Here is a 144179-nt window from a genome sequence, read left to right on the forward strand (position 1 = left end):
AAATAGTTGTTCTCTTTGGATTGGAGTGAAAGTGTACATTTACAAAGAGCCTAATGTGAAATTGCAATAACACAGGAAAGTGGAAGGAAACCCAAGGGTTACATATTCCCTTCTTAGAGAGCTTCTTAAGTGTAAATTAGCATAACTAACATTAACATGAATTATACATATATTGTGCAAAGACTAGCATCCCTGCTACAGAACTCTGCTATGCAGACACAATTAATAACATGCAATGTTCCTGTGTATTGAATTGGGACTGAATTCCAGATGGAAAGTATTAAGAAAGTTTTAAATATGTCTTTGCATTTAACAAAGTTGCAGTTCTGGGATTGTCTGGAGAAAGACACAATAGAAAAGGAAGAGAAGCTTATAATGGAAGTAGCTATATGCACATTGAAATATTTTGCTGTAGAATCTTTTAATAAAAGTTAGAATTGTGTTAAATATATTTCTCTTACTGTTTTCTCCACTTTCTCTCTAGTTCTTTTCATATAAAGTAAACAGTTTTTGTATATAGTCTGATATGGAGCTGTTTTGCTAATATACAGATAGTATCTAAACAGTTACTTAAAGAACAATAAATTAAGGTAAGACATTGTAGAAATTAGGATGATTAGCACTGCTGCTGTATGTCAGCATATCCTAAAACAATAATCTGTTGATGTGAAGGTCTTAGAACTAAATACTTTTAGAGAATATGAACACTTACAGAAAAAAATGTGTTAAAGAAGGCCCATTTTGAAAAGGCTAAGTGAAGAAGAAATAAAGATCTGTAAGTTCTCACACAAAAGCACCATGAGGGAAAGTCAGAATGCAGATTAGGTATGCCAAAAATACAACCAAATAAAATAGAAGAACACATGCTGATGTTAAGGAAATAAATGTTTCCTTAGGGCAATGTAGGTAGAGATTCTTTTGTGCCAAATGGACAAAAATCTCTGTACTTCTTTTGTTACTATGTCACTTCCCTGTAATTTTACATATTGAATTTAATGTTGTTAGTCCTTGTGCTCTTGCCATAAGAGGTCTAATTGTGAATTAATGTGCATGCTTGTATGCATTTTGCAGAGGAGTATGCATTGAAATTCACAAATGTGCATTCTTATTACTTTCAGTATTTTATGTTTGTAGGAAACTGGGTCTTACACCCCCACCAAAACCAGCCTAATATTTTATTCCATATTCAATACTTTCCAAGGGTGACACCAGTGGGGAACTGGTTCTGAAAAGCTGTAAAAGCAATATTTCTATCTTTAGAAGTGGATGTTAGTAAAACTGAGAACTTTTACAGGTAGAGAAAATCTGTAGAACCAGAACAACAAACTTGGGCTTGTTCGTTCTCCTGCCAGCTGCTGTAATTCATTAAAAGAACAGAGTGCCTGCTGCAGTCATGGAGAGCAGTGGTGTCACTAGGACTAAGCCAGCTCCCCCTGGCCTTGTCACACAGGCAGTCCATCACTTTCTGCAGCAGAGAAGAGGACCTGCTTGAAATTCCAAGAGGAAGGGAAATATCAGCCCAAAACTTGCTCTTTTTCTTAATTTCCTTTTCTTCCTTGAAAGAGAGTTTATGGATAGGAGATGAGCACAGGCTGTACTACAGCTACAGTCATTAGCCCACTATTCCCAGATATTAATAACCATGGTGTATCCTGAAGGGGAACTCAGAAGCTCATGACATCTGAGGCACCTTACAAGCATATTTAATAGTCCTTGCTGTATAAGAAGACAAATTGAAATGCTTATCAATCTTTGTTAATAGATTTGTTTCAGTAGGAGAAGATGAACCTGAAAATCTTCCATAAGTCCTTTTTGAATTTTAGTACTTTTGAGTTCAGTCCTTGAACTATGAATGAAAAGTGACAGGAGCTGTCATACAGGTGTTTGTAGAGATTGCAGATAATTAATGTTTAATTCCCTTCCTTTGCTGGGCTTCCTCTTGTATACAGCTTGGTGGGAGGGTGATTAGGGAGGAGGATGATTGGCTAAGGAGACCAGGATAAACCATGCCTTAGGTCAATACAAATCTTTACTAAAGGAAATTGATACATAGTTGCTGTAACTAGAGTTTTCATTCCAGCTATATGGACTAATTCCATATTAGATTACATAAGGCTATTATTCCAGCTTTTCCTGCCTTTCAAATTGTATTTTTCTCCCAAGACACTAGAAACTCATATATGTACTTTCAGCTCCATTTTTTCCTTTAAGAAACTAAGTTCTTTTTTTCACAAATGCGACGTCCAATTTTCATTTGAAATAGGTTGCTCTTTCCCCTAAATTTTCTTTTTGACATTGGACAATTTCTACTGTATTGTGCTGCCAGTTTCAATATTACTTACATCATGATTTAATTTTAATCATGGTGGACAGAGCTGAGGCTGGGTTTTTGGCTGGGTTTTTGTTACCAGTTTACCACCACCACCACAGGTTACAAAGAGCACATGCTTTGATTACAGAACTGCTTACTCTTTGCCATGTGATTTCTCTAAGTGTGGCTTCTTCACATCACTTCACTTCAGAAATACATATTTACTTGTTGTGCACCTCATTCTCTTGTGTTATGAAGAGGACTTTTTGTACAACAGATTATTTACTGTGTGCTTTACTGTACCTTTGCTGTTGCATTTTCACATAATTTTCTGTTATAGACAACTGATGAGCTGAAACATACTTTATAGTTTTAGCTGTGGTGTCTTAGACTTGGCATGAGGAATAAAATAATTAATATTTATGACAGCAAAAAACTAATTCTGAGCAGTGCATTCAGAAATTTAATTTGGCCCAGTACATTTACTAGGGAATGGTCTGGGGCTAAAGAATTATGATGTGAAAATTTAATTTGGAGACATTGATAAGAGTGTGTTTAATCTCTGTCCAACTGCAAAGCTTTCTCACATAAAGACTGTATTTATTTTATTAGGCACATCATGACAGCTGAGGTCAGCAGAGGTAGCAACTGGATGTCTACAGCCAGAGAGTGTGATCGAATTCCTTCCCCAAGGAGCAGTGGAAACACAGTCTGCAGGCCACTCATTTTGACTGGTGCAGGCATTCTTCCAAGCACAAGAGAAGTTTTGACATACTGAGGCTAGAAGCAAAGCAGGGAGAGATTAGAAGGTAAATAGCCTTTGGATGAGATCAGGCAATTTTTTTGGTATCAGTCTTGAAATCAAATGCTCCTCTGGACATATAAAAATAATTTCATCCTGAAATAGCACTGAATAGGTCAATAGCTGAAAAGTGTTATGCAAACTCTTCTTTTACTTTGGTCCTATTCTCCCTCATTTGAAAGATATTTTATCTATGGATGAAATAGCATAATAGAGATTCAATAGGCAGTCTAAGTGTAGAGTTTTCTTCCTTAAGGGAGACTTAAGGCAAAAAAAAAAAAAAAAAAAAAAATCTATCTGTGGCTCAAACCCACACTAATATCTTTCATTAGAAGGCAGGTATACCAAAACTGTAGGTCTACCTAAAGCAAATCACTGCAGACCTGTATTAGAGGTGAGCAGAAGCACTTGTCACTTGAAAAATCAGGGTTTTTCAGAACTGCCCCTGAAAGAAAGGCAGAGGAGCTACTTGTGTGTGTGGGAAAGAATATTTAAACTCTGCCATTCCTGTGTGGATGGGCGTGCCCAGCCCTGTCTGGAAACTGGGTAACTCAGCTGCCTTGCTGGTAGAGAGTTCTTGTCATGGTCACAGTGTGGTCATCAGCAAAGGTCAGACACTGGTGTAGCCTCTGCACAAGAGATGGCTTCAGCTCCCAGCTGGATGGCCAGCCTGGATACAGGTGAGTGGAAGGGGCTTCACCCACACTTGACTGCCAGTGGAACAATGGCCAAACACCTGCATATAACAAGTGGTAGACAGAAACTCTGGAAGAAGTGAAGTACTGGAAATAAAAGTAAATATAATAAATACCTTGTAAAACAGGGGAAGTAACAATAGTTTTCCAGTTCTGTTATTTTTACATTCTTCTGCTAGACAGAAGTTTTAATGTTTTTCTAAAACAATTTGTACACAAACTTAAAAAAATTGGACTATTACTGTCTGGTGCCTTCCATGAGACATACAACTTCGTTCTATATGAAGTTACTTGGTGAAAGTGTTTTTTTCTTGGAAATAAATTATGAGGACCAAGGAGCAACTTTGAGGAGATAAATTTTCCTGCATCTTGGAGGTTCGTGTAATTCCCAGAGAGGTTCTAAACCATCACTTACAATGCTATCAGTCTCAGACTTTGTAATACTGGTAAAAACGTTTTGTACATTAAAATTTATATTATCACAAACTACTGAAAAAGTAATCAGGTTTGATCACTGATTATTTGGTAAAAGCTGCTAAGCTGCTCCTTCATTCACTTTCTTTTCACTTTCTCTCTGTAGCTAAGTATTTTTATACAGAGATAACACATCTCTGTCATTTTACTATATCACTTCTTAGTTTTAGAATCCAGCAATTTATATATTAAGATGTTGCACTACTTACCACCACTTACATATTGGAAATAGAAACATTTTGAGTACACTTTAGACTGTTGTAAAGGACAATCCACATTTTCATTTGGGACTTTAAGAATCTGGAGATTTCAGAAGTAATTTTCTTGATTGCCTGGATTTTTTACAACAGTATTTTTGTCATACTCAGAATTACGCCTCTGTCATCATGGTTTTACTTTGAGGAAATAAAAATATTATATAATTGTAGAGATTGTTAGAGTAGACCTCCTCACCTAAAGCTGAGTGGATACCTTTCTAAGTGGCTTGATTTTTGTATCATACACCATGGTAGATATTTTGCCAGTGTGACCTGTGTTTATGAAGCAACACTAGCAGCTTGTAGTTGTCAGTACTCACTGCTTCCAGAGGAATAGTGAGAATCAAAAAACTCAAAAAACCTCTGTATTCATTCTCACTTTTTGCTCTTTTGATGTCATCTATTCCTTCTCTCTGTTTTTGCTTTTTGCTACCAGACGTAAATCCTTGTGTAGTGAGTGAGTGAGTAGTGAGAAGCATTTCTAGAAGTTTTTTCCTCATTCCTTTGTCTCCATCTGAGAGGAAGTGTTGCAGAAGGTAGATTCTCTACTCAGCTGCTGTGGAACAGGAAATGACCATCATCATGTTGGCTTGATGAGCACATGAAACATCAGGGAAGAGTCTTGAAACAGTAGGTTAGCATGTGAATACCAAGTAAGGATATTGTTTTCTTTTACAAGAAATGTTCTTCTTAATGCTTCTGCCTCATTTCTGTCCTGAGGTAGTCTATATGGAAATCCTGGAAAATAAGTATTTCAGATTCTGAGGCTATGTGTTTTAAAACTGTGACCTGATGGCCATCATTGCCATCAATTACCTCAATTGCCATCATTGCCATCAATGGCACAATGCTAAACATGTGACGGATAAACCAAGGGAATGCTGAAATGTTGCTGTACTGTGTATTGTATCTTTATCTTTTGTACTGTATCTTTATCTTTTGTACTGTATCTTTAATGTATTGTGGTTTTTAGATTCAAAGTAATGCTGATTTAGATCAATTGTCTTAGCTTCCTGAGCTCACTGAATCTCTTTTGGATTAGTATTGAAGAGAAAGATACTTTGAAAGTGTTTCTTTACAAATTACCCTTTATTTTGAGGCACATTCCTTAGATTTAGAGTTCTGCTTCCCATTTTACACTTTTAACTGATTAAAAGTACCTGCCCAGGAAGTAGGATTTAAAAAAAACTGTGCTTAGCAATATGATTTAGTGGAAGACTTGGCATTATCAGGTGTGTTGCTGGACTCAGTGATATTGTGCCCTTTCTAACCTAAATGATTCTGAAATTTTGTGATTCTAAGTTTTCATTTGGCCACCTCGATTTTCTTTGTAATTTGGTCAAGCATCATAAATAGGGTTAATTTGAAACCCTGAACATGTGTATATTCCTTTCTTTATAATCAATCATTAAGCTGAGTTTCCTGTCATCTGAATAAACTGTCAAATGTTATACTGAGATGCCTAGGAATTATTTGCAATCACACACATTCCCGTGGTATTCTGGTTTTAAGAGAAGCCATGTCTCTGGCAACTGAAACTTCCACTGTTTTTTAATTCAACCATGCAGATGGGTTTTGCTGAATTCTCTTTTAAAAATTCTGGTTTGTGCAATCTACTGAACAGAGTGAGAGAAGTGATTTGACATGGGACTTGAACATCTGCCTGGCAGTAAGCATTCAGTAATTCCACTGATTACAATTAAAGGGTTCACGTGTTTAAAGTTAAACACATTTAAAATGCTCTTCTGCGTGGTACATGTTTTAAACTGATGTCACTCAACTACCAAGAATATAACAATAGGCCTAGAGATCCTTATAATTAGACTTATTAAAACAAATTACTTAAGACTATGATTGTCTAAGTGATGTAATTTCCCAGACTGTGTTTCTAGTCTTCTTCCCTTCAACACAATGAAAACTAGCATTGGATTTCCCCAGATCTCTCATCTTCTTGTTTTTCCTTTTTGTATTCACTTTCTGACTTGATAGTGTTCAGGTGCTACCTACTTTTCTTTTTATAAAAAAGCCAGAAGGAATTTAATTAACTTATTTAAATGTGCTTGTTATCTGGACTCAGAAACTGAGCCCAGAAAATCTGGACTCTCTGCTTGTTGCCAAAACCAGGTAATCATTTAGGTTTACCCTCCAAGTTGTCATGAAGGGCATCCTACAGTTGGAGAAACAAGAAGGGACTTCAGTTAGAATAATTCATGTATGCCATATGCTACCTTTACTTGGAACTGCAATTTCCAGCATGGGGTGTTCTGTTTGTGTTCTTTAATGTCAGCTTCCCCCTCCATGCATACCCCCAAATCCCAGGCTGTCTGAAGACATTCCTACCTGTGTGATATTTAAGGTGGAAATATGGAAGAAATAGGACATATGATGGATTCAAGGAAAATAGTAGTATTTTAAAAGTGGATATACTAATTCCAGGTGTGTCTTCTTGGCCTGAATACTATTTTCAGCTCAATTAAATTCTCAGTCTTTCATATTTTTAATTTAGGATACTAGCTGAACTATAATAATAAATGTCTGTAGAAATATTACTTATGAATGTCTGGATTTTTTTAGGAGCTAAACAGTTGTCCAGTTTCAGACCACTGATTATTACAGCAACTCTTCTCATTTGCATTTACTGATCACAGAATAACCTTAAAGAAGTCTATATCTAGTTATAATGTTGTGCTACCCTTCTCAGCTACCTGCATAATTAATTTGCTTCCATTTGCTTCCTCCTGAGTGTGTTGGGCTGGAAATTGCAGAGATGAGCTCCAGAAACATCTGTTTATTTGCACTGTCTTAAAATGGGTTGGTGTTTCCTCTCATAAAGTCCTGCTTTCTGGGGGCCTCTGCAGTTGTGGAATGTGTGCAAGCAGAGAGGCAGGCTGAGGTTTCCCAGCCCATGAGAGTCACTTTAACAAATGCTCTCCTGGAAGATGTCTTCTGCTTGGAAGGCTGCAAATGTTCCAATCCTGATGGGTGTCTGATGAGATTTGATGACTATTTCTCAGTAGATGAAATCAGATATTGACCTTCATCATCAAATGTATTGGTGTCAAGTTCATATACTTCTAAAGTATCACCATACAAACCTGAAATGTTGCTAATTTTTCTTATTAAACCTTCCTCACTGAAAAGACAATGAGAGGGTAAATAATCTAGAGAGGGAAACAATTTGTTTTCCTTACTTCAAATAAAACACAAAAAGTTACAATTATGTGCAATTATGAAAATGAAGCTGTACATAGCATGTGTAAAAGTGATTAATTAAAGGTCTGTATATTGCTGTACCAAGAAAAGCCCACACAAACAATTAGACGTCAATCTGCTTTTCCACAAAGTGTGCCTGAAACACAATGTCCTATTTTCCTCTTTTCTCCCACACAGCCTTGGCTTAAGGTTGAAAGCATGCACAGAATGGACAACTTTGTTTTGTGTTGGATGATGACTTTCAGGGAATTTGCACACTGTAGTGTTGATTAATTTATTTAACATACCAACCACCAGAAGTTTACAACGAAACATTATAAATGATGGAAACCATGTTGTGGAAATTAAGAAAGCATCTCTGTCAGGAAATTAGTCATGGTCAGAGACTGGAAGGAAAATATTATGCATCAAAAGCATTTTAAAATTCAGGTACATTCAGTGTAACTTAAAACCCCTCTTACAAACTCACAGCAAGGAAAGTATCATAATGTAAATAATTAATTTTGTTTGAAATAAAACTGTTACTAAATTATTTCAAATGACCTGGAGAAAATCAGTCTTGAAATAATCGAAATAATCAGAAAGTCACTGAAAATTCTCCTGGTCTCTCTAAAATCTCCTGAGTCTGATGTGCAGAAGACACAAATATTAAACTCTCCAGGTTTAGAAGAAAGGTTTCTTTACAGAATCTACACAACCAGCAATAATTTGTGCAGCTTGATTCAAATTACAGTAATTTTCAGAGTTCAGTTGATATTATGCATAGACAAGGATCCTGATCAAGATGGAATTTTTTTCTTCTTTACTTGGCAAAGGCTTGACTTGTTACCCCTTGCTAGCTTTTTCTCTCCCTGTATTGCCATGTCTACTGCATTTTTTAACTCTTTATGTTTGTCTTCCTTATGTTTGCCTTCTGTGTAAATTTCACTTTTGGGTTCCTCTTTAATTTTAAATGTTTTGGTTTTTTTGGGGGTTTTTGTTGTTTGGGTTTTGTTTTTGTTTCTGTTCTATAATCTGGGTTTCTTGAATGCATGCATTCCCTTGGACTGCTTCAACTCTGAAGAACTTCCAGCTTCATCACTGAAATTGCCCTCTTGAAATGTGCTCTAACCTTCAATTCTTTTTTTCTTTCTTCTTAAATTTTCCTTCCTTCTCATGTTCCTTTTCATCATCAGATACTGCATCTGGAAGCACATACAAGCAGTCATGAGGTGGTGAAAGCTCAAGGGTGCTGTTCAATCCAGGAAATTTTGTCAGGAGATTTCTTCGGCTCAGGGCTCACACCACTGTGCTCCCCCTGGCTGTGTTCAGGATCCTTGTGGGTCCCTTCCACCTCAGCATATTCTGTGATTCTGTGATAATTTCTGCCAATTTCACCTCTTTATTTTCTCTTTGCTTGCTAGAAACCTATTCAAACTGTGTAATAGCCCCACTGAATGTGTGGACAATACTTTCTACATGTTTTGTAATAGCTTGAAGCCACCATGAACTGAAGGGCAATTTACAGTAATTTCGTGCAGCAGTAGGTAGGAAATCTTTGTGTGCAGTCCATAGAAACAAGCTCTTGACAGGTCTGACTTCTTTCATTTAAAGCAGAATACATCCTGCAGAGAAAATTCTGAACACATTAATCATTGTTTCTGACAAAATTTTTTAAACTACATTAAACATTAGAAATCATCATTTTCCCATCAGTTTTCCAAAATCACTGCTTTTTTAGAAAATCATTGCTTTTTTAAAAATCATCTATAAAACCAAAATTCTGTTTACACAGATTTTTTTGAGTTGGACAGTCAGAACTCTGAATTCTCAAAAAAGATGCAGATTCACTTCTTATACATAGCCCTCACTGACTTCACATTAAAATACTAGCAGGACTCTGGACAAAATAATCACTGAGTTTTTGCATTCTGAAAACTGCAGGTTTTTTTCCTCTTTTCCCCTGAACAGTCATTATTTTGCCTTGTTGGGTAATACATCAAGCAATCTTTATTTTTGAATCTTTGCATTAAACAAATGTGTTAGGGGAACATCATCCTGACTGATAAATAAGCAAGACCTATTTTACTTTGAAAAACACTGTAGATGTTCATTTGTATTTTGAACTTCAAAATGAAGGTAAATAAAGATTTATTTATAGGGAAAAGAAATAGAAAAATAAAAACAAAACAACAACCTTGTAGAATGTGGCAAAATTTTCAAAGTACCTATAAGAATTTAAGATATAAAGTAGAGCAAGATTTTGCTTCACAATTTCTGTCTGAAACAGAAAGAAAATTGTATTCTGAGGCATTTCATATGCCTTTTGGAGAGCAGAAGATACATTTTGTGAAATCCTTTTCTATTGAAAATTTCCTGTAAAATTTTGTACTTCCCATATTTTGTAACTCTTTTTATATTGATCATGAACATTCCTGCATACTTGGGAAACAAGACACACATTTTTCATTTTAATCTGTGAATGGCTTCTATTTGCATTTGAGGAAAGGCAGTAAAGAGCAATTACCTGGTTACCACAGGAAAGAACATCCTCTTTTTTCTTCAGCAGTCTCACTCTGTACCTAAATCTTCTCTATGCAAAGCAGCTCTGAAGAAATAAGTGAACATTTGATTTTAGTTACAGAGCTATTTCAATTTCAGTAGAAATTGGCTGCAATTTACTGAGTGAAAGTGAAGGTATGATTTGTGAGGTAGATTTTAAAAAAGACACGACAGGAGTTATACCATAGTCACAGATGTTAGTAGTAAATATTTAATTAAGGAAAAAACATATTCTGCTCTCTGCCTTCTATTGAATTACCTTGCTCTAGCAAGGGTACCAAAGTAACTCTGAATAAACAATAAAAGATAAAATTTTCAAAAAATTAAGAAGCACATTAGTAGATTTCTTTTACCTTTTTTTATCTTGTATAGTCCTGTCATAGCTTTCCAAAAGCAGCGAGCTAGATGACCAGGCTGTGGCAATAAGACCATGCCCAGGGACTGAAATTTGTCCCCTGCAAACCTCAAAATGATATGTAGGCCTGGGGCATCCCCAGTCAACACCTTCACTGATAAACAGCTCATCTAGAAATTAAATATATTATCTAGTATATCTGCCTTCAATACCTTCTTGACAATTCAGTAAAATATTTAGGAATAATTAAAATCTATGATTGTATCACATTGCTTCACAAATATGAGATCTGGAACAAAACTTTCACTGTAGCCATAATGTAAGCTGCTAGCAAGTTCTTTCACCAGTCTGAAGCCTGAGGGGAACAGTGGAGGCTCCAAATCTTGTGGAGGCTGAAAGGGAACAACAAAATATGTTACAACATAGACATGACCTTTCTAGTAGGACATGACCTCAATGGCATCCATAGGAATCAATGTAGACTGAACTATAATTTAAATATTATGATGTGAACATAGCTGTCCTTACCTACCTGTTTTTCAGGTAATCTCTGAAGTGTAAGACGTCACCAATTATTTGAATCAAAAAATACAACAAAATGTTTCTAAAATAACCCCTTATAAAAAAAATTTGGCAATTAGACATTGCTAATATTTAAGTTATTAAATGGCAGGTTTTTCAATTCAAGCTCATTTCTATTTTTAATGCAATCTAATTACTTGATGCTCACTGTTGTTCCTTTCTTCTGTAGAGTATTACATCTGCTAATGTTAATAAATATTGCATTCACTTACAACAATAAATGCATCTTAGTGGACTAATTTACTCTCTGTTGGGATATTTCCAAATTGATGATTCTTACTAGCATTAATGAAATTGCTAATGGCATGCAGTGTTGGGGGATGCCTCATCAAAAATGACAGCCTGAAGTAGTGTACCCTTCCATCATATAAGTATGAAGTTAAATTTAAGAATGCAGCTCAAAGAGCTAACTAAATAATTATGGCATCTTCAAAATTCAATATGACCCTCTTCTCTGCTGCACAGTCACCACACAAAACTCAGCTTTGCTGGTTTTCTTAGTTAATCATGTTTTTGCATAATAAATTGTACGAAATTGATCTGCCTCTAGTTGCTAAAAACAAATTTTAGCACTTTTGAAATACACAGATTAGTCATCTGCATGAACATAATATATAGCAAGTGTATATGTAGGCATTAAGGCATCAGATTTCTCAGAGAATTGTATTTAAGTTAGCAATAGAGGGTTTTGCTGTACCTTATTGTTTTGTTAGATTGTTTGCATTTTTTTAAAGTTTGTAGCCTTCTGTCATGCAAATATGGTACATGAACTCCATAAATGTCACCAAAGAGCTGCACCCAGATTGGCAGGAATTGTGGTCTGTGCAAGGTAGGTGTTCTGCAGGTAATTTCCTTTAAAAACACTTTGCTTCTTGATCTGCATCTGCAGCACACGTAAGTCCTAGCTCAACACATACAAGTGTAGGAAGAGCAGTCCCTTCTTTTACTGAATTTCTGGATGCCTTCAGTTGCTGGAAAAGATGGGCTTATTAAGGTACTTCTATCTATTGTATGAAATGCCTATGTAAAAATCTTTGAGAGTCATGAGAAAGATAATACATGTAATACTATTGATCAGGTTTATTTTTCAAAAATAAACAAGGAGAGCCTTTAATTTCTTAACATCTTTCATCACTCAACAGAAAGGTTTTGGCCAAGAATCCTTTTTCTCTTTGAACCTCTTTTAGAAATATTATCTGATAGATCCAAGAAACAACCATGCCCAGAAATTTGAATAGGGTCTCTGAGCTTTTTAGCTATGCCTCTGAAATTCTTAGTTTTCTTTAACCAGTGTATCATCTGTATGACTTATACACAGTTTAGAGCTGGTGCATATTCCTCCACATGTCATTGTTCAATTGTAGGGTGTATAAGCATTTATAGGTTTCCTATGCTGTTAGCATCTTTTGGAAAAAGACCATGGACATCACACAGGTCTTTCTGTGTGTAAAACTATGGCTCTGAATTTACTGGCTTATGTGCACGGTCCATTTCTGCTGATGAATTGAAATTACCAGAAATACTACCTTAAGTATTATCATAAATAGAAATAGAAAAATAAAGACTCCAGAGATTAAATTACCTGCAAAAGCAGAGAATACTTTTTGCATCTGTTGCTGGCTCTGAGCAGTTTGTTATCCAGTATTTTGGTTTTTTTTTTGTTTTGAAGATCTACCATTTTTTCTTGGGATGCATTCCACACTCAAGGTGATGAATTGTCACCAGCTCTCCTTTGTATGTCTCATACATTTACACACTTAGTCATTTGAGTTAATATTTTGGAATTAGATTTCTGTATACTGTTCTAATTTCATGTCCATTTTTTGCAAGCTAAGAAATTCTCAGGTAAGCAGATAGAGAAAATCTGGCAACTTTGCCCATGAGAATAGTGAAAAAACCCTTATTTTTGAAATTCCTTGCGGCACAGATCCTTTTTGCCTCTGTGGTTATGAGTGGCAAGTGTGGTGGGATCAAATCCACAGCTGAGCTCCTATGTAATATTGCAGTTCAAACTAAATATTACCTCATAAAAGTAGCAGTGTGTAAATACAACTTTCAGAGTGCATAGGTATGTTACGTAATGTAGGAATTTTCCGCTGAAATGATTTTTACATTTCTCTGGGGAAGTTTGACATTAGTGAGCTGAGCTCAACCTACAGTATGCACAGCAGAATTATAGAAGAGGCTGTGTGTGCCCTGGTGTTATTATCCTGTTTAGCTGCAGTGCACAGGAGCCTACTCACTGATGTTTGACTGGTGAAACAAAAAGTGGGCATGGAGAATTACCAAAGTTCTAAATTCTTAATCTCAAAACCTAGTGAATTTTATTTTAAAACAAACCTTTTACACTGTTCTGTGGTAATTTCTATAATTTGCTAGTAAATATAAATTAATTATTTTCATGTGTTATCTTTTATAAAACCTTGATAGTTAGAGGTGGTTGTCCTATATATATCTAACTTGAATGCCTCTATATTCTTAGAGTTATAACAGTTATACTTTGACTCAGCAGTGATTCAGCCCAATTATTCCCTTGGAACAATAATGAACATATATATTAGTCATGTTTAATGTGCTATTTTTATAATACACTTACATTAAAAGAAAAACAAACCCAAACCACAGCTATATACTGGGGATAAATGCGTTGCACTTCATAATTTCTGGACAAAATGCAACATTACCTTCATCTCTGATAACTTGATCTCTGAGAAAAATGATACACAATTATTCTTTTTTAATTCTTTTCACATTTAATTCTAGTCACATCCAGAAAAGCATGGAATAACATGTAAATATTCACATTACAATGCAAAACTTCTGCAGTAGTTTCAGTGTAAACACGGTTGTGATGGCTTTTCCTGGTCCTAAAATCAGGTGCCAGACACAGTTAGGTGATAAAATGCAGTTATCTTTATAAAGGATCCTCTATGGAGCACAACACACTGAAATACACACCGAAAATGCGCCAAAGGTGCACACAGAAACATAAAGCAGGCACAACTTCATATGTTTAACAAATTGGCATAACTGACAAGAATCCCCAGTTAGAGACACAGGTGATGAGGTAATTCCCCTTTGGTTCAACTCTTCTCTAAAACTCTCCCTTTAGATACTAACTAAACTTTGTTTATGAAAAAGTGTCTCAAGAAGTGTTTTAGCCTTGGTTCCCAGAGGAAGTGAGATTAATATTGGAGGCTTTAGGAATGTGTTTTGCCTTTCTGTCTAAAAGAGGAGGTGAAATGCTAGCTATGAATCTATGTCATTATACAATAATAGGCTAAAGAGTTACAAATACATATAAAAATAGGTATAAAAACAAAATGACAAAAATCAGTATGCCATTGGTTGGAGAGAATCAAATGGTGAATTATAAGATAAAATATATGGATGAATCTGTCCCTCCATGTATCTCCTTAGGATATTATAGAGTAATAATTAAAATGGTACCTGAGAACTTACAAAAAATGATGAAATACCAGTGGAAATGCACCAGAGACACCCTGGACCAAGAGGACATGGAGTGAGTTCAAGTGCAATTTCCTAATCTATAAAGAGCTTCCCTTCCCTGCCAAATCTATCCTTTTCAGTCATAATGTGCTTGAGACCAAAATGGATAAGGAACCAGGTGCCCCTTCCACAATACTCACCTGAGAAAGTGGGCAACTGGTGAAATAAGCTCAGATCCTGTTAGACCAACAGCATTGTTCTACTGTGACATGTGTCTGATGTTCACTCCTGCCACCTCACAACCTGGACTATGGGATGTACATATATAATTGGTTTGCTATGTTTGCAACTGTTAAAGACAGAGGGAGCTCCTTTCTTTTAACAGAATTGGAGTGTACCTTAAGAGTATTTGGTATCTTTACCAAATTTGGCTTTCTTTTTTTAGTGTGGTTTTGGTACCCTGGTCAATACAAAGTACAGATATGACATCTTCTTTTTTGCTCAGATCTGGCTAGCTGAAACTATTGCTCTTCTGCCCTGTCTTGGCAGCACAGCCTCCATCAGGAGGCTGGGAATCCCACTGATGCCAGCAGTGGGTTTCAGTATCCCCTTAAAAGGAAGGCTTAGCTGAAATGCCAAAAGAGACAAACATGGATTTGTTTTGGAACTGAAAGGATTTATTAGGGCTCCTCAGGTGAGAAAGAGAGAAAGAAATTGAAAAGGATGAAAGTCAGATGCCTTATAGTTACCACAAGAAAAAAAAATCACTGTCATTGAAGTGAAAAATAGTGATGTAAGATCTTGGGTAACCAAAATCCAAGTGAAACATCAGTGAACAAGTGAAAGACTGTGAACCTTATCTCCCTCAAAGAAACAGTCCACATATGAAAGCTCTCTCTTTTTAACTTCCTTGAACTGAGCTTTTTACAGGAAAATGAGCAGTAGTTCTATGCAGAACAGCAGGGTATATCCCCATGACATAAGCATAACCTTTTGAATAGGATTTATTAATGAAATACCTTGAAGCCGTTCTCATCTGGGAATTAGAGCAAAACCAGTGCAAAATGTCCAGCAGACCGTGTCTGTCTGATGGAATCCATCCAGCAGCACCCTCCAGGGTGGTGTAGCACAGGCTGCAGGCTCTTTCTGGTTTTAATTCAGAGAGGGGAGCACTACCTGCCCATGCTGCAGTGCCTCCCTGGCACCCTGCCTCTGCTGCTGCCAGCTGTGACTTGGCAGGACACAGACAGGCAGTGAAGCTCTTCCTCTCATCAACACACAGCTAAGCTGAAATAGCAGTTTTTAATAACATAAGAAAAAGGCTTCCAAAAAAAGGCTTTGTCAATGTCTGGCTCGTCCTTTATTTCTTCTCCCCTCTCAATGACAAATGAAGGACAGCAGGGCTTTTTCTGTACTAAGTATTTTTAACCTCCAGATGATTTTAAAAGCAAGTTTTGTTATGAAGGTTTTCAGACAATCTTTCTTTATTATCATCTACAATATTTTTTTTTAAATCTTCTGAGCATAAAATAATAGGGTCAGTCTCAAGACCTCTTTTTTAATTACAATAAACTAACGGTTGAAGTGTTCTAAAAATCAGCTTGAAAATTAATTCTGAGTAAAAAAAGTGCAGTTTGATTTCAGTTTCTGCATATACATTACAGTCTCAGAATTTATTTGTGGTGTGGTATCTGACCAGTGTTTGTTTTGCAGTTAATTCAAGTTAATTCAAATTAGTCCTCATCAGCTTCTACATGAACCCTTATAAACTTTGAATATCTATAATATCACCAGTAATGTATCACCTGTTGTACTCTAATAAATAGGCTACGAAGAAAATACTCAAATATACTTTATTATACCTTAACTTGACTATTTATGGATCTCTCCATATATATAGATGTAAATATATGTATATCCCCCTCTCACTGTGGTATTAATGGCAAGTGTATTTCCTTGTAGAAGGGCTGACAGTCAAGCACCTATGTATTCAAGTAATTGCTTGCAATCAGAAAAGGCAGAAAGTGCCAGGATACAGCTGCTCATGAGTGAAAACAATGCTGAGTAAGCTCTATCTAATCACAGAGACTAGACTTTGCTTTGTTCCTTATCTGAGGAAAAATCAGGGGCAAATACAAGGATTTGTCTGTGACAGCAATTTTCAGCAGTGCATGAATATCTAGAGTCCTGTCAAAGTACAAACACACTTCTGTTTGAGTGAATGGCTAAAAATTATAATTAATGCCCTTCATTTTACCACTGTAAGTGTAAATCATGCTTTTACATATAGAGATATAGAATTGTTCAGTACAACTCTATCACACTAAAGCCTTTTTGATAAGGAAATTACCTCTGTTACTTCTATTACTTTACATTTAGGCCTCTACTATGATACTGTGAAGAACTTATTTTTTTCCTTTCTTATAGTAATGATCCAAATTTAAGATGCAGAACCCTATCTGCCTTATGTCTGTTTAAAATAATTCTTAATTTCTAGTAGTTGTGGTTAATGAATGTGCTCAATTCTAGAAGCACCTTGTTAAATATGATTAACTTCCACAGTTCTCAGATTTTCATTATCTGAGTGAGATACTTCTCAAACAAACTGGAAATTTTTGTACTTTTGTCTCAGGTGGGCAAAAAACTTCATTCTGAGTCTACAGTTTCCTTACAAAATTGCTCTCCTGATATATTGCATTATTGTTCGTAACCTAAGCAGCGAAAGTCTGACAGCTGGAAATTTGATTTACAGTCATAACTTCTGAGAACAAAGTAGTTAAGAACAAGATTCCTTTTATTCCCCTGTTATTTCAAATTTAAAAGAACCAAAATACCTGTTTTTTTAATCTATTGTCTGAGTAGGAGGTTATGTTTCATTTTCATAAGTAAGTGTGGGAATGAAGATTTTTGAAGTACTTTCTTTTGATCTTATAGAGAATATTTTATTTTTTTGCTCTTTCTTAGTTATTTACCTACTAGTATATGTAGGATAATCAAAATATTATGTGCTGTAATGATAGGAGAGGCTTAGGGTTTTTCTGCATAAAAAAATTATTTTAAGAGGATGTGTGGTAATTGAGACTTTTCAAGACCCCCACGCTTTTCTTGAACCTGCTATAAGAACACAACTCTCCTTTGTAATCTAAATCCATATTGGAGGTCTTTGGGTTTCTCATTTGAAGCACAGAATACTGGATCAGGAGTAAACTGTTTCCATGGCGGGCACCTGAGCATTTTGAGGGATTGTGATTGTATGCATGGAGCCTGTGGTCCAAGGGCCACATATTGTTGTGCAGAGCCAGCCTGTGCCCCTCAGTCTGCTGAGATAAGTCATTGCAGGAGGCAGAGCTCAGCCAGAAGGCAGCAAAGCACATGCTATCCTTCAAGTAACCAGTAGCTATGGCTATGTACTAGAAATTGTCCTTAAATGCAGTAGAAACAAGATTTTTGTAAAGATTTCTTTAGGAAAATAGTTGTATATGAGACATTTTATTGAAGAGGAAATGATGAAGCTATGATGTGGACTTCTGCTAAGTACAAAGATAAGCTTTAATGGCAGGGGTTTTCAGCATGGAAGTGGCATAGTTATTTTCCCAGTAGAAATTACCTCAGAAAAAAAATGCTGAAAGATTCCTTATGCCATTTAGCCTGACATGGAAAAAGCATTTGGAATACTATAGTGCCAGTCTTGCAAGACCTGTCTTGTTGGGTGTTCAGGAGGGTCTTTCTGAGTTTGGTGTGAGTTCACACATTAATTTCTGGGATAACAATCTCTCCATTTTTGCTTTAGAAGTGTTGGGGGCATTACTCTCAACCTTATCTGGGGTTTAATTAGTAATGCATTATTTATTCTCTTTCCAGCATACAAAGCTAAAGCTTCCAATTCACTTCCTTCAGGATGTTACATTTAAAGAAAAAAAAAAGATTGCTCCTCTGGCTATTTTGTCATGTAACTTTGAATGGAAAATATAATGGGTATTGCTTTTTTCTCTCATGACTTCCTCTTGTATTAAGGATTTCTTTGAATTCCCTAGTGATGTCAAAACAGCAACAGAGCACTGGTTATGTAGCAATAGGCTTCCTAAGCCTATTCTATTTTTTCCCAACTTCTTGTACTCTCTGTTGAGCACACCAAAGACTAGACCTTTTAAAAAACAGATAAAAAGATAATAGTAACTTCAGCAGAAAGATTTTAGAATTCAATAACTGATTAACCTGGTAGTACAAGTTTCTTTTAGTAGTAGTGCTTAAGTAATTTAAGTAATGCTCTATGCAACCTAATTTTGAATCCCAAGCCTAGGACAGCACATTCCTCTTTTACTGCTGTATGACTTGGGGTATGCCCACCATCAGTTGTCACTCCTATGGTCCAATGCTTCATTACATAAAGAAAAATAATACATAAGGGAATCTCCTCATATTTGAAGGGAAAATTCTACACAGAAAAGGTATGCAGAAGGATGCTAATTTTTGCATGGGTCACCTTGTGCTAGTCAGCTACAGCCTTCTCAGTTTCTCAGAATTAGTGGTAGTAGTAGTACAGCATGTCCTGAGGATACTGAACAATGTAGGCTCTGGTTTGGGCCATCCTCTCAGAGATGCTGGAGCCTTGGAGCAGCACAAGACTCTACTCCATCCTGAATCTTACAATCTCTGCAGCTGTCAGGCCTTCCTTGAGTGCTCTCTATGTGCCTTTTCACACATTCCCTACTCCAAGCAGCTGGATGATTTTCCTTCTGATCCCAGCCCTGAGCTCAGCCTGGCTGCAGCCACTGCAGGGGTCCAGTTTGTTGTGATATTGCTCACAACTGGCATGAAGGTGCAGAGACAAGCAAACAACTCTGTGGATAGCTTGAGCATTCCTGGCAAACAAGGGGAGCAAAAGAAGGAGCTGCAAGATGTTGGCCTTGTATCAGAGTTTAGTACTGCCTTTTGTTTTTCTTTCTTATTTGTTCCAGTTTGCCTCTATTTCCATATAGGGGAATACCCTAGAAATAAATGGTCTGTTTTGCATACAGCCATAGTAAATCTGCTTAGCTGGAATTTGTGGCTTCCTTTTCCTCTGTATAGAAATGGAAACTGTGCTGTTCCTTTTTATAATAACCCATGGCCTTGCACGTGCACACATTTACAATTTACTATTGCTGACAAATCTTTTAGCTGCTTAACTGCCCAGGTTCTCCTGACTTTTCAACATCATTTTTCCTGTACCTTATCAAGAAAAGTGTTCATACTATGAGTAGGAAGGAAAACAATTTCATGCCTGTAGTTTTTTAATTTACAGAATTTCTTCTTTCTTCTTCTTCGACTATTTCTTGGGTTCCAGCCTGTTAAATCTTCCAGAACTATCCAGAAATAGCATTACTGTTTTGAAATTCGTATTTTCTGCCTTCCCAGTTTTTATAGATATGTGATTTGACTAAATACTAAATTAAAAAATTCAGACAAACATCAGAAAGTTTTCTTCATGGATGTCTCTCTAGAACTTCCAATAGTCTTTATGTTACAATGAAGGCCCTATTGTTTCTAAAAAGTAAATAAAATACCTTTATTCCCATCCTCCTTTGTACTCCTTGTTTCTGTGTGATGAAGACTTCTTCCCTCAGTAATTTTGTTCATTTCCCTTTCTTAGATGTTTACATGCGCTCAGAGTTTAATCTTCTTTTTATGTAGCCAAAGGTATCATAGACAAATGCATCCTGAAGATCTTAATGGATATTCATGAGCATTTGCTATCACTTATGGATTTAAACTAAACCTTAAAGAAATGTTGTTCTACAATAATACTAACAATTTGAGTTGTTTTGTTTCGTCAGGAATCTGTTTCTCTACAGTGTCATCCTACACATCAGTGAAGACACGGAGCCTTTATGAATCCATATCCAGAATTCCAGGTAGGAACAAAACAACACAAGGCTTTTGTAACGAAGCTATGAAATGTGACATTGAATAAGATCAGTATATGAGCCTTGTCTGTGTTAGCAGACAAGGTTACAGAGTTTTATAATATGACCTTGTGACCAGGTTTATGGGCTGGTGTCATAAGCAAAGGAAATATTGACTCATTAGGTCATCATGGTGGCATTTCCAAGCATCTCACTAAGAGGGGGTTTAAGTCTACACATGAAAAAAGAGCTGTAAGAACTGCGGAAAAACCCTGATAGATTCTATGTGAGTGCTTTAAACAGCAAGACAATTTATTTCTGAGATTTGTGAAATTTGTGACAAAAAGTGGTGGCGTGGACAAGGTGGAAAGAATTACATGTAAATAGAAATACAGCCCTAAAGTAATCGGTTAAACCAGATGGCACAGCCAGGGCATGGAAAAACATTTTTCATCACATATGCCCCATGAAACAGCATATTTAAAGTGAAGTAAAATTTATGTTAGCCTGCTACTCAGTTTGACAGCATCAGGGATGGCAAATGTGTGGGGCAGAAGGGAAACTGAGCAAAGAGGAAAGTGACTTGGAATCAGCTGTAGCTGGAGGATCTGTCATCTCCAGCTGGCTGCACCTTATGGCCAATACAAGTCCTTTCAGGCAAGGGATAGCCAAAGCCCTTAAGGAACACACAGGAAAAGTTTTCAAGACCTTAACTCATGGCTGCAGAGCCAGCTTGCACAAGTGAAGATCTGAATGAGTTGAAGACCTGTAGGGTTACAAGAGTAGGTGTTGGGAAAGCATCAGTATACCTTTGAAAGAGGCACCATGGTCTGAGGGACCATCGAGCTCCTTCGGTGTTTCCCTTGCATCTTTGAAGATGGGAATAGAAAAACTAAATTCTTTTCATTTTTGCTGCTTGCAGATTTCACTTGTGTTCATTTTATTGTCAGGAACAAACAAAGGTCAAGATGACATTTCTCAGATCTTCCTACAACCCCTGAATAACTGTTGAGCCATGAAGATGAACACTACAATTTCAGCACTTAAATTCTGAGTCCTAAATTTCAGTGCTGCTGTTTCCTAACCTGTGCCTTATGGTGAGCTTTTAAGGAATTCAACTCCTATGTCGATAAAAATAATAGTGTGGTACAAGATAAGTAAAAAAAAAAAAAAAAGGAAAAGTATCTTTCGGTCTGGAGAGCTCTCCATCACCCACCAAGCCTCCTGCCTTCCTAAATAGAGAGATAGAAGAGGTAATTTTCTTTATTTCACATCCATTTAAGTATCAAAAGGCAACTGTATCATAGCCATTTCTCCCAAAATAATGCGTAATAATAAATAACTTACTGAATAAACAAAAATAAAATTTGGCTCACAGAATTGTTCCACAATTGACTAGTTTACTATGATAAAAAACAGAAGTCATAAAGATGTAATCAATTCTGCACTGAATACTTTGCAAAAGCTGGTTAGTATCACTTTCTGCAGTGCTTAGCTTTCTTTTCAAGTACTGAGTAGTCTTGAGGTTACTGACTATTCCATGAGACAATATAAGTGGTACTGGTGACATGGTTGCTGTGGAAAGAAGAGTACCCCTATAAGAGATGATAATGAAACATTGGAAGACAGGAAAAAATACTTGAACATTGTGAGAAAACTGATTGCTAGAAGCACTAAATTAACACTTATAAGGGAAGAGATGATAACACTTAGAGCTGAATTATACTGTGGGATTTTAATGGAGCACACTTTCAGGCTACAGCACTGGAAAAACAGAGACATTTCAGGTACTTGAATTAGTATTTGCCTTCATGATACCTGAATTCACTCTATGTTGAGTGTCATGACATCCAAAAGCAAATTGTTATCAGAGAGGCTAAAAACTGTCATAAATAATCAGGATGCTGTAGGAAAATTCAGTATTCTCTATAAAAAAAAATTACTGGGAACTGTACATTTGTTCCTGTCTCTAGGTGACTGTCAGTTTCCAATTAGAGAAGAAAGAAGTTTTAATGCAAAAATATTATTTTATCTCCCTAACTAGAGAAAATTGACTTTAGATAGCCTACTACTACTGTTGTAAGTAGTGTGAAATGCTAATTTACTGAGAACTTCTAATAAAAATGAGATAATCTCCCCTGGGACTTCTGGAACGTAGATTAAAAGGAGCAATAGGAGGACGCAATCTCAAAGCTGAAAATAGCTGAAATAAAATGAGCACCACTGCTTAACTCTGGGGTAAAAGAGGAGATTGAAAAGCCTAGGATATCATCAGGGAGCTAACACTATTACAAGAACTAAGAGGAAGTATTGAGGGTGCTAACAAGGTTGGCAGGACTATGGCTGCATCAGTCCACATGCAGACAGTGTTCCAGCAGTTCCATTCTTGTTTGCACCACGGCAGAGATGACCTTGAATGGCATCTAAACACTTGTGGCAGAGGGGGACAGCATTTGAGACAGTAACAGTGCCAGGCCATGAAGCTGTGGTTAGCTTCCCCTCAGTATAAATAACAGTCTTGTGTTAACTAATATTAAAGCAGAAGGCTCAAGAAAAGAGAACTGGTACAGTTACAGGAAACAAAAGCCAATGGAGAAATACTTAATGAAGACCTTAGAGCTGTTATCTCCCATTAACTTTGCATGTGCTACACGTGAAACAGAATTTACTTGTGTTAGGTTCATTGTCTTATAAACAACTCTTCCATTTTTGAATGCTGCTTCTACAATTATAAAACAGGATGGGCACAGTATGAACTCAAGCCAGTCATGGAGGAAAATCTGGATCAGGTGTGGCACAGGGGCCACAATTCTGTAGAACTTGTCAAAGGATGTGTTAAAGTAAATAGAAGAGGCAAAACCTTATCTTTCACTTATTAGCCAGGATAAAACCAGCCCAAAGCCTGTCTATGCAAAACTGATCTTTTTGCAAGGGTGTGGTCTACCCACAGTGGTTTATACCACAGCAGAACTGTGCACTGCATGGCTGCAGCTTCTCCTGCTTTGGCACTGGGAGCTCAAGAGCCAAAGGCATTGTGCTGCTAGAATTGCAGTATAAATACCTTTGTTATCCACGGATTCAATTCCACCAGAATCTCATCTTGATTGTCTCACTCAAACCTAATATTCACACATTAATTTTATTCCACCTCGAAAATGTACTGACTCTTGTGCAAAAGGGAAATTAATTTAGAAAAGAGGTGGAATTTTGTTCTCACGGAGTTGTAAAGTGGACTGCCTCTAGTTCACTAGGGTGAATGTGTTTCTAAAGAATGTAGTGCTTTAATTCTTTATTTTTGTTTTAAGACGTTCTCTGAATTATCTAAGATTGCAAAACTCTTTGGAACCCTAAATCTAAAAGGATGATGCAGGATGATTTCCTGCTGTGACCCATGAACCTAGCATAACATGTTTGGTCATTTTTTTACAATGATGACTGAATCTCAGCGTGAAAAATATTTTGTTTTTGAGCTACTCTTACAGATTTTATGGAAGTTGCAGGCAGTGTAGCATGCAATACTAAAGACACCATTCAGAGTGGAGTGGAAAACTGTACTCATAGTCTAAGTTGTCTTCAAGCACAGCAGAAGCCCAGGCCTGGAAAAAACCTGTTAATTTTCATATGCCTCAAAGTAGTGAGCAGGAGATAATTTGGAGTGCTAAATTAATCTGTGTTGGCATTTATATTTCTGTGGTGGCTCGTTCTGCCCTGCCCCTTTCCAGACTGCAGTGATCTAAGAAATTCTTGTTAGGCCTTGTCCTTGAGAGCATCACCTGGGCTCAGCTCTTTCCAAGCTTATCAGAAACACTGTCTACTCCCAGGAATTGCAAAAAAACTCCTGTTTTTCCTATGATGAGCTTTGGAAAATAAACCCCTGGCCTGGTGTGACATGCCTATTTTCACACTTTCAAATAAAGTGCCGATAAACGGTGGCTGTGATGAAATGTTGCTGTGACTAAAGCCCACTCTCTAGTGACCCTACAAACAGGTCCAAAATGGGGCTCTTTGAGCTCTCCTGGACACAGTGGGTTTGTGATCAGACATCTCCTTCTCAGAGCCAGCAAACAGCTGCTATATGAACAGCAGACCAAGAAGCTGTTTATAGAGAGGTGTGTGATAAAGACCAAAGCCTTGGGCTTGTTTCCTGTTAAATTGATGAAACTCAGCATGGGGCTTGCTTTTACCTGTCTCCCAGGAGATTTTGCTCTTAAAAGGCAGTAGTAGTTTCTGATAGAAATAACAATAATAAATTATAATTACAAAGGAAAAGAGAAGTGAGTATGCCAAAAAACAATAGACTCTCAGTGGTTCCAAGAATCTGCATAATCCATTAAACCTGTAGAAAGTTATGGAAAAATGCCTCAGTATTTCCCCAGTAGCTTGCTCTCTGCAACCACATTCTGTGTGTGTGTGGCATTGAAGAAAAAAACCACAAAAATGTGCAAACAACAACAACATCAAAACAATAATTAAAAAAACCCTGTCTTTTCTTTTTCTCCTTTTTTAAAAGCATAGGTTCAGGGAGGGAAAAGTCTTTCTTAAATGCTTGTTTCCTTCACATTTTTCATGCTGTATTCAACTTTGCTTTATTTGCATAAATAAACTTTAATTTGTTGAAATAAACTTTATCAGTAGTTTTAATTCTAGATGTTATTTATCTTTCCTTTTAATGAAAGTTTTGGGACTAATTAAAGTCAGGAAAGCCAACGCTTTAATGTAGTAGAGGGATAATATTTGATTTAGTCCTGCAGCAACTCAATTAATCTTGGATTGAAACAAAAATTCTCAGAATGAGTTTGAGAAGACTATATAACAAATGTGCTCAGCAACATTAAAAATCATGCTGATTTTCTGGTTGCTGTCTTGGCCTTTTGGAAGATTTTTTTTATGCATCTGATTTTCTGTTTCTGAATTTCTATGAGGCTGAAATGTGCAGCCTCAAAAAATTCTTATGACACTTGGAAATACATTCAAGCTAATTTTTATCTACAAAGGTTTGGGCCAGGAGCAATGCCAAAGGCACTTGCTCTGTAATCACTGTGATGCTTTAAAAACACCTGCAGAGCAACTCTTCCTTATCAAAGAAAAATTAATAACTAGCAGCCAGTCGTAGTCAATACAGCATGTGGAAGAGTTGATGACAGTGAGAGGAATGGCAATTTTGTTTTAATTTTGCAAGAGTGGGGTGGGTGCTTTTTTAGAGCAATTTGCTGAGAAGGCAGGTCAGTTGGGGCAGAGTATGGTATAAGAGTTTATGAGATGATTTTGTTGCAGAAAAATGGATATGTGTGGAAAGTAATACAGAAACTATCAAACTAAACATTTAGTAACGCTGGATAAGGTGCAGTAGTGACAGACCTCAAAGTCCAGAGCTGCTGGCAGCTGGATTGCTGCCTATATACATCAGACTGCAAACAGAAACTTGATGAAAACGTGAAATATTTGAAATATATGACAGAACCAGATTGCAACATGTGTACTATTTAACTAGTACAATCCTAACAACTGCTTTTTCCTGGAATGCAAGTGTGCATGGTGTGTGGACAACTCACTGTTTATACATAAAGAGCTGCATTGTTTGAAAATTTAGCATTACATGGTAAAAATTTCTATTCCTGATGGAAATTAGAGTAAAATAGAAGGTTTAATTTGAAACATGAGATAGCTCAGAGTAACTGCATTTATATGCCAGCAGCTTGCAGAAATTGGTGTGTTATAAAATACAGTGCCACATTTTTAACAAGCACAAACCTAAATGCTTGCAATGGAAAGTTTTTTGCTACATAGTTCACATGCCAAAATGAGCATGGTAACTTGCTAAAGAAACTCCTACCAATTGGTGATGTGATGTTATGTAATTGTAAAGATTTTTTTGGGGAGATTTTTAAAGGAATAATTCCCAGTATCTTAATAAGTTGTTGGGTGAAAGAAGAGGAATGAGAGTTTTCTATTCCTTCTATTCAGCAAAAAAAAATATTTCTTCATATCACAACAAAAGGGCATGTTATCTTTCTTCCAGATAACATTTAATTTTTCTGTTGTGCTATATGAAAGTGAACAGCAAAGGAGCAAATGCCTGATCCAAACCAACAGCACGTGGGAAGTGCTCCAGATTAGCCTAACCCTCCTTTCTAGACAAACCTCAGAAGATGAAGGAATGAAAGTCCCCAAATGGGCACTTAATTCACTGGAATGGTTGTAAGCATTTCTCAGTGAGTGTTTCCAGAGATTTCTGACATGTTCTGAAAACAGAACTGAAATTACAATAATTTGATGCCTAAGGGCTGCAGTGCAGCAGAGCAGAACAAATATGTAAGAAGGACTACTCCTTCCCCAAAGCAGATATAATTTGTGATTTATACATCCTCCAATATGTCCTCATTTCTGATTTTGAGCACTCGTGGAATCCCATGCAGACTGCCAGGATGATTGGCATGCAGTTTTACAGGGTGAGTGAGAAGATATATATGCTCTTCATGGATTTCCCCACCTGCCACCCCCACTCAAACATGAACAAATTCTGAAAGCCACCAGGCTTTCCTGCTTTCTGTTCCTGGCACCCAGGCTTGGCCTTGCAAAAGAAAAATAGGCAGAAAGGGCAGGAGAACACCTGCTCAGGATGTTCTGGGGTGGGCATCCCTGAAAGAAAGCAGAAAATCAACTGTGGAAGGGGTAGCCTAGTGCATCCTCCAGAGTTTGTGGTGATAATACTTGATACACCTCTGGTTTAAAAGTTGTTTTGTTTTCAAGACAGACTTTAGCAAGGACCAGCTGCTGGCAAAGGCAGGCAGAGTGAAATGTGTATCTGCACAGTGGCTTGAGCATTGACCAAGGAACAACACCCTGAGATTTAATGTATCTCCAGAGCCAAGGGTGCTCCAAGAGCCATCACACAGCTCTTTCTCACAATAAAACTGTTAACATAGGAATTTCACCTAAGACTGTACTGTGGCAGAGCCAAACACAGCCACAAAACTTTGAGAAGCAGCATAGGAGATTACAGTGTCCCCTCCTCACAGGGCCCTGGCATCATACAGCATTTAAAAAAACCCACTTTGTCTCAGTTAATTTTAAAATGTAAATAACTACAGGCTCATGGAACTCTTAATATGGTATTTTATAGGTTCTCTTTTATGATTGTCATTCCACCATGGACTTCAGCTTATGGACTAGGAAAACATACTGCAAGTAGCACTGTATCAGGCAGGCTATTAAGGTTCATTTCTTTCAAAAGTCCAGTTAGAATTAAGCAAAGCAAACATACCTTATGAAATTACATTCTCAAGAGAACATTACAACTGCAGAAAGTATTAGAAATGGAAAACTCTTAACCTTGTCTTGGCTGGCTGCCTTGATCCCAATATAACACGCCACCAGTGGAGACCTGTGACTCCCTGACCCCATTCCTGTTGAGTCTGTTCTCCAGCTCCAAAAATGAATGTGGCAGCCACATAGTCTTCCTCCAAAACCTTCCCTTTCATACCTCCTTCTGGCACTACTTATTCTAGCAAACCAAGCAACAGAAAGGGACGAAACAGAGCAGCTGCAGTGATGGGGGTGGAGGCTTTATGGGGGTATGTGAAAGAGACAACACTTTCCCTTGGCCCTAATGCTGTGCCATCACACTAACTCAGTTTGGTACTATGTGAGTTTGAGACACCCACGTTGGCAGAAAAGTGCAATAGTGTGAGAACTGAGTGTGAAAGGCTGTGAATTGTTTGGATGAGACATTTTGTAAATGGAGAAAACACCTCTCAAGTTATACTCAAAGGATCTTGACAATTCCCAAGGGTGAACTCCCATGTTCCATTTTCCTCTCTCCTCCCCTTACTTTAGGACCTCATGTAGTACCAAAATGACCAAGAATGTAGAAAGATCACAGTTTGGAAGCATACTACACTGAACTGCTCTGAGTTTGTAGGGATGAACTCAGATTTGATTTTCCTTTTACAAATGTGCTACCTATCATTATTTGATTGTGATTTTTTTTAGCTTTGAGTTTTGTGGTGAAATAAGTTTGGATTCTGACAGATCTGCCTAGGTGACACCTTCTCATAAATCCCCTCAGGAGCAGATGCAGCTCTCATGTGGGTGAGCCAGCCCATGTCCTGTCATGTCTTGTGACAAAGGACAGGAGAGATGCCAGAGCATGGATGCAGACAGCAGGCCGACATTTCCCTAGGGAGATCTGCAGCTCAGGTTGGGTGCCCTCCTTCTGGCTGGAGCAATGAAAAGGTTGGAGAGCTTATGAGAGATGGAGGGAGAGAGCATCCTCAAAATGTTTCTGTGCTCTCCACTCCAATCGTGAGCTGCAGTTTTGAGTTACAAGCTGGAAAAGGGTAGAGGAAGGATTAATGCTGGACTCATGGGGGCTGTGCAGACCTACAGCAGTTTGTTCATATTCCTTTTAAGTGCTATCCTCTTGAACACATAAAATTGGGGTTAGGCCCAAAACTGCCAATTTGCCCTACCCAAACACAGCTAAACCCACTTTTACAAATACGGCAAAATCCATGCAACTTTTTATGCTCACTCGATATTTCTTTTCTGCGTAAAAATTTGTTGTTTGGGCTATAAATGGCTTTATATTCTCTGGGTGTTTTTTAAAAATAGGTTAATCAGCTCCACTTGCTCTAATGTGGCAGTAGTTATAGAAGAGAAGCCATATCAGATGAGCTAGCTACTGTTCAGAGTGCAGCAGCTGCTCTTGGGTGGCTCTTCCTGAGATCTGGGTGCATTGTGCCCCTGCAGATGCCTTACTAAGGAGTTCTCAACTCCTTTCCTCATTCCTCCAGTTTAGATTTTGAACACTCTTCCATAAAATTTGATTTCTTGCCGGTATTACAAAGCCAATTTTATGGTCTACGAGTAAAAAATTTCCTATTTGTATTAATGAAATATCTGAAAACTTCTAAAAAGTAATATATGCTGTGATTCTGTGTGAATCTTTTGTGGCAGCAAACAGAAAAAAAAAAAAAAGTTCAGAATCTAGCAATCCATTTGTGATGTTTATAGTTGCCTATTTTCAACTCATTGGAGAAAAGCAACATTTGGGGAATTTCTTGACTGTCCTCTGTAGCAGAGGGAATGGAATACAAGATGGTTTAACTTGCATTGTAAGCAATCCTAGATTTCTAAAAATAGATCTAGTGTTGTCTCCCTGATAGTTACTGAGCTGGCTGCTTCAGTCCCTACCAGTGAGAGGGATGCTATCAGTGCCTCAAAGTCTGATGGGTTAGCAAGAAATCAAGAGATAAATGAGCTCTCTGACCCAGAAGATTTTAAAAATTCCTCTGACCCTTGTATCAAGAGATACAAGCCTGGAAAAATCTCTCTGCAAGGAGCTGGCAGTTTAAAAACACTGAAGCTGAACTCCTCAGGCACAGCTGCTCATTACAGGCTATTTTGTTTCACAGCCTTGCCTCCAATACAGTTCAAGTTTCATGGTGATTTCAACAAGCCCTTACAAACAGCTGCTGCATTTTAACAGAAGGCTCCTGCTTTCTTTTGCTGCTGAGCTTTCCCTCAGAGCAACCGACAGAATGGCTAATTAAAAATAAAAAAACATAACATGGTGTTTCATCATTTCATTTTCAGAATATGAATTTGGGACCAGTCTAAGATAATTGAACTTCCTCTTATGACACTGGGATTGACAGTATTTATAGCAACCTAATTTAAGTTTTCCCTTCCCCAAATGGATATGCTGTTAATTCTAAGTATGAAGAAGTACTTGGATATCCCACCAGGCTCAGTTTTCTAGTCTACAAGACTGTGGTAAATGGTTTTCAGGAAGCTGCTGGAAGACAACCTTGTGGTCTCAATAATAAGTTTGCTCATGTTCAACTACTCATGGAATTTCAGTCTATCGGCAGAAATTAATGTGTGCTGCAGGACTGTGGATTTGTGAAGTTAAAAGTAATTTTTAAGTGTTTCTCATGGCTGTTCTCTGAGTAGCAGGGAAAGTTCTTGAACTTTATGATTATGAAAATCCCCTCACTATTCATGCCCATCTCTGCCTTCCCCAAACTTCATTGAAGAAGAGTTAGTTTTCCTTGTTATAGATGTTTTCAGATTCCATGTTTGTATTCTCAAGTCTTACATTGCACACAACACAAAACTTGCCTGTAGGTAAAAGAAAAGGAAAAACAATACTTGATAAACAGGATTTCCTGTCATAGTTTGAAGACAGTTCAGAAGATAATCACAATGCCATCATTTTGTTAATGAGCCTCTTCATCTCCTTTATCTTTTCAACTGCCCTTTACCTTGCAGCTGTGAACATACTTTCATAGAAAGAAATCATGTTGACATTTGATGACCTCAATCATAAAACAGGAGATTTTCATGGACTATTCACAAACTTATAAAAGACCTTTTAGATGGTAAAACAAAATAGTTCCATAATAATTTTGTGTGCAAAAAGAAGTAATTTTATTAAAAAATTGTATCTTTTCAACTCCTCAGTTTTCTGACCGAAAGTAGCAGTCATGCTGTTTTATTCAATTTTCTTGAGTGCTTCCACATCTACAGAGTCAAATGGCTGCTATCAGTGGTTTAATGGTAGCCAGCAAAATCTTGATACTCTAGGAAGTTTTCACTAACTGTCCAGCCAGATGGTCCTTAATTCTACTTCTGTGAGTTTTGAGGGAAAGGATGCTGAGAGCTGTAGCCAAAACAGACCTGAAGGTCTGGTCTCAGTGTCATGACTTGGCCAGAGGTCAAGGATCAAGACATATGCACTCTCAGCTCCTGAGGTCTGTTGTTTAGTTGGTTTCTTTGTTGTTGGTGTGGGGGCTGCAGTTCATATCAGCACAAGGCAGCTCGCCCGTGTGGAGCTGTGTTCATTAGGTAACCCCAGCACCAGAACAGGGGTATCCACTGAAATCTCACAGCTGTGGAGAACTGATGCATCTTCCTGTGAAGATGCATGCCAGAAATACTGCTATCATCCAAGATAACAAAATCCAGTTGCATTCTTCATTTGTCCCTCCCACACATCCAGTTGTTGTTGGGCTCTGTTGGGGTCTGTAAGGGGCACACAGACTGCTAAAGGTTGTCTTTATGACAGCAAGAAGTCTAAAACAAAGCCCTTACTTGCATCAGCCTCTGATCAGGTCTTTAAAGCAGCAAGATAGAATTGCCAAGGGCTGAGACTTTATTTCTGCTTTGTGCTAAGGAAGAATAGACTCAGTATGTGCTTCCTACTCTAGCTGCTTCCTGTGAAGCTGTGGAAGGCTTAACACCCAACACAAGTATCCTCCACTATTTAGTGACACTGGGGGGGTTGGGGGGGAAGTCTAGTTTATGCCAGAAAACAGTTCTCAAAGGAACTTAGTGCCACTGGAGCCAGAAATGAATTTTTATTCCGGTGTCATCGTGGTGAGAAATATCATTGCTCAAAAAAGTTTTGACTAAGGTAGTTTTTTGTTTAGGAAGATAGAACAGCACTCAGTAAGATGTATATATTGTAAATATGTGATCTTTGTGCCTGTGCAAGAAATATAGCATTTCTGACCCATACTTTTTGAGGTGCAATTTCAGAATTACAGGGCTAAGATGAATCTCCTTTGGTTTTGCTCTCCTTTTCCCAGCCTCCTCCTTCTCCAAGGTCTCATGTCTGAAAGCACTCAGTTACTTTTTTCTTCATTATCTCATATAGGAGGTACAAAGGAAAAGGAACACCTCCTTAAAGATTTTGGTTCATACCTCTTCTTGGAGCAAAGAGTTTAGGAACTAAAAATATACTGCTTTCAATTTTAAATGGCATTCGCTTAAATTTAAAAGAAGTTTTTGGTTGAATTCACACGATTTTGAAAGAAATAAATCCAGGATACCATATTCTATACTAGTGTCAGGCACTAAGAAGCACAGGCTGAGTGTCTCCAGAGATGTGTGATACTGGCTGAAGCTGTCTGTGGCACCAATATGCCAGGAATACGAGGCCACAAGAGAAACAAGCACAGTTGTTCCATGTTTTGTCTGCCATCACTAGACCTTCACATTAATTCTTGGTTGTATCAGCTTTGCATCTTGCTCTCCAGCTGCCAGAGTAATGCTTCCTATGAGAAGTAGAGGGTTGCTCCCTGCAAGGGAGACTGCAGTTGATATTTATTTTGCAGTGTGATACTTGAATTTCCTTTGAAATAGGATGCTTAACATTCTTACTTAGTATGTACTTAATATGAACTACATATTTTCCTTTTAGCATTAATGTATTAAAAAAACCCAAACCAATTATGCAACACAAGTGGATTCAATTATACCATCTTAGCTTTCAACCACATTTGAGAGACTCTTCATTTTGCTGTCAGAGAATACAACAATTACCTCAGAACTATTTATTTTCATGCCTAATTTCACCTTGTCACCAAGGTCTGATTTTTTCCTTTTGTTTTCTAAGGGGTTTACCTCCAAGAACCAGTGAGTGACTGGAAGGATATATTTCAATTTTCTGCAACCAATCTTTATAGTAGACAGAAGAAAGCTCCCATTTCAAGAGATCATGCATCATCAAGAGAGGATGTCTGTCTTCCTTATGAGTTATCATACTAAGCAACCCTGCCTCTTGCAGTGTTGGATGTTCTGGATTTGTTTTGGAGAAAAAAAATTGTAACAAAAAACCATCCACTATCCCTTCCTATTTTATTGAATTCATCTCTAAGAAATGAGATGCAGAGAGTGCCTCAAGTAAAATGTAACATAATTAAGAGAATGGAGACTCAGTATCTGCAAAAACAGTAGCAAATGATGCAATTAAGTTCAGTTTTAGTTTTAGGGAGGAGGCAGTCAATTATGTTGAAGTTGAAGCTGATAAAATAGGACAATGGTGCTTTTGTTTACAGCACCCCCAGCAGTTTCACAAAACACATATAATAATTAAACAGATTATGTTCAGAACTCATGGAGGTGTGCTGTTGTTAAGGGGAGCAAAGAACTTTACAAATATTTCAATATGTGAAGTATCAGGAAATTTGGTAGAGGTTTATACATTCTCCAAGCTCTAAAACTAAGCTGGCTTTTCTGTACTGGCATATGGATTCAGGAGCTATATCTGGAGCCTTTTAAGGCCAACATAGAGGTCAATATTTCTCCTCAAACTTATACCAAGAAACGTGTGACCATGCATACGTATACAAAGACTAATACTAAGTTCTGCTAACAGCATTAAAATTTTGAAGTTGATTTACTGTGTTTAGGAAGACCACTGTGTACTATATATTCACCAAAAATTTGGTTTATGTGTTGGAATCTCTCTCCAATTATTTCTCACATAACATCATCCAGTATTTTCTTTTATTTTTAATCCATGGCAAATAAAAGTGGACATGTGTTCAGGTTTAATGAACTGGGTCCTTTAGTAAAAATTGCTGCAGAAAGAAAGTCCTTAAAGAGGAAACTTAATAACTGATATGCCAAAGTAATATTAACAAGACTTTTATTTCCAGAATAAGAAAAGAAGAAATAATGCTAACTGTTTTTGAGGAGAATAATTTTGGTCTGTTTAAGTTCTTGCATGTGTGAATGTCATGTACATCCTGTCAATTGGAGCAACACATGATTAGTGACCAAGAACTGTGGACTTACTCTGCAAAATAGTAACTCATGGGCATGACTGCCAAATAAAAATCTTTGACTCTGTTGTTGCCAGGCTAAACACAACTGCACAATTTATCCCCCTTTCATTAACTATTCTTCATGTCTTCTGTGATTCTTGGATCTCTAGGAAAGGTGGGTTGAGGTGTTGTGCCTTACCAGTGAACATACACACACTAAAAACCAGAATAGATAGCTAATACCACATTATATGGAGAAGAAATCAAAGCATCAATGATAAATGTGGGCTGAGAGGAAAAAGTGTGATTCTCTACATGTGCATGAACAAATGTTGGTTTGCTTCTGTATTTATGTGGTTAGGTAACTGTGGCCTGGAAAGCTGTATTATAAGGTAGTCTTGGTCTCATATCTTCCAAATACTGTGGACTCCAGCTCCCAAGGAACTGACAGTACTTTCTAAGTAGTCCTGTGGTTAAAAAGCATTTATTAGAAAGCTATAGGCAAAAATTTTCCTGTTTTCACTGCTTCACCTGAACTCACCAGCTGCCTCTTAAAGGTGAACATGCACATCTTCACCACAGCCACAAGATTTAATTAGCAGATGCCTGTGTATGGAAGGAGCCGTATGGAGACATCCATCTGAGGATTCTTTGCAGTTCTAGGGGAACCAGATTTTGTTACTCAAACTAGCTAGCTAGCTTTGGTAGAGTTTGATATCAATCCTTGGCAAAGCTCTTATGTACTGTGTACAGTATATGAAGTGCTTTGACCTCGGTTCCTAAAGCAGGGAGACATGAAATGTTATAAAATTTATATGTTTTCTTTCTTTCTTTCTTTCTTTCTTTCTTTCTTTCTTTCTTTCTTTCTTTCTTTCTTTCTTTCTTTCTTTCTTTCTTTCTTTCTTTCTTTCTTTCTTTCTTTCTTTCTTTCTTTCTTCTTTCTTTCTTTCTTTCTTTCTTTCTTTCTTTCTTTCTTTCTTTCTTTCTTTCTTTCTTTCTTTCTTTCTTTCTTTCTTTCTTTCTTTCTTTCTTTCTTTCTTTCTTTCTTTCTTTCTTTCTTTCTTTTCTTTCTTTTCTTTCTTTCTTTCTTTCTTTCTCTCTTTCTTTCTCTCTTTCTCTCTCTTTTTTTCTCTTTCTCTCTCTCTCTCTCTCTCTCTCTCTTTCTTTCTTTCTTTCTTTCTTTCTTTCTTTCTTTCTTTCTTTCTTTCTCTCTCTCTCTCTCTCTCTCTTTCTTTCTTTCTTTCTTTCTTTCGTTTCTTTAAGAAGGTGGTGGGATCATTCTGACTGTTTTGGAATATTACACCAACTTTCTTGCAACAGAAGACACATTTTAGTCTTTTAGACCAGCTTGTTATAACCAAGCTAAAAACAACTCTCTGAAGCTTGGTAAAGTTACTAGCTGTGCAAATCCAGCTATGCATGAGCTGAAAGAGTGCTCAGTTTTAGAAACATCAGTGAGAGCTCTCATTTGATGAAGCTGACTTTCAGCATCTATTCATCTGCAAGACCCAGCTTTGGCCAGAGAGCCCCACTCTTTTTTGTCTCACAGCTGTACTAAAGCTTGCAAGTATTTGTAGGGAAGGTCCAGACATCACAAAAGGATTTCCCAATATTATTCTTGTCTAACTGGTAACATACTTTTAATCAACATGGACTCGTCTCTTTCCTTTTCTAGCTTTATCTCTTGCTACAAGCATTTTTCTATTTGCCTCTGTGTAACTCTCCAGGGAAATTTGCCACTTGTTTGGTGTCTGGCTCCTTCTCTCAGGGAAAAATGACTGTGCAAGATTGCAATGACTGAAGTTCTTGGATGAGAGTTCCAAAGCAAATAGGAAAATTGCAGAAACTCTCAAGAATTTAGGAACAGAAGAAAAAATAGCAAAAACTAAATATTCAAGTAAATTCATTTTAGAAATACATTTTTTTTCACCTTAAATCTTGCAAACAAGTTGTCTATAGTATTAGCTTTTTATTTAGCATTCTTAATGCTAGATACAGAACAGCCTTCAACCTTTTATGGTATTTGGTATCCCTCCAGGTCTGCTGCTGGGGCCAAGGAAGTTACAGTGGATGGACAGAGAGACCTCAAAATTGAAACCAACATAATAAGGAAAGTGAAAGGAAAACTACATAAAGAGGAACATAGAAATCCAAAGACTTAATAAATTTTTTCAGATATTTTGCACTATAACTTGATAGAGTTTAAGAGGTTACTTTGGGCAAAAGATATCTTGGGCCAAAGGCACTTTATCAATATTTTTACTCTATCTTTTACAATGTACTAATAAAATCAATATACTGACATACCGACCACTTTTAATTTTTAAACCCACAGCAAATAAGAAAGAAAGGGAGGCAGGAACTGTCATGACAAAAGCTTTGATTATGTGAGAGTTGTGCACTTCCTTGTTTATCCTGTGTGACCCTGACTGCCAAGGTTATGTGCCAAGGATTTGCAGGAAATGTATCTGAAAGGTTATGTCTTTTTGAAATATGAGATGCAGATTCCACATGCTTAGGAGAGAGCTGCCAAGAGATTGCTGGTACAAATACTGGTAGAGTAGCAGGTGGCCTATGAGCTTAGGGGTCTAGCCTAGAATGAAACCTTGAAATTCCATGATAGTTTCATGTGACAAACTTGGTGCATGAGTTTCCCCCATGCTTTTAAACTTGTGTAGACTGAAATGCATTTGAGAGAGAGTAGGACTTGTTTCACTGTGGTCAGTGGCACCCTAAACACAAACCAACCCAAATCTTTTCTTAACAGATTATACTTATTTTGCCTTATTGTCATTACAGATCATGCATAGTACTAGTAAGAAAGAAAACAGAGAAGAGTGTATTGCACCTATTGATTTCAAGAGCCTATTGTTTTATTTTGCTGATACTCTGATAGATGTCACATAGTTTGAAGCAGAATGACCAAGGTAACTGCAAAGATCGTGTGTGTGTAAAAAAATGGGATTTTGTAAACCTCCAACAAGATACAGAGAAGTACTCTTCTCTTACTGAAATGAAGGAAAAGAATTAATGATGTATAAATTCCTTACATTAAGCAAAGAAAAAAAAAATCTTAAGGGAAAGAAGGTAAATTGTATTTAAATACCAGAAAACAAAAGCACAGAACTTCATAGGGCAACTGGTGAAACTGCTCATCTTTAATTTTGTCTCCTTATAGGATTAGTCTCCAAAGTGCAGAATGATTTCATTATTTCCAGAACACCTCTTTCTTTCCCACAAAACCAGACTGGGGACAGGAAGAGTGCAGACTAACTTCACATGAGGTATTTAACAATGGCATCAGTTCTCAAACTGTGTCTGGCACTTGCATCATTGACCTGCTCACTATCTGGTTTGCTTTCAAAGCCCACCAAAAACAGCTTCATGTTTTTTGGTAATGTTCCACTTGTACAGTGCTGCCTGATTGCAGAAGTTCAGACTTTCTCTGACTCAGAGAGTAAGAAGCTCAGCACCAAGCTATCCAGGGCTCTTCCCAGACAATAAGGCAAGAAAGAGGCTGTAGGAAAGTACGACGTACTGCTTTCTACAAGGATCTACAGTTTTCCTTCTTTCTGAGAAAGAAGGAAAACTGCCGCTGAAAGAATGAAGTTGATAAATGGGCAGCTATTACAGCATATACCTGGAAAGGAGCAGGGGAAGAAATCTGCTTGCTGGTGCTTGCTTAAGTATCTTTTTATTTCAATTCTCTGAGGACACAGAGAAAATTAGGCAGCTAAACCTTCCAGAAATGAAAAGTATCTTTTTCCTATAAATGTCATTGCTACCCTGTTTTGGGGTTAATTCAAATGTTCCTCCCCCATCACCTGCCTGAAAATAAAAGGAAATGTCTGTTTACAGGTGTGGGTGATGTACATCCATCCTTGATGGGTAAGAAATCAACTCTCAGTGAAAAGAGTAGAATTTCCTACAATTACTTTGGATAAATAACTTCATTGTTCTCAGAGACTTCCATTGTATATGAGAGCTATCTAGCAGAAATGCCAGGGCTTACAACATAAACAATTTATTTCTATCAAGATTATCTGACAGTCATCTTGGAAGTTATTTGGAACAATAATACACATTCAGGGAAGCTTCTGGCTCTGTTTAAGTGAATTAACCAGAGCCGTGGGAAAATGTTTCTTCATTCACAAAATCAAATCACTCCACTCTTCGCTGGGCTCATTTGTGCAGCTGCTTTGTACCCACCCGTGTTGCTCAGCCTTTAGCATTTGTCATGACCTCAGCTGAACTGAGCCAGAACTGTTCAAAAAACTGAAACTTGAGAAGTGTGAGGTGTGCTATTCGGCAGCTCCTTGAAGGGCAAACTGCATGAGTCACAGTGGGTAGAACTCTGTATCCTGAATTGTGCATTCAAGTGCCACCAGCAACTCTCTGGCCATTTCATACACACACAAGGTATTTTCTCCCACGATTTTTTTTTTTTTTTTTTCTGGTGTGTAGTCCTTTTTGAGTATTGGGTACTACACTGCAGATCTTTGAGCAGAAAGCTGATGGGGAAGTAGGGTTTCACATGAGTAAAGTGTGGGCAACAAAGAGATGCCCTTGTGCTGCTAGCAGACACCAGACTCCTGCTCTGTCTGCAGATATGGCCTATTTCCTCCCCATGGCAGATGTGGGCACAGCCTTCAAGGGACACCTAAGATGTATCCATAGTCCACTAATAAAGATGCTGAGGATCAAACTCTCTCTGTCTTATTTTTGCCTCTCTGAAATTCATTGCAAAAATTATTTGAAAAGCCCACCTGCATCTTTCTTCTGTTTCCCTTCAACTGAAAAGAGTATCTGCAATTCTGGAAATGCATATATTCATGCTGCTGTATTACAGTAATTGCTTCAAATTGAAAATAAGTAAAGCTGAATTACTAAATGCATTTTAAAGGCTGGATAAAACAGGGTAGAAAGGCAGGAAATATAACCCTGAATATATAAGTTCTGGAAAAGCAATCTATTTCTTATGTTCAATTTTTGTGTTCATTTTTATGCACCTGATAACTGAAAAAATATGACCTAAATTCCTACCACAGTGCTTTCAATAACTGAACAGCTTCCTCTGTGTGTAGATTGCAAGCAAAAAGTCTGAAAGGAAAGAAATTCTTCCAGCCGTTCTTCCATTATTTTCCAAAGTAGCTTGGGAAATCATGAAAAAGCTTCTCTGCAGACCTGACTAGGGGTGATGTCCTGAGCTCAGTGGAAGATGTTACAGTATGGCTGACCTGGTGAATTCAATGGGCACAGATGTTTTCTGTCACGTCTGTGGAATGGGCTGGGCTGAGCATCCTCAAGTCAGTGCACAGGCACTGAGCTCTGCAGCTCCCAAAACATGCTGAAACCACCAGAACTGTGATGTGTTTGATCCACCATTACTAGCCACACTGACTGACAGCTCTGTTTCAAAGAAAGCCAGTGAAGCTAGGTGGTTTGCTAGCACATTTCAGCCTAGGGACAGTTTTCTGAACTTGCGTGGTTAGGAGTCAATCTACATGTCTTTTGTCTCCTAGTCATGCAGCACAAGTGAGATGGAACTCCAGCCAACAAATCGGGCTAATTGATATCTCTTCTTGTGTAACTCTATTTTAATTTTTTTAGAATGTATATTTAATGTTTAACTATCAAGAAGCCAAGATCTCAGATCTCATGGCCAAGTCAAAACACTTTTCTAAGGTTTATTTCCCTTGAATTCTGGTAACTAGAGCTGGTGGATTGTTTGTTCCTATCTTGAAAGCAGATCATTGTCTGAAAGAGTGGCACAGCATTGTCCTTGCCTACAGTGGAGAAGCAGACTCTGTGCTTTCTTCACAGCCTGTCACAAAGCATGACATCTTATCATGCTTCAGATGTGATTAAAAAAAGCATTTTTCAGTCTATTAGACCATTTAAGAAACAGAAGAATGTAGTGATATAGTGGTGTGGGAGGAATAACAGAGGATGCATGCTGCTGCCCCACTGAGGGGCCACGGCTGCCTTCAGGTTGGATGTTGCAGGTTGGATGTTGCTCTCTGCTCTCTCCAGTAACAAGCACTGGGCCAGTGGCCTCTTAAGTGCCCCAGGGTCACCTCATTTCAGACTGTACCAGCAATGCTGACAGATTCAACCACAGTTCCCAGTGCTCAGCAGCTGCTGGAGGAATAAGCTCAGAGCAAAGGGTTAAGGGTCTGCTGGAACAATGGAGGGAGGGCCATGCACCCTTCAGAGGCCTCTTACCCAAAGTGCATTCATTTCTGCTAAGAAGTGTTTGCAAAATTAAAAAAAATTAATTCAGGGCCCTGATTATATTACCTAGGGTGACATACTATTTGAAACTGCACATTAATTTAAAGAGTGGTTCCAAGATAGATTTCTTTTGTCCCACATGCATGTCACGTTCATGTGACTATCATTCCAACTCCTCCATCAGGAAAACTGATTTGCCACATTTCATTTTGTGCAGATTTGTGATACTGAGCACAAATATAGTGATGTTTAGTAAGTTGCAAACTATTCCTGAGATGTATGTTTTGATTTTTGCTTGAAACCACTTGAAACCTCATCTCTTGCAATTTATATTAGCCTAAGGAGGCTAGGTACCTGTCTTTTGAGAGAATAGTCTAGGACAATCTCTTTCAGATCTTCTCCACATTTCTATTACAGTTTGGAGTTCTTTGTTAAAAAAATCCTGCTTTATTTCTGTCTGATGATCAGCCTTCATATTACTCACATTTTGAGAGCTTCTCCATATAAGCTGATAAGCTGGTATTAAACATTTACAGTGTGTCCCTGTAATTCATTGTTAGGAAATATAATTGCACAGTCTCTTAGATTTCATTGATCCCCATGAACTGCATATCTAGAATGAGGCTTCACTTATACCTTTTCTAAACTCTGAAGCCCATAGCTAGTCAATTTGTCTACTCACGTTTTAACTCCATTATTATTCCTGGTGCTGTATGATGGTTGGTCATTTGCCTGGGCTGGATATGCCTTTTAGTTCAGAGACCTACTTTGCTGTAATCCACATAGAATATGCATGCCCTCTTTAGACTCAAGGTACTTTGAAATTCAGGTTAGAATGGGAACAGCAGGTCAGAATAGGCATAGTCTTAAAGTAGAACCTTTTAATCTAACTAAAAGCTTGTAGCTCATTTCATGTATAATTGAAAACAGTATAGATTCTCCTAAATATTTGAAGATACTAATGGGTTTAAGTGAATCTGAATGAAAGGGAAGTCAGCACAAAGCTTCAGCTCTCCATCTGATTTTGTTACTTGCCATGCTAGTTCGCAACAGGTTCAAGATCATGGCTCATGTTTTGTCTTTCACTGACACTGTTGTATATCCTTCAATATGCAGAAAAGCTTTGCAGTCCTCTGCAGGGGAACCTTCTTCATATAAAGGCCTGAAAACTATTTATCTAATAGTTCTTCAGCTATATCACTGTAACAAAGTCAAATATATGGCAGTGTGGTGATGCTAATTCTGGTAACTGCCCCCAGTTTAAGATGTCTACATATCGTTGTCCATGCTGCACCTGCTCCCAGCATGTGCTACAGTGTCCAGCTGCAACCAATTCTTGGCAGGGAATCAAGTGTCTGCATTGGACTTGATGCTGTGCTAAGCCAGAAGTCTTGAGCAGTTGCATAAATTAAAACAATCCTCCTCTCCTGTTTATTTGATCACCTTGCACACTGGGCTGCTCTTGAGAGTCGGGACTTACTTGCTCAGTGCTGTGCTAACTCCCTCTACAGTGAGAAAAACCTGCTCTCTCTGGAGTGAATAAAACCCTGTGGTTTCTGGACCAGAGCTGATGCACAGTGAGACACTCAAGCAAGTCAGAGCTAACCCTATGCACAGCTGACTGAAAAGCATCTTCTAAGCTTTTCTTTTTCTTTATTCTCTCAGTCATGGAGAGAGATAAGATCTTACAGATATCCCTTAAAAGGTTCAGAATAAAAAGGCTAATATACACGATAGCCTAGTTTTCTCTGAATTTGTGCCAACAGACACAGGATCACATTTGTAAGCCCTAACTGACAGATGTAGGTTAATTTTATTATGCACATATAAGGTTCTGTGTACATAAACTTCCACGCACATAAATGGTTGGCTTTGAGTGTGTGTAAGCTCCACCTCAGGACTGTTCAGATACGGCAGTGCCCTTCCCAGGCTAGAGCTGGCTCGGATCTGGGTAGCCAGGAGTGCTGGCTAACATTTGTGCTCCTTTCTACCTGTGCATTTAGAGATGCTGATGCAGAGGTGGAGCTCTGAAAATGATGCACACAAGTAAGTGTTACCTCCTTCCTACCTTCCCCTCAACTTCACTGCTTGTCACCCTTTAATAATTATTTTGTTGCCCCTTAATAATTATTAATAAAAGGGAAAAAATACTTTAAGGACTTTGATTTTTAAAAAGAATGAATATGAAAAAAAGGTTTGGCAGTTGGTGAGAACACACATTAATCGGAAAACCTTCTGTGGATAAAACCTAGAATTTTCATAACTTTTAGTTAGGGGAAAGGACTTTTCAAACAATTTTAATTTTCAGTATTGATAAGGGTTACAGATTTTATTCTGAATTTTAGACACATTGAACACCTTTTATTCTTTTATGCTTAGATATGCTCTTAATGCGTGGCATATCAATTTGAATGTTTACATATGATCTGACATGGAAAGAGTCTTACAATTCATAAAAACAGTATGCTTATCATTTATCTTTGCTCTAATGATGACAGTGATTCCAACTCAGTCTGGGGAGCCATGGTTTTGAAACAGCTCACAAGGTATGGACCTCCAGAAGGCATTGAGAGCTCCTAAGCCGGATGCCAAACTTTTAGATCATAAATCTCTTTCCATGATAGAAACATCCTTGTGGAGCAGCAGGAGGTAAAGAAAAGCTGAGTTGCACAAGTCTGTCTGGAAAGATATGCAGGATTAAAATATATAATGATTTACAGAATCAAGAATTGCAGAGCATTTGCAAGCATAAAACATATGAATGCATTATTCTGATTCTGCAAAAATCTAAATGTAAGTAAAAAGTATTATTTAAATCAATGCATTTAATTGTAAGCATAGTGAACAGGTCTATTTGTGATCTTACATTTCAGTCCTTCTGAGCAAGGTATCTTTGCTCAGTATCTTTAAAAAAGCAGACTAGCAACAAGACTCCCAAGAAACTTGAAGATGGAATCAGTGTCTGGAATGTAGTGAAAAGAAAGAGTTTAACAGCAACTGAAAGCAGAATTTTCCTACTGGTGAAACTAAGGCAAGAGGTGCATGAAGCTTTACAATTGTAATATGGTAAATATGCCATATGAATTGAGAAAGACTCCTTGTCATTTGTAAACAATCTTTCTAAGAAAAGTCTACATTTAAATATACAGTTTCCATGATCTATCATAACGATATGTTTTTCTTTTGATGATCCTATATGTTGACAACGATCGAGCTAAAGTTTTCAAACTAAAAAGTCAGTAATGGAATCTGTGGTACTACAAAAGTAAGACAAGGGAAGACTAAAAGGAGTTTAGTGTCAGGAGTAAGAAAATCAAACCAAGAGTGCTTTGTGCTCTCCTGAATAAAAGTTTATATCTGTCCTTTCATGTAGTATATCCCCATGCAGCACCTTAGTGCTGAAATCAGGTATTACAAGAATAAAGTCATATGTGCTGAAAATGCAGATAAAATATCTGTAGTGAGCTTGAAGGTGCATTAAGACATAGAACTGGAGTATTACATTATAACATTTGTTTTTTGCTTCACAAAGAAAGGAAGGAATCCAAAATAATTTGGCAGGTTGTTACAGAATGCTACTGATGGAAATAATCCTGATGCATCTCACCATTGCATAAAGCTGTGGCAATAATATCAAGTTCAGGCTTCTGAGTCCTAGTGAGTAAAAGAAATGGAGAGGTCAAAGATTGACAGCTGCTCTTTCACAACAGAAATAGCCAGCTCAATACTTAAAGCTGGATCTTAATTAAAATTGACAGATTGACAAGAACTTTTGAAGTGGAGCTACAGTTCTTTAAAAACCCAGTTGTGCAAAAAATGTATGTTATACATATATTAAAACGATGTAAACAATGAAAGAGCTAGTTCAAGCTGACAGGAGAAAAAGGAATGTATTCAAGCTACAGAAAGCGTATTTCACATTCAATGTCAAGAAAAGTATTCTAAACTAAATGCAAAAAAGGAGAAAAAAGAATTCTAAAACTTGACTATTAAATTCCAATACTATTAATCACTACTGGCCTTATGACCACTCACAATCTCATCTAGTTAAGGACTGCACTAGAAAAGTATTAGGACTATATAATATCCACCTTTTCCTTTGGAAATGAACTCCATAAAAACAAAAGCAGAACTGCAAATACTATGCATACTGCTTGTTATTTCCAGTCACAAAATACCACAGCCTGTAAATAAGGCACGCCAAAGGCATGCAACTGTCCTGCTCTAGGGGGAAAAAAACACTGCAAAGTCATCATCTTTCTCAAGGACGTTAAAAGTTGGAGAAATTCTTGACCTTTTAATAAGCATGCAATACCTCTGGATGTCACTTATACATTCATAATTTATACATTCGTAACACCAGAAAAGGAAGATCCTTTAATTTGAATAGGCCTAAAGTATCTGCTGTTTTTCAGATTATGTATTTGGTTTGGGGAATTCTGGTTGCTGGAAAGAACAGCTCTTCTGTCTTGCCCAGAAGGGTCTGCCCTGACTTCCTGCGTTACTCTTTCCTGCCTGTCCTTGCTGGCCAGAAGTCACAGTGTTTCATGGAGCAATGTGCATTTCCTTCAAGGAGCAAACTGGTTACCTCTAGGCAGACTTAGTATCACATAGAAACAGTCAGCCATGTCTAACTTGTTTAGCTACAGATGTCACCCTTGTCTGTAAACCAGGGGACAGGCAGACTGAACTGGCATATTTTGTAAATAGTAAGTACTAAAAAATGCCTCATAAAGTCAAATAATTTCCTGTTTATAGCTAGGAATTGTGAATGCAAGTTGTATGCACTGAGCATTTAAACTTACCTAGTTTTACTCCTCTGGAGCATAAACCAGGAGAAATGTCAGTCAAAACCTTTTCACCAGTGCCTACTGGTGACTATGCTTTGTTTTTGTTGTTTTTTTTGGTTTTTTTTTGTTTTTTTTTTTTTCTTTAATAAAGTAGGAGAACTTATTTTTATGCATGAAAATAAAGTATTATAGATACCCTACTGTTGTAACTCCAGTCTACAGCTGGCTTTTTATAGGAGATTTTGGAAATATTGCTAGAAGTGTTTTGCTAAGCTTGACTGCATAGCAGGAACCATGGGGATTGCCCACACATAATGTATACAGAACACTGTGCTGCTATCACACAACCGTATATACTGTAAGTCTTGTGTCAGTCATTCACTCCAGAAACACAAAGAAAGGAGTGGAAAAAGTAGCAACCTAACACTTTCAAAACCCAAACAGCATCATTAGGAGACTTCTGGGTGAAAGTGGTGCTTTTGATCTGGAGAAACCTGGCATTGTTGTGAGACTCTGAATAAGTAAACAGGACTTTGCCTGTGTTTTTTGCATGCCAGTCGCTTTATGAATAGTCAGTTTAAAAGATCATTGCTATGGGCATTGCATAAATAATTTTATATACATAAATACATATGTATATATATATTATCTATGTGTGTGAGTACCAATGCATGTTAAAAAAAAAGCCCTAACAGTATTTTAAAAACCCATAGCTTAGTTTGAGACTTCTTTCCTACGATAAGCTATATTTTTAATTAATCACTTCAGAAATCAAATTTACCATGATCTTTTAAAATGACTATACATATACAGCACACTGTTAGATTAATATTGGTTTTTTTCCCCCTCCACTGCAAGCAAAGTTTAGACAGTTAGCTTTCATACTTATAAATAATTATTAAGCTTAAATTTAGTTTCTTAAGAGTTCATAATTAGGTCTTTTGATTGTGATTTTTTTTTGGTTGTTAGGTCAAAGAAATCAATTAACTATGTGCAGAAATTAACGTTTTCATTATATTAGATTATGTATTGTAGTAGTAAAGCTTGTTGGAAGTGCATGAATAAAAAGTGAAATTACAGGAAGAACAATCTAATATAGCAATACTAGGTGCATTCACTGTGCATCTGAGAGGAGGAGGGGGGAAAAAAAGAGTTTTCACTCATTTTGGCCTAAAATGTGTTCAGGTTTCCAGGATTCTGACATCAGAACCCAGATAACGCTGGCTAGAACCATAGGGCTTTACAATAAAAGCTAAAATATTGACCATATGATGGCAAAAAGTCTTTATTTTGCAGTTAACTTATTCTCTTCTAGCTACTCTCTGATGAAGTTGGTGGTGCTGTGGAGGATGATCTCCTTCTTCTTGACAAAGATCGTGATCGTTCAGCACTGTAGGCAACATGCTTATCATAATTTTGTATCTGAGCCTCCAGGAATTCCCTCTGTTGCTGGCTGATTGTCTGGCTAATCAGTCCAGGAAGGGCTTGAATGCTACCAATTAAAGTTTCCAGTTTAGTTTCCAGAGTAACAATTCTCTTCTCAAAATCTTCACTTCTTTCATTTAAGTCAGAAATCATGTCATACATGATGTTTTGAGTCTGAAAGTAGAAGGATGTAAGTAAAGGTTTAGAGAGACCTTACAAGTATTTTAACAAGTAGCACAACTCTACAAAGGTTTGTAAAAGAGGATATGAGTACTACAACAATATCTAGTCTCCTGAAATAATTTCCTTTGTAGATTAAATTACCCTAGACTAAACTTTCTACTAGATTTCTTAAGCAGAAATGCAATGCGTTTTAATGCCACTTTAGATTTTGAAGTAAAAATCAGTTAAAGACCAGACCTTTCTCAGGAATTCTCGTGTTTGGGAGTGCACCAGGCTAAGCTTTTTGAACAGACAGTGTAAGCCACCAGGGGACCGAAGCCTCAACTGATGTGCTCCATCCTCAACTGTTCTTGATTCTGATTTTAAACACCTTAATTCTTCTAAGCAGAGCACAAACGTTCATGGCTTGCTCCTTAAACTGAGCAGATTTTCTTGAATTGGCAGTAAGAGGAGTTGAGTGGATTTTTTTTTAAAGCAATGCAAGGAGTAAAAACTCAATTGTGTGCTTTTCTAATTTTGCACTCACCAATCTATCTCTACAAAACACTGGTTGAATAGAACAAATAGATAGAGTATACTTTAAAATGACACAATGGTCAGTAAAAATGTAATCTGAAATGAGATTCATAGAGATTTGGTTATGAATAATGGCTGAATGTCTGCTCTTATGGACTGAGGTTTCAGATTATTTAAACTAGAGTCAAAACTGGATGCGATTCAGTAGAAAACCCAGTTTAAATTTATGAACTATCCAAAGGAAAGGAAAATTAATTGAATGACTGCCTGAAGTGTAAACCACTTCAGTATCAGGTGTGTTATAACCCATTGTTCTGCCTCCTGTTTCAGGATGCCAGCACAACCCTTGAAAAGTGGTCTACACAAAATAGTATATCAGAAGTCCTTGTTAGTTTGCCAGAAGCATTAGACTGAGATGCATTTTCACCAGAAGTTGTCAGGTGATTCTATAAAGCAAGAGGTGAATGAACACTGAAGAGTTTAATCTTTGATTTGATGCACTTGAAATTGAAGAGGATTTTGAGGTCAATGAAGCAACCCTTAGGAAGAGCCCATTAATGCTTTTAATGTAGCCTCAAATTAAGCTCACAGTAACTGTTAAATATTAAGATCTAATGAGAAATCCAAAATGCTATCAGCTTAAACCTCAGATTTCAAGTTATTATATATTTATGAAAAATTCTAGCAACAATAAAGCACCTCACAACTGAATAGCCTCTTTTACCTCAACTCAAATGGTTTAAATAAAATTTTAAAAGCCTTATGATATATTGACAAAGTAGACAGCTATTATTCATTATAAAAACTTAAGTAAATGCAGGTCTAAATTTACTTGTCCTCTGCATAAGACAATAGGAACAGGAAACCAGAACCTCTAACTCCAGTCCAGAGGCTATTTACTACATAAATAGTAAATCTGTCTGTCATGGCACAGTCACTATCACTACATGGCAAATCTTCTTACTACACAGCACTACACCACTACAGCCCACTCACAGTTCAGCATTTACCATGAACACTGCAGTCACCTCAGGAGCTCTCAGGATCAGCCTCTCAATTGTGAAGTCTTTTTCAAATGTACAAAAAAATAAATAAATATGGTACATTCAAACTTTCATCAGGTTGTTTCTTTCAGTAGGTGCTATCACAAAACACACATATATTTTTGTTTGCCACAAATAACAACCTTGTTAACAACAATTTTAGCATATATAATGCATAATATTTACACTTAAAAACTCTTCAGTTTAAAAGGATGAATATTGAAACAACAGTAACTGCCTACTAACCTTTGCCAGGTCCACCAAAGTGTTGGCTTGATCATTCAGTTTCCTTTGTTCCATTTTAACACTTCTTAATCTAAAAAGTGAAATTTTAAGTCAGATTTTTTTTTTGGTATGAGGTCATACTAGGATTTCTATAGAGCATGCACAAAACTTACAAGAGCAAATAACTGCATGGACAATGCCTTGACTACTTTGTGTAGAGTCAGAATCAGTCATGTGCCTGCTACAATGAGAAGCATGCTTCTTCAACACCGCAAAAAAGGAAAGAGCAAGGAAATGTGATGTCCTTGAGAATATCATTGGCCATGGTCAAAGTTGAATTCAAAAAGGAAGATAACAATTTATCCAGACTACATGAAAGAAAGCCAAAACATTCCTGAAAGCCTCAGTATCGTGACAAGTAGATATAGGAAGAAACATAGAACAACAGTTTTTTGTCATTATTGTTGTAGTAAACAAGAATCTTCCCATGCCTACATGACTAGATACAGGTATTAGCCCTGTTCTGTCGGAAATGGATTGGGTTAGCAGGTGTTGGAACCTGATGAACATACAGTGATAAGTGAGTTTCTCCTTACTTTAAACAGAACTTCCATCTGACCAGCAGCTAAATAACCAACATGCTTGCCAATACATTTGGTTTTCTTAGATAATTTGTGAATCTAAATATGGTTATATTTTAAATTTACATCATTCTTTTCCAAAGCACCATTTAAATTGTAGCATTGAAAAACTATGAAAGAAGCAACAAGGGTACATTTTTTAAAAATCTGATGCATACCTATGTGCATTATTGTTGGTTATGCACGTTTTCTGTAAGATATGTATGACCCTTCTTATACATTCTCTGATATGAACCCCACGTTTTCCAGTTTACTAGAGGAGTGGTTTAGACTTAATTTTCAGAAATAGGCAATTTCTCCCTTAAGTATGATTCATTTGTTCAACATCTCATAATAGATCCATACTTGGACTTCCAATGACTTTTCTGGCAGTTCTAGAGCTGGAAATAGGGTTTTGCAAAACCAAAGTCTCAATTTATAAACAGTATGTCATAAGATACCACTTCAGTCCACCAGTATGTCAAGGGCTGACCAAAGTAACAATTTGGTTAGCTGTCAAGTGGAAGTAAGATTGGCAGCATTTTGTGACAGGTGAGTTGCTAATGCATCCTCTGCCCATTTCTCAGTGATGGTATTACTCAGAAAACTAGTTTAAAGAAAACCTTCTTGAAACCAGAAAGTTTCTTTCATCTCTTCAGTTTACAAACATTTCCTTTCACATCTCAGCTAACTAGTATGAGAAAGTAAGTTGGGGAGAGTGAAATATTTAAAATATCACTAAAATAAAAATGGAAAAAACTCTGTTAAGGTAGAAATGAACTAATCACATAAAACTGGCATTCCAGGAGCTTGTTACTGGAATGTCATATGCTCTTCCTCCCTGGAAGCTTCTTTCGGAGCACAACATAAATGCAGGCTGTAGGAGTGGGGTTTTCAAAGGCTACAAGGTGGAGTTTTTCTAAAACAAAAAAATATGAAGGAGTCTCCAAGGTACAAAATTATATCATCACAGTATCAGAAGAGAATAATTATTAAAAGGAAATTATTTCACTGGAGAAATAATTTGCAGAATATGTATCTTCTGCTTTTCTTAAGATTCATTGACTCGTATGTTTGACAATCAGTATTTTAATTTTAAAATTCCAGGAATTTCATTATCATTGTAGTAGTACAAGTACCAGTTGACACCAACATGATAATTCTTCATGGTAACCAACCCAAGACCTACCACAGGCTGTAAGAATGTATAGATATGGCAAGTCTTTAGCTGCAGCAGCCGGATTTAAAGAAAACCAACAGACTTTCATAGTGCAATTCATTAAGATAAAATTTTGATTTTATGAACTTCACTTATCACAGAAAAAGATCATGACTCTGCATTGCGTTTCCATGGCAGCAATCAGACCACTGAAGTTCACAAATAAAAACTCTATTTTTTGCATGCAGACAGTGGTAAATTCTGCAAGTTTAGAAAGGAACAGCTTATACAACTTACTTCCGAGCTCTATTTTCATTTTGTTGAAAAAAAGACAAAACAAAAGAAAACAAAGTGTAAAATATACTAAAACAACCAAATGAGCACAGTGGGCTCGATTCAGCTGGTGGAAAGTCCTGGGGAGTTGCTACTTTTGATCAGTAGCTGCCTGAGGAGAAATCTAACTCACTTGCATTCATGATGAATGAATCTGCAATAGCTTCAAGTCTTCCCATTAACTATCATCTGTAGCTTTTCTTATTCATACAATACATAACATACCTCTTTATTATTTCACCTTCATCTTATCTAGTGTGCATGAGAAGCAGAACACCCAGACTAGCTGAATGCATTTCAGAGCTGTGACCATGACTGTTATCATAATCTAGTCTTGTTTCATTTATGAAATTGGCCCTGAAATGCTACTCCTTTGATTTTTGTATCCAGAGAAATGGTTGGAAGGTGAAGAAGGGGGACCAAAAAAAACCTTAAGACTCTGGAAGGACGGAAAACTGTAAGTAACTTGAGAAAAAGTGCAAAGATGCAAAGGGATGAAAAATTAATTTGTATCCATCTACTCAGCTACTGGAAGAAAGCAAACTGCTACTGCAATGTGTTCACCCATGGTGCATTCTTCAGCATACTGAAAAAAATATCTTTTTTTTGTCTTCCTAGATACGAAAGTTTTGGAGCAGTAATGCACCCCAAAGTGGGTGAAGTGGTAAAAGACAGAGAGAAATGATTGAGATAGCTGTGCAATCTAGCTGTCAGAGCTATGAAAAAGTTACAGATGCCACCTTCTTCACCCCACCTCATTAATTTTTAAGGAAGGTGCAGAACCCACTTTATATCCTGCAAAGTTCTTCTGAGCTTGAGTGATATAAAAAGCTGGAGATCGAGCCTGCTGTGCTTTTTAGACTCTTTTCTGAACATATGTGCTCACACACACGCAGACACATAAACACACACACAAACAAAATAAATAGCAAAGTTAAAATGTTAAGAACAACCTTTGCAATCAAGGATGCAAGTCCAGCAAGGATGCACATGACATGCCATCCTCTCCCCAGAACCTCTGCCACTCCCCTCCACCTCCCAATCCTTTAAGATAAGCAGGATGGCCAAACTACTATTTAAAAATCTACTTTATATTCACACAAAAATGCCTCAACTTCTGTTGTAGTTTAATTCCTTAAAGTATTTCCACAATGGCACAGTAACATTTAATCCTGCAAGCTTGCTAAATGTAATACAGTAATTGAAGTTTACAGAATACTTAATAACTTAAGATTAGCTACCTACTGCTTTAAAGCATTGCTGTGAAAGAGAAAATGATTGTTAGTCTAAATTTACTAATAGGAAATGAGTAAACCTAACCTTTCCTTCCTGTCTTTCCTGCAAGATGCTACATAGATATTATTTTCATCATAAATACTTCCTTCATGTCTGTACATTGGCTGTCTCAGTCACAGACCTACACTCAAAAGTCATGAAATCATCAGTTTGAAATTAAGCTTAATTTATCTACTTCTTCCCAGTAACTCATGGGAATTATCTTCATCAGCTGTACAAATGGCTGCCTCAGGCTGGATGGGGATAACAAATAGAATAGATAAACAGATCCTGACCATTTCTCAAAAGAATTCTGGTTCCTGAGGACAAAACTCTGGGGCTTTTTCCTCACATGTAGTTCAAGAAATAATGATCATTATGCAATTCTTCTCATTTGGATGTGCTTTATGACAAATACATACTTAAAATTTTAGATAAATACTTCAGTTTGGCAATACTGTGGCACAGTTTAATTCTACTACCAGTTTAGACAAAAAAGTCTAAGACTTGTTTTCAGACCCTCAAATAGAGGGGAAGGACTCATTTGAATAATGCCAGAGGTTTTTAATGGCCTCAATTACTGGCATACACCCCCATTTTCTAGAACAGATGGCAAGGGTCATAGCTGACATACCAACAGTTCATCTCATGCACTGCGAATATACAGTGCAGAGAGGCAACCAAATGCTGGTGGGCCATAAAATGATACTTGATGAATATTCTTTTCATTAAACTCTTCATACATACTCTCTTCTATCACATCATTATGATTTTAATATATTAAAACATCTGCTATAAAGAAAACGTTTGTGTTTTTTTTGGTTTTTTGTTTTGTTTTGTTTTTTTGCTTTGTTTTAAATTTTTCTTTTGTCTATTGTAGCTTGCACCTTTTTACCCAGAAGCAAATGCATAAAAACAAAGGATAGCCTTAGTGGCAAAAAACAAGAAAAGTCTTAGATACTTCAAGAACTATGGGAAACTTCTAAAAAAACATTAACCATTTTATATGGACATAAACTGCCAGTGTACCTTTCTATTTTATTGCAAACACATAAGACAGTAAAACCTTGTCTTTCTCCCACTGTGGAAGAAAATCAACCTCCAGAACAATCTTCTATGAAGGGAAGGGAATGGGGGGGAGAGAAGGGAGGGGGCAGGATGGGACTAAGAGTGACCTGAGAGACAAGGAAACTGACAGATAAAACACCTTGAAAGGAAAAAACAAAGCAAAATAATACTTACTGATGAATAGCTTGCAAGAATTTGCGTTGATGTTTCCTTACTTTTGCATGGTCTATTTTTTTAACCAGCTTTGTGTTTTTATAAATTAACCATGTTTCCCTGAGTACATTGGCCGCTGCATTTTTCACCTGTTTAATGAAAGAAAAACACCAGACTGACGAAAGTAATACTATGTTATGCTTTTTACTTTTCTGTAATTAACTCTTCCTAAAGCTTTTGAAATGCTGTCTTAGCTGTGGGAAGTGGGTCCCTCAAGAAGCTGCATCCCTGAGGGAAAAAAGCAATAACTGGATTAAGGGGACAGATGAGCAGTTTCCTTTTTATATAGATGTGATGTTCAGATTAAATCTTTTTGCATCCAGGAATAATTTTCTCTCTTCAAAGAGCTGTAACTGCTTGGTGTTTATGGCAATATAGATCACAGTGAGGAAATACTAATGCATTATCTGTAAGTTAATTAAGTGTATTCAATAGGGCCATAACATTTCTCTCTTTCTTTTTCTATGGTTAGCACTTTTAAATTCTCTTAGCAATTCAACAGTCTTTTAAATTTCCAGAGCTTTTTGAGCACTTTTTCTCCCCTTTTTTTCCTTTTCCTTTTTTTTTTTTTTTTTTTGGGTGGCATTTGGTTTTTAGACTGTTCTATTTAAAAAGTGTTTTGACTTTTTTTTTTAATGAGGCTTCCCATAAAATGTTAAGCGTACCTACAGTTCTTTTCTTAGACCATCCAAAATTTTCAAAAATGCTTAAAAACATACAAATAATTTGAAAGCAATGTTGATTAATGGCTGAAAGACTAGACTACTTGCAAAGAAAAACTGTCCTAATTATTCATCTTTACTTTCTCACCAGCTTCACATCATGCCACTAACTGCAGTGTCAGAGCTAAGTCAATGGCTAAGACACTGCAGGAATGTAATAGCAATAGCTTGGCCCAGCAGCAGGGCACCCCACCTTGCACCTCTGAGTGTTGGAGAACCATGTTTTACAGACCTCCTCACCACCCCAAAGTAGCCCTTGCACTTCCACAAGGTATGGCTATCTTCAGGCTGTAACAAGAGCTTCCCAGCACCTGCATGACTCATGATCCAATGTGAATCTCGGATTTGTTTGCTTGGTTCACTTTTCACATGCTTTAAGTTTCATGAGCTTGATGCTATGAAAGCACCACTTGGATAAAGTATTAGAGTAACATTGAGATTTATATGAGGAATAGATGAACAAAATAAACTTCAAAAGGCATAAATAAACACCAGCCTCAAAATCTGGCCAATCTCCGAGTTCCCATTGTGATTATAAGGACCTTTGTCTCCACAGTGGCTCTTCTCAATAATGTAAACTAAACAATTTATTGCCTTGTTTGCAGCATTTTCTTTAATTTAAAGTATTTCTATAAATACCAAGGATTTCTATTTTGTAAAAAATAGTCTCTTCCAGAAATAATATATACAAACATGTTTCAAGGTCCTTCAGTACTGTGTGCCACTAAATAAACCATGTATTGTGTACAAAAAGCAGTTGGAAAGACTGTCATCCTCACAAACCCTGAATATGTTGTTTTCTTAAGAATATCTCTCATAGCTTGAAGTTCTTGGTTTTATCTGTAATTTCACCTATTTTAGCTACAAAAAGTACATTTTCATATGCCATGCAAAAGCATTTGGTTTAATACAATAGTGTCATTTGATAGCACTTAACTGCTGTTAAATTAGACTAATAACTAATTAGCACCAAATACCTTCCAGCTACAAGGACCCTCTATACAATATTGAAATACTTAAAATTTGCTGACAACTTTCAGTTGCCCTCAATTTAGAGAAAAACTTAAGACATTCAATTTCTAATCTTTCAAAATAACACCCATGATAAAGTTCAGCAAGGGTACCAAGCAGGAGACTACTTAAAAACAAATGCAAAAATAAATTAATATACAGTATCCCTTTTCAGTTGTGAATATAAAGTATGACTTACTCTTTTAGTTAGCTGGGTGTCCATCATGAAATTATGCACATGTTTTTCAGCTTTGGTAAGTTCTAACTTCCTTGCCACCACAGCTACCACCAGTGCAGTGCACCCAGCACCCTGGAAACAATAAAACAAACCCCCAAGATGTTACTACTGCAAAATGCAGAGTTTTCAAAGGAAGTTTTTCCTTTCCTGTAGAAGTATGGCAGGCATCAGGTGATTCATCCCAGGTAAATACAGTGAACATGCTACAGCTAATTCATTTCAGAATACCATGAAAAGTCAGTATGTACAGGCTGGTAAACTATCAAGGCACCAAAATAATTACTGAGCAGCATAATTTAAAAGTTCTGGGTTTTTGTTTGTTTTTTTTTTTTTTTTTCCCTGGCAGGGGTTGAAAATTTGAACATATCCCATTTCTAATGCATAAACAAAGGGGGTGAAAAAACAACTTTTAAACCCATAACGTTAGTAACAGAGTACCCTGTTCTTAAAATTTTTCTCAAGGTTGTAGCAACGGCTGAAGAGGAAATAAGATTAGATTAGTACTTAGCACACACACACAAAAGAAAAGTTTCTTAGGATTTTCTGTAAGGCCTAAAAATAATAGTAAAATTAGCATTTACTCACTTCAGTATATTTTCCTGTTGTTATGAGTCCTTCAGTGATCTTTTCCTATATTACTTCTGCTTATCTTATTACCACATAAAATAGAACACATAGCATCACAAATTTAAAAGCTTCTTTATGGGGCATGTGAAACAAAAAGGAGGCTAAAATAAGCCTGGTTAGAAGCAGTGTCAGTTATGCATATCTAGAGGTATCATTTACTTTATATTATCTATAGATTCTGCTGTCTTAATATTTCATTAAAAGAAACAAATTTTTACAGGCTCGTAAAAAAAAAAAAGTAGAAATATCTTGTTAAATATATGAGGTCGCATTTAACTTGCAGATTAATTTCAATCTAGTTCTTATTGCACTTGGGTCAGTTACTCTCCAATATAAAACAATATCTCATTGTTTCATTGAAGCTTAACACATTTTTATTCACAGAGCTTTCTTCTAGTCATTCTGTATTTCTCCCATAATTTTTTTCTCTATCCCCCAGATCTATAAATGCCTTAACTTCCCCAGAAAATCCAGAAGAAATCTCAGAATTTAGCTTTCAAAATACAAAATCCATTAATAAACACATAGAGACTGCAAAATAAATTAACTCATTGGAAACCCTTTTTCCACACAGTGTCCTTAGAAAACTGGATCTTGTCTCTCTGTGTACTTACTGAGGTGCACAATGAATTCTGTGAAAGCCTTCAATTAATAATTACTCCATTTCCTTGGTGGATTGTTCCAACAAATCCATCCAATTCCTCTCAAGCACCTTATTTTCTGCAATTAGTTCTCATCTTCCAACCTCAACAGCTCTCAGCATTCCTTCAAATGAGTCCCTCATAATTTTAATGCATTTCCTGCTTCTTTCCTGTCCTCAATGCTAAGCCTTTGCTGTTCTCTGTCTATTGTCCATTCTTGTGATGATGGAAGTTCATGGGAATTTACTTGAAGTTTTTCTCTCTCCATGAGTCAAAATGGTGCTAAAAATTCTTCTTGTTCTCCAGACCTCATTAACAGTTAAAAAGGAAGAACACAGCCCACAAAGCTTAAAGCTAAGCACTTCAGAAGCCCACTGAGCCTTCTGAAAAGAGGACAAGGCAGAAGATGCTCTAACACATCCTACCTCTCCAGAAAACAGAAAGTGCTCTTTATGTCTTCTTCCCGTCAAGAGAAATGCTAATGTGTGGAAGAGTTCTCTGTAGCCAAATAAATTAATGAATGACCCCATATAATAGCAAGGAAATGAAGATACAAGCAGACATCTTTTGGTTCAGTATGTCAGGAAAGCCAGGGCCAGTTGTTGATTTAATTACATAACCAGAGTTCTGCCTGCCCACAGCAAGAGAGCTACAATGGAAATGAGTTTATTAATACAGACCCCACTTAAACACCTGTTTAAGCCAATTTACTGGGGATGAGAAATACTAGACAGCTCTTTGGAAATCCCCCTCAAAAAGGAGAGAGGAATGGTCGCAGGCAATAGAGTTTGGTTTGAGGCAAAATAATTCCAGCTTTTGAGACTAATTCCCATTCTTTTTCAATGTGGCATAGCAGCTGCAAGGGCCAAATGCTGCCAAAAGCAGGAGTTTTATGTCTCACATAAAATACACTGTCTGCAGGGTCACAATACTGTCACTGGCAAGCTGTGACAACTTGCACTGCTACCTTCCTCATCTCCAGAACAGCTTGTTGTGATGGCAAGGTATTCTAGATTCAGTCTAAACCTCTTGGTTTTTGTGGCACATGATGGGATTGCACAAGATGAACATGAGCTCTTTCAGTATTTCTCCAGAAGCAGGAAGTATTGTACTGCCTGCATGTGTACAGTTCACAGTACTGTGAGGGGAAAATAAAAATCACTCATAGCAGCTTACAACAATGACTAAAATTCCACTTAAACTATATGATGTTAATTATTACTTTACTTTACAACAATGTGCAGTATTACTTGGCTCCCCTAAAGAGCTCAACATCCTTAAAATACTAATAAAGTGAGAATCATTCAAAATTGCAGAAATTAAATGGAGGCAATATAGTTACTTTAAAAAATGCATTGTGTGCATGACACTTGTGATGTTTTTTGAATATGCTGATTCACAGAAAGATCAGTAGGCCAGCTTATATGCCCAGTTTGATATATCAGTACTCTGTAATGCATCAGATACTTATTTATTAAAATTACTCAAATTAAGTAAAAGCACTAATAATTATTTCAACTGCAGGAGGGGTTTTCTAGAGAATAAAATTCTACAAAGTCTTATATTTGATTACTGCATTTTGTGACTTCCAATATCATTATTTTTATCCAGTTTTCAAGTAAATAATAAAATAAATAATGGCTTCAAGCTCTTGTTCAGGAGAATTATATGTAAGATGAACAAAATGAAAAAGGCAGGAACACATATGTGATCAGGTATCAAAGCTCTAATCAATTCTATCTGTAATGCACACTCCATAATAAGCTGCCTGACCATCTCCTTGCTGCATTACACAGTTATTGAAGTGTATTTTGGTTTGGTAAGCAGCCTGATTTTAAGGACACTTAGGACAGAAATTATTACAATACATGCAGTGTAAGCAAATTGATCAAGCCAAGGCTAAGGATTGACTACATCGTTCATTTGCTCCACTTAGTGGAAACAGGTAATAACAGAATTAACCATCCATTAATTTGATGGTATTGAAGAGCTCTATGATCAAGCATTGGCCAGCAACCTGTTTTAAAAGATGATGCACCTGAATTCTTCTATTTTCCAGAAAGTGCGTACAAGTTGAATGAAATTACCTACTGAAGGACAAGAAGCCCTTAAGATCACAAAATTAACAACAGGCAAGATTAGGACTCTGCTGATGAGCCAACCAAAGCCTGATTCCTGTTTGAAAGGATCAGATGATGAAGCACATGAATCTCATCCTGAACACACAGTATTTCTTGCTCGATACGAGTGTAGCATATTAGTCTACAGTAAAAGCAAGAGCTCTGAAAATAAACATATCCACATGTTCCAGCTGAGCATATCAACAAACTCTGGACTTCACACTGGTATCACATCTCTGATGGGGATGTAGAATTTGCTTTTATGAGCAGTAAACCTTTAGTATAAGGTTCACAACCATTTAGACAGGACAGAACTTGCCTTGACTGTCAATATACTTAGCTGTTGTCCCTTATGAGGACAATTTCATGTGACTGCAAGCAGCTTGAGGGCATTCTTTGTATCTTTAATTCTAAATATGCTGTTCCTCTAAAGGACAAAGAATGACACCTAAAGTTCAAATGCTCATGCAGGCGCACAACAGTCTGTGAAAGTCTTTCTCCCCTGACAGAAATGTAAGAAAACTGTATGAAGGCATTATACAGCTAAGCAGTGTTAGACACTGGTAGGATAATAATTTTCTCTGTAACCCTGTTTCTCTGTAAGCCTAAACAATGACTGATACTCCTTCACAGAATAAATGGATGGCTGGATTAAATTGAGGTGGGAAAATAATGTCATCAGGCATTGATGTCAAGCCTGTGCTATTTGAAAAGGAAAAGAGAAGTGAAATTAATTGTATTTTAAGATATACTTTAAATTTAGCACCTGAAAAAAATGCTTAAACATGATGCTCAGAAAAAAGCATGACTATTACTTGGTGTTGTCTTTCACCTTACTTTCAGGCATCATAAATTGCAACTTTCCCTATCTTCAGCACAGTCTCTACTCTTGGCACTAAGTTATGAATTATTGCAGGCCTTCTTTCAACTGCTTTAACAAAGCAAACTATGTCGTAGACACATCAGAGATTGCTGCAATGGTTATTTTCTTTGCCTGTCATTCCTATAATATTACTCTGCTCTCTGTTGATGTAGTCCCTTCTCTGTGGCATTGTACTCAGAACATTTGCCCTCAGTTGCAGTATTTTATGACTCCTTGTGGATTTCAGCTCTAATAAGCTCTTTCAGACAAGATCCTCTGCATCACCTATTTACTTCATAAAAGCTCCCTAGACACATATAAATCTAATATATTGTTTTCTTTTAAAACTTTCCCCTTTTTTGTTTAGGATTTTACTTACTACAAAGCCTAGCCAAACCAGTGAAGGTACATAAGATGCTGGTATGCCAATACAACTTGATCGGATGCTAAATAATTCCTTCTTCTTTCCCATTCTGTGGGAATGGTAAACCCATCAGAAATTTGGAATATGTATTTCTATTCTATTTATACAGTACTGGTATCAATAGGATCAGGAGTCCTGAAGGGCTACAGGAATATAAATAAGAATTAATAATGGTGGTAGGTTACCTGGTTATAGTGTGTGCATCACATTAGACCTGATTTTGCCTTTTTCTTCCTTGTCAAAATTATTCATCAATATACTTACTACTTAACAGCTGAGATGCCTTTTGTAGTCCAATCACAATCCTCTGTCCTTTTCAATTATGCAACCCATCCTGAGATTTCTGCTAATACCATCAGAATCACCATACCAAAGCTGACCAATTAAAGTTACTACAGAGAATTTTACATTACAGTAAACCACAGCTGACACAGCCATGGCAGCTGGAGGGAAAAAACTGGTGTTTCCCACAGCACACAGTGAAAATGTGGCTATGGAATCTGGATCAAGAACGTGCCTTTACTACCACTCACAAGTGCTTAGACTGAAGGTTCATACTGCTGCAAAACTGTGATTACAAAACTGCAGTGCTCAGACTTCAAGTGTAGTCTAGCATGTACATCTAATGCCCTCATCAATGCTCAGTGTTACTGATAGCCAGAGAAGTGCTTTCAACTCCTCAAACAAAGGTTTTTCTAAGGCAAACAAAGCTTAGCACTGGCTGCATTTTCAGTTAAAACTGAAAGCAGCATTTGGTCAGTAGAAAAACCCTGTAGTCCTCTAAGTAAATGCTTCTGGCATTGTCAAGTGGTTCTTTTTTTGATAAGGTTTTGAAATACCTTTACAAGACAAAAGTGAATTGAGTCACCCCAGCAACCTGGAGGGTGCTGCTGGTGAGAAGGGAAGCAACACTGTGCATCAGTGTCTCTGCTGAAAGTCACCTGGCATCTTTGGTTTATTGTGCTGGAAGTGAAGTGCAATCTTTAGTAGTGTAGGTGTCACAAAAATGTCCTGCTATACTTGCCTGTAGCTGAAAGAAGGCAGTTGCCACATTTCTTGCTCACTTCCCTTGGGATCCACTGAGGGAGAGAGAAGGTGCGTTTTGAAGACATATGGTTCTGGTGGGAAATTTAGCTCTGCACCAGAAAAGGCACAACATTCTTCCTGCTGCTCTGCATAAAATGAAAATCCTGTAAGAATTTAAACAGGCATTTTGTTCATTTGGCTCTCTCAATGGTGGACATACATGACCACCAGCGAAGGGGAAAAAAATTATAAAAATTTTGCCTGAAGTAAAAAAAAAACACAAAAAAACTCTCCAAAGCAAGATAAACAGAGGCTAGGGAAATGGTGCTGTATAAATGTGGGCTGGAGTTTGCCACTGTTTACTGGGAGAGATGTGTAACCTTGCAAGACTAATATAAAATGAGTAACAGGACATCAACTATGCTATCTCAGCCAAAAGGGTAATCTAAAATACCTTTACATTATTTATACTTCTATGTATTCAATATTTGCCTGGCTACTATTGTCTTCAGTGGAGTTTGTCTGCATTACATCTAGAATTTTATCTCAACATTTAAACTTCTCATCTATATAATAGCAGATGAGCAGATTTGTTTACTTCCAATTAGTCCATAATGATTTTAGCAATGTTGCAAAAATAAAAATAATGAAGACCAGTAAATGTAATGTATAAATGTGAAATTGATTAAATACTGTCACATATAAGAATGGGTAGTCATAAGTGAGGGTAAAGTAAACTTCTTGAGAAATGAAAGCTGGGTACTAGGAGAGACATCTGTGACAGCACAGGACATAATGATTTATAACATGAAGACAATATCACTTCTACGGGAGAACCTATAAATGACTGCAGTATTAACTTAGAGAAGTCTAACAGTTGAATATGCTCTGGTGACTGGGCTTCTGGTAAACCATCAGTGGTCAGCACAGATAAAACTTCCCTGGACAGTTTACCCGAAAACACAGAAAACTTGCTGAGCAAGGGTTGAAGTCCAATTTCATTAAATGAGCAGGCTGAACAGCCTATAAAGCTGATAGGAAATATCACTTTAATAATTCAGGATGAAAGCTACGAGTGATGTTCTTGTTCTTCACCTGTGTTGTAAATACAAAAGTTTCATGAGAATATGTGCAAAAGTATACAAAAACTGCTGTATTAAATTTAAGGTTATTCAAAATGAAATTACATTTTCCCAGAACAAAGAAGTTTTGCTGTAACAGTCATCAGTTCCAGTCATACCTACATAAATAACGACAGCATGAGACAACTGCTTCTCTTTCCAGCCAGGAACTAATTGCCTTTGAATTTACTTAAATACATGCATAACTAGACCTAAGTGGGAAACAGTTCCTGTGTCCTCTGACACTAACCTCCCTGCTCTACTGGTACAAACTCAAGACTTTCCGAAGAAGCTTTTTTCCCTCAATTTTTCTAGTTTCGAAAGATGGTGAAACCTTCCAAGAGATGTTTACTCAAATGGAGTAGAGCCTCTGCCATTCTCTGTTTTCAGATTACTGCCCTCTCAACCACTCCTTCAGGGATCATGTTTTGAAGCTTCTCAACTTGATTTTGATAATTCATGATTCTTACTTCAGCTATGAATTTCATTCCAACAAGCCACAGACATAAAATAAGCCCAAACTATCTTTATTCCCTACAAAAGTTTCCATTTTTGCAATCTGGTGTGCTGGAACAACAACAGTAGAGGAGCTGACAAATTTCTCAGCAGCCCAACTTTTAATAGCTTTAGCCCTAAGAATGCAGGCATCATTAACTGTCTTCCCCATATAAAATTCCTGCTCAATGCATTGCCTACTTAGGTTGTGCTATGCCAGAAGGAACAAATACAATCTGTTCTAAACCCTGATGTCACTTATATTTATTACTGAATTATCAGAATCAACTGAATTATATTCTAGCATACATCTGAGACATGGACCCATGATTCTATCAATTTACATGAAAAGCTTTTCATATTTTCTGTACTCTCAGAGAACTAAAAACTGAGAAGAGTTCTAGATGTTTGAAATATCCTTTTATCCACAGAAGTATTCACCACAGTGCTCTAACTAGAATTGTTCATACCTTTTCAGCTTTTAGAGTGCAATTCAAAATACATTTCTGCATTTTATAAATATTATGTTTCTCTGACACACTACAAAATTAATGTGAACAAAAGTTTTCATAAAATCACACATTTCAGACATTGTTATGCACAACAATTTATGACCTTTTTGTACATTATCCATAAAGTTCCTTAAAATAATTTTCATATTTTTTTCAAATCTCATGTTTACCTTATTTTTCTCTTTTCCAGGACTCATCCCAGAAGATATGCAGACAATGCAGTTAGAATCTACTTGCTTTTTGCCTCTTTTTCTTACAATCTAGCAACTAATAAATTTCAAAAATAATAGAGTTCAGATTTTGTTACTAAGAAAAGATAAGACAGAAACTGCTAGTTTTTAGTACCATGTTCCTCTTTTAGATAGATCTCCATATTTGTTGGTAAAACCAGGCTGTCTAGAATTACTATTTGCACAAACATCACAATTAAGCCTTAGACAAAGAGTCTTGTATTCTTACAGCAGAAACACCTCATTCTCATCCCTTTTTTCATGATTCAACGGGGAAGAAACCATGATCGTTAAGAAATAAATGCAGACTTCCAAAGGACATTAAAACCTTCAGCATGAGAAGATTTAAAATGAGATCTTATTAATTTTTGATTCACCATTTGGAACTAATGAAAACTATTGCCCCTAAAGCCACAATGTACACAATGACTGCATTGCAACTACTCTAATAAGAATACTTCAGATACATGAGCAGTCTTCAAATATTGTAGCTAAAAGATGCCACATAAAATTTTAGCAGGAAAAAACTCTAATGTTGTCCACAGTTATTGTATACAATTAAGAAACTTTTCTTATTTATTTGGTTGTTTCACAGGCCTAACAATCTCTTCGAAGTTCATTTCAACAAGAGAAGCAATTAAAGTGCAATTTTCTCATTAGCAAAGCAGACACTTTGAAATAACATCTATTTCATTTAAAGAAAACTTCATCAAGCTCTACCAAACCAACTATATCCTGTGACAGGACAATTGAAATTCATCCATTTTATTTGTAGCAACATTGGTTTGGTCTACACATCTGCCTCTAACTGCTGGTGAGTGGCTTTGCAGGAAGATTTTGCATGATAAACTCTGCATCATACAATAAATGCACCACCCCACCACATAATGCTGGATCTAAAAGGAAAAATTCTTAAATTCTTCTTAAAAGTTGTAACAGGTATTTGTAGTCAGAAGAACTGACTGCCATTGCTTTATCTTGTGAAATTGTAAAAGCTTACAAAGTCTGCAAAAGTTATCCATCCCACAGTCCACAATCACGCACCTTTCCGTATCTTCTCATACTCCTCCTCATACGCCAATTCCTACTGACCCGCTCTAAGTTTTTGCTAACTTCATTATTCTGCTGATTGTGCTGGTTTCACATGGAGGGGTCGGGTGGGGGAGAGCCACCTGATGGAGGAGCACAGAGCCCAGAAACAAGAGGGCTGGGAGCTCCCCATTTGGGATGCAGGGACCAGTCGGAGGGCTGATGCAGCGGTTGGCATCCCATGTGGCCAATGAGAGAGTTGTTTCGTTTTCATAAATCACATTGGTGGGGGTTGGTCCGGTCTCCTTTGATTCACCTCTGGAGGTGAGGTCGGCTCTGGCTGGGGCCTGGGCCCCCGGGCTGACTATGGGCTCAGCCCAGGACCCAGGCCTGGTCCCGGCTCCAGCTCAGCGGGGGGGCTCAGCACCCCAACCCCGTCTTGGCTCAGCACCCCAACCCTGGCTTGGCTCGGCACCCCAACCCCGTCTTGGCTCAGCACCCCAACCCTGGCTTGGCTCAGCACCCCAACCCCGGCTTGGCTCAGCACCCCAACCCTGGCTTGGCTCGGCACCCCAACCCCGTCTTGGCTCAGCACCCCAACCCTGGCTTGGCTCGGCACCCCAACCCCGTCTTGGCTCAGCACCCCAACCCTGGCTTGGCTCAGCACCCCAACCCTGGCTTGGCTCAGCACCCCAACCCCGGCTTGGCTCAGCACCCCAACCCCATCTTGGCTCAGCACCCCAACCCCGTCTTGGCTCAGCACCCCAACCCCGGCTTGGCTCGGCACCCCAACCCCGGCTTGGCTGGGCGGGGCCCCGGCTCCAGGCTCAGCCCAGCTCCCGGGCAGAGCTTGGCTTGGCTCAGCTCGGCCCGGCTTTCTTCTGCATGCAGCCCAGCCCCTCAGGGGATGGGGGAGCCACCAAAGGCTCTCCCTTTCCCCCAGCTGACCACGCAGCCAAGAGAAGTCCAACCTTTTCCACGTGGTCCTTGGCGGACACGTTTTTCCCAGCGTGGCTTGGTTCAGATTCTTCGCTTTTTTAGTGCCTGAATGAGACTCTGGATTTCCTGAGCTCCCCAGAATGAGAGGAATGAAGCAGAAGTCTATTAAAGTCAGTGAAATGAAAGCTAAGTTTTCCAGATGGAAAGAGATTGAAAAGATGCCACTGTTAAGTAGCTGAAAACCTTTTTTGTTTTGTGGGCTATAAGGGGATTGTGACTAAAATTCCTTTAAACTGTAAAATATACTTGGGGAAGTTTAAGTGCTTGAAAAGAAGATCTTTTTGCCTTTAGGAAATGGGGCTCTCTGTTTTGGGACTGGAAATATGGACAGAGACATTTAATAGAAAAAGAGATTAAGAGAATTTTGTTTTTCAGCAGCCTGCCTTTAAAAGTAATACCTCAAGCCTGTAGCATAACCCATAGCACAGCTTTGGAGGGACTACGGAAATGAGAGGAAGTTCATGGTTTATAGATCCGGGCGGATACAGACTGAGAAAGTGAAGACACCCCCTAAGCCTAAACCAAAAAAGGAACTTTTCTTTCTAGAGTGAACTGAAATGGTTATTTAAGTAGATAACTGAATGAAGTGTTCTCTGTATGTTGCTGTTAAGAAATATGTAAGATGAGGGAAGAGGGAGAAGGGAATAATCTGGAAATCTTATTCTGAATTTATTTTGTTTTTGTGTTATTAATAAATTTCTTCTTATGCCCTTGTAAGTTTTAGGTCTGCCTTGTCTTTACTCCTAAATCCTATCTCTAAAAGAAATTAAATATATTAAAATTGGCAAACCCAAGTCAGATCTTGACACTTATACAGCAAGAAAAATTTTGCAAACCACTCCAGGGCCCTAGCTGCAAAAAGCCATTAAGAAAGTGGAAGTGCTGTAGCTCTGCTTAGAAACCATACAAGGAAAGTGTTCCACCTGCAGCTGAGATCATCCTGTTGAGGAGCATCCAAGAAATCTGGCTGGGTGTGCACTAACAACCAGGCATGGCACCTTCAGCAGGCATAAAACACATGCAAGTACAGCACAGTGTGGCAAAGATGGCACAGGTGTCCCTATTTCCTCCCCTGCTCTGAGAACAGTGACAGCAGCTGTACATATATCCATCCACTCTTGCAGACCTACCTAACATATACAGGGGGCAGAAGATACAGCTGCTATGGATTCATAGTCCACCTGGCCCACAGCCTACTGCTGCTTCTAGTAAAGTCTCAATTCAAAGTCATGGATTGGTAATTGAGTTGAGGCTTCCAGTTCAGTTTCACTTGCTTCACTGTAAAACAACTGCATGACCCCTCTTTGTAACCCAGCGTGTCAGTATTTTTATGGAAGTTTCATATATTTAAGTGCTTCACAAGACCAAAATGTAAACTGTTCATATATTTTTAATGTTTGCCTTTTTTGATCACAGGGTATTTTGCTTTTTTGTTTTTGGTTTTTTTTTTTTCCCCAATTTCACTAATACATTAATTGAACTTCTTTTCTATCTTACTCTCAACAGTTCTCAAGGCATTTTTCCTTTTGGTATAACCTGAATATGTGTAAAGAATTTCCTATTTCCAGCAGTGTTCATCTGTAGGGTTTAAAGGATGTCACTTGACACCAGCGACCCAAGAGAGCAGCAGCTACAGTTTCAATGCCAACACAAATTGGTGCCACCAGCAGACTGCACAAAGTCCACTTCCCAGGCTGGAGATCAAGGCAGAGTTCAGCCTGTGCACTTCCATTTCCATTGCCCAGAAAGCAATTCCAGAGGCAGAAGTGGGAGGATAGACATGGCACCAGGGCTCTTCCTTCATAGGGATCAAATTACCAAAGAAGGCTTCCCTGGGCCACAGTTCCACAAAGCCAGCTCTTCAGTGGTCTGTGTAACTACTCCTATATTCACAAATGTTTCTATGTATTCCCCCTTCCATCCTTTTTAACAAGGACCTTACCCAAAATCAAACACTCAATGACCACACTAGTTCAATGCATTTGCTGCTTCAGATGCTAGACAATTACACTTTATCTCTTAACATCAAATATACACTTATATTTTTCTACCTCCATTCAACAATTACCCTTGTGTGTCTTTTAATTAAATCATCAATTGCTTCTATTGAAATAAAAATCATTAGCTCTGTTCTTACAGGGTTTTATACTTTCCACAACAAACATTAATTAGTTACTGTACAAGTTTCAGAAGAATAATTGGTTTTAAACAGTTATATTCAAGACCTGTAAGCTTTTTGAAATTGCAGGTTCTGCTAGAAGAGAGTTCATTTTTATATTTACTGTGCTGTACTTCATATTCCTCATGTCCTTCATAGGAAAAAACAAAAAACAAACCAAAATGCAAGGCCCCAAAACCCAGAGTAATTCCAACATCTGACTTTTTTCCCATTGCTCCATGATTTTTTTTCCGCAAAGATTAATGTAATTAGTGGGGAGGCTTTCGTTATTGTTTTACCTATCACAACACAGCAGCTACTTGGCTCATTTCTTTTGTTAAGAACACTTTCTGTCTCTGAAGATGTTTATCCCAAATTACCATGACATCCTGAGTAGAGCCTTTATCCTTCCAAAGCAGCCGCAGAACTTATACTCACTAAAAAAAACCCAACCAGAGACATGAAGGTACCATCCATACATTTTACAAGTATACCAGTTGTGAAAAAGAGATGCCAATGGTGTGTATAAATCTGTACCTGAGTTTTTCATGGAAGCAGTGGAAGTGACTTTATAACTCTGTCCTAACTCTGCAATCCCTGCACTGCAAGGTGGCAACAAACATTGCTTCTCTACCCCTTTTCCTACTGAATTTATGACCACATTTCATTCTCTCTGGCATCAATATCCAACACAGAAAGGAGTAAAGCCAAATACCCCAGAAGATGGCAGATTTGAGCTCAGCCATCAGCCTTTAAAAGGCCCTCTGAGCCATCCCTCTGCTTTTAGCCTCTACCCTTCAACCCCACTGCAAAGTGTATTTTAAGGAGATACCCATTTACCACCTCTTTGCAAAATATGCTGGAAATCTTTATAAACTTTCATCAGTAAAGGTCAATAAACTGAAACTTAACAGAATTAAAAAAAAAAGATTGAAAAATTTGTAAAAAAGCCTTTTTTACTCTCTGGATATAAAATATACATTTATAAACGAATATTCTATCAACCTATCTGCTCAAAAGGGACAACACTTTGATACCGTTTTCTTTCAGCCATAATCCCAATATAGCTGTTTTATAAGAGGCAGGTATTGGAACAGTATTACTTGCATAAATGGCCAAAATTCAGAAGCAAGTATATATCTTATTGCTGTATACAGTACATATATGGCAATCATTCAGCCTTTCTCTTCACAGGGACATTTACAAGTTGATACAAATAAGAGTGGCAAAGTCCAGAACTTGTTTACATCTAATTTACTGAAGATATATGTAAATTTTACAATACATTGTAATACATTGCTTTATTCCCTGCCTGACTTTGACCAAATAGTGCAGTACAAAAAATTAAAACCAGACATGAGCATGCATGACCTAACAACTACTGCATGATACCAATGGTAGCAAAAGCTCTTCCTGTGCAAATTGCAGGACATAATTCCACTTAAAGCAATTGTCTGCCATGAATAATATGTTATTAGACTTGTAAGAAATAAAGTAGAAAACTATGTGCAAAAAAAAAGACTTTTAAGAGTTTAGCCACCACTATGTCTCTTTGTGATCAATTTTAAGAAACAAAAGTCAGAACCAAAGATCTATTATTAGTACTGGTCCAATTTCACATTCCCAAAAATGATCAAGATGATATGACACCTTAACATTCGATGAAAGGCTTTACTGAGATTTCCAAAGCTGAATTATGAATTATGTCAGGGTGCAATTTATTTCTCTGTATTTCATTACACTGCTACTAAATTTTTGCCTAAAGAAGAATAAAACTCAATTTCATTACCAGGAATGAAGGACTATGGGAACGAACTGATTAAGTATACACTCTACAAGACAGCAGATAAACATTTCTTTATGACTACCAAAAGTTATGGGCTTAATTTCAAACTAATTAACAGTAAATGTAATCTCATATCCAATTAACAAATTCACTCACCATGATTCCAGTAAGTAAACAGACCCCTTTTCCACAGTATGTATTTGGTACCATATCCCCATATCCAATGGATAGAAAAGTTATTGAAATCAACCACATTGCTCCAAGGAAATTGCTAGTAACATCCTGTTGGTCATGGTATCTGAAAAGAAGAAGAAAATTTCTTTATTAGGAAAATATCTGAGCTCTCAGAAAAAATTGCATTAACCTGTCATACAATCATTTTTGTATACAATCTCATTTTAAAGCAGCTGTAAGGAATTAAATATAACTCTGTTACATCAGCAGTAATGAATCAGAAGGTATAAAAATAGCACCAGTAGTAGAAATTATTTATAATTCAGTATTTGGTTATTATTGTAAAGTAGCAGAAATCTCTGTGTTTTCAACAGAATCTCTTCACCAGGGGTCAAGTGCTGGTAATACTCTGCAGTAGCAAAGACACCTGTCCACCATGGTTGCTGCAGTCTGAGGCAAATATGAGAGTCAGAAAAGGTTGTGTGAACAACCAGACAGCAAAGTGTATCTTCATCTCCTTGGCCTAAATGCAAGTCTATGATCAGAAATCCAATCCTGAGCTAACACATAAATGCTGACTTAGACAACCTATGGTCTTGCCTCTCCTTCTATAAGTTCAAGGTAAATAAAAAAGTATTTTATTTCTCACCATCAAAACATGTTAACCTCAAATATAGCAAAAACTCCCTTTAGTGTAAGTCAGCTATAACATGAAATTTCATGATGTGTCATTTCTTGGCTTAGTTTCAATATTATAGTGGAATATGTTCATTTCTGCCTTCCAAAAACCACCAAGATCAAATTAATTATCTTGTTTTCACATGACATATATACCTGATAGAGGGTGAAGATGCATTTTACATGTTGTCACCACTCACTCTGTGGTGGGAAAAAAAATGCCCAATAAAGTGGGTGGAATTTTTCTCCCTGGACAGAGCAGCTCTGCCACAGAGACTATCTGCAGCAGCCACTGCAGACTCAAGGTTGCAATCACCCCCGCAGCTGCTGTGAAGCCTCAGGTTGACTAAATGCTGTTAGATTCCCCAAGGGTACTATTTTAACCAGTCCCTAAATCTGTGTCTCACAGGGGGTAACAGAGGGCCATTTATTTAATTAGTTCACAAATCCATAAACAACCTGCTTCCCACAACTGAAGTAACTCCTTCTGTTTCCTTCTTTTCCTGACCGCAGTCTCTGTGACAGACCAAGAATGCAGAGCAAGCACACAGGCACTCTCAAGAAACTCCCTATTCTCACATTTGTGAGACATTCTCCATAAATGTCTGCAAAATACTATCTGCAAAGTCCCAGCCATGCTCTGATGATTACAACAACATAAAGGCTCTTTGGCTGCCAGAGACCACAGCAATCACTCCAGTCAAGCCTGTCCCACACTTCACCTGTATTTTCCTCTCTCCTGGCATCAGTGTTGTTCCCTCACATACTTTATACAAGTTTTTCTGTTTTGACCAGAACAAAATTTAGAACAATGTAGTAAAAGTCCACAATTGGAGGTCCTAAGGACATAACCACCACAGCAAAAGGAATTAAAAACAGAACAGCGGACTTAACTCATGACTACAGAGCTTTGCATATAGCAAAGGAATCTGGAATTATTTTATTTTCCTAGACTGCACTGAATGTTATGTATTTTAGTCTACACTTAACAAACAGAGCTGTGAAATTCATGGATGCAGAGAGAGAAACAGCATTGTCCATCCAGAAGGCAAGAAGAAAGCCTGTGCAGCTATCATGCCAATCCTATCTTGCCAAGTATCAAGTAAGAAATATGATCCATAGGGTGTGGCTGAGCTTCACAGAAGGGTACTAAAGCCACAATACATTCTAAGGTTAGCAACTGAGGTAAATATTAATAAATGTTCACATAAATACTTATAATACATTTCTTTAATGCCTCTCTTTGGATTTTGAACCTGGTCATTTCCATGTTTCAGATGACTGAAAACAGAATATTCAAAGACAACTCACTAAGTTCCAGAAATAAAGAGTCCATAAGGAATGTCAAAACTACTTTCTTAAGCCTTGAATGACACAGGGAAGAGATAATGGGAGTCTTTATCCACTTATCCTCCTTTACCCATGTCAGAAAACAACCTACAGATAGATTCTTTAAAAGAGGTGACATAAATTTTAAAAAGCACATCAGAAGTTTTTTAAGTTTCATTGGAGACATGGAGACAATTAAGGTTCCCGAGATGGACTATTCATTAATGCCATCTCCATCAGTATTTGTAAATACAACTCAAGGACCTGCTTAAATGTTTCCATCTTGTTAGCTCAGGCCTCCTGGATTTCCTACTTGGAGTAATTAATCTAGTTATGATTTTAAGGCTGTGGTACAGCAAGCAGTATTTGCACACTAAATTTAAAAATCATCACAAGTACTTATGAATGAATTTACTGTGACTAAGAAACAAAGGCTGTTTTGTGTTCTCCCTATTGCTGAAACTGCTCAAGCACTGTAAAGCATGTAAATTACCTAATTTGCCTAATATAATATTTCAAAAAAACAAAAAGCTTTTTCTCTTGCAACTGTACAACTGAAGGGCTGACTTCTCAAGTTAAAAATCTGTAAGTAAAATTGAGACAATATAAAAGGGTATCACACTCATGCTAACCTTATAATTTCTTTGCCATATTTTTAAGAAGGTGCTTTAATCTTGTATCATACTTTTTGCAACTTCACTTAAGGTTTATGAAACTCTGTGGTTAGCAGTTCTGGTACATGTCTACATGCTCTGGATTTTCAGAAGATTACAGCTGTGTCAGCATAGATTTTCAAATACTTTACTAAGCCACTAGGCACCACTGTCACTTGGGACTCAAGCCTGAACCAGCAACACCAGGACTGCTACCTTGTGTCCACAAACTGGTAAAAAATTATTATATCTGTATCAAAGCTGTAAAAGCAGTATCTTAAGAAAGTAGTATTACAGAATCTTATTTGTACAGTCATGGAAATGGCTAAAAATTAAAACTAGAGGCATTTAAATTGCTTTGTTTTGAGAAGGGGTAAAGAAATCAACCCACTGCCTTTAGACTTGCTTTCTAAATTATCAACAACTGAACTTCTCCATTTATGCACGGAATAATGAAATGGACACAGCAGAAGTGAAACTTTCTCATATTTTTCTGCAATTGCAGCTCTAATGTGTAGCATCAGAAATCACCAGAAGACCTCACAAAAGCCATTCCCAGAACTGTATTTTTCACTTCACAATTAAGGTTATTCCCAGTAGAGCCAATTCCAGTGGATATTATAGAAAGCAGAAAAGCCAACTTCACCAGGACTGGAGCAGAGCTGTCTCACTCACTCTAAGTCATCATAAGCCACTACCATCATTTCCTCATTCAGGAAATACAGTTTGGAAGTTACACATTCCAACAATCAACTGTAGTTTTCCTAAAGTAACCATTGAATCTATATCTGAGATTTCTGAAAACCAGGAAAACACTTTGCCATGAAAAGCTAAAAAACCTGAAAGGTCAGTTAAAGAAAACAAAACAAAGATTTCCTTTCAGTGACAAGTTTCACACAAAGCAGAACTTGTCATTACCAACCAAATTCCAAAATGGAAGATTTGTTGTCCTTAATTCTTATTTATAAAAAGGTTTTTATTTTTACAATTTTAATTTTTTTTTAATTAGTCACAACAAATATATTCATGTAAATATGTAAAACCCATTATTCTTAATCAATAAAACCTTGCATAAGAAAGACAGTGAATCACTTGAAGATAAGAACTAGTATTTAATTGTATTAAAACTGCATCTATATACAGTTTGATTTTCTTGATTACATCCAGCCTCTCATCGCAATAGAATAAAGGGTCATTTAGAAAAACTAGGTATTCCTGCAGTGGACAAAAATCACTGGTTGAAGTCACACAGGTGTTAAGAATTATTTATCACACTTCTTTTCTAATAAGGGATATGTCAGCAGGCAGGCAGTGCTGCAGCTGGAACACACTTCACCAGGCAATCACCATTCTGTGAAACACCACTATCCAGTTCTAAACAATCAGCCTATATAAGTCTTGACACCACTATAATTTAAACCAAAAATACCTGAATGATTGTATTTGTGGAAAAACAGCATGGCTAAATTCCCTCTCAAGCCAAACGGAGTGGGAGTTTTACAACTCATCTCAGAAAAATATAAATATATTCCTCAGGCGACAACACTGCGGTGTCTTTGTCAAATATTTCTAAGTTTTCATCAAACAGCAGTCTCTTTCTTCTGCTTTCACTGTTGCAATCATGATTTTCATTACTGCTTCCCTTCCCTGTTTGCATGTGATGAAGTTTCATTTAATTGGTAGAACATCTGCTTTTTAGCTGCACATAATTATCACACATTCACATCTGGACACCTAAGACACATTCATCTTAAAAAGAGATTAATAAAAAGTAATCAAGCATAACAGTAAGATTGACCACTGGTGCCTTAATTCACTCTCAGAAGTTTCAATTCAGTAACTCTTGCCTCCATGAACAGCCTCTGATAACTTTGCTATCTTTGGTTTTGCCTTTTTGAACAAGTCAAGGAAAGAACTAAAAATTATTGAAAAAAATGACCATTTCTGTAGAAGAAAATGGCCTGCTTTTACCATAATCATGAAGAAAATCCTGGCAATGGCAATTCAGGCTGAGTTTTTTCTTGTCGAACCTTAAAATCTTTAAGACTGTTAACATCTGGAAACACAGTCTTATCCCATTAAATCAGAAACTTGTCAAGGCTCTGTTGAGAAACTGATTGATCTAACCACCTATTAAAGCTCCCCCACAATATCAGACCATTCTGTTACTAACTGCCTTTTCAGTCTTAGATGGTTAGTACTGGCAGCTTTTTATATGTGATGATAACAGAGATGTCTTTGTATTCCTTCCCCCTTCCTTCCTTAAAAGAAGGGAAAAAAGAAATTCATAATGGCACATGGAGCCAGTGTGGCTCAGTGGAGCTGACTCCAAATATGATAAAGTCAGTGGAAGAAATGCTGACTGCCTTGATGGGCTAAGGATGACAAGGGCAGCTTGGAAGAAATGTATGCCATTCCTTATCTTTTTTTTTAACAAATCTGTTGATGTCCCCCAAATATTTATGAAGAGCAGCAAGAATGTTCCTGTCACAATAACTACTTAATGGAAGTATGAAACACCACAACAAATGCCTGCATTTCAAACAGAGTGACTCACAGCAGTAGCAGCTATGAACCAAATCAAAAGTAACAGGTAAGAGTCAGCTGGTTGTATTGCTTCTACCACAGCCAAAAATGTCCATGATTTTTCTGGTAAGAGCATTTTCAGGCTATCTACAGAAAGCTCATAAAACCAAGAAATGTGAGTATTCTATGTAATCAACATATGCTAGCTAATATGAATGAAAAATATGATCAAAAAGAAAATGAAAGGACTAGGAGAGAAAAATCAACATAAAATCAGATGGGTGAGATAGTAAGTTTTAAGAAATTTTATCACTATTTTTTAATATAAATTATGGTCTAAATATAAGGGTGAAGACATAAAATTACCCCTAGTTGCTGTCAGACACGCACACATCAATGTTTGAACAATAGATAACCCACCAGTAGACAAATAAGGATTAACTGCAATTTTTACTAAGGGTGCCAAGCTTTTATTTGTCCTTGACTGGTGCAGGCCTTGTCTTCAATGGTGCTATAGAGGGCTGATGCCATGCTAAATCAGTATAATGGTCTGAACTGTAGTAGATGGGAAGGTTTTCCATCTTTCCAAGAGAAGATATTCAGTTAGAAGCAAAAAAGCTGTTGAAGCTCCTTAAAAGTACTTAACTTCAATTTTTTTTGTTTTTGTTTTTTTTTTTACATGCTTCCAATAATTGTATTAAGAATGTTAAGGAGAATCTGCTGAACCAATTCTGTGCATATTGGGAAATTGGGAAAGTTTTAAATTTGTGACAGCAATCCACTAAAAAGAACAGAAGTAAAGATAGGAGAGCTCAGTATCAATGTATCAAAGACTAATCCTGCAAATAAAGTGGTAACTACTGCTTCAGAAGATCTTAACTATGTGGAAACAATTATGTGTCTTATCAAAGTTTTCAGAGAGTTTAAGGAGAACTTTCCCTTGCTTCATCTGAGAAACACACCCACCTCTCCTCAAGTCCCAGTTTTGGTACTCATCCCCCAGTACAGGCGTATTCTTACTCCCACTGTGTTCTTTTCAGCAGATTCAAGCTATTTTGTTCCTGCAGTGGCATAACTGAAGCTGTGACTTCTTGTGACTCAGCAGTATAATGAACATCCCTAAAGCTCTTGGAAAGCTCTACAAAAAGTCCTGAACAAACCCTTAACTCCTAGAGACCTGAATGAAAAAGTGTTCTTTATAAAAGTGTTCTTTAAACATATAATCTGTTTTGGAAAAAAAAAAAAATCATGTTCACTGTGTCTAAACATGGCTCTATTTAATAAACATAAATGAGCACAACAGAACAGAAAGTAAGGTATGTAGGAATACTTCTGTGCCTCTCAGAGGTGAAAGCTGTGACTAACAGTAGCAGCTGTCACAAAGGTTCCATAACTGATTCTTCTAACTTCAAAAATTTACATTAATTAATCTTTGTACAAAATTCTGTCTAATCTTAAGAAATTGGACTAATGCATTTTATTATGTTCAGATCATCTTCCTTCAGAAAGATCTGTCTACTTCATGTTGTAGAGCAGGTTCAGGAATTCAGCTTTTCTCAGCTATATTTTTTTACGTTTTTTACAAAGGAATGCCTTTAGATTTTAAAAACTCAACACCCAAACCTTCCCAGTTCCTATATACACATTCAGACTGCAGAATAACTAAGCATGCTTCATATAGTTCAAGCTTTGAGAGGCAAAATCAGGCTTTAATGGTTGGTATTAGTTGCTGGATCAGGAGTAGCAATCAGCAGTAAATCAGCATAGTATGAATAAGTACCCTTATTCATGGACTTGGGCACACATATTACATTGTGCTCCACATGATTTCCATAATCATATGTCACTTTTTGGTCTTCACAAAGAACACACTAGTATCTTTTCCAATGCAAAGCACAACTGGTCACAGCACAAAATACCTTATTGGCACAGCATTTTTTGCCTCATTTTTTGGAAATGAAATATCACTTTTTAATTCTTCATAGCTCTCTGACAGACTCTTTGGAGCTAAGAAGTTAAGATTTTTGTTACAGCTGATGATCATTTTGGTGGCCTTCACCTTCTGAGCTCTCAGCTTCACAGTTTGATTAGCCTGTTTGCCCAAAGCTCTGACTAAAACCCAAGGAACTCAAAATCCTCTATAATGACACAAGTTTAAAAATAATTCTTAAATCAGACATTAAAAAAAATACGTAACACTGAAATTCTTCACTTTGTCAAAAATAGTAGCACATCCCAAAGAAGCAAAATAGCCTTTAAATGCTTTAAATTGGTGTCCTCACATGAAGCAAAATGGAAAAAACTCTTAGTGAACAAGCATCAGGCTTTCCATAAAATACAGGAAAAATGAGTAGCTGATACCCTTTTCTTACTTTAACAGCTTAGTGAGGAGAGCACTGACCATGGGGAGTGAACTTGTCAGGCTCTCCTTAAGCACAAAGCTGATTTACATCAGCATCTCCATCTCACTGCTCTACCTGTTAGGATACCTGTTAGGATGTCAAAGTATCTGAGAATATGTTTTTGAGGCTATTTGAATTTAAAATCAAATTTAAAATGACTCTTTAATCCTGTGGAGACACTTACTGTCTGAAAACCTTAAGACAGAAACTGGAAGAAGGAATATGTCTGTTAAGACCCTTGCCAAGCCACATTTTTGCACAATCATTAACTCTGCTTTGAAACCAAAATTCAACAAGTAATCCAGAAAGGACAGTGACTGCAAACATGCTGACTATAAGAAATAAAATCTGAAATATACAAGAGCTGCTTCTTCTGCAGTTCTGTACATTGTCTTTATCAGATGTTGCTCTGTAAAATAAGCTACTAGAATTGTGCAGTCAATGTGACATTAAAATACAAGAGAAAATGAAAGCAGGAAACTGAAGTGACATAAGCAAGCTTCAGGGAAAACTATTTGTCAGTACTTTTTAATCTTATTTTAAAATACATGCATTCAGACTTCCTTACAGCCATATTTTTTACACAGTCTAATCACTAAAATTTGTCAATACAATAAGAAGGAATTTTATTTTGAAAGTTTGCTTGAATTTTTCAAGGTCTGCAAAAGAACTGGATAAAGCTATGATGGAAATATGAATCATACAAAATCGAAGTGTTTCTTAATGAGCTCTACTGTGCACCATTCATTATATTCACTGATCCTAACCCTTCTAAAATTTTCCCTTATCTTGCATTTTGCATTTCCTCTGGAGATACCCTGCTGCTATTTTATACCTAAGCCTCTTTCAGAAAGAGGAAAGATTTGTCTAAAAATTGAGATTATCAGAATCAACTGATATCTAAAGATTCTAAAGATTCTGAATTAGTTTGCTGAAGAAAAACTTTAGAAATAAAAGTTTTAGAAAGTAGAAATAATCACTAGAGACTTTAAATGAAACATGCCTTTTTTTTTTTTTTTTTTTTTTTTTGGCATAAACCAGCAGAACTAAGTAAAATTTAGCCTTTTATGGGGGAAGAAAACAGGAGGGGAAATTATATAGCGAAGACTATGTTGAATTCTTCAAAAAGACATTCTGACAAACGGAGCATTCCAAAGGCATTTTTCTGTAATGGAACTAATTTATCATCACAAAATTTACTACTTCTGTAGCTTATGTATTACCTTTTATAAAAAGGAATTAGTTACAAGCTCATGGTCATAAAGCCTACTGGTTTGGGATTTTTTGTACAAATTCAACTATCAACAATTTTACCAACATATGCAAGTTCTCTAATATAATGGACATTGGGAACAGTTGAATAAAATAAAATAAAGTAAAACACAACAAAGTAAAATAAAATAAAATAAAATAAAATAAAATAAAATAAAATAAAATAAAATAAAATAAAATAAAATAAAATAAAATAAAACAAAACAAAATAAAATGCTCATACCAATTCCCTTTCCTTTAAAACTGAAAAACAGAATACTGGATTCATCAAAATGTATGTTCTAGATAAATTAGAGAATAAAATTGTTTTAAATAGGACATCACCTTACAAGAAAACATTCTAAAAAAATCTAGACAGAACTTACTTAGTTTGGATCAGAACAGAAGCCTGCAGTCAGTACAAGTTTCATGGAGTTCTTCAGAATTGGGGACCAGCCTAACACTCTGTATCAGGAACACTGCTGCAGCTACATGTTCAACTTAAATCAGCCAAATTGAACTCATTTATTTTATAAAAAGGAATGTCAGTATTTACAGTTTAGCATCTGTAAATCACTGCTTGAAGCTAAACAGATTTTACTGAATATTTCTAAAAACAATTCTGAACCCAAAGTCTGTGTACTTTTGAGAGTCAGCTGAAAGTTGTATCAGATCTCACTAACAGTTCATTAGTGAAGTACTGGGGACTACATTTAATGTTCTGAAAAATAAACTACAAAAAACATAACTATGGATTGCTGTATGGGAAAAGAAACAAAGAAAGCATTTTTAACAATTATTTTCCACTTACATTTTAGGTATGAAGCTTCAGCACAAGACTGTCAATATTTAAGAAAAAAAACCCTGGAGTTCTCCCTTTTGAAATTTTGTTCTCCTTGTCAAACTGATCAGAAGGTTAGGAAAATATTTTGGAGTAAATTTTCTTTATTAATATAGAGAAGGCCATTTACAGGGATTGAGAAAGGTTGTCTACACAGAAGAGACTCTTGTGACTCCATTACCACCTGTCTTACTGCACAGTGAGATTTTACCCAGACCAGCTACAGGATGGACTTCTGCCACAAGGTCCTCAAGGCAAATGCAAGTTGAGAGAACATCATAATTTCAGATATGCTAGGAAAAAATGCAATAGAGCTACTTGTAGTACTTTACTCTGGCGATGGTAATAAAGGAACATCATCCTCATTTGCTTATACAGACCTCTGCAGTGTCACATTTGAAGACAGATGTGTTGCCCACCTAAATGCAACCAAAAAGAAAAGGCTTAGGAGACCTTCACCATAATATTTTAAATATGCTAGATGCAATTATGGTTTTTCTTTGCTCTATTTTAGGCCTTGACATGTTGTGACCAAATTCTGTTGTATGGTCAGTGTGAGATCATATGAAGTCTGAACCTTGTACTTTTCTCCCCATTTTTGTAAGTAAAAAGAGTAAAATCTGATTTTTGCTTGTCAGGCAAAAAACCCTTGCATTTTTAGCTTGTTTGCTATTTGCTTTCAAGACAGAATAACTATTGTAGGGATCATCCTGATTTTAATGACAAATATTTATCAAAACAAAAGAATTTTGTACTAATCTCTCAAAAGACTATGAACATGACACAGTACTTTATACTGATAAATTCTTTTTACCAAAACCATTTTGCTGCCTGATATCCCAGCCTTCATTCAAGACTTTCTGACTGCATTTTAACTGCTTTCCATGAAGCACTGAAGAAAGAATGAAATTCTATGCTCTGAAGGAACTTGAGCAGATTTTTAGGAAAAAAACCCATATAGTTTTACTCTGCTTTTAATGGAGGGGAGTACTCTGGATGGTGTGGGAACAGAACTTACCTTTTGCTCTACCTATACTTGAAGCTGGTGTCTAAGACTCTACATGTAGAACATGTTGGAAGAGTCCTTTAATAAACCAGAAGTTATCTAATGCTTATTGTTAACACCACTGGCAAATTGTATGTGAATCACACAGTAGATATGTAAGTTATCTATGTGGCTTTCATGCATCAACTCAGCTCCTTGTCAAGATTTAGACAGGCAAGCACATAATCAGAGGTCATGCTTAACTAAGGTTCTACACAATGGGAACATTCAGCATTGGGACTGCTGTCTGTAACTATAGTGGTTTGCTTGGAAAACTAGATTTAATTTTAACTGTTACTAATGATTCATTATTCAGAGTGCTGAATGCTTCATAAAGGCTGTCAACATAATTAGCATTAAATTGCAACAAGAAGCTGGAGGATGAAATGTTAAACAAACTTGAAATCTAATGTACAGTGCTCTCTTAGCCCTAGAGATGAGTTCACTGATGGGCACAAGCAGGTCTAGTTCTAGCAAGAATGGTGCCCTTAGGTGGAGAGCTATTAAGCCTCTTCCATTCATTGCTTGACTTGCATGACTTTACAAATACAAGAAAAATTCAATCCAGTTGAAACAAAAGATCACAAACATTTTTAAAAACTCAAAATGTGACTGCAGAGCTACAACTTTTCAAGTATTTTAACTGTTTCAGCTGTTTGCTTCATAAAAAGTATCTGAAATTACAACTCGAAAGAATCACAAAAACTAACAAAAAAAGACTATTTGGGGTTTCCCCCCTCTTATTTTATATGAGTAACGAAAACTTTCTTGCAAGTCAAAGACACTTTATTCCATTAGCAAAAGTTCATGACAAAGAATAAACAAGTCTGACTTCCCATCGTATTTGGCTTGGAAAAGAAAAACTATACACTGAACTGTTTGTCTCATTTGAGTAGAGTATGGGCCATGTTACACCTTAGCTCTATCTCTGAAGCTATAAAACTTTCATTCTAAAAATTTATAAACAAGCATATGTTGATGATAGATAGATTAGATAGATAGATAGACAGACAGATAGATAGATAGATAGACATATACACAGAAAAATTTTCCTGTAAGAATTCAACTACATTTGACCATTACCTTTTAGAGAACTCAAAAAATGATGCGACTAAAAGGAAAATTATCTTTCATGTTTAAATGAAAAAAAACCTTGATTTTTTTCTAGATTGCATCTGAGTTCCAAAAATCCAGTTCTGACTTCCTTAAAGGGGGAGAGGAAAATAATTCCAACTATATGGATTAAAGATCCCTGGAAAACACATGAGACCTATAGCCTTTCTTTTCCATGAGGTACAGCTTCAGACAACTTGTCCTCCAGATTCTGGAGTCCTGACTGGAGCTGATGTGTGGAGCTGAGGTACAGCCACAAGGACTTCAGCAGGGAATGGCTTATGTATTCTGAATATCTTTCCCAAAAGCATGAAAAAGAAAAATGTAAGCATGCAGAATTAATAAAATTTCCTCTATTTTCATGCCTCTCACTGTGTTTCTCAGAATGAATATATCTAGATTGCATCTCTACTTGTACAATAATTTGAAACAATATAAAACGTCAGCAGTGCAATCACACTTTAGTAGAATCCTTTGCTCACTAAGCTCAAACAAATTTTGTCATTCAGAATAGGGACATCACAGCAAGCAATAGCAAATAAACATAATTCTATGCATGACAGACACAAAGAGCTTAAATGACTTTGGTCAAGGTCACAACAGAATTGTAGGTTGGATTCTCAAGCTTATGCTATTTTCAACAAACAGAACATCTATTTTGTCAGTAAATAATGCAGTTTGACACTAAAAGGGCACTGCTTATTGCTTTTGTGACTTTACAAATTATTTGTATATATTTAGCATACTGTTGTTGGTATACTAAAACCTTCATACCAGTGTTCTACTACCAAAAATGCTACTGCCACTTACCTCAATAACAGAAAAGTGCTAGGGTTGATCCTACTAAAAGCATGCTAACATTATTGCAGCCTAAGTGTTTATGTTCCTTTGGGAAAAAAATAAAAATAATCTGATAGAATGTGCAATTCCTGGTACAGATTGCTGTGTGTCCTGCAGATACTAGATCAGGACACAGCATCTGCTTCTTGGCCTATTATCTGTGCTAGATGTGATTTTCTAAAAATCAAGAGAAATCACACTCCACAACATCAGAAATACAATCACTGAAGGACAACGAGTCCTGCTGAGGTAAACTGACTGTGTCAGCTGCTCTTCTGCCTCCCAGCACACAAGGAACAACGAAGGCAACTGATGTGATCTGCTTGCAAGGAGAAAACACAACTCGAAAAAGCAGTATTATTAAGAATTATCATGCACATTTTTTGTTAAATCCTTGTAGGCTTGGGAAGGAAAATTGATGCAGAAGGTATTACTGAGAGCTGGCAAGTATCAAGGTGTTCAATTAACTAAATGTAACATATAATTTGCCTTTGAACACCTTGGAAAGAATCTACTGCAAAAGACTGCAATTTAACATCAAAGTTTAAACAGTTGGTTACCATTTTAGAAGCTCATTAGTCTGAAGATGTATCATGATTTTCTGAAAAGATGAATGATTAAAAACAGAGTTAAAAAGAAAAGACATTTGGGCATGAATACTTGATCTGAAATCTCTGTTCAATTTTAAGGAACGCTGTATCTCTGATTTCAGACTGTGAGAAGCTTTGCCAATTACATCCTCTGCATTCTTTTTGGTGCAAAATAATAAGAGGTGACCTTTAACTCAAGGAATTAGAACATCAAGTATCTTCTTTCTGAAATGCAGTGAAAATATACTTTTTTTTTTTTTTTTTTTTTTTTTAATTAGAAGGGTATTACTTAATGTAAATATTTTGCAAAGTTGTTCTCCACATGTACTAGTGCCTGCCCAAAAAATGCATAGTCCAGCTCCTGAACTGACACTAAGGTCATGTATATATTCTGGACAAATGTTAGGCCAAGCCAATTAAACTAGAGTGTCTTCAAACTGGTAAATTCAGGATTTTCAATAACAAAGAATGCAGTGAATAAAGATTAATGTCATCCTTCTGTAGCTACCCAAAGCTTGACGGCTGCACTAGAGCACACTCCACATTTTCCTCCCCCACTGCAAACCCAGCAGCTGGTGAGGCATGTGTTACAAACCACAGCCAAGTTTCTCCCTCAGGTGTACTGTAGACAACCACTGAATTCAAAACAAAGCAACTGACCCTGCTGGCACAACTGATTATAACCAAAACACCTCCCATGCTCTGCTGTACTTTTGCCAGAGCTGACCATGGGAGCAGCTTCTCTCCTTTAAACTCATGTCCTAGATCCGCACTGTATGTACTAGAGAGGTGACTGCCAAAAAAAGGAAATCACGCTCAGCCAAAATCCTCTTCTTCCCTCAAGCAGCATTAACTCTACATGAAATTATTCAATTTAACTTTTATACAGCAGCTAATGTATTTTGACTCTTTGATGCTTTGTTTTACTAAAAAAGTAGTCAGACTATATGGGACTGTTAAAACATAGACTGGCTCACAGCTCTTTCTGTAAACTAAGACAAGGTACTCCTGCTAGGTGTCTTTTGTGTTTACTAAAAAGATAATAGATTTTACAGATAATAATTAGGCACTCACTAAAGTCTCATTTTAAAAAATGACACTTTCATGTCACAGAACTCTTAATTCCTAAATAATTTATCAAGAGTTATTCAATCAGCACCCCTTTATGGATTTTCCACGGCAGAAGATAACTTATGAGATCACCAGATTACTGGTTGAACCATATAAGTTAAGTATTGAGAGCAGAGTCCCAAAGTTTTAAAGTTTTTTTAGTCACATTTGTGTTTAATTGTTTACTCCATTGTGCAATGACCAGAAGCTCACTACTTTAAAACCCTTTCCTTTCTACCTTTCCTAGTCTTCTGTTGGGTGTTTCCCAACAGAAAGAAACATCCAGTCAAAGATAAAAGGATTTAAAGACAAAAAAAAAAAAAAAAATCAAAGTTCAGTTGCTGTTGTGCTCAAGCAGCAAGATACTCAAGTATTTAATCATATTCTAAGATGGATATGCATCTGTGAGCCTTAGGTAATAGTCACTAATTTTTGCTTTAACTAAAAGGAATCCCCTCTTCTTGAGAGGTATGGTCTATAGCTCAAGGATTCAAGGTCATTTCCAGTGTGGAAAGGTGAAGTACTAAAGAAAATAAAAATTAAATCCAGAGGGCCAGTCAAGCTTTTTAAAATCTTTATTTAAAATCTTTCTGCCTCGTGCTCCAAAACTGCCTACAACTTGAGGTATTTTTAATGCAGCTAGTCTATGAGACAAAACAAATGGTATGCAACTACATTAGTATCTACTGAAGTTTATAAATATTAAGATATTCTTTAACGCGACCAATGGCCTACTTTATAATGTCATCAAACAAAATAAGCACTGGTGAACAATGTATCATTGCACCCTATCATTGCACACAGTCTTGAAGTCAGGCATTCCTGAATATGAATCCCACCCACAAACTTCACATTAAGTGAATACTTTTTTTACACTTTCAACTGACCACATTTGTCATAGAAGACTATATTAACACTAATATTAATAAAAATCCTCTGTTCTGCAGTTACAAATTTAATAATTCATGTTTATGTATTAGAATAGGTTTCATTGTTTTAAAGACAGCATACACTGGCCATTTTCACATTTTAGGTAGATGTTTGCAAGTCAAACATTCTAAATATTTAGTTAATCCATGGAACAAATAAAATTTTAAAAAACAACCCATCCCCCCACCCAAAAAAACCCCAAAACTCAAAACACTGCAAAACCAATTTTCAGGCCTGTATACAATTTTTGATACTGATACTTAAGTTTGTACTGAAGGCTTGTGCCAATAACTTGGCATGATCTGCATGATTACACAGACAGCTGCAATCATTTCACCCCCACCATCAAAGGATTTTAAGTTAAATAAAGTCCATTAGCTTCCACAGATTCTGCACCAGGTTCCAAACCAGCCCCACAGCACCAACACCCTCTTTCTTCTGTGTGCTCTTATTCTGTTCAGGTACCTGCTACTCTGGAACATTTGGAGTGCTTTTTACCTTCATTGCACCTTCCCAGTGATTAGGGACTAGTTTCTTTTGCTGTCAGGCTTGTCAGCAGAAGATTCACTTAAGCCCTGTGCCACAAGCACTGCACACAGAGTACAGAACAGAGACTTCTGCTTAGTGCCAGCTGCTCCAACCAGCCTGAGGTGAGAGTGCAGAGCTGTGCTGAGCCTGCACACACCTGGCAGGAGCACAGGGGCACTGACCTCCCACCACCAAACCAACAAGAATATATGTGAGTGAGACCACAGAGGCTCCTGCCTCAGGCTTCTCCACTTGAGGCAGGGAGGACACAGGGAAAACAAGCCAGCTAGCAGGGTGTAATTGCTGCCTGGGCAGTGTTGTCAGCACAAGCTGTCAGCACAGCCAGCATCCATCAAAACTGAACAGTTCGGCTGAAACTGCTCTATCAACACATGAAGGCACCATCTTCATCTGAGCACCACTAGCCTTCAGAAGTGTTTATCTCCCTCTTTTCCTCACTAGAAATTACTACATTTATTAGTACAGCAGCAGCATATATATAAGTGGTATTCTTGGCCACCACTGTGCTGAGAAGTGCACACAGTTCAAAGACAACCCCTGACCCAGAAGCTTGCAACATAAATAATTCAAGATACATTCCAATTCACATTGCACTGATGCCTAAGACACTCAATTAATATACTTCAGCGAACCACTCTTGTGGAAAGCCACAGGAATTTTGTCAGTGGATTTAATTTATCACAGAACAAGGCTTAGAAAAAAATATTGGATATCAATCTGGTTTAGAGAAAAAAAACCTGCAAGTAGACTCATGTTCTATTTTCTCAATCAGAAGTGTTCTACACTGATCAGTCTGAGCACTGAACTAGTGCAATATCACTGTTTTGGGCAACACAAGTGTAAATAATGACACACACCAATACTTACTATTTCCAAGTGATATTGCAAATCACTTACTATCTCAAGAATAGCTGTAGTAAAAAGTATAGCTGGTTTTGAACTTTTTAAAAAAATACAAACTATCCAAGCAAGAAAAAATCTGCTATTGAGACAACAAATTAAAAGGTTAGAATCACAGAAAAGGAAAATAACATATAAAATATAGAAAAAGCACTTTCTCATGTTCCCTGCCATAAAACCACTAATTCCCTTGAATTGTGCAATTCCACAACACTATATCTTCATATTGACCTCATAAATTTGAATGAGGACTGAACTGCAAATTTCCAGTAGAAGACACTCTTCAATATCTAAGGCTAGAGTTCAGTCAGCATATTGGGAACTTACTCATAGTGAAGTGATAACCATGGTTTGTACTCCTCACTTGGCCCAAGAAGAATAAGAAAATGAGTAGAAAAGCTTAAATTCACACTTCAGGGTGCACTTTTCAGAGATGTTAAACTACTGGAGCAAAAAAATCTGTTTTGAAGTGACAAGACATTGATTTTTGCTTCAGTATGGCTCTGTTTTATAAGGATTGCTTTTGGTGTACTACGGCAAATAGTAATTTTGAAGCAAAATATTCTGAATAGTTTAAAATGCTGGCCAGAAGAAGGAGGAAAAATTCAATTATCACATCTAAAAATACAAGGATCAGAATAGGTAGCACTGGATCCAGTAATGAAATAATGATGAAAAAATTCCATAAATTGCTTTCTTATCTGAAAGAATTTGGACAGCATACAACTATTCTTGCTGACTAGAACAAAGACTGCTCTCTTAATTATGTTGTACAGATTCAAGATTAATTAAAAAAAAAGAAAATATTTTCATCCTTGAAAGCAGGTAAGCATTGCCCTGTAAGTATTTCATTCTTTTCAGACTTTTCTGTTTAGAGAAATAGTTCTCATTTTGCTCACCATTTTTAAACTACACATGAGCTTTTACACTTCATTTTATTCTACAACTGATATACAAAACGTAAGTCCTTTGTAAATAAAAGGGAATTTAACCTAAGAAAAGTTTTTTTTTTTTCTCTAGTTAATCTGAAAGACAGATATTTTTTCTTTCATTAAGCATGTAAATTTTTTTGATTGTTTTTTAAATTTTTGTCTGTTGCACTCCATTCTTCAAAGCAGAGCCTGCTAGTTTTAGACTACAAAAATATTGATCTCCTCTAGCTTGATAAATTTTTGTGAAGGAATGACTACACCCAGCAATGCTACATCAGTTATTGCTACTTTCCATATTTATAAGGATAATTCTAATAACCTAAAAAAACTGAAGAGTATTCTTACTTATATTCCTAAAGTTCTTTCACTGAGAATAAACAAACAGCATTTTCAAAGGGAAGGAAAATATTAATTTAAAAGAACTTGACATGCATTAGAACAAGTGCATCTGCTTCCTTCCTTAAATATACATATCTGTTTTGTTTTCAAGCAGCAAAAAACCACATTATTTAGCTATTAATTGTCCTGGATACACCTAGAAAAGTGTTATTTAGATCAGTTGATTTTTTTTTTTTTAATCTGAGTTATGCACGTCAGATATTCACCAATGTGCTTCAGGGAATAGATTCCCTTGTTGCCTTCACTGTATGATAAAATAATGGATCTGATGGTCTATTTCTACCTTTTGCAACAAAAATGCAATTGGTTACATGTGGTTTTAGTTATTAATTGCTTTGAGATGTAAATATTATAAAACAGTAACCTAACATTTAAAGTCAAGCTACACTCAGTGTGTAAAACCAGGAATTAAGACTAGTAGGCAGAGAACCATTCATTCACAGCACAGGTGCAAGTCAGGATGATGACAGGCCATCATTACTTATTGTTGTTTTGAATATTTAACTTTTAACATTTGCCATCACTGGAGAAACCTGACTGCCAGTAGCAATCCAGTTTCAGTGAGCTGTGAGCCAAGGGAAGGTAAAGAACCAAGATAAACAGCCAGCACTGTCCATACACAAACACTGTTAGATCTGTTGACAGTCATGAGACCCAAAAAAATAAAAATAATATCTCATTGCCTCTGACCTTCTGAGCCTAAAAATAGCCTTAAAATGAAATAGCCAGGCTTGATTTGTTGGTAGTGGGTTTTGTTTGCTTGTTTGTTGGGGTTTTTGTGGGGATTTTTGATTGCTTTTTTTCAAAACTAAGAATCTTCACACTGGCACTGCAGAGAATGCAAAAAGCAATTTCTATTAGAAGGTGGCCTTGTGACTATGCATGCAATGTACAGTGTCAGATATGTTCCTCAAGAGAAGCAGAGAACTGAAATACATACTGAGAGGAAATTAGATAGCTAAGAAACATTTTTTCCTTCATGAATTGCAACTGAAAGTATCAGTGTATCCACTAGCTTGTATCAAATGAATCCTTAACATTTGCCTCCCAGTTGTCATGTGCAAGCTGCTTACTAGAAACTTTGTAATGGTATCGTATTTCCAAGAAATAAGACAGACATTTACTTGCAGAAAACAAGAACGAGTAAAAATCAGAAAAAGTTTTCACCATCACATGCAGATGGGATTTTGCGTATGTGTGTGTTTTTCATTTGAGTTTGTTTTTGCTAAAACAAGGAGAGAATACAAAGTAGAAACTGACAAGAGGGAGAAATGCTGACTAAAACAAACTGCTCAAGCTGAACTGACTTCATTGCCAGAAGTTAAAGAGACAAACAAATAGAACAACAAATGGTGCCAAAAGTGTGCTCTCTGCAGAAGAAGAAAATCCAGTTCTGCTCTCAGTTCTCTGCAAATCCACAGAAATTGCAGGCACATGATATGATCTGTTCTGGACATACAGTGGTGTAATGTGGGATTTTGTGGTTCATAGTGCCTGGTACAGGGCACATTACACCCATATTTATATTCAGAAGACAGTATTGTTTCTTCCTTTCCATTAAAAAAAAAATTAATAAAGAGTGGCTACTTTTCACATAACCTAGAAAAGCCGCCAACTTCTCACAGGAGAGACACTCAATCTACAGAAGAGTAGAAGCAAACTTGTCTGATTCTTCAATGACTTAATGCTGAACATACTAACTTCCTTTTTCTTGAGAAACCAAACTTTTCTATTTCAACTGATAAAAACAACTGATGTCCATGCACACATCTATTTTCAGTAACAAACCACGTATAAGAAACTGCAAAAATTAATCTGCTTGTAGGGCTCAAACTCAAATATGAAACTAATGTACTCATAAGTGTTTTAGATAATGTGCCTCAGGGATGTTACAAATGCAACTTTTCAGTTAGACCTGATAAAAATTTTAGATTTCCATTATGAGGCCTACACATGACAAACTGCAATACACTGCTACTGGCAATGAGAAGGCAGATGTTGAAACCTGTGCAATGCATTCTTCCCCTCAAAACAGACAATATGCATACAGCAACACTTCATGCTTTCTCCACCTTTACCTTCCCAATTCCCCCATCTAGATCACTCTGCCCTAGCAGCCCATATCAGCTGGCTGTCCACCACCATTATCTGTACCATGTTCTGCCCTCACACGTGACTTTAAACTGCAATAGTGGAAAATACCTCACTCACCAGCCCAAAGCGTCACTTGCTATAATTAGCATTCTGGGAGCTAACTATACAGTCATTAAGGCACTGAGAAAGGCACATGTCCTGTCTTAGTTCAGTGTGTATCAAGTGATCAGACAGATGATCATTAATGCAGTGAAGCCTTTACTCAGATAGTCAACTTGCCCAGCTCAACCCATGACCCTTCTCCACAGGTGATCTTCCAAGAGATGGATAATGCTGCTTTTCAGGTTACCTCACTATGAAATGTGGGGCTTCAAATCTCCCTTCCTATTGCCAGGATCGTATGCAATAATAAAAACCTAACCTTGAATAGAAGAACCATCTGAATATCAGGCTGTCATTCAGCTTTTGCTGAGCTCAAAACTCCACAATAAAGGACACTGCCTACTGTGACTTCCCTTCTCACTGAGAACTTGGAACACAATGAGAATCTTTCTTCTCTATCTTAATATTTTAATCTATTATATCTTACCAACATTATCTTGTTCAATTTGGATGGTCAGTTAAACGATTTAAAACACCAAAGAAATACTGCTAATGCAAAATCTTACATAATGCTACTAGGTAACAGAAATTAGAGTACGGTGCTAGCACAATGCAAAGAAACAGGTAACATCATCCAATTCTATTGATATAAATCATCCCTTATCAAACCAAAGCTACCAGGCTGCTGCCTAATTCCTAATTTATGTTAGATGTATCAAAATTCATTATGTTTTCATATATAGTGTCAAGCAGAATAGAAAACACTAATGATATAATTTACTGTCAGGATAATTTTGTGTACATAAAATGGTCTGCTTTAAAAAAAAAAAACGTTCCCTTGAGTTAAAACTAAAAAAAATCAAGAGCAGTTGGAAAAAATTGTACCTTATTTGTGTAAACTGTATTTTTAATATCTAAGCAATTCAAAGCCATAAAGACCTTGGGAAACATCTTGTGAAGACTGTGCTTTCTACATAGAACACAAATTATTCAGTTCATCCTTTGTCATGATAAATGGCCATTGCATCTGTCTCCAACTATTCAAAAAAGGGATGTCTAATTTCAGATGGCAGACTATTAAGTTGATTCCAATGTGTGGGTTTTGAGGTTTTCTTCTAAGAACTTTTTTTTACCACGTACTTCTATATGGGCTATGGATCTAAATGGCTTTATGGGCTGACTAGTAAATGGAATCCAGAGTCAGCATAATTTGCTTGGCAAAAAAATTACATATCCCATTAACAGAAAACTGAAGGCAAACCACACAAAACTGGCTGTGCAACTAGCATAAATGCTAATTCTGAAAGCCAAAATATATTCCTTTTAATATTCCTGAAAAATATTTTTTTTTTTTTCCTTTTTAAAAATATGAATCTTGGACTGGGATCCAGTGACAGAAGGCAATTTTGCTGAAGACATAATAACCTAGTACTCACTCCTATATTTAACTTGCTTCCAGTTGCATTGTGTTGTGTTTCAGTTTTAGGGAAGTCTGTGGCTATTCAGCCTACTGTCCAAACTATTACACTTAATTCAAGGACAGCAACTGCAAATTAAAATGCGGAAAATCCATTACTAACTTCTGCAGAGATGTGAAGAAAATTCACCTTTTTGCAACCCTGACTTCAGTATACCTAACCAAACAAATAATCATAAATAATCTTCTTCCCAGGACAACAGCAATGCAGAATTGTGCCACTTTTTAAATATAAACAAACAAACTAAGAAAATCAAAACTTTACGAGAGTGTTGCCTTAACTTCCCCTGACTGGAAAATGGGAGAGGTGGTCATTGTTTCTTTTATTTTTAGTATTACTTATATACTATACATTCTTGTTCTGCAGTGCGTATACTAACACGCAAACGTGTTTTAAAGACATTTATCAGATGTAGCAAATATTTTTCAGTAATTTTCACCGAGTGATTAAAAAAGCTGATAAAAAATTGTTACTTCATCATCATCGCCACCATCCTCAGCACCACCATCACCATTATCATCATCAGCCAATTACATGTAATGATGATAGCAATGGATGCTGAAGCTGTCCAGAGCCACTTCACAATCAACAGTTTGGAAAATGCCTGAGTAGACACTTAACAATTCCTGAGCAGCAATTGTATGGAAAGAAAACTGGTGGGAAGAGAAGTGAAGAATATTAAAGAGGAGAGACTTAGCAGAAGTCATTTATATCTGAAATAAGAATGTGCTTATGAAAATAGAGCTACTATAGATTGAGTCAAAATCCAGGATACTCCTCCACTGCCACTGTGGGGAATACACTGAAACTGTAATAAGTCATTCTGTACATAGTACTTACAGAATATTATTAAATTATTAGTCTAGCTGTAATATGAGGAAACAATATTGATACAAAGCAATTTTAACAATAAAACTACACAAAAAAAAAGATTTATAAAGTCATTTTATAAGATCAGATATTTTTTCTTATAACAAGTTGGAAAGGAATGAAAGGAGTAACTTAAAAAAGCATAAGGGTGTTTAACTGCTGACTTTAATCATCTAGCTGTCACAAGTAACTCCCCTAAACTGATTCTAAAGAGGACAGACAGGGAAAGGAAGAGGAAAAACAAAATGGTCAACAAATAGCAGCAGAAATGCATTAAATATGTTGATGATTTTCCAGCTTAAGGAAGGAGAAATCAATTCCAGGATCTAAGAGCTGTCTGAGGATTACATCTTTATAGAGAATCACTTTAATTGTCTTCTTAACCTATCTCATATTCCTGAGCAATCCTATCCAATCAGAAACCCATTTCTTTTTTTGTTAAAGCTATGTTTTAGAAATTCAATTTCAAGTTGTCAGGACTGATAGCCATTTATTCTGCACCTACACTGAAGCCTGTGGTAAAGGGAGGTTGGAAAACTAGCTGGAAGTCTGACTCTCAAATGCACTTCTGATTTTCACTGGGAGAAATAAAGAGTTGTATTACTGTAACTGTTCTGCCTGTTCCCCTTTACTGATCTTGCCTACTCCTCAACTGCATTTTGCATTCTTTTTTTTTCAGAAAATAAAACTCAAATTACACATCCCCCTCCCTCAAGCATTTTCACTGGCTATTTTTAATACCTTATCCTCATCACATTTATCTTACAAAGAAAATAAATAAAAACTGGTATAAATGCAGAATACTCTTAAAGGCATTTTCTGGTATCTGTCCACTGTATTAAATGTATCAACACACTGTAGTGCTACAGTGAATGGTGGGGCACAGACATCTCTGCAGAAGTCCTTCAGATTAAGAGGCAAATCACTTCTGACAAGGTCTGTCACAGAATACAGCCCAACCAATATTCAGAATTACCAGGGAGCTCCATTCTAAAAAATGTTCAGGTCTCCTGAATCCGAAATTTAAGAGACAAAACAGGCATGCAAAACAGAAACACAAGCAGAAAGAACTGAACAAAAAACCAACCTTACCTTTCACAAGCTCGGACAGTCCATGCAGCAATTATCCATAATGAGATACTAAAAACCAACAGTACAGTTCCTGGACATATTGTCATTAGAGTCTTCATAACAAAACGGGTATTGAAGTTTATCTTATTTAATGCTCCAATGCTTCTAGATGAGGCATCAGTGAAAAGTTTGCTATGCAAAAGCATAACTCTGGCAATAAGATATAGTCTTAAGAACATTGGTATAGATAAAATAATATCCACATCAGCTGTTGTTGTGGATGGAGCGTAAGAAAAGGCGAGCCGGGCTGTCCATGTGAATGTGTAATTCCCAGGTATGGGATGTATAGCACACACCAGAATTTCCAAGCAGATAAAGAAAATACGCTCATAAGTCATGGCTATTCTCCAGTCATCTGCTCCATTGTCCACCATGAACAACTGAAATAATAAAATACAAGGTTAACTTTAGTACATCATTGAAAAAATTGTTACGATTCCATTTTAAATTACCATAGTTTTCTATGCTGTCAAAGACCAGTAGAAAACAACAAAAAAGCCATCTCAGAAAATGATTATTATTGCATCGCTATGAAAGGAAACATAACACTGGTTAAGACAAATATAATTTTTAATATAGTATTTTTAAAGCTGCATATGAAACTGAAATTTCATTCATTATTAACTAAGAATTCCTCATATTTTTTAAAATTATAATATTTTATTTTAAAAAATTTCTGGACACGTTAAGCCTTGTCCATTCAAAATCAATTGTTTCAATTCATAAAATTGAGAAGTATATAACCGTTTCTAAGGTAGATAATTCACTGTTTCTGAGTAGATAATTAAATTACAAATTAAAAATATTTCTTCAGATTCCTGTTAAGCTTCAACCAAGGTGATAATATAGCTTCTGTAGAAGTATCCAGGCATTCTTCAAGGCACCAATACTGATCAATTTAAGATACAAAACTATATGAGAAAGTGCATAAAAACTTAAAAAGATATATCATGGTAAAAATATGAAAAATAATAGCCACCAAATATCAATGTAACCCAGGCAGCCAAGTGATGTCCACTAGGAGCTGAAAATTAAATGCACATGATGGCTGTTGCACAATCAAGACCTTCAATTTGCCACCCAGGAACAAAGGTAATAAAACATTTCATAATGTTCAGCAAATGATGCACCTGATGATAAGTAAACAGATAATCATCCCAGTACCTGTCACTAGTTGAAAGTAGAGATATACAAGACCTTGCAAATAGACATTTTTTTAGAGGAACATAACCCATATGTAAAAAGAAGATACAATTCCAGACAGAACACCTCCCCACCACTTCAACTACAGTTTGAATCTAAACAAGGCTGTTCAGTAAACAGGTAAAAAGAAAAAAACACTTTTGCAGAATTTTTAAAATTGGATTATTCAAAAATAATGGGTGAGAAGGCAAAGTACATCCCTGATGTAAGAAAGGTATTTTTGGCATACCAAACACTATATACACAACATTCATCTGCACTGCTCTTTGCCCCCTTTCTTTGCCCCCTTCCTTCTTTCAAAAGTTTAAAAATACAAGCTTGATTCCCCTGTATGTGTTTTTTAGTGATCAAAAAACCACTCTATATCCTTCCCACAACACCTTCAGTTTGTCTTTCCTAAAAGTGCTCTATTGAAACTGTTTAGAGAAGTGATAATCACAAATTAACTTCATTGCAGTTGAACTGATACTAAAATAAATAAAGAACTACAGTAAGGAACACAACAAACCAAAACAAATTTCTGTCTTTGTGGATTTTGTCTTTGTGGATCTCCATCTTATTACACTGGATGCTTGTTGGTGACAAGGTTTTGGCTCTGTGACAAGGGATGGCTGCAGGCATGGTGTCAGCAAGAAGCAGTCAGGGTTGCTCTGCAATGTACCCACTGCAGGACACAGCTGAGCTCACCAGTGAAGCAGGTGGTGCTTCTGTAAAAGCATAGCTAAGGGAAAAATGTGAGAAAGAACACTGGAAATTCTAAGGTCGGAGAAGAAGAATAGGGAGGAGGTGCTTCATGGAACAGAGAGGAGCCCATGGAGAGGAAGGATCATGATAAAGGAAGCAGTTCCCTGAAGCCCATGGAGAGGATCACTCCAGAGCAAGCTGGATAATTGTTGAAGAAACGCTCACTTGTGGAGAGCTCACAGTGCAGCAGATTCTCCTTAGATGAGCTAATCCCCACAGTAAGTCCCATGGAGCAGACCTATCCTGAAAGGCTGCAGACAGTGGAGAGGACCCAGAGAGCTGCACAGAAAAAGTGTGAGGAGAAAGGAGTGGCAGGGAGGAACCACTGTGGACAGACTGCCATTCTCCATGCCCTCTTCACCACTCATGGAGAAGGTACAGGAGTTGGGAGTGAAGATGTTGAGCCTGAGGACAGGGAGGTGGGGCAGCATACTTCTTGCCATCCCATTCTATTTTTATTGTTGATAAAGTAAATTAATTTTCCCCAAGTTGTGCCTGTTTGCCAGTGCCAGTAACTTTAAATCTCCCCATCTTTATTTCAACTCACTATTTTTTTTGTCTTATTTTCTCTCCTTGTGCTGTTGAAGAGGGAAAGCAAAAGCATGGCTGGGTGGGAGTCTGGCAGCTGGCCAAGGTCAATCCACCACATTTACATATAGTCCTTATCTCCACTGCAATATTATTGAAGACAAAGTATGCACCATGAGCACATAAAATTTCTTTAATCTGAGATCACTCTACAAGGTACAGATACTAGATATGTGAATTGATACTGGAAGTCCAATTTATGTCTGTCTGTATGTATGTCTTACCAAAAGAGTCCAGGTTTGCACTTAGAAAATGCACTATTTGATATGAAGGGCCAAACTTTCAAAGTACTGCAAAGTTCCAGTGCATTTGATTTCTGTGATTAGCCTGCAAACGATGACAGTTAGATCATAGAAGAGTTACATCAGTCATGAAGAAATCTAGATATTTAGAACACCCAGAATACAGATTAATAGGAACCAGTGTGACTGGAAAAAAAGAATATAGATAATCTCAGATCTCTCAAATGCTGTGTGGGTTTACAAAGAAAAGAATAAATTTACAACCAATTTAAATATTTCAACTGTGAGATACATATCAAATACATGTCAAAGTGGCAGTGCTATGAAGTTTCAAAATCTGCTGAAAAAAAAGCAATGGTCTTTTCTCCTCTCTTTTTACATATGCTTTTCATAGATTTCAAAAATACTTCTATATGCAGAAAGGCAATTCAAGAAAAATTATACCTTCTGTTTAAAATATGGCAAGAGAAGAATGTTGAGTTAAACAGAGAATTAAAATCTGATCTTACCATTTTTATAACTGATAATGTTATTTTATGACAGAATTTTTTAAAAACATGGAGATGTCATTATGGAATATATACTTGATAACACAGTCACCTGTCAGCAGAAGAAATCCTAACATGCAACAGAGAGGGAAATTTCTCTGCAGTTCTCAAGAGGAATGGGTTATGTTTATGGACACAGAAAATCGTTATCAACCTCCCGTGGACTTAGCTGTGGCAATTTCTTCTTAGAAAACTAGTATTTTAAAGTAACAATATCTTAAGCTGCCATATAATGAAATTTAGGATGTAAAAACATGAAAGTCAGAAAACACCGGAAGTCACAAAGACACAGATACCGTAAAAACATTTATATTTCATAACAATACTAACATTTCAAAATCATATTTATGAGGGTGACTTCTTTACAGTTCTTTGCCTAGGTTCAAACCATGATGGATATCAACAATCCAGAACATGAACAGGCCTTGACAACACATAGTGAATAACAATTAAGTTTGGACATTAAAAAATAACACAGAAATTAGTACACAATTTCATGTACATTTTTTATACTTGCAATAATGCAGTCTAACTAATGCAAGCTTCACTTTTAATCTGGAAGATACACAGGTATGTACATTTTACTCCAGAAAGTGAGGAACATAAGCAAAGGGAGAAGAAAAGGACAGTTGAACAGCACAATTCAAAGGGTATGTATGCACACTTTTGGATGATTTAAGTCAATCTGGCTGTAATAGCCATGCATTAATTTCAAGATACTACTCCTCATCTGAATGGAGAATGACATTAGGAATAAAAAGAGAATGTAATAAAAGAGTGATCAAACCTTACTACAAATTTGAGTCCTGCATTTCACAGAAAAGGACAAACTTCAGTCAAGGTCACGCATGCCATGCCTATTCAGTATTTTCAGGTTTTTTGTAATAATTCAGAGTTAAAATCCAATGCAAGTACTTCATTAGTGTACTGCAGGGTTCTCCAAATGCAGAATTCTCACATACTTTACTACATCTCCACTTTGTGTGAAAAGAAGTTATTTTCACCTGGAATTATGTAATGTATTTCTAGCATGTTGTATGCAAATTAGAACATAGAATCAATCTTTAACTTCAAATAAACTTGATATTTATAATGCCTCACTTAAAAAACATAAAAATAAGTTTGACAGATATTTATATAGGTAAGTATGTGCATATTTACACAGCTCTTGTCTCTTACTCAGTTACATTCATACAACACCAGATTAAAAAAACAGAAAGGCATTCTAAGCAGACAGATTGCATGCAATGACAAATTGGATCAGAGACTCCCTGAAGGAGAGAAACAAAAGGAGCAAACCTGTTTGTCCAAATGCTGGTGAATGAAAAGAGAAAGAGAAGCTATTCATGTTTTAAAAATGCCTTTACAGTCAAAAGAACAAATCAGGGAACTATTATCTCTACCCTGCTGTAATACTGTGGGGATACATTAATACAGGAGTGAAAGGGAAGCGATGAACAGTGATAAAGTGGCATCAGCTGTAGTGCTGGAAGCATTCCTTGGAGAAAGGAAATCAACTTCACTTACAAGCAAATTGTTGCAATTGTTTAATCTAAGAACCGAAATTAAAAATGGTTAAATATTGGAGTCACTTAAATCTTACAAAAGAATTGATAGTACTATGATTTAGAGTAGCAAAATATAGCCTCTGGGACTGATGACTTACCAGAATTTTTGACCCAATATTTTTGTATAATGTGTACTACACAAAATATAATTTACACAATCAAAAAATAAAAACATTACGGTAGATGAAAAAGATGCTCTTTTTGTCTCACTGCTCCAAAAAGCCAAGTTACTGTCCCACGGCACCTCATTAAGCAAAACCATTTTCAAGTTGTGATGGGAGATTGCCATCTTAAGCCTTTAGCACAGCTGCCTCTAACTAGGAGATGGAAATTACTTTCTTACATCATCAGAAGGGATGCAATCAAATAGTCTGTAAGTTTTCCACATGCCTGTTGACCTTGGAGAGCCTACAGAGAGTTCTTGGAAGCTGCTGCACTCCTATCCTATGTACAGTCCCCCAGATCAGACATGTTACTGGGTTTCATACATATGTAAATTCATGAGGCATCAAACTCCTTCTGCACATACAAAGCACAGAAGGCAAATAATACGTGTTCTCACAACATGACATGAGGGATTGGCTATCTTATATTTGCCAGAATGTTTCCTACATCCAGAATTGAAACCAAGCTTTCCAGTAGGTCACTGGAAATTGATCCACAAGGTCCAGCTGTTTATCAAATGAAATATGCTTAGTTCATTCAAAGGAGGAAGCCAGACTGCTCTACTACTTACACATGTACACATGAACACACACACACATATTCCCCTCTCAGCTACAAACCTCCCAATTTAAACAGAAGACTTTAAAAGTCTGGAACTTAGTTTCAGAAGAAATCATTATTTGCATAGCACATTTAAACTTGATGTATCTGTTCAAAATTAGTTTTTTAGAATGATTATATTTTGCATGTATGTAAAGCAAATTTCATGTTAATGTGTCCTGGTGGATAAACAGGGTCAAAACTCTTCTCTCAAATACTGCATTCAAACCTTATCATCTCAGAATAAGGAAGGGATGTGGAAAAGAGGTTCAGATCATTTATAGCCTTTATAAATTATATTTTCAGAAGTGCAGTACCAGAATTTCACATTAAAATACATCTGAACAGTACATTCTGGTTATTCTGACAGGTCACCACAACCATTATAAAAAAGAGATGTGTGTTAAACAACTCTCTTACCAGATTCATCTGTATCTTTTTTTAAAAATCTATCCCTCAAATAATTTTTTTTTTTTTAACGGAGATTTTTTTTTAGAAAAAATGGAATTTAGAATCAATTAATAACATAGGGTTAAATTCTATATGAGCAAACAAAGTCAAATTCCACCTACCCAAATTTCCCTTCTGGTATAATCCACATGCTGACAGTATCCTTTTTAGCTTTCTCTCTCTAAAGATATACAGAAGCATTCCTCAATATTCTTAAATGGTACCATACAGATTTTCAGCTGTACTCTTCATCCCAAACTATGAAACACTTAACACCCCCTCCTCCCCCCCAACAGCCTACAATGCCAAAAGACCATTATAGCACTAGCAACTGCTGGGATGTACATAATTTCTTTTCATATAGGTCTCTCCATGCACATATATATGCTCTAGGCACCCAAAGAAGGTGAGAGACTCCTGATAATGCCATCACTTCCTATGCAGGTAATAGTATTAAGAATTGAAACCCAAGGACTACAAAGGAAAAAAAGTAGAAAAGATATTGGGATTCTTTCCCAATGATACAGAGAAAAACCCTCTGAGAAAAGCATAATTATGGATTGAGCTAAGAAGTCATCAAAAGCTTCTAAATATATTAAAAAATCAAAGTAATTGGATAATGAGCTACTATTAATAATAGACTGTAAACAAAATTAATACAAAAGCAATTTTTTTTTTCACTTCCATTATTGAACAGATATTTCACAAGACAATTTCCCAGCATAATTCTGTCTGCAGTCTTGCTTGAACAATCACAGCTGAGCTTCCTCAGATCCCTAATCAACAGAGAGATATTTAGTTACATGAATTTTTATGAACCTTTGAAAGGAATCAGAGCTCCATAAATAAAAGTCCACCACTCAAGGTGACTATATTAATTTGAGATATTCAGCAGAATAACCGCTATGTGACTCAGTTGAATTGACTGAAACAGGAGGTTCTACTTGCCAATATCTATGAAAACCATCCCTTCATTTTAACAATATTCTTAATTTAATAGCTATTTCACTATACAAATGCTTCAGATCCCGCCCCTGTGCTGCTTAAAACAATCAAGATTAACTCCCTAAGTTACCACATGTAGAAAGATTCTACCCGGCATCATAAATTTCCAAAAACTCTTGTGCCTGACTTTGAGAATCAATAATGTTCTCCAGGCAGGTAGCAAAAAGCAGCACCATTTAACAAAGCCCTGAACATCACTGATGTGGAAGAAGGATCACAGAGAAAGGAAAAAACTGGAGGAGTGGCCAATACACCTGAAGGCTGTGCTGCCATTCAGTGAGACCTGGATAGGCAAGAGAGTTGGGAGGAACCTGACAAGGCAAGTGTGGGGGCTGCACCTGGGGAGGAACAACCCCAGCTACCAGCACAGGCTGGGGTGACCTGCTGGGAGCAGCTCTGGGAAAGAGCTGGGAGTGCTGGTGGATGATGTGCTGACCATGATCCAGCAGGGCCCTGTGGTCTGGAGGGCCCGTGGTGTCCTGGGGTGCACTGGACATTGACCAGCAGGTCCACAGGGAGGGTCCTGCCCCTCTGGTCCTAGGGAGGACACTCCTGGAGTGCTGTGCCAGTTCTGGGCTCCTCAGTGCAATGGAGACAAGCAGCTACTACTGGAAATGTCCAGAGGAGGCCACAAAGTGCTGAGGGGTCTGGAGCATCTCTAAGGACTGAACAAGGTTATTTGGAAGTAGCCAGCCCTAAAGAAACTACCAATAACCTCAGCTAGACACACCACGTTTTGTTCTGAGTTCTGCTTCCATCACCTGCCAACTGCACTGCCCTGTGCTTTTGCTGGCCCATTCTGGTGCACTCTCCCTGCTAGAAGAGTGCACAAAACTGTGGCAGCTTAATTACATCTAAAAGGAAAAGTTGCAAAGTAAATGGATTGCTTAGGTATACTTTCACAAATTTAGAAAAATTACCACGCTGAACAAACAATAAAATAACCTCTAACAAGAACACCAACAAAACTCTTCATTAATTTCTTCTGGTCTTTTAAGTCTGCTTCAACTACTACACTGAACTTGGTAGTACAAAGATGTACATTGTACTTTGTAGCTCATTGATACCAAAGTAAGGGATGATTTTAGCTTTGCACTGGAGCAGCAGTTCCAAAATTTCGCATACAAAGAACAGAGCACATCTTCCTACAAAATAACTGTCTATTTTGCAGAACTAACTTTTAGAATGCATATATCAAGAAACAAAGCAGTCTGTACTATGGTTTTCTCTGTTTTGAGTACCTGAGAAGCACTGTAATGCTAATTCTACCCTATTCTTGCAGATGCCAAAGTAATTGGAAAGAAATCTACACTTCAATATATTTATGTTATTAACTGTAAATAATTATTTTACAATTTTCAATTTAGGATTTGTTTTTCTTCAGTACTAAAAAAGAATTTATTCTATGTATAACTGCACAAAGAAAACATCATCTCCCAAAATGACTGCCATTTCCCACTGCAAGAGAAGCCTCTTTCTGTCAGGGATGATCAGCTTCATTACTACTAGGAAAACAGGAACCAATTTTGAAAAATGGATATATTTTCTGAAGAAACTGTCAATATTTTTGCAGGGAAGACAGAAGTTAAAGGAAGAAACACTGAATCTGAGGCTAAATAAGATGAGCTAACTCATTCATTCTGCCAAAGGAGCATAACAGTGATTCTAAAATGGGAAATTGTTTTTAGGAAATTATGGTTACCAACACATCATATACACAAGAATCTGTCTTCTCAGTTCCTCCTTTAGTGTTTACTTATTACCTAAATACTTCAGGTATGTGAGAAAGTTTGAATGCTAAGATTTTTTAAATTGATTGCATTTTCATTTAAATGACAGTGGGTGAGTACATATCAGCACCATAGGAATCATGTAAGTGTTTCTGATATCTTGGAAACACAGTTTAACCCAGAATTTCATTCAAGTGTATGTGAAAAACAACTACAAATACAGAAATAAAAAATCCAAGTATTGTCCTAAAGCATGACTATTAGAATAAAGGAAAGTATATGGTGTAGAAGGAAAAGCAGAATGGAATTAAAAGTACTTGTGTATTTAAAAATCCTATTAAACATAGTTATACACTAAGTCCAAGTATTTAGAGGCATTTGGTCTTACTCAAATGTCTCTGAAATTCATCCTGGGAAGCAATATTTTGAGGAGGCAGCAATAAACAAGGTATGTACTTAATATCTTTTCCTCTTGAAGGCCTAAAGGAGGCTTCTGGCTAAACCATATGGCAGATGAAGTCTTCAAAATGCTTCAAAGATCAACTTAGAGTATCTTTAAGTAGGGCAGTTTTCAACATCAGGTTAAATAAACATAGTTTCTTTACAGGTATTGTATTTCTTAAAAGGTATAATATTGTTTTACTTGATCACTACTAATTATTAGTGCACCTGCTTCCTCACAGAAAAAATTGTCAGCCTATATCTTAGTACCTAAAGCTCTTTTTGCTGCCCAATAATTGTTCAAATGTTACAGCTTCACCAAATTTGTCTGGTTTACAGCAGCTCTCGAGCAAAAGATGCTCTGTTCTCAAAGCAACTTGGTTTTTTTAATATCTCTGGAAACCAAAGACTTCAAACATTTTTGCTGTCAACCTTCTTTTCGTCCACAATTTAAACATAAAATTGCTGTTCAAAATGTTTCAGAAAGCTCTATTTTCACAACTCATATGCTCAATGGGACACAGCAGAGCAGAAAAAACTCTGATGTCCAGCATTTAACATAGGATGTTCCCAGCCACAACATATATACAAAAGGCATAGGTTAAATGCAAGGACTGTTTTGGATTAGCTGACATCTCTGATCACAAGCTGTGTATTAAAAAAAAAACCTGTCACCTCTTTTCCTTCCCAGTGCCCTCTTTTCCTTCCTAATGGTAGGGGAGAAGAATGGCTTGCCAGCTGACAGCCACACTGCTAAATTTCTCATTTGACTCTGCTGCATCCCATTCTGCTGCTGGGAGATAGTCAAATGTCTATTCATACAGCTGCTCATAAAGAGAACCAAATATTTTCCTATGTGACAACTGCAAAATCAGACTATCCATGGGTAGTCTTATATCAACATTTTTTTAAGCATTAGGTCATTAAAATGTCTTAAAACTATACTGAAACTGAACTGGTAATACTTCAGGTCTAGCACTCATCTATCATGCCACATAAAGTTTTACTTATTCTCAGCTATTCTACTGCAAAAAATACAACAGAATTAAAACTATTGGCTTTTACCATGAAATCTAATCCTGAATAAGGGCAAAAGAATGGGGTGATCTTAGAGTGAACCCATTCACCATGATGCTATTCAAAAAAGCATCATGTTCTGTAGTAGTTGCCATAGGGTACCTTTTCAGTAATACCTGAATTTGGATGCACGAGGATTTCTGCTGTATCAGCCCACTTCTTATGTAGAGCCAAGGAAAAAGTAGCAGTATACTACAAAGTATACTACAAAGGAATATACAAAAAAAGAACCCACTACAATCTGGCTGCAGTAGCTGCATGGTTAAAGCTGAATTTTATTGCTACTGCAGAGAAATGGCCATGGGGAAGTGGGTTAAGAGAACTTTAGCTTATTCATAAATCAGTGACTGTTCAAGAGCTTTCAAATTCTCCTGAAAACAAAAAGCTTAATGATAAAGGTGTTGAGGATCAAATCATTAACACATAATCAGGATGCTCTAAACTGAAATGCTCTAAAGATCCCATTGATTTAGATACTCCCAAATACAGGCCCTCATCTGAAGTCAATTGTGCATGACTGGTGTAAAAACAGAAACTAATACTGTATCAGAAATGCAGTGAGAATAATTTTGATGAAAATGTCATCAAATTTAGATACTATCAGTGAATGCTCAGGATAATTATTTCTATTAGTTTTTATTATTTGTTTAGGTAGGAGTTTATTTATTTTGTGCTGTCAAGCCATACCTGGATGTTCAATCTCCAGGTTCCCAGCCTGAATTCAGATTTCTTATGTATGTGGATTTTACTTGTATTTATTTATTCATTTACACTGTGGATGCAACAGTACAGACTGAATCAAAGTCACTGTGTCATTTTTATTTTTAATTAAAGACATGCCTTATTCTCTGGCTGCAACAGATCATATTCTTAAAAGTGTAACAAATGTCAAAAAACAAGAAATAACATTCACCAACTAGAATGAATCTTTGTTTTGTTAAGTGACTGAAAATGAAGCATTGCTTCATAATGCATTAGTCTAGTGAAAGACATTCCTATAAGAGGTCAGTTAGAGGGCAGGTGCAAATGACTATGTGTACCTATAGTAATGCTACAGAACTTGCAGAGTTTTGAAAGATGGGATAAAACTTTTAGCAGGAATAAAATGCTTCAGAAAGAATACTCTCATTAGAACATATTGTGGAGAGCTGCATTCATTTTATATTGCAGTTTTTGGGACATCTGCTAAAGCAGACGTATAATTCTTCAAAATTATAGGCATAGATGGATGGCAATTGCAGTGTCTTATTTACATGACAAATGATTGATCTGAGTAGAAGACCACAAGATAGACAAGCCAGAGTTTCAAGTCTAACGATGAAGCTAACCACAGATTACTTCCACAGCACTTGAAGTCAGTCTCAGTGTTCCCTTTTGTAAAAACATCCTTTATGTGACAAAAAAAAAAAGTGAAGAATTGTCCAGGTAATTGCCTTTTACAATGAAATATTTTTACAATACAAATACTTGTTATAATAGCTATTCCTTCTTTTTCAGACTATCTTACACCTAGTCATTGAACCACAGAACAGATGTGTAACTGCTTATGGAAGACACACAGCTACACTATTTTTTGCAGAATACAGGTAAGAAAAGTCACAAAGCTCTTTATCCATAGGTGAAAATAAAATCTATAGATATAAGCCCACATATATTTACTTCTCAGCTATTTTTTATTTCAAATATACCCTTTTACAAGCAGGGGTTTTGAAGAAGAGTTATACATAAAGTTACACCTATACAGCCTTTCAACTCTTTCTTTCTAACTCTCATTTTCCTGCAGCCATCAGTAACTTTGTGATTGCCTTCAACTGGAATTCCATAAACAGTTCTGTCAGTCATTCATATAACAGAGAACTCAGCTCTCCCCTACACATCGAGATAACTCTATAGTATTAGAATATATAGAAGTTTAGAAGCTGCCAGGTTGACACAAGGTTTTAATGTTTCTGTAGGGAAAGGAAAAAACAAATCCAGAGCACATTACTCTTAAAAGGATTAAGAGCAGGACTTTAAAACATGAAGTTATTTGAGGCTTACTCTTTTGCTTTATTTTATACAGAACACCTAAGGGTGTTTCCATCTATCATGAAAAGATTCAGAATCTCCTTAAAAGGAATTTAATTACAAAAGATCAGTCTGTTTCCAACAAAATGAAAGAGATAAGGAAACATCTCAGAAAATACAAACATTGCTCTTCAGAACGCATTCCTCTCATGTAATATATAATAATATTCATGGAATATATAATATTCATGTTCTTTTATAAAATGTCAATGTAAAACTATGCTTATCAATGACTGTTTTCACACAGATGAAGGGCATAATTGCAGGAACTGTTCAAGAGGAAAGTGAATCAATCAGTAAGTTACAAATGTGTGATACTCTGCAACGATGAAGTTATTTATGCATGATATTAATTGAACACTTTTGTTTGCAAACGCTTGGGTCAGACACACCAGTTTAAAGTATAAAATGTGCACATTTTACTGCTGCCTTTACAAAAGAATTCTTTCTAAGCTGTAAAGCATGTTCTCATGACAGTTTATTTTGATCTTTTGACAGACACATGAAAAATGTCTTAATGTGGCTTTCATGAAACTAATGGGACATGTCAATGTACAAAACTAAATCAAGATTACATCATAATATTTCTCTGTGAAGAATAATCATACAAACGGATCTATATTTGAGAATATCTAAATTAACTGGATCTTCAGAGCATTCCAATTTAGAACACTCATTATGTGTTAAGCACTTGAACGTCAAATATCTCACTGTGTATTTCTCATATCACATTTGTTGAACAGAAGTTTTTCATTCATGTTTTTCAATGTCATGTCATTTAAATTATTAAATTTTTAAAAAAAGGCATAGGGAAAAATTAAATTTTATTTTTGTGTGTGCATGTTATGGTGATATGCAACTTTTTTTCTTTTCCATAGAACAAAGCTGTGAAAACTTGTTCACAAAATTTCTTTATAATTTCAGAATAAACTTTATAGTTTATTCTCAGTTCATAAAAGACATTTTTTGAAGTGATCAATATTTCCAACTTACCTGAAGGCTAGTTATAAAATCAATTACAGCCTCTTCTGTTAGTGGTAATTTACATCTTAAAAGGAGCTTCATAGGCTCAGAGCAATATTTTGTCCTCTTCTAAGGGAAGGTGACAACTTTCATCATCAACAGTGAAAACAGCTGACTGAAAGAGAACCTTTAAATTCTCCAAAGTCCTAAACAAAAGCCATTCCTGTTCTGATCTTCACTTAAAACAGACGTCAAATACATCTGAAATCAAACTCAAACCCCAAGATACAACATTTAGTAGATCACATACAAACCAGTATCAAACCCAAAAAAGCATTAATGTACATTCATCAGTTCTGGCAAAAAAGACCTGCGGTCAAGTATCTGATAGAATTTCCTAATCTGAAGGTCCCACAGTCCAAAGATCTGACATTTACAATAGTCTTACATTAAGATGGGCATGTAGAATGCCTCTAACACTACAGAAGAGAGTATCTGTTCATTTCAGGTAAGATACACAATTTATACTCATCCAGAATCTGACTTATGGCTACAAATATTGTCTATGCTCTCTCTCCTCCAACAGGGGCAATGACATACCTTCTCACACCTCACAATGCATTGTTATGTCTTGAAAAACTTCTAACACCCTCGTTAGAAAATGGTCAGGACACCACCAGACATAAATAGGTAACTCTAGGTATGGCAGGACCAATCACTCTTCAATCTAATGAAGACTGTTGGAAATAGAAGCATAATACGTGTTTAACTTTATTGCTCCTTCCAAGGCTGATCACCATTAAAGGATTTTTGAGCCTGCCTTCCACACCATATACATTGCAGTGCTGCATTTCAGAGACAATGGGCACCTGCAATATTTCCTACATCAACAGGATCTGTATGTACAAACTATCGAAAATGTACTGAACAGAACTGAAACAAAGTGTTTCCACAAAAATACTCTACAGTGTTAACTTCACAGATATGCTGTTAATTTGTCAAATATGGTGCTCTTGGACTCCTGTGTGATTTTCTGCTGTTCATTTCACAAGTGAAATGCGTATTAAACTTAATCGGTAGAGAGGAATTTTAGAATCTGCACATGAAGTTACCATATCCTTGATCAACAGTCACACGAATTCTGCTGTTGCTTGATTCAAAATCTATTAGATAATTAGAAAAAAAAATCACTAATTCTCAAGAGACTTCAGATCAGGCTAAGTAACGCTCCAAGTTTATTTCTTGATTTGCAGCAGCTTGTCATCAGACTTGCTATCTGTGCTCTTAGTCTAACTCATGCATTTCTTAAGATGAAGACTTACAGCCTGTGTGAGCAATCCCTGATGCTTCAATACCTAAGCAAAGACAGGCTGAACTCCACACAAAGTCAAAAGACTGCCAGCAAGACAATAAAATGCACATGTACCACTCCAGTGAAGGCAAAACAATGCACAGAAATAAATAAATAACAGATAAATAAAAATAAATAAGTTGGTCTGAACAATAAGCATTACTTCTTATGACATGAAACTTTGAGGAAGCTTAACTGTTCACAAGTGCACAATTTTTACTGATGCCAGTAAGATAATGAAACTCCCATAAACTGTGTTTGTTACCATCATGCATTATGAGATGTATTTGTACAATAAAGAGGTATTATGTATTTACTACCATTCTTTCCTGTTACCTGATACTGCTTTTTCCATTTTTCCGTTTTCAGGCACATGGAAAAGAAAATTCTTGATTCTTCAGCAAGACATTTGGAATCTCAGCTGTGGTAGTTTTATAGAAGAGTAATGAAGGCTAAAAATGCTTCACTCCAAATCCATCAGTAGCACATTATTTTCCCACCACTTCAGAACCACTGGTGCTTTTTTCCTACAGCCTTGTGAAGCTCTGCTATGCAAGCAATAGCTTAATCTTGACCTGGGAGTTTGCAAGCCTTTCCACAAGTGTTCTATCAAAATACGAACTAGCAATACATTTTAAAAGTGGTTAAAAACTTCAGCTGATACACACTCACACACAGAAAAAAAATCTATTTGCTTTAAAAAATACCAGCAACTTTCATGTTTCTGCATGAGTGACAGCATCTGTATCAGGGAGAAAGAGGCTCAGATGCTGTCTGAGACAGCACAGGTTAGCAATACCCAGGTTACTATTATTCAGGAAAGGCAGAAAGTTTATTTACAGAAAACATGCACTAAGCAGTCCAGCATTAAAGTGTTCCAGTGCATATATTCTTCCACTGACCACCACTTCTCAAGAAACACCAGGCCGTGGTGGAATGCCCAACAGAAGACATTAAATACCTCTGAACGGCAGTCTCACAGACTTTTGATTTTAATCCTTTTGCTCTTAGCAGTACAAGAGAGTATCAGCAGTAGTTCAGGGGTGCATAGTTAAAAAGCATTTCTATCTCTAACCGTACTAGAGATAGGCAGAGTGGCTCATTTTTAAACAAAAGAAGAAAAGCTGCAGCTTTACCATATATATTGCCACTCAAAACTTTCTTAAATTCCATTTTATTTATGGATCAAATTCCACTAGAGAAAGGTGGAATGGAACAGTAAGTTCTAAAAAACACAACTTTAATTATGTTACATACTACCTCTGCTTTAATTATGTAAAATAGTATTAAGTAACAAACTGTTTATGCATGAAGTGGATAATTAATACATCAAAAAATATTATGATAATTGGATAATGCTCTCTTTTTAGCTCTTCCCTCTTTCACCTCTTCAAACTCTCAACTGGAGTAGCAGTCAGAGAAGTACCTGTTCTAGGCTGGGATAACAATGAATTACATTTTTCCCATTGATCTTTCACAAAGATCACAACAAAGCAGTTGTTCTGAAGAACTGAATCAACAACCACACAGGCCTGGAGAGAGAGAAATGCATATTTCATTATCTACCAAGTGTAATATTTTTAATAGCACTATAGGCATGATAAAAATGGAACAAAAAGTGGACACACATTTTGGGGTTATCACTAGCCTCAACTCCAAGTCTGTTACTGCTGTTCACTAGGATTTTTTTCTACAAGGGGAAAGGATGTGAAGCAAACTTGCTCACAATTTTTATCACCTTTTTTGGAAATTATTAAACAAGCTATGAATTAACATTTGAACCCAACTCTTTTCAACTGGCTCTCATTGTATTCTTAACAGTAACTCACATTTATTAAAATTCATAACAGCTCACATTTTTACTCCTAGAGTATACAGAATAATTAATACAGTGCCATCACTGAAAACGTACTTCTGGAAAATATTTAAAGTGTTCCACTATTTAACAAAGACTACTCAGCATCCCTACAGTTTAGCCTTGTCTGAACACTGCAGCTACCACTCTTCTGGAGACTTTGTTGTGGCAGATGCAGGACGATGTTCCTGGGAAGCCCCGGCCAAAGCCGCGCAGGTACGGGGCTGGGAGGGCCCGGCGGGATGCGCCGCCCGGGATGCGCCCGGCGGGATGCGCCGCCCGGGATGCGCCCGGCGGGATGAGCCGCCCGGGATGCGCCCGGCGGGATGAGCCGCCCGGGATGCGCCGCCCGGGATGCGCCGCCCGGCGGGATGAGCCGCCCGGGATGGACCCGGCAGGATGCGCCGCCGGGCCGGGCCGGGCCGGGCCGGGCGCTCCGCGCGGAGCTGTCCGCGGTGCTGAACCGGCGGCCGCCACACCGCCCCAGCCGCGCCCCACGGCTCCAGAACCCGCGCACCCACCACCGCCCGTCCGCGGCGCAAGACGGCAAAGCCTGTGGCCTGATGTTCCTGCATCACTTCTCAGCTTGGGAAGAATCTTGGCCGACCTTTATAAACTTCCCTTCCAACTCCTTTAAAAAGAGCAGCAAGTCTGGGGCAGGCAAACTCCAGAGACAGGCTTAACTGGCTGTGTTCAAAACAAACTGTACAATCAATGTCACTTCAATAGAAGACTAAAGCCACCTACTGTGCTGCTAGGCACTGTCCCACGGACATCCTTGCATCCATGGCTGTTTGATCTTCCTACCAATAAATCAAGGTCAAAAACTACCGAAAAGAACAAAAAAGCTGGTTTCCACTTGCCAGCATCTTAGGTCATCGGGAGTTTCTCAGCCAGTATTCATCCTGCAGTCAGCTCCTTTATTTCCCAAAATTTTTGTTCCTCATGCTTTGTAGCAAAATTCTACTTATGCTTAGGTTGGTTTGCTCCCACCAGAGTATGAAAAACACCACAGCCGCAATCCAAATACAGACACCTTCTTCTGTTCTCCAGAACAAATGTTCCTCTCTCAATGAATTCCTGCTTATTTAGACCATAACAAAGTATGTTTCATATAATAATCAGAAAAGAATGTTCCAAAGGGAACAGGGCTGACAAACAGCTAGTGCAAAAAGTCCTCCAGGACACAACCAACCATCTGTGGGATCTGTTCTACAAGACCTTATTCATTCCTCTGCACCAGAGCAGAATGTTTGCTTGAATTAAGGACACATTTGCCTTCAGAAAACAGTTTCCTTTAAAGGTTATTTTAAAAAAATTACATTATCGGGGTTAGACAGTATCTTCTTTTGCCTGGAGAACATCATGCACATTATGTACTTAGCCAACAGATTTTAAAGACACTATTTTTCCCAAGTGTCTAGTGCAATTCTATTACCATAGAATTGACCTATACTTTGTCCTGCACTCTCACCATCTTATTAAGTCAAGTGTGTGCAGAACAACATACTATGCTTAAATTCAAAAGTGAGTGGATATCTAATAGCTACAGAGGGCACTACACCCTTTCCTTCCAACAAATTCCTTAAAACAGAGATTTTTTTTTTTTTTTCATATTTGATGTGAACCCCTCAAAGCTGCAGCTCCTTCAGGCACTGTCATGAGTACTGCAGTTTCTGGTGTCTCTCACTGTAAAACATGGGATATTGCTGTTTTATTGGCAGGTATACTTTTGCTCTGTCCTGCAGCACTGGAAACTACATTAACCACAATTAAGACATATGACTGCACAACTCCTTCCATGTAGTTGCATACATGAGGAAGTTCTTTAAAACAATCAGTTAAAGAAACAAAATGGCATTACAATTTTTAATTTTTTTTCCTGATCCATAAAAGGGATCTGATTCCCAAGACAATGAACATTTTTAAGTCTTTACCTGAAAAGACCCAACAGACAATTGAATCTTGGTGTAACTACCAATATAAGCTGGGGGACCTGCATAGACGTACAATTACTTCATTATCTTCAATAAAATTTTACATTTAAAGTTTCTGAAAAATACATGGAGTATTTTAAACATTTAGAGGGGGCTTGCTTTCAGCTTTGCTGTTCATGCCTGAAGCAACATTTGTGGGAAGATATACCAGAGAAGGCTCCCACACTGCAGGAGGGCTAATTAATTATTTTTATACTGATAAAGAAGCCTGTTCATCAGTACTCTTGTAGTTTATAAATTTGGCCTCTTTCCAGAACACTTGTTTATTCAATACAGTATCATTAAACAGCTTTCAATATCTTTGACACTAATGTAGAAAACTGGGTTCTGGGCTAGGAAAAGAAGTTTTGCATGTGCAAAGACCATACAACAGGATTCGATTTGGCAAAAAGTCTTCAGTGACTTAATACTTTTCAAACACTATCCCAAGTAGGAGACTATTTCATGTTGAAATTACAGCATTTATTTGCACAGAAGAAGAACTGTACTGTACAATTCCTATTTCTTAATTTTTTATTTAACTGGCTGGTACCAGTGGAAAAGTCTTCATTGCCCTTGAAACCTGACATTTCAGTCTCCAGCTCAAGGAGTCTCTAATCTGAAAAAGCAAAAGAACTATATCCATGAGTAAGGTATTTTTCCCTTCAAAACTTTGAATTCTGTCTGTTCTACAGTTCAGTTGAGCTGAAATGCTACATTTTCATTTCTCGGTCAAAAAAAATACTGAAATAAGGACTAAGTCACCTGGACAGAACCTGTGACAGTATTTGTGAGACTTATTCTATAGCTTTGACCATTATGTTCTTCCCACCTTCAGCCCTATCCTTCCTGACACTTTTCTCCGGTCACATTCCTAGACACTGCAATATGAAATAAAACAAGTCAAACATCAATCTCCTCCCTCCTTTTAAACACTTGCCTGGAGTACACTCCTATTTCAGACAGTTTACTGAAGATTATATACTGTGCACAGTGAAGACCATTAACCTTGCCGTCAAGAGAAAATGCACAGCATGAAATTTAGTCATTGGGAAATAAGACTATTCCTGTACATCTCCTACAGGAGACGACAGGCACATCACCTAGAAAGCATGTTATAACCTCAGGGATAAGCAGTCCTATAGCACAGCTGCAGACAAGAGTCCCTAGCAGACAGAATTCCCTAGCAGGCAGAGCTTCCTGGCTTCTCTCTGCCCGTCGTTTGGTGCCCGTCTCCGGGGATGAAGTCCATTCACCAACTTCGGCGGGCTTGCAGAGACCACGTTTGCTTTCTGAAGCGGCAGGACGTGCTCAGTACCTACCTCCACTGCTCCCCCGGACACACCGCCTCGCACCCCCCCGCCTAAGCCATGCTCCCCAACACACAGAGGGAAACGTTACCTGGATTTCTCTTGCGTGGTACACGATGATGAGCCCGAGGAGGATAATCGTGGAGAGGCTAATAAGGCATTTCAGAGCGAGGGAATACAGAGACTCCTGCAAGAGAAAGACACCGCCGTTCCTCAGAGACCCACGCGCGGGGTCCGCTCCGCCCCACCGCCACCCCGGCCCGAGGAGGCGGCGGGCGGCCCCGCGCCGCCGGACAGCGGGGACACCGCGGGACGGGGGCCGCGGCCGCTGGGACCGGCCGCCGTCCGAGCTGGTACCTTGGTGTAGGCGCCCCAGGAGAGTTCGGTCTCGATGACCATGACGACGATGCCGAACATGCCGAAGATGAGCGCGTAGTCGCTGAGGCGCTTGCGCTTCTCGAAGAGAGCCCGGCGGTGTCCCAGCTTGTAGCCGATATTCTGGTTCTTCTTCTTGCTGGACTTGCCCCCGCCGTTGTTGGTGCTGCCCGTGCCGGGTCCAGGGCCGGCGGAGCTGTACAGCGCCAGGTTGTTGGAGTTGTTGTGTTCGGGCTTGGAGACCACGATCTCCGGGGCGGCGGGGCTGCCGGCGGCGGGGGCAGAGCCGGCGGCGGGGCTGGCGAGCGGCGCCTGGAGCGGCTGCGACTCGGAGTCCAGGTCGTGCAGGTTCCTGCGGGACGAGCTGAGGTTGCTGAGCGGCCGCATGACGCCGCCGTTGTACCTGCAGCTGCTCATGGCTATTTCGGTGAAGGGGTTGCTCTCCCGGCGCTGCTGCTGCTGGTGATGGTGGTGGTGGTGGTGATGGTGATGATGGTGGTGAGTGCTGCTGCTGCTGACACTGCTGCTGGGGCTGGCTGCCTGCTGCTGCTGCAGGCTATGGCACTGGTGGTACTGGGAATATTGGTGAGGCTGTCTGGACGCGCCAGCATGGCTGGACGGGGTGAACTCGCTGACGTTCAGCTGGCTGCCGTGCCGGGAGGAGGCGGCGGAAGACAGCGGCGAGGAGTGCGTCCGAAAGGCGCCCGAAAGCGGCGAGGAGGCGCGGAGCAGCAGCGGCAGGTTATCCCCGGCGGCTGCCGCAGCAGCCCCGTAGTAGGCGCAGTTGTTGCACTGGAGGCACGGGCTCTGCTGCTGCTGCTGCTGCTGCTGCTGCTGCTGAAGGAGGTTCTGCTTGTCCTGGCCGTGCTGCTGGCAGTGCGGCGGCGCCGGCGGGCGCTGCTGCTGCTGTGGCTGCTGCTGCTGCTGCTGCTCGGGGCCGAAGCCCGCCGGGAAGTGGCGCGGCGGGTCCATGCCGGGGCCGTTAAAGCCGCAGGAGGACCGGGCGGTGGTGCACCCTGCGCAATGCGTGACGGTCGGCAGGGGAGCGTCCTGCTGCCGCCACGACGGGCCCATCCCGGCTCCCGTAGAATCCAGCCGCCGCGTCCGATTGGTCGGGCGCACCAAAACAACGGGCATCACGTCACCTGGCGGGGGCGGAGCGGCCGCGCCGTCAGCGGGGGGCGCGGGGCCCCCGCCCGCGGGGATCCCGCCTCCCGCCCCCCGCAGGTGAGGGCTGCCCTCGCCCCCCGCCCGCCCCGCCCGCGCCGCGGAAACCCGGGGCTTCCCGGGGGCGGGGAGCGCGCTCGCTCCCGGGATCGCCCCCGCCTGTCGGCGAAGGGGCTCCGCCGCGGCTCTCCCCGGCGGCTCTCCCCGGCTCCCCACTCACATCTGCGCCGTCTCCGGAACATGGGCGCCGCGTCGCGCTCCGGAGCTGTCCAGCAGCGCCGCCGCCCTGCAAAACACAGCGTGGGGCTCGCTCGGCGCCCGCCGCCCCGGGCCGCGGGCAGCTGGCAGGGGCCGCGGCGCGGCGCGGGCAGCCCTCCCCGAGCCCTCCCCGGCACATCCCGGCCCGGCTCGAAGGACGGGCGGGGGACGCGCGGCTGCTGCTTCTCCCTCAGCCTCGGAGGGAGAGGCGCAGCCGGGGCGTGAGGCCGGCGGCAGCCGGGGCTGTTCGGGCGCTGGAGACCCGCTGCGCCGCTCGGCAGCGGCTGCGCCTGCAGCGGGACCGGTGTCGCTGAGCTCCGGCTGCCTGCCTCGCCCTGCCGGCACGCTGCTGGGCTTGGTTGTCTGCTGCCATTTTGCCTTTTCCCCTTTCTTTGCCTCCCAAGCCCCCACTGAGTAATCCGCTCTGGCAGCTCCATTAGGCAGAGCAATGCCTGCACCAGGTAAAGTCTCCTTTCTGCATTTATTTAAGGAAAGATTCTTTAAGGAAAGAATGATGAAAATGAGAAGTGATTTACCTTGTTGCAGCCGTATCATTCCTGTCAACTAGGCAAGACTATAAGAGAAGGTTTATTTTTTTCTTTTATTTTTTAAATTTTTTTCCTCAGTCAGTACTTGATGGCGTGGAAGATTTCCTTACATCTTTACATCTTTAATTTCTCAGCAATATTAAAGACAAAATCCACCAAGCCTTTCTGAAGATAAAAGCCTTCATCCTTGTAATTTCTGTGTCTCCTGTGACATTCAATTTCCTTTGAAACCCTTAGATGAGTTGTAGGTTAGAAAGATGAGTGAGGCAGTGTCATTAACGAAGTTTTAAAATATGCTCTGTTATAAAATTTTAAATAGTTTATTCCTGATCAAGATGTAGCTTTTAAAGCGAGCACACATATCACCCACACTATGAAACAACATTCACTAATGTCGTAAATATCATGGTTTGCGATATAGATAAATTATTTAAAGACAGACCAAAATTCAATTATGTTTACATAGCATGTTATTTTGAAAGAGCACTCATAAGTGGGAATATATAGAATACACAAAATCATACTGTCTTATGATTAATAAAAATTTGACTTACAACCAAATTTTGAATAGAAATACTCACACACTTCATTGCACGAATGATAAAATACTTTAGTTTTTAAGTTGCACAAAGGTGTATCTGGATGCTCAATATTGTACTAATTTCCCTGAACATCAATGGCCAAGATAAAATGAGCTTTTATTTTTAAGAATGAACAGGCTGTTTAACACAGCTTCAGATAATCCATTTCTTTGAAAAAACACGGTGCTGTAATTCTGTCTTACTGGTTCCATTTTGCCTGTGTTTTGAAACACACCTGAATCTTGGGAACCTTTGAAAATTAAAATCCCAGAGAACTTGGGCTTCTACTCTTCTGTAAATAAAAGTCTTGCTGAAGCATGCTTTCAAAATACGTGTTTTGTGAACTAGTTAAAGATTAAATGGGCAAGATTCATCTTTCCTTTTCTGTCCATGCTGTGTCCTTAATTTTGCCTAAGGGTACTTTCTTTTATGCTTTCATTTTACCAGCAGATAAATTCTCATGACCTAGTTTACCTTGAAAAGCCTTTTAAGAAATTTGTCAATCTCCATGTTTTATTTAGAATTCACCAAAACTCTGTCATATACTCTCATCATGGAAACTTACATTAGAATTGGGAAGAATAAAAAATACCTTTTTAAGTCTTGTTATGCTAAAATATCTGATTTTTTTGTTCTGTATGGGGAAATGATTGGACTAATTTTTCTAATTTATATATAGAAATCACAAATCCCAAATGTTATACCTCTTCTCCTGATATCCTGTTTATTTGTTGAAATGCAAGGACAGTGCTATTACAAGCTTTTAGATATTTACTCTACTTACTTGCTTTCATTTTGTGGATAAAAAAATTGAATATTCCCCTGTCCAACACAAGAGGTCATACTCATCACACAGCTTGTAAGGAAACTGATCAGGCAGGGTTTCACTTTAGCTTCGTTGTGCAGTCTAGGATATTTTATTACATTTTCAAGGAATTAACTAAGTATTGTGGAGAGCTTGCATTTTGAGAGCTAAATGGGTAAGCCTGCCCTTCTATGGCGTGATTAATGAGAAAGAACAGAAGTTAGCTGTTCATTTTCACGAATGAGTGTATTTGTTTTCAGAAAAGAAAAAATCTAATCTTCATGCAAACTGAATTGTTACATTCTTTCATACCACACATTCATTGGCGTGGCATCTCAGAACTGCTAAATCATGCTAACATGGTAACAGTGGTTGCCCATGGAAGAAACATTATCTGTTCGAGATAAAGCTTCGGGTTTTTTCCTACCTTTTCATTGTGTAGTGGGTGGAACTGCTCTTTCTAATCGTCATAGGGCCTGTTTCTGCTGTGCTAAAAAGCTTGATTTTACAAAAGTGTGTATACACACGTGTGCATGCATGCCTTAATATAAAGTAGGAGAGAAACAGTTACTGCAGATCTCACTTGATAATTAAGATTAATGGAGATACGAAAAACCAGATTTTTTTCCCTAACCTCTCTAATTGCAAGAACAAGATAAATACTGCCGAGCAGTATTGAGCAAAACAGTATTAACAGAAGGATGGGAAACACAACAGACACAAGAAAAATTAGATTTTTGAGAGGATAAAAACCACTCTGTAATATTTGAAATGACATGTATTGGCTGGTCATTTGTAAAGCTCACGTAGCAACATGCAACGGAGATACAACACCTACAGACTACAATAAATGATATTAGAAAACTACTTTGGCTGTTGCCCTATTGCCCCTACTAATGACAAACTCCTTTTAAAATAACTGAGTATTCTGCACTCATTATAAGGTCAAAAATACAGAATGACAGTAAATAAAAGGAAACTAAATATAGAAAAAAAAAAAAAAGCCCAGGAAATTCCATTCTCAGAGCATATTCTGCACAGCACCTAGGGTTTTTTAGAAAGCAGTAACGGAAAAAGCATTGTCCAATTTAAAAAAGCAACAACAAACAAGCATTGCAGAGCTCAGTATTATGCTGAAAGTTGCCATTTAGTGAAAGTAGAGTCACATTAAAAAAAACAAACAGAGGTAACACCAGCAGCAGTAGGGTAATAAAGGATCATTCAAGGGTGTCTTTGCAGCAGTAGCAATGCTTTTGGGACCATACCAAACGACTGCAGTATAGCTGCTGAGATGATGGGCAGGCAAACTACCCGTATGAACCACGTGTGCAAATTACCTTTTCCATACCATCTGTCAGGGCTTTTACCCACCAGACACCTCTAACATTCACCCCAGCAATGTCTGGTGGCATGTAATTATATACCCTAATTGGCATGCCACCTCTGCTGTGCCTATCCTTATTTCAAAGACCTTTTGATAATGTTCCACAATGATGGGACAAGGAAAATACTATAACTCAATAGAGATAATACAATTATGTGTTAATAGGATGTACACTTTGCTGTTTCTACATTTGATTTTATACAATTTGACTAATCTGCACTTCCTTCTCCTTCTCCAGCAACACCACCAAGGAAAATGCAAGTTCACTCCAGTTATAAACCTTCACTTGTAATCTGGAATATGTAACATGTGGCACAAAAGGACACTGGATTGAAAATAGCTCTAAAACAGTAACAAAAGTTTTCAAGAGTGGGAATGTCTTCATTCATAAGGATGAAGCTTAAGAAATATCTAGAATTGCTCTTTGCCATTCCTCCTGTTAAGATGCAGTAAGGGTTTATTTTTTTTTTTTTTTTTGCTAATAACATTTTTTATTTTTATTATACATATTGAAAATATTGAATGTCATCCAAAACTACCTAGTAAAAGTATTTCTTCACTTAATTCACTTTCCCATCTTTTCTGGATATTTTTATAGTACTTGAAGGTCACTCAAGCCTAATGACTTCCTTTCTTGCCTGTGTTTTTTTGTCATTATCAAGGGATAGTGCCACCTTTAAAGAATTTCTTAGCTAGATAAATGCATCAACATTAATACTCTTTTAGCCAGCTGGTATGGGTGATCAGTGGATGACTGTTAAAGTATGTTTAGTCAGACTGCTTTTTATTATTCTCACCAATTGGTGCAGTTTTGTAACAGAACTCAGAAAATTTAGTACAATTACTGAAATGCTAACTTAATGCAGTTTTCTCTACTTTAGCCTATGCAAGACCACAGAGTGACTTTTAGTATATATGGGATTATCTAGTGTAAAAATTTACTTTTAACTGTTCAGAATATAGTTTTTGTAGCATTTTGATCTGTCAAATCCAGCACTTACATCTAAATATAAGATTATACCTTGCAGAGGTGGATGTTAGCCATGTTTTTATCTCAATAAAATATGTCATTTGTGATTCATGTAGCAATTGGTTCTAAATAATTAAATTTGCTGTGTTTTAAAAATGTGGTGGGTTGTCTTCTTTTGTTTTGTTTTTCTTCTCCATAGGTACTTCATCATCAGTGCTCCGTTTAGCTTTAAGAACAGAATTGCTATAGATTTGCATTGTCTTTGTTCTATTTGAAAAGTTCCTTCAAGGTGACTTAAAAACAGGTTCCCTTATTAGGCTGTAAATTGTGAAAGATGGACATTGCTTTTATCAGGTGTGTAAGAATGCTTTCAAATCTTTAATGGCAGATTCTCCCAGTCAGTAGCCCTCACAATTCAAAACACATTGTATTTACTAGGAGATTTTTTTTATTTATTTCTGCAATCCTGATACCCTGAAATACTGCAATTTCCACAGCTCATTCAAATCTCTTGTGACCGAAGTCTGTTTGTTTATTGCTGTCATGTTTAAACCTGAAGTTTTTTGGATGTTTTCATGGTACACACAATTATCAATGTACACTGTGGTCCTGCTTGCAGAAATCATCTCTTTAGCGAGTCTGGAAAGTTTATGCACTTGCAAAACAAATGGAAGCAGGGAAAAAATGAAAGCAATTGTTACATTTTATGTTACCTGCAGTTACACTTCCTACTCAATATGCACTTGATTGTATTTGTGTGCTTGTTTTTCTAGTTCATGAAATGGCTGGCATGAGAAATGAGTTTGGGAAAAGGAGTAGGCCATTTTCTGAGGGAAGAGGATCTCCTTTCTTAGCATCCTCTTCCTTCCTACCTAGCTATTTCTTCAGCATTTCTTTTCTCCTCTCCTGTACCTTTCACATTACCCCTCCTTCTCACGCTTCCCTGCTGCAGAAGAAACAGGACACTCATGTTACTCAAGAGCACTTCTGGGTTTGGTGGTAGAAGACAGGGAAGCATTTCTCAAAGTAGGGAGTTACTCGAACAGCCTCTACTTCAAGCTGCCTCTGGCTGGATAAGCTGTACAACTAAACAACAATTGGAAGTGATATTCCAGAACAGATGGGAAGTTTCATAAGATTTGCATTCCCTAAAGTATAGTTGTTCTCACTTTTCTACTTTGTCCCTTATTTCAATATTAGTCAACCAAAAGTTTACTGTCTTTTTGAGGAAAAGACTTAGTTTTAGTTATCAAAACTATTTTTAAAGTGAAAGAGCTTAAGAGTTTTGTGTTGGTTTCAGCTGGGGCAGAGTTAATTTTCTTCCCAGTGGCTGGTACAGGGCTGTGTTTTGGATTTGTGCTGAGCACAGGGTTGATAATACAGAGATGCTTTTGTTATTGCTGGGCAGGGCTTGCACAGAGCCACGGCCTTTTCTGCTTTTCCTATTGCCACACTGGTGAGGAAGTTGGGGGTGCATGAGAGGATGGAGCAGACACAGCTGGGACAGGTGACTCCAACACACCATAGGGATATTCCAGACATGGGACATCATGCTGAGTACACAAAGCTGAGGGGAAGAAAGAAAAGGGGGAACATTTGGAGTGATGGCTTTTGTCTGTCCAGGTGAGTGCTGCACAGGATGGGGCCCTGCTCTCCTGGAGATGGCTGAACACCTGCCTGCCATAGGGAGCACTGAGTGAATTCCTTGTTTTACTTTTTTTGAGTGCATGGATTTTGTTTTCCCTATTCAACTGCCTAAATCTCAACCCAGGAGTTTTCCAGCTTTTACCCTTCCCATTCTCTTCCAGATCTCTCTGGCGAAGAACTGAGCAAGCACCTCCTGGAGCTTGTTGACTTGCTGGGGTTAAACCATGACAACTTTTCACAAGAAACCCTACTCTATTCAGAAAATAGAATTTCTATAGAATCAAAATTAATTCCTTCCAGATGGGTGAAAGAAATCTCTGCAAGCCAATGTATGAGATTAGTAGCTCTTGTATTAGCAAAGTGACATTTAAAAATATGTATAACACAGTAGACTGCTTTAAAAAGTTTGAATAACTACACAATTTCTCAATAGAAAAACTACTTTTAAAAAATTATTATTCTTTGTATCTTCATACATTCAAAGTATATTCTACATTAGAGTAGTCTGATGAAAACATGCAAAATATATGGACGGTGATGTTTCTTCACCCTGACCAGTATCTTAGATTCTTTTTCTTTCCACAAGATCAAAACCAAGTTCAAAGTAGAAAAGATCTCCCTGTTTTAATTATGAAATCTGTTGTTACTGTTACAGACTATGACCTGAAATTCATCTCTCAGAAAATTTTACTAATATTGAAAATATATCAATGTTCAAGCTGGCCTGAATAAAACTAGCTTTTTCTGTCTCACAGAAGCCAGTCCTCTGGAGTAGAAAGCCCCTCAGAGTAGGAATCTACTTTCCCCTTTGTGATCATTACTGCAGAACTATCAAGGCACATAGATAAGAGATGTTCCTGTGCTGTCTCAGGAAGCAGCAGTGCAAATGTCAGTTTTGAGAGTAACAAGTCATCAAAACGTTACACAGCACTTGGCCATGAAAAGTCTTTACAAGAATGGAATTCCAGTATTCAGCAAGTCATGTTCTCTGATGGGTGGAGAGGCAACATCTACATGAACTTCCATGTATTTTGTTTCTAGACCCGTGATCCCCACTCTGGAGCTCAGGGATGTGGATTACGGGGTGTAGCAGTGCAGTGTGCAGAGCTTCAGCTAGTTAGAAGTGTGAACAGAGGACAGGGATACGATCACAAACCCAACCCTTAACCAATGGTTTTCTTCAGAACTCTCTCCAGATGGAGTAGGAGCATAACATTTTCCTTTAAATGCCATCAGCCATTGTGTTTAACGCTGAAATGTAAGATGTACATATCTGGATGTTCTTTGCTTAAACACAAGAAAGAAAAATATATTTTCTTTTCTGCTACTCTGGATGAACTCCATTTCGGAAAGCAGGCCCTAAAATCAAGTTGTAGTGTAGCTGAGGGAAGAAACAACCAATCTCTTTCATACAATTGTCTACTCATGAAATTTGAGACGATTCATTGAGTCACTGAGGAAGAAAGTATGCAAGACACATGTCTAGACAAGAAACAGTCACTCACATTAGAATAGGAGCAGGAATCCCCCCCACCTCCCACCCAGGAGGTGCAGAGAGGCCCTTTAACAGCCACCTTTCCAAAAGCAGTGTGCATGCACTCACCAAGCTGAGGCAACATCTGGTGCTGTGGTGGAGCCACAGCAGCCAGCTGTGATTTTTCCAGACTTTCTCATGATCAGGCTTCTATGTCTGCTCCAGTGTGCTATCAGCATTTGAATGCTCAGGGAAGCACATAAAACTCTGAACCTCAGATACTAAAGTTACTTTCAGAATTGTCCTAAAATTTTGAGGCTTGTATAGTATTTGCTAGAAATTTCTGACAGTCTCTGGGAGTTTAATCTGACACTGCAGAATTGCTTGTACTCTAAAACATTCCAGCCTGTAGTCACTGTTACTCTTGTATGCGAAATTCAGCATTTCATCCCTCCTGTTAGGTATGTGGGAAAAGGAGGATTCACTACAAGCTAATGCCATCAAATATTTGCCATTCAGCTAATATACATATGTCAGTTTGGATGGGTTTTTGCCCTGCTGCCCTTCTCATGCACATGCTGCATAACTGACAGGATAGTTTTTTTTCCAAAAAGTGGAGCTGCTATATGGCTGCTAGTTTAAAATAATTTTAAGTCTCTGTATGCACTCTTTACTTACTCAGTATAACCATTTCTGCTTTGGCAATTTCTATTCCAACTTCACCAGGATTTTTACAAATTGTGCTTTATGAGCATGTTTTGCATAACAGAAAAGGGAAAAAATACTTTATAGCCACAACTTTTTTTTTTTTTTTTGTATATGAAATGTTGCATTAATGAAAAAAACCCACATTATAAAAAGTTTGTCTATGTTTATTCACAAAAATAAATCAATAAAGCCCATCTCTGCTTTCTCAAACAATCAGCTGTTAAGCAGTGCTTCCATGTCATGCCCTTTTCATGTTGCCTTCTGAGCATGAGAGGATTAGAACAGAAGGTTTTGCATATCTCTTTATGAGGCTGTTAAGTCTAATGTTAAACAGGAAAAATCACAGAATGCATTCAGGCCTTTGAGGCCTGGCAGCTAAGACTTGCAGGTGAGCATGGTCCTTTCTGCTCCTGTACTGGTGCATGGCTATCTATCCAATGCACAAAAATGACAAAAGGGTATTGGTCTGATGTCCTTGCTCAGACCACTTTGTGCTGCACTGTGGGGCTGGATATCCCAAACAAATGAAGAAGTTTGTGAGGTCCTGGGTGGATTAGTCTAGCAGTAGGATTACTGGACATAGAAGAGAATAATGACACCTACTGTGAAATGTGTTTTTCTGTTTTCTTTTATTTGAAACTACAAAACCTCTTTCAGTTTCTGGTTCTGCCAGGGATTAAAAAGAATTCCTAAATGTATTTTGGTATGAACTTAAATTATCTAATTACTCTATGAAAAAATGAACTATTTCAATTTTACTCCTAGTCTAGTTCAACTGTTTTGAGTGTAATGCTTTCATTTCTATAGGCAAGTATTTGCACAGATCAAATGTATATGTCAGCTAACATTTGCTCCTATCTTTGTACAAAAGTGTCTCTTTGCACAAGGAAGCATATTTTGTAGACATAGTCCAAATGCTTACTTTTAAAAACTGTCCTAGAAGACAGTAGAAAATCTAATTGCAGATTCTAGGTGAGGGTGGTAGATCTACAGCAAGTGAAATACAGGAGACAATTATAAAAAGACATGAAATTATAGGTGTCATTTTCTAATGAAATGTGGTGATTTACATTTGCAGAAGGGTGGCTGCTTTTGATAGGCACAAATTCTGCCAATATGTTAATATCTACATGCGTACTTATGTAATAATAGGGCTGCAGGCAGGCTGGGAAGTTGGGTGCTAAAGCACTGGAAGGAATTGCACAGTCACACACTAGAGGGAAGAGTAATTTCTGTTTATTATGATGCAAAGTGTGAACTTGCATGAAAATGCCCCCTAGTATCCTCATAAACAATTTCTTTGTGAGCAAGTAAAAGCCATTCAAGTAGAGCAGTATTGCTTACTGGTCTCTGATCTGTAGCATGAAAGTGACTCAAGGCAGCAGAGCTAGAAATGAAAACAAGATGCTGGTCACTGTGGAGGAATAGTGGAACTATAGAGATGAACTATGTGAGGTGAAAAGAATGGTAATGAGTGTTAAAAAAATCTGCGATTCCTAAATAGATGTGACAGCAGATGTTTAAAAAAATATCTGAGACACAGGGTCTGAAAAATGTGGTTAAAAGAGGGAGAGTTGATATTTTGGCCAAAAATACAAAATACAAAAAATTTGTCTCGATTTGAGTGTCACCATATCTGAATTTCTTGAAATGTAAGAATGTCAGTATCTAAATGCAAGTGTTAAATTCTGGGAACACATTCTATCTATGTAGAATACAGATACCATTTTAGCCTAAATTCTGAGCACTGAAAACTGGCTTACTGCTGTAAAGTACTTGCTCCTTTAAGAATAGTCCTACTTGTGAAAATATCTTGTCATTTTTACAAGCTTGATCTAGGTCCTCAGCAGATTCTGGAGATGGCTGACAGGTTCTACCTCTCAGCTACAGAAAGTGGATAAGGCTGTAAGCACCTGGACTGCTCCTTTTTGTAATCTGTGAGGAGAAGGCAGTGCCCAAACCTCAAGGTTAGGAGAGTATCCCTGATGGGAGCTAATCAGAGATTTGGTGTTTGGGTAGTGCTCAGAACTTGGCAGTAGATGAGGGGACAATCTATTCCCCTTGCTAGGGGATGTGTTCAGCCTGACTGTAAATACTGTGAGTGACAGAAGCCTGGTGATTAGCGTGGCTGGGCCAGTCTATGTGGAGCAAAGAAGCATCTCTGGCTCTGGTGGGAGCTTTTCCCAGGGCATCTCCAGTATGCAGGCTGACAAGGTGTGCAGACCTGTCTGGTCTCAGACGTGCCCTGTAACAATTTTGGCTGTGATTGCTATATGATGACAGGTTGGATCCCTCTTCCAAAGTCTTGTCTGAAACTAGTTATAATTCTAAATTGATACCCCATCCACCTTCTATCTCTCTGACTTTAGAGATCAGACTCACCAAGATAGTAAATTGTAAAGGTTCGCATTTTAGAAAAAAAAAAGAAAAAATAATCCCATTATAAATTTTGAATATAGTTGTTTGTAATATTTAATTTACTTGCTGCTAACTTTTCGGATAGAGGAAAAAGACACAGGTCTTATTCTTTTTTTTCTTATTGCATTTTATTCTTAGGCCCTTTTATTTTAAATAACACTATTTTTATAACATTTTTTATGTTTTATAAGAGAAGGCCACTCAGAAAAGTTAAGAAGTGGGAAGTCCATGTAATTTTTTTTATTCTAAAGTATTTTCTCTACCCAGCCAATGGAAATTTAGCCACCTTTAGAACTGAAACATCCTTCTTGAGAAGAAATGTCCAGGACAGCATTTCAGAGCAGAACAATTCTGCACTGTCTTCAAAGTTAATAAGTTATTCTTGCTATTCTTCATCCTCTTATTTTTATATACATCTTTATCTGTGACAGCATACTGAAGCTGTTCATTGAGTTAACTGCAGTGATGTCTAATACTCCTGCATCAGGTGACTTTGTAAAAGAACACTAAAAATTCTTCTTTTATTGCTACATTAAAGCAGTAGTTTCCTAAGGTTCCTAGTTTTATGTCGTTTGTTGAAAACAAGCTTATCTCCAAAGTCCATGCAAAGAACACAGGATTAGTAATGATGAGCTCATTCTTAACATCCTCTATCCTGTTAAGGCATGACCAAAGATTAACCCAGTTTACTTTTCAGGGGGGTTGTGAATGTTCACATTTTTCTAAAAGTGCTTGTCACAGAGCACTGCAGTCAAGGTAACAGATTTTATTCTGTTATACTTGTGAAGAATTTGACTCAGGTACTCTGCAAGTTATGTCAAGCTCTTGGGAATGGTGTGACAGATCTTTTGGGGCTTTTTGACTGATATATTTTGCCAAACTGACATTATACCGGGTGCTTAGCAATTCTGAAAGCAAAGCCAATTACTATTGTGCTAATAGATTTGGCATTCTTTCTTATTCTGGTAAAGACTTGTGTTTTTTCAATGCAAGGCAGAAGAAAAATATTCCAGGCCTGAAGAAAATAGTCACAGTGCCGATGCAAGCTCAGGTGATCCCTTTCATGTGAAGACTTTTTGTAAAATAATATCAACATTAAAAGTAGATTTTTGGAATTAGTCTAATTTGGGAAGAAAGAAAATGTATGAAAAAAGACATTTAAGTAATGAAATCAAATGATCTGGAAAACTGGAGAGTACTTTCTCAGCAACAATATCACAGTGGACACAAATAAGCCATGCTAGATGAGAAGAACTTTTCAAGGAGAAATTTGAAGAACCCTGCACAATATTACTGAGTTTGTCTAGGTGCTGTGGTATTCACGTGTTTCTGTGTAAAGAACAGAATTATATTGCATGAGCATCTTAATGAATGAAACAGGCAAGGAGATTCTAAGCATAATATTATGTCTACTTCTTACAGGAAGCAAATCCTTAGTTTTGGTTTGTATAGTTGCTTGACACAATATAGCTTTCTAGGAATCTCCAGGAACAGAATTTCCTGACAACAATTTGGTGTAATTCTATATATATCTATGCTAGAGTCATCCCTTTAAACCTATTTTACTAAAGACAATCCTGTTCATTTTGACAAACTGAAAAAAGTATGAAGGTATGAGATCACTGGTGAATCTCAGAATATGAAGAAATGAGATCACAAGATGAAAAACAATAGGCATTTATCTCTAAATAAGCAGTTACTAAATGAAAATTAATTAACTGTTTGCACATAGGAATAATATTTAGTGCAATAGCATTTCCAATTGATTGTGGGTGTAAAGATCCATGTTTTACAATAATATAAGTAAAATTATTCTTGTTTGGCAAGAAGAATATCAGCATTTTTATAATTTGATTAAAAAATCCTTTTGTATTATTTTAATTTTCTCTGAATCCCCGCATGCCTGGAATACCTCAAGAGTGAAGTGTTTAAGGAGTGTTTTTTAGCCACTAAATTGCCTGTCTCCTCTTAGTTTTTTTCAGTGAGCCAAAGGAGCACTAATAAAGATGTAATAATAATCCAGATACTTGAGAAAAGGTAAAAGATCAGTGAAGTGCACAAGACCACTGTCAAAAGAAGGAACTATTAGAAGAGAATCCAAATAAGGATTAATTTGCAATCTTATGTTGGTAAGTGTATTTTCTCAATTTTAGAGTTTAATTTGAAAACTTGCTCATTTATGGTAGGCAAGTTTACATATCCTAGAACACCTTTCACATTTCAGGCTTTGTCTCTTATGAATAACTGCTTAGTACCTTGCGTACTTTAATTTCTGCTTCCAGAAAATTTCCTGGTAGATGGATTTCTCAATCATGGTTTACACTGTCTCTCAGCTGAGTATAACTTGACAATAATTTCATAAAATTATAAACTCTATTATTCTATGACATAGATGGTACATATGTAAAATTGTTAATCAGTGAAACTCCTCAGTCTTGAATACAGATCTTGCTCCACAGTGCATCACGTGATTCACTGAAGATTCAAAAGCTGGTTCCACATCAGTTGTAAATGCTGTATTTCTCAGCACTATAATTATTGTTGGGTATCTAGCTACTAATATAATTTACCTGCTGATTACAGCTTGAAACTTTACCTAATATACTAGAAGAATTAATCACCTAACTGTAAAATAGAGAATTAACACCTGAACCTAAGCTAGGCAGCATGCAACTGCTTTGTGAGGGATGATGGTGCTTCAGGGAAGTGAGATACTACCATACAGTACCCATGGTAGATCCCACATCCAAACCGTTTCCTGGGGCAAAGAATTCATCACCACTCCCTGCAAAAATGGAGAGGAGATGAAGAAAGGACAAACAGGATGCAGAGTGCCTCTACAATGTTTCACCTGCTCAGCACATGCCCAAGTTGCAGTAAAGAGGGTCAATACCTCCTTCTGCTTGATGAGTTTTAATGTGCATCTCCTAGCTCTATGCTTTAGCCACTAACTTAAAGGGTGATCTGAAATAAAATGCTTAATAGAATGAACTTTAAACACTCATTAGTACAGGGATTGGAATCCAGGTTTCCAAGTCCCAAATGACTTCCTCAGCCATTAGTCTAAAGAGCTTTGCAGTGGCTATTTAATTATTCTGTTCAACAGTAAGAGTAATTGAAAAAACTTTACCCTATATTCTGGCAATTAACGATTCTGCTCAGTGGAATTTAAAATTTTATCACGCAGAAGAGATCTATAGCATTGTCTCTCTCATGCTAGGGGACACTTCTATCTTCTAAGATTATTAAAGAAGTGAATTTGTGTAAACAGGCAGCAACACCTCTGTTTTGGAGAGAGCAGTGAGGGAAGGAGAGAATTTATATAGGAAGTTGCAAAAATGTCTAGTGGAGTTGGCCATGATGGTGAGAAAAAGGTAGAAAAAGTACTTAAAATAAATTCTAGTCAGATACAGACATGCGTTTGTGCTTAGCTGATCATTACATGTAAGGTCTAATCCTGGGGATTCCCAAAAACAAATGGCATGAGAATTTGGCTACCAGAAGTAAAAACATCTGTATAATCAAGAAGTAGATGTGACCAAGGCTGCAAAAAGCCCTGAGTCCTGATCTTACATCTTTCACCAATTGCCTTACAAATAAAAAGATGGGCAGCTTGGATACCTATCCTATATTGGTTTTGCACTAAGAAAAGGATACAGTAAAAACAAATAATGGAGTAAATATCAGCCAGTGCTTTTAAATGCATTTCAAGATGAAGTAGCTAAATTGCTAACTGCAGATTATGTAACCTCTTGCAGAAGTCTACGTCAACACCAGACAGCTGGCAAATGGCTGATACAGTGTGAAGATTCCTGGGAATGTGACACTACAGACAAGTAAACCTGATGTTAGACCTGCAAAATGAGTAAGAACTATATTAAAAGATAGTAATACGTACTTGGATTGATGCAAATCTAGGAAAGACTCAAATATTTTTTTCTTCCCTGCAGCAGATATCCTGTCTAAAAATGAATTTCCTTGATGAAGTCAGCACAATGGTGTTAAAAAGGGACAATTATTTAATAACTATTTAATATTTTTGAACTTTCAAAATCTGTAGAGGACTCTGAAATAAAGTTATCCTTTCAGTAAATAATCATTACTGTTTTTACCCAATCATGAAATTTTTCTTAAATGTTAAAATAGGCTTTCATGTGGCAAGAGTACAAAACTAAAATTTATTTAATCACTTAGTGAAGCAAAATGCCAAATAATTTCATCAAAGCATTTTTAAACCCATCCATTTCAACAGCCGGGTTTTTTTACTCTGTGTATACATTTTCAGATTTTATCTGTAAGTTCTAAGAGGATGCATAGCACCCCTGACAGTCTTACTGATGTTCCATCAAGGTCCTACTGTAAATAAATAAAACAAAGGAAAATGGCAGCTGAATATAAAAAAAAAAAAAAAGGAATAAAATACAGCATATTTTTCTTTTTCCTGTTTTGAGGGTGTGAGTCATGTGGCAGGAATACCCCTGCTAAGGTGGTTAGTTCACTAGTCAGTGCACAAACAGAGAGACTCCTCTAGCAACCATTCAGGTAAATAAATACTGAAAAAGAAAAAAAAAAAAAAAAAAAGCTTTTTTTGCTTGGATTTTAGAGGAAGACTTTTCACATGACTGAATTAGTTGGATAATGGAGCAATTCTATTTTAAAGTGAAGCATACATAGCTTTTTTATCAAAAAATGATAGCTTCATCAAGGGTGAGATACATAAATGTTTCTCCTCTTCTTTATATAGCTTTACTCAAACTTTAATAGTAGCTTGAGTTTTAATCCTGACTGTATGCAATTGCAGACTGATTTAATTTTTATAAAACCCAAGGCAATGAAGGCTGGAGTGACTAGGGCCCTTGAGTCACTTTTTAACTGACAGCTGGTCAATTATTTTTTTGCAACATTTTAATTCACCTTTCCAATAAGGAATCATATGCCTAATATTTGTTTGTCATGGGGAGACAAAAATTTCAAATTTTAGGATTTAATTACTATTCCATTGCACTCTATCATTTCACCTCATTGAATAGAATTTAGGAAGCAGTTTTAGCTGACAATATTGATTTCAGGTATATGAAGGGTAAAGAGATACAAAAGAATTATTGAAAGAAAAAGAACAGTGTTGAGAAACGCTGATCTTACAAAAAGAGAAGCACCTCTGTAGAGAAGATATCCTGTTAATGGAATAAGTAAAATCTCCTTTGTATATTAATTTCTCATTTGAATTCTCTGTCTTTCATCTAACTGGAATAGCGTTAGCAATCTACATAAAAATAATGTTGCTTATCTCATACCCTTCAAAATGTAAGAAAAGTAAAGAAGAACTGTGGAAACGGAACTTCAACATTTACAGCTGGTCTATATTTAGCCAATCTATAAATATATAGGACATTGTTTTGTACTCTCTTTGGTTTTTTTGTATTTCCTTGCATGGCTAAGTCAAAGAGAGAAAAAAAAAATTCCATTTTAGGTTTATTTACAGCTTTTGCAGCATACAGTATTGTGAAAAAGGTGTCTTTCTATTTCTAAATTGCTTCGCACAATATTTGTACTTTGCAGATGAGTTACAAACTGTTTGATTTTAACTTAGAGGAAAGTGATTGAAAAATACTGAGGCACCAAAGAACTGAATAATTCTTCTAGGTCTCTTCTTCATAAATTAAATTGAGATCTGGATAACACAATATGATGGGTGGAAGGTGGTATATCCCATCATATGCATACCTTATGTTCATTTGCTTAATTTGTCAGTGTTTTCCTAAAGAACTTTCTTTTTCTATATCTTCTAAAAAAATTATTGCATTTTTTTCAGAAATGAGTATAAAAGTTGGCTCTATTAATTATTGACCCATAAACTTAACACTTTAAACAGTGTCTTGGTCTTCAGAAGTTGCTGGAAATCCAGGCCAAAGTATCATGCATTGAAAAGATTTGAAATCACCAAAAGCAGTGTTTCCAAAGTCATTGCAGGCTTCTGAAAATCTTGGACTTTCACCTCTACTATGCAACTGGTGCTGATGCAAGGAGAAATGCTAGTCCTGTATAAAATCCCTATCAGAACTGTGTTTGAGCCTTCTTTTCAGTTCTCAGTTTTCTGAAGTATGTAAAACAAATTCCTTACCTGAAAATCAAATATTCGGTAGGATCAAATGCCTATTAGAGTAAGTAAAAGGATATTAATTTAAACAGATGTTGAATCAAACCTCCATGTAGAGTGGTATCAGCTACTCTACTCTCTTTGTCACATTTAGCATGTGATGTCACGAAGCCACTCTGGTGTCACAGCTCTGAGCACTGCAAAAACCTTGATTTGAGGTAGGGGAATTAGCCCTAAGCACTTAGGCTTCCTGAGAAAATACTGTTTCCCAAACAGGAACTGTAAGAGCTAGCTAATAGGTAAACACAAGTGTAAAAAGTATAATATATATGTGTCCTGTTCCCCAGGTTACTGAGCAGAGGCAAATCTCTCTCTCTCCAGTTAAGAGCCCAAAACTGCTCCTGAGCATGTCAATATAGAAGACATCCAGAAACAGAAACAGCATCTTCCCTCCTGCATCATAGTCTTGGAATTAGAAATTCATCTTCTACCTTTGGGAAAACCTCCCAGAATATTTTACTCTCTCCTGCCAAAGTATTGAATAAAGTGTTTGAGAAAGAAAAGGGTAAGGAGCAGACTGTACATTCTATTCAGAATTCAGTGGGACAGGGATTCCTGCTGTCCAAGACTCTGATATTTGTCCTATACCAGTCAAAGCAGTATCTCTTCCAATTGTGCTTGGATGACAACAATGCCTGTGGTTATTACAGGAAACTTTTAGAGGAAGAAGCTAAAGTAATTGTGGATTGGGTGCTGTAGATTGGAATTGAACAGATCCCAGGAAGCCTCGCATATGAAGGTGAATACTTAACATACTTTCCTTACTGCTTTTAGGTGGACATGGAGCAGAGAGGATATAAAAATCTCCCTCATCTTGTGTGCCTATGTATCCTGTGTATCAACACAGCAGCTGCACAGCTGCAATCTCCAGCACCCTTGTGTTACCATTGTTTGGCATGCCCACGCTGTTCTAGTGTTCAGAGTCTGCCTACATTTCCTTTGTGACTGGTCCCTAATAAGAAAGAAACAAAAAATATCCATGGTTCATTTGAAATCTCTTATCTGTAATTCATTAAGAGAAGTTTTAGGGTTTTGTAAAAGGTGTTATTGGACTCAGGTGAGATAGCTAACAGCAAAAATGATTGTGTCTTTGTTCATGTAATATTCCCTGGGTTGAATTTTTATTAGTATATGTATTTGAGTTTATTCAGCCTTTTTTTTTTTTTCCCTCTCACTGGAGTTGTGTATCTATTAATGTGATAGATACAAATTGAATAAGTAAAATCATTGAGACCACATTACTTTGACCTAGGAAAACCAAATTTTTTTGTCCAGTCACTTCAGGAATGTCCCATGATCTCCTTTCTTGTACTTATGGTCTCAAGGTGAGTAGCAGAAAAAAACGAGCCCAAGCCTGTCTTGCCCCATTAGTGCTAAAATGCCCAGAGTCACACTGCTCTCCAAAACTTCTGTCTCACTCAAGTACTGTCTTCCAGTCATAATAATTATGCCACAATTTATAAAGAAAACAAAATTCACTGGACCCACAATAAGTTGAGAGTTTGGGGAGGGAAGGGGTTATGTTGGTATTGTGGTTTTTTATTCTTTTCCTAGTAGACAATTACAGCAAATGTATTTTGAATTTTCAGTTAATAAATAATACTAGCTTGAATATATATATTAGCAATTATTGAAATTGACTATATATATACTATATTATAAGATCAATAAATTGCTTTTTCATTTTGGTAAAATAATTAAACCTTATTATCATCACCAAATTGATAAAGTATGTTTCCTGTTTTCTTTTTTAGAAAGATTTGGTGTCTTCTGATTTTTAGTAACAGGTGTGTGTGTGTCACTGCTACAGGCAGATAACTGTAAATATATGAATTCCAAAGAAAATGCTTACTTAACAAAACTTTGTGAACAGAGAGAAGTATATAAAAAGTTAGAGCATCATTCATCTGAATAATTTATTTGTGTGGTGCTATGGAAGAAGCAAATTGCACTACTAATTTCTGGAGCTGCATAACAAAGGCACTTTCAATGTGCATGGTAATGGTTGTTGCAGCAGAGACTTACATAACATTGAAGTGATTCAGCTAGAGAAATTTGGTAGACTTTGGGAAGACTGATGAGGTGAATTTATGCTTCCTTGTCCTGTGATATTTCAGCACTTCCCTCTGTGACAAGTCTCTTACAGAAACTCACCTCAGCCCACAGCCAGTACACAAGATGTGTGCTTGGTGTGCCCTAACCACTGACCTTCATGTGGCATTTCACACAGAAATACAACTTTCTTCTCAGCCACGTTGCCCCTCAATTCATGGAAATAGACATCATCTGCAAGGATGTGGGAATTTCCATTTTTCCTTCAGCTGCATTATCATAGCCAGATATTTTTCTGCCTGTGAGCCAGTCCCATCTCACCCTCCTGTAACATTATTGTCTACAGTCTGTAAACAGCAAAAGCAGTGCAATTACATTGTTCTTGTCTCAAGACCCAGGGCAGCTTGTCCCTAGTGCAATATTCTACCTTTGCACATGAGGAAACAAAGCCTGGCGACACCAGCATGTGAACAGTCCACTCCCTCTTCTTCATCTGTACTAAAATCTCTAGAACAACAAACTGGTTGGAGGTCAGGAAGACACTTTCCAGCCTGAAAAGATCCTGGGGTTTTTTTGGTTTTTTTTTTTTTTTTTTGTTCTTTTTGTTCACTACCATTAGTGCATATTTTGCTATGTATGGTTCAAATCCTACCTGTCATTCCTATGTGATTAATCACATTATAAGCTAAACCCTAAACCTTGACATGGACTGAATACTAGAAAGTGTGATTTGTTACATTTTGGTAAAATCAGTGTTTGTAGTATTTATTGATTTGCCTTTCATGAATAAAGCTGGATTTGACCTGAGATATTTGCTCCTAAAAATAAAGCCAAATTAAACTAACTATCATCCAAACTGTAGAGCCCAAGATAGATAAATATTTGGAGGTATGAATTGCAATTGTGTTCAGCTATTCCCCTAGACCATTACAATATGATAAAAATGTTAGTTAATTTTTCTAAACTGAAAATAAACTAAAAACTAAAACTAAACTAAAAACTGAAACTAAACTAAAACTAAAACAGTTTGGAATTTCATTTGATGACATAATTTAAAGAATAAATATTTATATAAACAGTAAACACAGGGCTCAACCACCATAATTCCAACATAATCAGACTGTCTCTGATCAGAAGAAACATGTCAGAACTTTCTTATTTAGTAAGCTCCCTTCTGCAAGTAGGTAGACTCATACAAAGCTTTCACACCATCCCTGAGTTTCTTGGTGCATTTTTTACAATTTTTACAATTAATTTTAGCAATAGCATTCTGCTTTCTCAGATGTCTGATGCTTCTGCATTTATGTTACATAGGTCTCAGATTTTGTTATTTATTACTCTACAATCATTAGCCTTCTATTTAGGCATATAAAGCATTACATGCAAGACTTACGAAGGAAGCTAAGAAAGTCTTTGTATTTGCTGATACATAAATGAAATAAGCATTTACCCTGGAATGGGACTATGAACTATGAAAGTAGGTGCACTTTAAGAAGTATAGTAAATAATTTATCTGTTTCTTTTTCTAGAAAGAAAGAAAGGAAGAGAAAAAAAACCAAAAAAACAAAAAAACAAGCACAAACAAAAAATTAAAAAACCAAAGAAGCCCCCCAAAACACAGCTATTATATGTCAAGTTTGTCATAGTGCATCATACTGGAGACCCTCATTCATTCACAACAACCCACTACACACTTGTTACTGTAAGATTCTGGAGGAATTGTCATATCTCCCACCTTATGACTACAGAAGTGGACTGGAGTTTTTATTTAATATTGATCCAGAATGAATATTTATGTCTACACCCCCCCCACCCCCACACGCACACCCATACACCCATACTCTCCTGCTCCTTTTTAACAGGATAATTCCAGTTGGCACTAGGCTTGAGAGGGATTAACACATAAAGCTGGTTCTGATATCCTTAGACTGCATTGTTTTTTACAATGGATCTGATGTAGTCCTGGACTGATTTCAAATTCACAAAACTGTAAGCTAAAGAGTCTACTGTGATGTATTTAGTCTCAAATGTTTCTGCATATTCTATGAAATTGTCTACTTTATACAAGTTAAATGACAGAAAAATTTTCTCATTTCAAACAAGATTCCTCGAGGTTCTTATTCAGCTTTAAGAATTTTTCAGTAGCTGAAAAATGTTTTAGAAACAAAACAAATTCGTGGGACATTTTGTCCATAGTTAAAGGTGTAATTTTATGCAGACAGTGCAGTCTTTCCAGAGGTGATAATTCACAGCAAATACTATCTTTCACAATTACTTGACACAGTGAACAAAAGGTCTGTGACATTCTCTAATGCCTAATAGAATACCTTCTATTTTCTCTAATAGAAGAGTCTGTGTCTCTTGCTCAAGTCTGGAACACAGTGGAAATACATCAGTGTGCAGGAGTTTCAGCCAGCCATAAGGGAGAATAGATTCAGGCCTCTGTATAACCCTGAATCTTTTTATAACCTGGGTATAAATCTTTATATATTTAAAGTGCTATGTTGCTCTTGCAACTACATTCCTTGCAGTAACAGGTCAAACTAGAAACATAACAGTCTATGTCTCTCAATAGTAGCAGGAAAGGCATTGCTCACTTTTAGGGCAGGCTGCCTGATATCTTCCCAGCAGTCAAAGAAGCCTATGTGGCTCCTGAGTAAATTACTGACTGCACAAGAGGGGTGAAAAGACTCATTTTCATTTATTAAAAAAATAATAATAAGATCATGTTATGTTTACATCATAAACAAACATTTTCTTTTAGTTACAAAATAATTTAACACATTTCTATATTTGGGAAGAGTGAGTTTTCTCACTCTTTTGTTTGAGAAAAAAAAAGGAGAAAAGGGCAGACATACACAACTTTTTATAAAAGATCAGTATAAGGTTATCCACAATGACTTCACTTACTTACCAGTACTAGTGCTGATAATCCCAAGTATTCAAATGCTCACGTCTGTAGCCCAGATATTTTCAGTACATGTGTTTGCATGTAAAGAAAAAGGGATGAGAGCTTACAAATTGTTTTACAAATAAAATCTACACCTCTTTTAGTACAACAGACAGCTTTTCTCTTAAGATCAATCACTGAGGTAGTTATGAAAAATTAACAGACCACTTGGGCCATAAAGAAATATTGGAAAGAGAAGAACCCAGCTTCTTAAGATAGTGCCAGAATACTCACTAAATCAAAACAAGATGGCTTAATTTGTCATTTGTTATTTTCAGCAGAAAATAACACATTCTCTAATTTACATTTACAGAGACATAACTATTGCCATTTTGCCCCCAGAAAAAAAAAAAAAAAAAAACAGTCAAATTGTATTTCTTACCAAAAGAAGAAACCAGGGTTGACAGGTACATGGTTTAGAAAATACTCAGCTTTCAGAAGTGGCATACCCTGCACTACAGTTTCTTCCTCTGCCTATCTTCCATGCAATCCACTCTCTCTGTCTAAACCTCCTGGGAGTATTACTATAACTGCCATGTAGTTTCTATGTGCCCTTGTTTAATGTGTTTGTGCAGTGGAAAGCATGGAAACAAGGTGTCAAACTTCACTACCTGTACAATGCAAGAGCTGGATTAAAACAAAAAATGCAGCTATATAACTACTACTTGATCCAAAAATGTATTTTGGTAAAGACAAAAGTCCAGGTTCTAAACTGTGTGCATTAAATAGTGTTAAGCTCCAGGATAGTAATAACAAAAAGGCTAGGTGGCTACAAATCATAATTGGACCCGGAAAGAGCTCTGACATAAACAAAAGTAATCATATGCAGTTAAAATGGAAAACAAAATATTTGTATCCCCTCTGTAGTCCTGACTCTGACAGTCACAAAGAAAAGCGGTTGCTATGTCTCTTTTCAAAGCATTTTGAATAATTTCTCTTAAAAATGTGATTCACAATTATCCCTTTCCACCCTTTGTTCCATCTGAAATAGTGATGCAGAGTTATGTCACAGCACTGCCCTGCAAAGAGACAGGTGGAGACACATCCTGAGACCAGCATGTGCCAATGGCTCCAGCAGCTTCATGGACTCTGCTCTAAACTGCTCTTTTTTCAAAACTTCAGAGTCAAAATGCTTGAAATTTGGTGGCTTGTCTGGGAGGAAATGACAACAGAGCAGAGAGAAGTCCAGTGCAGACTGAAAAGATATTTTTATTGGTAAGCACAAAATATGCAACTACCAAGAAGATATGTAAGGAGAGACTCAGCTAAGATTTTACTGTGGGCTCAATCCTTAATTAAGGATGAGATATGTACCTGCACAACTTGTCTCCACTTCCCAAAATACATTTTTCCCTAACTACTCAGTGTATCTTTGTTCCAGCTCTTTCTTGGAGCACATATAATTGAGTTGTATGTGATAAGTCTCTGGAGGCTGTATTCATCAGGCTTATATAAAGCTAGGAGAGTGCCAAAGAACAATCTAGCCAGCAACGTCTTTCTATCACAGAAAATTGGGATGAAATAGACCTCAAGATATCATACACTCAATTCTCTTAGGCAATTCCCTTCTGGCATTCCTGACACCAGTTTCTCTAACCTAAAAGCTACAAGTAGAGGGAAAACACATTGCCCTCTAAGACAATCTCCTGAAGGGCAAAAAAAGTCTTTGAAAGCTTTGTAGATAGGCGAAAGAGAGTAGATGGAATATCTCTTATTTCAGGGAGGGTTTTGTCCATCTCTCATGACTTTTCTATAATTTTACTGCAGAAATGCAGTTCAGGTGGGAGCTAAAATGAACAAAATATAGAATTGATTAAAACGTAATAGTGTAGTTCTTATTGCTTCACCATCAAACTGTAGAAATTTTTAAAATGGGTTTGTACATTAATGATTCTGAACCCTTGAGTAGGTTGTGCACTTAATATGTTTGTGTGTGTGTGAAGTGGAAAAGATTGCACCCATTTTGGCAGAAAGAAGTAATGTAAAATTATCTTGACAAGTCAAGGAGATAATCTGTGCACAATGGTATCTTTCTGTGGGAATAATGAATTGTGCAAGTTCAACTGGAAGAACATCAGTGAAGCAGCTTTGCAGGAAAGGAGCTGGGCATAGAATGACTCATAGATCAAAGAGGCTTTAACAACTCATACTTTTCCAATATGCCATCATCTGAGTTATTAGCAAGACTGTCAGCAGTCAGACTGACTAAGGACCAGCACGAGTAAAAGCCTTACTAATGGAAATAGTCTGCTTTAAGCACCACAGTTTAGGAACTATTATATTAAGGGAAAGCTTTCAGAGGACAACAATAGGTAACAAAATTGTAGGGTGCTGGGGGAATCAGGAATGATGGGAATATTTATTTAGTTGAGAAACTACATTTCAGTGAGAGAATTGATAAGTATTTCCCTATGAGTCCTGGATGTAGGACAAGAGCAACAATCCCAAATTGCATATAAATAAGATGTCTATGATGGTATGTATGGTTAACAGAGAGAATGTACTATTCAAGAAAATATAAAATCTTCTGGGAAAAGCCCTTTTGCCAGGAAAATTTCTGGACGAGTTTTTGAGGTTGGAAATGAACTAGATACTCTTAAGAGGTCCCTCCTAGCTATATGCTTTGTTGCTGGGTCTAGGACGGCCGAGTATTCATCTCCTGTGCTGAACTAGTTTTAGGAAAGTTCACGACATATTCTTGGCCCAATGTGTATAGTGGCTCACGAGTTTAGGTCATTAATTTTCTGTTGTGGACCTAATCTACACAATGCATGTCATTCTTGGCACCTTCAGTACTGCTGTCTCTCACTTGCCTCTCCAGCACAGCACAGATTATTTTAGAAAAAAATCTATATTTCCTGACCTACCTTGTGTTTTTCTCCCTGATACATTACTGGAGGAGAGACTCGTTTTCCAAACTCATAGTTGTTTCACTTTTAATTAAGATTTGTTGAAAAAATCACAACTCAGTAGTGTTCCAGCCTTGGTCTTTTTTATCAGTTGCTCTGTGTGGGTGACATAATTGAAAGTTCCATTTAATGGCACGTGACATAATTTTAAATTCCATTTACAGGCACACAAGGACAGACAGTTCTCTGTAGTCAATATTTCAGGACTATGGTGTCTTACCAATGGCATGTGATGCAAAGTGAACAACATTGTGTTTGCATGCCTATTGGAGCACAATGTGCAGTACAGCACAATGCAGCATGTGTCAGCCTTTGTCTGCTGATGGCAATGACCCCTTGAGACAAATTCATCAATGTCTCAGAACAATGGATTTCTTTGTCTTTGATGCTTCTAATTTAGAGTAACAAATGGTTTTATTTATTTCAACTACAGTTAGTTCTGGTAATAGACTTGGACTGATACCCTCAGTAAACAAAGCTGTGTGTTCACTCTACTCCCGCAAAAATGCTTTAACTTGAAAATACTTTAAATATGGTATACATAATCTCTCTGAGTAAAACCCACTAAGATTCTCCTCCCTCCCTGCTATCATCACAAAATTGTCTTTGTTAATTTTTTTCCTCCACTCCTCCATTGGAAATTGCCTAACATTGTTGGAAACAATAAGATTTAATAATAAGAAATAATCCATAGTTTGTCTGAGAAAATGACACTATTCACTACTGACAAACTTCTTTCAAATTTCAGGCTTGTCATTCTCTGACTTTCACAGCAATACTCGTTAAGAGAAGTTTCTCTAATTACTGCTGAATCTAAAATCTTACATCTTCAACAAAGCATTAAAAATTAAAGGAAACTAAGTTGAGATATCTGAAATTAGCCTTCAGCATGGAGAGGCCAGGCAAGTCTGAAATAATAGATATTAGAGCATAGTTACATTAAAAAAAAAAAAAAAATAGTGGACCATGATCTTATATGCACCTCAAATTGTCTTCATTGCCAAAAATGAATGAACAGACCACTCCATCAAGACACCTGCCCCTTTATATCTCCAGCTCTCTAGACACTGTAACTGCCCAAAGAGCAACCTGTCTGCAGCAATCTTGCTACATATCCTCTTCCTCCAGGACTGTGATGAATCTTTTATGTGAAAAAACATCTATGAATGAGTAAAAATGTAGAAATAGTTTGATTAGCATGTGACATGGCATTGTCCTTGTGAGGCTTTACTTTGTTTTCACTGCAGGTTTTCATGCTCCAGAGGCACATCCATCTCCAGGAGTCCTCTAAGACTGTTACCAGATGAAGAACTGTTTGCACACTTGGTGGGTTAACACAATGCTTATTCTTCAAAAACCACTGGCCCATGGGACTACACAATGCTTATTTTGTAGGATCAGGTTAAACATTAACCAAGAAGAAGAATGGGAGAGTAACTAGCCCATTATGCCAACTTTTCTCCCAACTTTGAAAGAAGAAATTCATCATGCTGTCAGGTATGGCTTTGCAGTCACCAAAGAGATGACCAGGAGAGAAGAACACATGCAAAAAGGGAGTGAATACATTTTAATGATTTTAAAGAAATTATTATCGTATGCATGCTCATTCCAGGAAAACCAACGAAAATATATGTGAAATACAGTATATGAATGGGAGCATTTTCTGTACTCAGTGTGTACAAAATTTCAGAGCCTATCTCCCCTTGTAAATCTGTTTGAATAAAGAATGTCTGCTTCTTAATGCTACATTGATGTTAAAGAGCTTTACTTCACCAATTTTGGTGTTAAGACCACTGCATTCTTTTGGAGTGAGGCAAAGCCCACAAGAGAAGCAAGTGAGAAGCAGAGAGAAAAGACTCCTCTCTGAGGCCCTTATGGATTGCATTTCTAGAAGATGTCAGTTCATTCTTGCCACCCTGCAGAATTTTCCCTGTAGAAGGTCTCCTGACCATAATCACATAAGAGGAAAAGAAACAGACATGTGCTATGCACTCTCCCCCTCAGGTAGGTTGTCCTGAACAAGTGTGGAAGAAAACATTAACTTTTCTTGCAATCCACCAGACATACTTGACCTGTAAATCCAGTTTGCCGGGATATTGCCTAGGTGAGAATTGTTTTGAAAATTTTCTAATGCAGATTAACACTCTGGGCTACCATTTATTCAGTAATTCAAAACCAACTCCTCAACATATACCATTGTTCCAGACCCATTGTTACTCTCTTGCAAGCTGCATAATCTATGAAGACATTGGCATGCAAAAGTGTGTTCTAATTAATAGATGCTTATCACAATGTGATACACATCATCAAATTTTTTCATTGTCTTTGATCCAACAGTCACTGGCAGTATTACAATGCAGAGTTACTATTCTATCATATTATTATCCTCCTATGCATGTTAAAAATTTGCATAGCTGCAAAGCAATAATCTTGTTCACAGTTAGGGTTTCTGTACACTGATGTCTCATTTGAGCAGTTTAAAGCAAGAATTGAAATCTTTCTGCCAAAACTTTTTTTCATTATTTTTCTGCACCCTTGAGTGACATTTTAGCTGCCTTGTAAATAATTCCTCTTTGTAATGAGCAGGAGACACTGCTTCTTTTGGATCATAATTATTTTCTTTCTTTATTTTTTTTATTTTTTACCAAATTAGCCTTCTAGAGCCTGAAGGGAGCTGGAAGGAAAGATGGACAGAGACTTCTTACAAGAGCATATAGTGACAGGAAAAAGGGGAATGGTTTAAAACTGAGAGTAGTATAGGTTAGCTACTAGGAAGAAATTCTTTACCATGAGGGTGGTGAGGCACTGGAACAGATAGCCCAGAGAAGCTGCAGATGGTCCATCTCTGGAAGTACTCAAGGCCAGGTTGGTTGGAGCTTTGAGAAAGTGTCTAGTGAAAGGTCACCCTGTCCACAACAGGAGGAACCAGATGTCCTTTGACATCTAGACCTCTGGGTCTTCTGACCCAAACCATTCTATGTGTCAATCATACCAGTAAGAGAATATTTTAATTAATTATTTGCCTGTATCAGCCTGCAATGAAAGTAGAAATTAAAATGCCAGTATATCTTCATATCTTATGAAAGGAATTCCGTATAAAAACAAATAGCATTTGCAGCTTTTTTGCATGAGAGATAAATGCTTGATCTTTTCCTACTGTTGTGGGTAAAAACACCTCCATCTATGGGCCCTGTCAATACCAAAAATTAGAGGTCATGCCCAAGAAATCTCTGTGATCATTTTGCACATCACAGAGAGTATCTGTTTTGCTCTTGACTTAGATGCATATATTCTTTTAGGGAGACTAAGGCAGACAGAGCTCCCTGGAGGTGGGAAAAGAGAGAGCTTTGTTCTTCTACCTGAACCTTCTCAATCTCGTGTGTCATCTCAGGGGTGAACTGTACCAGCAGCAGCAGCGTTTGGCTGAGGTGGAATGCAAGTCATATACAGACACTTTTCACTTCTGTTCTGCCTTAATTTGTTGGTTGGCACTTTCTTTATTTAAAAAGAATGATAGTTTTGGTGCTTTCAATGAAAAACAGGATTTTTAGATTATAAAAGTCTTTTGGTCTGTGAATGGGGGCTCATTGTAAGAAGAAGATTTAAGCAGATCCATGTGGGAGTTTGCACCAGCTTGGCCTTCCATCCAATTGTCTATAAAGCAATATATTTTTAGTATTGGCAACAGCCTTATAATACTTCCCATCATCTTGCAATTTAATATAAAACATGAACCTCAAACAATGTCATGGCCACATGTAATCTGAGCATGGTGTGTTGCAGGTGCTCAAAAGAGAGCCAGTGCAAACTGAAGACAATAACAGCAATACAAAAAAAGATGGATGTAAAAATCTAAATGAGAGGAGGAGTAAAGTCAGGTGACAGGTATTTATTCCTGAGAGCTATAGAAAAAGTATTTAGGCACTCTGTTTTTTTTTTTTCCTTTTGACAGTTTTTAAAAGAGGAAAAATTTCTTATTGCATGAAACCCAAATAGCAGTATCTGAATCTTATGAGCAAGAATCTACTTACATATCACACATATTTTTGTTTCAAATCTGCCCTGCATGTGGCACTGCATCTAATTCAAATAAGTTAAAAGAATGGAGAAGAAACCACCAGTGGGCAGTTTTGTTATTAGGAAGAATTTCTTTTCTGTGAAGGTGGCAAGGCACAGGAACAGATTGCTCAGAGAAGTTGTGGATGCCCCATCCCTGAGCATGTTCAAGGCCAGGTTGGATGGAGCTTTGAGCAACCTGGTCTAGGTGAAAGGGGGGGTTGGAATGAGATGATCTTTAAGGTCCTTTCCAACCTAAACCATTCTATAATTTCATAATGTGTCTGCAATCAGCAGAAGAAGGAAGAAATCACCCTATCTTACTGTCATTTTCAAATTATTGTATGTTCCAAATTAGATCACAAAATATGGATGTTTCTCTTAAAGAGGAAGTTTCCTTTTAAAATTTCAGAGATGAAATACAGGAAATATTCAAATTTTTAAAGAGTGCTAACACAGCCCAAGTCCAAGCAAAATAAATTTAGTTTTTGGTTTGTATGTTTGCTCTTATTGCATTCAGAGAGAAAATGAAGCTTGTAGACCTTAAAACCATTTACTAATTTATGAGAAAGGATATCTGAATAATGAGTTGAAAATATCCTTCAGCTTTTTCTCATGTTTCTATCAAAGCAAGATAATAGACAGATACACATGCTTAGTCAATTGATACAATGGTTAAAACCCTATTGCCCAC

At 37.4% G+C, this 144179-nt stretch overlaps 1 protein-coding gene across 5 annotated transcripts; it reads right to left on the minus strand.

Moving 5' to 3' along the window:
- Positions 1 to 42634: 42634 nt before the first annotated feature.
- KCNN2 (potassium calcium-activated channel subfamily N member 2) lies at positions 42635 to 114854 on the minus strand. Of its 5 annotated transcripts, XM_079331554.1 has the most exons (9): positions 114789 to 114854; positions 113384 to 114546; positions 113118 to 113213; positions 93105 to 93523; positions 69363 to 69504; positions 55138 to 55248; positions 53167 to 53294; positions 48559 to 48628; positions 42635 to 46744 (listed from the first exon to the last, which is right to left on the minus strand). In XM_079331554.1, exons 1-9 carry the CDS (start codon positions 114808 to 114810, stop codon positions 46457 to 46459), a joined length of 2439 nt encoding a protein of 812 aa, XP_079187680.1. In that variant the 5' UTR covers positions 114811 to 114854; the 3' UTR covers positions 42635 to 46456. The 5 variants fall into 5 exon arrangements, with proteins under 5 accessions (XP_079187680.1, XP_079187681.1, XP_079187682.1 ...); XM_079331555.1 differs by lacking the exons at positions 93105 to 93523; positions 113118 to 113213; positions 113384 to 114546; positions 114789 to 114854 and adding an exon at positions 89547 to 89632; XM_079331556.1 differs by lacking the exons at positions 93105 to 93523; positions 113118 to 113213; positions 113384 to 114546; positions 114789 to 114854 and adding an exon at positions 85187 to 85207.
- Between the last annotated feature and the right edge of the window lie 29325 nt (positions 114855 to 144179).

The sequence above is a fragment of the Erithacus rubecula genome (genome assembly GCF_903797595.1).
Source record: "Erithacus rubecula genome assembly, contig: SUPER_Z_unloc_5, whole genome shotgun sequence".
Taxonomy (NCBI): Eukaryota; Metazoa; Chordata; class Aves; order Passeriformes; family Muscicapidae; genus Erithacus; species Erithacus rubecula.

Excerpts from the sequence above, each read along its gene's own strand:
- KCNN2 (XM_079331554.1), bottom strand. The coding sequence starts at position 114,810 with ATGTTCCGGAGACGGCGCAGAT. Across the intron at positions 113,214-113,383 it reads CCTGGGGCGCCTACACCAAG|GAGTCTCTGTATTCCCTCGC; the intron begins GTACCAGCTCGG and ends TTTCTCTTGCAG. Across the intron at positions 55,249-69,362 it reads GTTTACTTACTGGAATCATG|GGTGCTGGGTGCACTGCACT; the intron begins GTGAGTGAATTT and ends TATTGTTTCCAG.